This window comes from Bidens hawaiensis, unplaced genomic scaffold, assembly GCF_021521415.1.
Source record: "Bidens hawaiensis isolate Kalapana, Puna unplaced genomic scaffold, B.hawaiensis_p1.1 tig00004020_1, whole genome shotgun sequence".
In the NCBI taxonomy this organism is placed as follows: domain Eukaryota; kingdom Viridiplantae; phylum Streptophyta; class Magnoliopsida; order Asterales; family Asteraceae; genus Bidens; species Bidens hawaiensis.
In genome coordinates, this window is record NW_027491236.1 from 1875973 (window position 1) to 2014831 (window position 138859).

At 35.9% G+C, this 138859-nt stretch overlaps 19 protein-coding genes and 6 pseudogenes across 27 annotated transcripts; 13 read left to right on the forward strand and 12 right to left on the reverse strand.

The window, feature by feature from the left end:
* The first annotated feature begins 302 nt into the window (after positions 1-302).
* LOC143625190 (shaggy-related protein kinase eta) lies at positions 303-3838 on the forward strand. The gene is made up of 10 exons (XM_077095617.1): positions 303-358; positions 906-998; positions 1075-1134; positions 1218-1565; positions 1651-1707; positions 2257-2397; positions 2494-2640; positions 2733-2816; positions 2913-3014; positions 3514-3838. The coding sequence occupies exons 1-10, from the start codon at positions 344-346 to the stop codon at positions 3610-3612; spliced, it is 1146 nt and encodes a 381-aa protein (XP_076951732.1). The 5' UTR covers positions 303-343; the 3' UTR covers positions 3613-3838.
* A 1341-nt stretch (positions 3839-5179) lies between these two features.
* Positions 5180-7716, reverse strand: LOC143625138 (E3 ubiquitin-protein ligase DIS1-like). The gene is made up of 4 exons (XM_077095578.1): positions 7706-7716; positions 6901-7118; positions 6437-6823; positions 5180-5674 (listed from the first exon to the last, which is right to left on the reverse strand). Exons 2-4 carry the CDS (start codon positions 7111-7113, stop codon positions 5354-5356), a joined length of 921 nt encoding a protein of 306 aa, XP_076951693.1. The 5' UTR covers positions 7114-7118; positions 7706-7716; the 3' UTR covers positions 5180-5353.
* Positions 7717-11516: 3800 nt separating this feature from the next.
* On the forward strand, positions 11517-13693 carry LOC143625139 (F-box protein SKIP5). Its single transcript, XM_077095579.1, has 5 exons — positions 11517-11628; positions 12071-12215; positions 12295-12373; positions 12599-12657; positions 13298-13693. Exons 1-5 carry the CDS (start codon positions 11529-11531, stop codon positions 13650-13652), a joined length of 738 nt encoding a protein of 245 aa, XP_076951694.1. The 5' UTR covers positions 11517-11528; the 3' UTR covers positions 13653-13693.
* Positions 13694-15089: 1396 nt separating this feature from the next.
* On the reverse strand, positions 15090-16523 carry LOC143625046 (UDP-glucosyltransferase 29 pseudogene; annotated as a pseudogene).
* Positions 16524-19185: 2662 nt separating this feature from the next.
* On the forward strand, positions 19186-20107 carry LOC143625141 (uncharacterized protein At5g39865-like). Its single transcript, XM_077095580.1, has one exon. The coding sequence runs from the start codon at positions 19314-19316 to the stop codon at positions 20082-20084; it is 771 nt and encodes a 256-aa protein (XP_076951695.1). The 5' UTR covers positions 19186-19313; the 3' UTR covers positions 20085-20107.
* Positions 20108-39598: 19491 nt separating this feature from the next.
* LOC143625191 (F-box protein At3g54460-like) lies at positions 39599-44600 on the forward strand (annotated as a pseudogene). Its single transcript, XR_013152234.1, has 9 exons — positions 39599-40121; positions 40224-42683; positions 42766-42979; positions 43079-43333; positions 43412-43471; positions 43576-43715; positions 43792-43906; positions 43998-44136; positions 44343-44600. The product of XR_013152234.1 is annotated as an F-box protein At3g54460-like (transcript).
* A 2983-nt stretch (positions 44601-47583) lies between these two features.
* LOC143625193 (two-component response regulator ORR3-like) lies at positions 47584-49655 on the forward strand. Its single transcript, XM_077095622.1, has 5 exons — positions 47584-47824; positions 47893-47978; positions 48692-48769; positions 48982-49052; positions 49147-49655. Exons 1-5 carry the CDS (start codon positions 47716-47718, stop codon positions 49418-49420), a joined length of 618 nt encoding a protein of 205 aa, XP_076951737.1. The 5' UTR covers positions 47584-47715; the 3' UTR covers positions 49421-49655.
* A 3166-nt stretch (positions 49656-52821) lies between these two features.
* On the forward strand, positions 52822-57950 carry LOC143625192 (uncharacterized). Of its 4 annotated transcripts, none has more exons than XM_077095619.1 (5): positions 52822-52852; positions 53389-53749; positions 54437-55729; positions 56466-57110; positions 57703-57950. In XM_077095619.1, exons 2-5 carry the CDS (start codon positions 53391-53393, stop codon positions 57722-57724), a joined length of 2319 nt encoding a protein of 772 aa, XP_076951734.1. In that variant the 5' UTR covers positions 52822-52852; positions 53389-53390; the 3' UTR covers positions 57725-57950. The 4 variants fall into 4 exon arrangements, with proteins under 4 accessions (XP_076951734.1, XP_076951735.1, XP_076951733.1 ...); XM_077095620.1 differs by lacking the exon at positions 52822-52852 and adding an exon at positions 53084-53269; XM_077095618.1 differs by lacking the exon at positions 52822-52852 and having other exon boundaries at positions 53278-53749.
* A 340-nt stretch (positions 57951-58290) lies between these two features.
* On the forward strand, positions 58291-60266 carry LOC143625047 (peptidyl-prolyl cis-trans isomerase CYP22-like; annotated as a pseudogene). Its single transcript, XR_013152208.1, has 7 exons — positions 58291-58300; positions 59102-59306; positions 59527-59614; positions 59705-59797; positions 59865-59897; positions 59983-60039; positions 60123-60266. The product of XR_013152208.1 is annotated as a peptidyl-prolyl cis-trans isomerase CYP22-like (transcript).
* Positions 60267-62032: 1766 nt separating this feature from the next.
* Positions 62033-63938, forward strand: LOC143625195 (NADH dehydrogenase [ubiquinone] 1 alpha subcomplex subunit 6-like). The gene is made up of 2 exons (XM_077095624.1): positions 62033-62310; positions 63463-63938. Exons 1-2 carry the CDS (start codon positions 62092-62094, stop codon positions 63646-63648), a joined length of 405 nt encoding a protein of 134 aa, XP_076951739.1. The 5' UTR covers positions 62033-62091; the 3' UTR covers positions 63649-63938.
* A 309-nt stretch (positions 63939-64247) lies between these two features.
* Positions 64248-68451, reverse strand: LOC143625194 (CRM-domain containing factor CFM3A, chloroplastic/mitochondrial-like). Its single transcript, XM_077095623.1, has 9 exons — positions 67569-68451; positions 66743-67190; positions 65949-66079; positions 65500-65871; positions 65271-65427; positions 64892-65184; positions 64748-64807; positions 64598-64660; positions 64248-64516 (listed from the first exon to the last, which is right to left on the reverse strand). The coding sequence occupies exons 1-9, from the start codon at positions 68394-68396 to the stop codon at positions 64418-64420; spliced, it is 2451 nt and encodes an 816-aa protein (XP_076951738.1). The 5' UTR covers positions 68397-68451; the 3' UTR covers positions 64248-64417.
* A 2622-nt stretch (positions 68452-71073) lies between these two features.
* Positions 71074-75160, forward strand: LOC143625142 (phosphatidylinositol 4-phosphate 5-kinase 6-like; annotated as a pseudogene). Its single transcript, XR_013152224.1, has 8 exons — positions 71074-72180; positions 72452-72654; positions 73148-73313; positions 73385-73501; positions 73574-73767; positions 74196-74299; positions 74649-74724; positions 74800-75160. The product of XR_013152224.1 is annotated as a phosphatidylinositol 4-phosphate 5-kinase 6-like (transcript).
* A 527-nt stretch (positions 75161-75687) lies between these two features.
* LOC143625048 (DUF724 domain-containing protein 6-like) lies at positions 75688-77262 on the reverse strand. The gene is made up of 4 exons (XM_077095510.1): positions 76941-77262; positions 76801-76863; positions 76638-76709; positions 75688-76283 (listed from the first exon to the last, which is right to left on the reverse strand). The coding sequence occupies exons 1-4, from the start codon at positions 77260-77262 to the stop codon at positions 75688-75690; spliced, it is 1053 nt and encodes a 350-aa protein (XP_076951625.1).
* A 1482-nt stretch (positions 77263-78744) lies between these two features.
* Positions 78745-79621, reverse strand: LOC143625049 (DUF724 domain-containing protein 6-like; the record flags this gene model as incomplete). The annotated part of the gene is made up of 2 exons (XM_077095511.1): positions 78745-79463; positions 79555-79621. Coding segments are annotated over 2 exons (786 nt in total), but the record flags the coding sequence as incomplete, so codon positions are not given.
* On the reverse strand, positions 79613-84286 carry LOC143625051 (uncharacterized). The gene is made up of 7 exons (XM_077095512.1): positions 83722-84286; positions 83213-83371; positions 82969-83142; positions 80776-80850; positions 80654-80705; positions 80298-80392; positions 79613-79803 (listed from the first exon to the last, which is right to left on the reverse strand). Exons 1-7 carry the CDS (start codon positions 84271-84273, stop codon positions 79696-79698), a joined length of 1215 nt encoding a protein of 404 aa, XP_076951627.1. The 5' UTR covers positions 84274-84286; the 3' UTR covers positions 79613-79695.
* Positions 84287-85211: 925 nt separating this feature from the next.
* LOC143625143 (thioredoxin-like protein CITRX, chloroplastic) lies at positions 85212-87196 on the forward strand. Its single transcript, XM_077095581.1, has 4 exons — positions 85212-85412; positions 85798-85920; positions 86124-86204; positions 86877-87196. Exons 1-4 carry the CDS (start codon positions 85212-85214, stop codon positions 86991-86993), a joined length of 522 nt encoding a protein of 173 aa, XP_076951696.1. The 3' UTR covers positions 86994-87196.
* A 664-nt stretch (positions 87197-87860) lies between these two features.
* LOC143625144 (uncharacterized) lies at positions 87861-92230 on the reverse strand. The gene is made up of 4 exons (XM_077095582.1): positions 92134-92230; positions 90419-90966; positions 89584-89759; positions 87861-88689 (listed from the first exon to the last, which is right to left on the reverse strand). The coding sequence occupies exons 1-4, from the start codon at positions 92156-92158 to the stop codon at positions 88242-88244; spliced, it is 1197 nt and encodes a 398-aa protein (XP_076951697.1). The 5' UTR covers positions 92159-92230; the 3' UTR covers positions 87861-88241.
* Positions 92231-94045: 1815 nt separating this feature from the next.
* Positions 94046-97491, forward strand: LOC143625145 (uncharacterized). The gene is made up of 5 exons (XM_077095583.1): positions 94046-94098; positions 94185-94216; positions 96594-96835; positions 96994-97230; positions 97318-97491. The coding sequence occupies exons 1-5, from the start codon at positions 94046-94048 to the stop codon at positions 97324-97326; spliced, it is 573 nt and encodes a 190-aa protein (XP_076951698.1). The 3' UTR covers positions 97327-97491.
* Positions 97492-99603: 2112 nt separating this feature from the next.
* Positions 99604-101110, forward strand: LOC143625146 (protein LNK4-like). Its single transcript, XM_077095584.1, has 5 exons — positions 99604-99857; positions 100169-100253; positions 100357-100425; positions 100513-100601; positions 100746-101110. Exons 1-5 carry the CDS (start codon positions 99604-99606, stop codon positions 100897-100899), a joined length of 651 nt encoding a protein of 216 aa, XP_076951699.1. The 3' UTR covers positions 100900-101110.
* A 667-nt stretch (positions 101111-101777) lies between these two features.
* On the reverse strand, positions 101778-103000 carry LOC143625147 (nuclear transcription factor Y subunit A-4-like). 2 transcript variants are annotated; one of them, XM_077095586.1, is made up of 4 exons: positions 102678-103000; positions 102411-102515; positions 102165-102329; positions 101778-102100 (listed from the first exon to the last, which is right to left on the reverse strand). In XM_077095586.1, the coding sequence occupies exons 1-4, from the start codon at positions 102711-102713 to the stop codon at positions 101951-101953; spliced, it is 456 nt and encodes a 151-aa protein (XP_076951701.1). In that variant the 5' UTR covers positions 102714-103000; the 3' UTR covers positions 101778-101950. The 2 variants fall into 2 exon arrangements, with proteins under 2 accessions (XP_076951701.1, XP_076951700.1); XM_077095585.1 differs by having other exon boundaries at positions 101778-102103; positions 102678-102988.
* Positions 103001-107947: 4947 nt separating this feature from the next.
* On the reverse strand, positions 107948-109617 carry LOC143625196 (F-box/kelch-repeat protein At1g30090 pseudogene; annotated as a pseudogene).
* A 1473-nt stretch (positions 109618-111090) lies between these two features.
* LOC143625052 (putative ribose-5-phosphate isomerase 4, chloroplastic) lies at positions 111091-114251 on the reverse strand. Its single transcript, XM_077095513.1, has 10 exons — positions 114248-114251; positions 113153-113304; positions 112896-113023; positions 112752-112821; positions 112191-112295; positions 111994-112089; positions 111853-111909; positions 111647-111764; positions 111501-111567; positions 111091-111336 (listed from the first exon to the last, which is right to left on the reverse strand). The coding sequence occupies exons 1-10, from the start codon at positions 114249-114251 to the stop codon at positions 111267-111269; spliced, it is 867 nt and encodes a 288-aa protein (XP_076951628.1). The 3' UTR covers positions 111091-111266.
* A 283-nt stretch (positions 114252-114534) lies between these two features.
* On the reverse strand, positions 114535-116479 carry LOC143625148 (uncharacterized). The gene is made up of 6 exons (XM_077095587.1): positions 116418-116479; positions 115944-116016; positions 115729-115822; positions 115543-115656; positions 115396-115453; positions 114535-115162 (listed from the first exon to the last, which is right to left on the reverse strand). Exons 1-6 carry the CDS (start codon positions 116448-116450, stop codon positions 114698-114700), a joined length of 837 nt encoding a protein of 278 aa, XP_076951702.1. The 5' UTR covers positions 116451-116479; the 3' UTR covers positions 114535-114697.
* A 12489-nt stretch (positions 116480-128968) lies between these two features.
* Positions 128969-130779, reverse strand: LOC143625149 (protein MAINTENANCE OF PSII UNDER HIGH LIGHT 1-like; annotated as a pseudogene). Its single transcript, XR_013152225.1, has 3 exons — positions 130600-130779; positions 129682-129816; positions 128969-129606 (listed from the first exon to the last, which is right to left on the reverse strand). The product of XR_013152225.1 is annotated as a protein MAINTENANCE OF PSII UNDER HIGH LIGHT 1-like (transcript).
* Positions 130780-134290: 3511 nt separating this feature from the next.
* Positions 134291-137538, forward strand: LOC143625053 (coatomer subunit epsilon-1-like). Its single transcript, XM_077095514.1, has 7 exons — positions 134291-134362; positions 134439-134528; positions 135253-135404; positions 136492-136627; positions 136706-136861; positions 137024-137103; positions 137295-137538. Exons 1-7 carry the CDS (start codon positions 134291-134293, stop codon positions 137383-137385), a joined length of 777 nt encoding a protein of 258 aa, XP_076951629.1. The 3' UTR covers positions 137386-137538.
* The last annotated feature ends 1321 nt before the right edge of the window (positions 137539-138859 follow it).

Sequence of the window (138859 nt, forward strand, 5' to 3'; positions counted from 1 at the left end):
ATTATTATTAACGGTCAAATGATTACTTTAAATAATGACATTTTACTATTTTAGTAATAATAATAATAATAATAGTAATAATAAAGGCTAACCCTGTGGGACCCACTCAGCCATTGAATAGTAGGAAGGAGTATTGATCCTCACTAGTCTTTATTCATCTCAAGAAGCCAGACAGAGACACCAAATCAAATGAAAGCCGAGCTGTAATCAAATGGAGCTGTTTCTCTAATGGGTCCTCTTCCTCTTTCTCTCTCTTCCTTCATACCCATCATCATCACCTAATTTCCATTTTCCTTAAAAAAAATTCTATCTTTCTTTCTTGTACCACCAGATCGATCATCCAATGGCCGATGATAAGGTATATTCATCTTTCCCTACAATTCTTTCTTTTCCCCTCAAGTTATTCTATTCTTGCTTCGATCTGTTATCCAATTGCTCTTCCAATCTTGAAAAAAGCTTCGTGCTTTCTGCATAAAGATTGATCCACGTTACTGCTTTTGTGATTTTGGAGCTGATTTGTGTTAATTAGGTCAAGATTAAAGGTGATTTGGTTACTGTAGATGTATTACTAAGTGGGTTAGGGTTTCGTGGATCTGTGTTTGATTTAGGGATCTTGTTGAATTTTGTTGGATCAATGATGTACTATATGGGTTTGATTTTGTAATTATTGTTATTATTGTTATGATGCTTCTGTTGAAATCTGGTTACATTTGGTTTTGTTGAGCTGATTTGATGTTATTTAGTTTATTTTTTTCTGTATATTGTTAAAGATCATGAACAAAGTTTGGTTCTGTTTGAAGGGCAAATCGTTGATTTTTGGTTAATTTTGTCTGTTCTTTTGGTGTATAGTTTGCATAAATGTTGGTGGCAAGTTGTTGAACATATTTTCTTGATAAACGGTGTAGGAAATGTCGACGAAGGTTGTTGATGGAAACGGAGCTGAAACTGGTCACATCATATCTACCACAATTGGCGGTAACAATGGAGAACCAAAGCAGGTATGTCACGTATTGAAAAAAGCGTTGTTTTGGTGATGATTTATTAATTGCACGCGTAATATTATTACTTGTGCAGACGGTCAGTTACATGGCAGAGCGTGTGGTAGGAGCTGGATCCTTTGGAATAGTTTTCCAGGTAAACGTTAGCTTCAAGAGTTCAAGTTCATATAAAGTTTAAAAATTTACATCTTTAATTTATTCTGAATATTTTTATTTCAGGCGAAATGTTTAGAAACTGGAGAAACTGTGGCTATAAAAAAGGTTTTGCAAGATAAACGATACAAGAACCGTGAATTACAGTTAATGCGAACAATGGACCATCCGAACGTGGTGTCATTGAAGCATTGTTTTTATTCAACAACAAGCAAAGATGAGCTTTTTTTGAACCTGGTGATGGAATATGTTCCCGAGACGATTTTTAGAGTTTTAAAGCATCACAGTGATGCACGCCAGCGGATGCCTCTCATCTATGTCAAACTTTACACATATCAGATTTTTAGAGGGTTAGCATACATGCATATGGTTACTGGAGTATGCCACAGAGACCTGAAGCCTCAGAATGTCCTGGTAAGAACATATACTTTTTTATTCCTATCTCGTTCTTTTGTTTAATCATTAGTTCTCATTCATTTTATTGTCTTTTTTTGCATAGGTTGACCCTGTTACTCACCAAGTCAAGATTTGTGACTTCGGAAGTGCAAAAATGCTAGTATGTCTATCCTTTCTCACAGAGCTGAGATATTTCTGGATTTTCATTAATATTATAGTAGGGGTGTACAGGGTCGGTTTTGAGCTCAAACCAAACAAAAAACCAAAAATTCAGTTTTTGAGTTTTTGAAAACCATTTAGTTTCGGTTTTTGGTTTTTTTTATATTGGGTTCAGTTTTACCATTTGGGTTTAAATTTTTTTGTTAACTAATAATTAATCCATATTTTTCGTAAATTACTTAAATTTGGCTTTTTTTGTTACAGTTCTATTTAGTTTTTGGTTATAGCAAAACCAAACCGCCGGTTTTTTATTGGGTTTGGTTTATCAGTTATTCTGGTTACGATTCGGTTATTTCGGTTTTACGCACACCCCTATAATGTATGGTACATGATGGATTAGTAACAATCAAAACCATAAATTTTGTTAACTCAAGTCATGGCGATACTGATATTTTTGTGTGCTAATGTATACGTTTTTTTTGTCCTTTTCTATGTAGTTGAGATATACCTCCACATACATCTGACCATGTTTGTATTTTTGTCATGTCAGGTGAGGGGAGAAGCAAATATATCATATATTTGCTCTCGGTTTTATCGTGCACCAGAACTTATCTTTGGTGCGACAGAGTATACAACCTCTATTGATATATGGTCGGCTGGATGCATTCTTGCTGAACTTCTTTTGGGGCAGGTTGGCATTTTCTGTGACTGTTGTTAATATAAAGTCATCATATAAGACTTAAATAATAAATATATTGAAAATTTTGTGGTTATATTTATTTTTTAGCCCCTATTTCCTGGAGAGAATGCAGTCGATCAGCTTGTGGAGATTATTAAGGTTTTGGGCACTCCGACTCGTGAAGAACTTCGTTGTATGAATCCAAACTACACTGATTTTAGGTTTCCTCAAGTAAAGGCTCACCCTTGGCACAAGGTATGAGTTTATTTTATTTAGTACTATTTTAAAGTTACCAGAATGATATAATATAGTCATAACAATTAATTGGCCATTTTATCTTGTTATAGGTGTTTCATAAGCGGATGCCTCCTGAGGCAATTGATCTCGCTTCACGGCTCTTGCAGTACTCTCCAAGCCTTCGTTGCAATGCTGTGAGTTTTACTAATCAACTATTTGTTTATTTGTTTATTCATTCAGGGATTGCATGTTTCGGATATGGAACTAAAACTCTTTTTTTAACGATACAGCTTGAAGCCATAGCACATCCTTTCTTCGATGAGATTCGGCAACCTAATGCTCGTTTACCAAACGGTCGACCATTACCACCGCTATTCAACTTCAAACAAGAGGTAGGTATACCGTATATGTGTATACATAGTTAGTTACTCTTGAGACATGCCTTTTATCTTGCACCTTTAATTAGATATAATCAATATGCATAGTCGCATTCATGGAATTTGGTCTCTTTATATTAAAACACTAATGGTGCACCCTCTTGCTGTCCTAATTAATTGAAACCTTTTTCTCTTCAAAGGACACTTTTTGTGTCTGTTTTAATAAAGGTTTTGCTTTACTTCATTAAAGTCAATTTGATTAGCCACTTTTTTGGACCACAAATTTGGACAAATGTAATGATATACCAACTTTGGTCCAATTTGTCTAGAGGTTAATCATTAGTAAATTAACAAATCCAAAACTAGTTTAATTGTTTAAGGACGCATACAAATACAACCTCCTAATTTGCTTCATACAAAAAAATAGAAATTTTTAATCATATCTTGTGCACTAGTATTTATAAAAAGGATAATAAGTTTTGTTACCAATGGATTTACTGTGTTTATGGTGCAGTTGTCTGCAGCATCTCCAGATCTTGTGAACAGGCTAATTCCAGATCATGTGAAGAGACAAATTGGTCTGCAAATTGTGCCTCCTGCGGCTGTGACATAATAATATATATGTATAGAGCTCTGTTGTGGGATTCCAGTCGATGAAGCGGTGGGCATCGTATCTTCTTTCGTGACCACAAGTACAGACTTAAGGTTATCGTGTTCTCTCTCTCTAGACTGGCCAATAGGAGAGATGAAGTAAGGCCATTTTCTTTATAGTATGATGGGCCCAAGTGTAGTAGTAAAAAGTAGAAGAAGAACAAGGCAGGCAGAAGAACCAAAGACTAAAGTTTTGGCTGTCTGAAAACAAACAAATCATGGGAGGAGATGTTTTTTTTTTTACTTGTGTAATTTGTTATGTAGTTGTATTGTGTTTTAACTTCCTGTTTGTGTAAATGATAACACCTATTTGACTTGTTTTCAAAACATTTGCTTGTTTATGGTCTTGCATTGTCGCGCGGATGGTTCACTGGTTTTTTCATACCTTGAGCGTCATTATGATTTGAGGTTTACTGGTTTTGTCACATTTCGAACGTTTTCAGGTGGTGAAACAAAAATGAGTGTAATAAAAAGCTAAATATGTAACCGATAAAAGTTATTAATTATGCATAATACTTTAGTTTTTTAAAGATGGACATTATTTAAGAGTTTGAAGCAAATATTCCATGAATTATAATTTGAAGTATTAAATTTTAAATATTTTTCATATGTTAATAAACTTATAAGAAAATCTGTCCTCGCATTTTGGTACTCACTTAATAGTCATCAATGGCTTCATACGTGTTAATAGTTGAATAAAAACAAGCTACAATTGTCGTTGATTTAAAATCTACAATGTTCATATCATTACAGTAGAGAGCAAGTAGTTAAGACAATGATGGTTGGTTTGAACAAGACCTAACAAATATAATGAGCTGTTGTGAGTTGTCACTTTTGAACTGGATTGTTAAGTGTTCTATGAGGTACTTCGGACACATATGGAAGCATCATAATTCATAAGCTAAATCAGAATATAGAGGGTAGCCGAGCCAAACCCTAGCTCGGCTTGTGTTGCTTAACATAGCTCAAGCCTGCTTGTGGAAAAAATTCAAGCTTGAACTAGGCTCAGGCTTGCCTCATTTAAATCGACATTTAAATCTAATATACATCTCAATACAGATAAACTTTTTAGCAGATTCTCTATCCTCTTGTATTATACTCCATTTAATTGTATTATTTATACACGTGTATTATTATTTTTATATGAACTTATACATTTAATTATATTTTTACCATGACCATATGCATATTCTATATGATTACATAGTTTTTATATTAAATAAAAATAACAATAATATACTCATACTATTATGTTCGTTTTGACACACGAATCTAGCCAAGCTTATTTTTAACCAATATGAAATTCAGGCTTTGCTTATTTATTAAACTAGACTCTAACCCATTTAAGCTTGACTTGATTCACGACATATCAAAACGAACCAAACATTTACAGAACGTCTGATTTAGGATCTGTGAATATGTGGTATGTCAGCCCTCAACAGGTTTAACTGTTTTAAGTGTTACAAAGCGGGCCACCCCACCGACAGTGACCTCCTTTCTTGTTACCGCATACCCTAATACATATATTAGTGTCTAAAAGCATACAATAGCCAGTCATGCACTTGTTAATTCTAAATCCCATACACCAAAATTTCATTTCTACCCCAAACAAATATTCCAGCACACACAAGCAAAGAGAGTTTGCTCCTTACAACCCATAAAAACCACCTATCACACCACCACTAGCAAATTCACAAACAACTTTACTGTTCTTTCCAAATCTTACCAGTAACCCTCAGCTTCAGTTCCTTCCTATCACCTCCAGAAAAGAAAAGTGCCATATTCCTCTGGATAATCAGACCGTCAAAGCTATCTCGAACCTTCCTGTGACTGTCTCGTATGCTTCTCGGGACACCTTGCCACGTCATCTTCCTCCCGTTTCCTCCAACCTCCAAACTGTAGCTGTAGTTCTTCGCCTCGTCATCATCCCCCATAAATCTCAAGAAAGCGATATAAACAGGCGCCATTCCCAGCTGGAACGCCTCAAAATGGAGACAGAAGTATTGACCATAGCAACTAAATACCTGGAATGCCACAAAAATAAGATCTTCAATGATTCTTGCATTTAATAAATGCAATTTTGACTCAACAGTTAACTCATGTTTCATTAGGGCTGTAAAGTGTAAACGAACCGAACCGAGCCAGGTTGGGCTCAGTCTCGAAGCCAAACAGGCCGGCTTGGCTCGCATATCTTAACGAGCTGAAAAGTCGTGCTCAAGCCAGCCTCGGTAGTTTATTATTACTTTTTTACACTTATTAATATCAATGAAGACAAAAAATTAAATACACATAATGCAAAAATTATGCATTAGAGAATTTACAAAGTTATATGTATTATTTTTTTTTCTATATATTTATATTATGTTGTTATTATTATATATCTATATTATAGCAAGCCTAAAAGTCGAGCTCGGCCTCTGCTCGTAAATAGCTTGAGCCAACTTGTTACTTTTTTTTCACTCATTAATATATAAAAGACAAAAGGAATATATTTTTTTTTCACGCACACATGATGCAAAATTTATAAACTAAAGATTTTATAATATTTATCTGTATTATTTTCGTTTTCTTTTTACAACTTTTTTAAAGATCTTAAAGATTTGGGGTTTTAAGTTAAGCGAGCCAATCAAGTGACCCACAAAATGAACTCAGGCTCTGCTCGTTTACAAACGGGCTCTTTTATTAGCGAGCTTCCAAGGTTTTATTTGGGCAGCCCCATGCTTGATCATCAACCAAATGTCTAAAATACCCATAAAAATCGATATAAGAAAGATAAACAAACATACCGTAAGCATCCATGTTGCATTCTCAACCTCATGAGGGTTTGATTTGACATACCGGTGATTAAAAGTACTGCCATTATGCATGTCAACTTTATGCCCGTCTTTTAAATGGGCCACAAGATAAGGGATATCACCAATAACAGTGCATTCTGAACCCGCATAAGGACAGTTATAGGGTCGGAAAATACATTGAGATTCATGTTTTAACTTGCTGTAATACGGATAGATTCCAAAACACCCGTAGCTCTGATATTTACACGGAAGTTCAAGAGACGCAGCCACCTTTTCGAGTGCTAGACATCTAATGTTTCCTAGTTCGTGTCTGCATGTTGGACAGCGGTTGTGCACACGCGGCTTGCAACCAGAACATAATGTGTGACCATTTGAGCACTACAACAAATAGAAAAGTATCAGTTTACACATTTTTTAAAAAACCAATTAATAAAAATGTGAGCTTGATTATTGACCTGGTGGATAGGAGGGTACATGGCATTCAAGCAAACCGGACACTCCAATAGGTCGCGCACACTGCTAGTGGCGAGTTGATTAGATTTTAAAGCGTTTTGAACCGGGTCATGAGCGTGCACATGTTCAATTACATCCATTGCATCTTCAAGTTGAGGAGGATCAATAACCTCGGGATTATCTCGCAAGTCGTCATAATAAGATATTGATGACATGATTCCTCTTCTGTTCATATATGCCAGTAAAACAAACAATTTTAGATAACAAACATACTTATATCATCCAGCAAGTTTAGTAAGATCACATTAATCTAGTGAACATAGTAGCATGATAGGTCATCATGATGATCACACCAAGAATAATGAAAATCCTCATCAAACTTCAATGTCTACCTAACAGTTAAGCCTAAGTACATGACGAAAACATGAATATAAAACCGCCCATCAATCATTCAAGCATTTAGAATTCACTCATAGCAAAATTGCAAAACAATGACAGTCATACATATAAAGAAAGCCCCAATTGTCCAATTTCATAAGCAAGATTAAATACCCTTAACCAATAACATTTATCCGAAAGTTAAAGATTACAAAAAACACATAATTTAAGAAAACCCACAACCCCAAATTTGAAAATCGGAATAAAATCACAAACCCACAAAACCCCACAAACTATTTCGAATATCAAACACTTGGTGTGCAAGTTTCACCAAACACAAAAACCCACAATCAATCAGTCGAAAAATCGGAACTTTAGAGCGATTGAGGATAAACAGCCGACAGATTGAAAGATTAAATAAAGGGGTACCTGTAATCGAACCCTAATAAATGTCGGTGAAAATTGAATGCGATTGATGTGGATTGAATAATATAAGAATGGATTCAAATTAAAGAGGGTGAGAGGGTTGGATATTCGTGTTTAGTAAGGACAGAAGGATTGGTTCTCGAGAAAATACAAAGAAAGACGAGTATGCTTGACGAAGGTGGGACCGAACACCGATTCAAACTTCAAGCAAAACAAACAAACCTTGCTTGTCTTATTTTTGGTTTTTATATTCAACTTCTTCTTTTTTAATATTAATTTTAAATAATCTCAACTCGACAAATAATAGTTCTAACTTAATACTTGGCTGGTGTTAGTTTCAACTAAAGTTATGTTTGTTTCAACGGTTTGTGACCAATGAAGTTCCTAACATCGTTAATTGCAGGTCACTGGAAAAACGTTTTGGCCGGAAAACTCAGCCTTAACACCACCATCAACCAACCAGCCCCACTTGAGCACCACCAACCGATTCCGGCGGTGGTTTTAGGGTTCTAACGACCTCAACAACTAGGCTTTTACTAAAAAAAATTTCCTAAAGTTTTGATATAAGGTTACGAAGATGTTTGGGATGAAAATGTTGGGTTTAGGGGAAATATTATGAGTTTTCCCACCGAAAACGTATTTTCGGCGACCTGCAACTAATGGCGTTAAAACTCTGTTACTTGCAAACCACTGGAAACAGATACAGCTTTAATTGGGACCGCCACCAGCCCAAGTGTTAAGTTAATATTGTTATTTGATAATATGCATAGTTGAAATTATTTTTTTTAAAACGGCGACTTTCTTGTATTTAGGCTACCACATTCTCGAAATTTGGAGAGCCCCGATGACCCACTCTGGCCAGACTATGTTGTCTTAACCGGACTCACGCTATTTTCAAAGTTTGGCTTGGGTGTTCCCCCGGGAAACCATACTGCCGACTGCCACCTGACAGTCCTTGTGCCACCACAAGAGCAGAACTCTCTGACGTAACCTTTGCACAAGGCCTAACTCAAATCTTTCATTGTCAGTATCCACCCAAAAATGGCACAAGTGGGATTCGAACTTGGGTCTCTATTGGAGAATCAAGCCTCCTACCCACCCACTATGCCACAAATGGAGGATCATAGTTGAAATTATTTAAAACCCAAATTTTAATATGCAACGAATAAAGCCTGGCTATCTAGGATAACCCAATGATAAAAGGAGACTTTAAACATTCATGATTCTAGATAGCGTTTGGTAGCCCAAGCCCACCAACTATTGTTTCAAAAAAAAAAGTTACATCCCAAAAACCCACTATGATAAAACCCGAATAGGATTGAATTTAAACTTAAAACCTTACTGTGTTCAACCCAAATCATAACTTCCTTCGATTTTGTCGGTTGAGCTAAAGTTCAATGCTTGTTAGTTGTTATATATATTGTTGTTTTTTTTTTAAGTCTGGTCAAATAAATTGAGATAGATGTTCATTATTGTAATAAGTGAATGTGGAAAAAACAATTTTGTGGGGATAGAGTTAGTGTACCAACAACTAATAATTTATGTTAATCGATTACACCAACATCGGATATTAAATATGTAAAATAATAAGAAGAATATTGTTATTTTTCTAACACTGTATTCTCGGGTTTAAAATACAAGGAAAATAAATAGTAAGATTGGATAGGGGAATAAAGGAAAAAAAATTATATATTTAAAAGACATTCTCGAGTTAAAATAAAAGAATAAAAAAGAAAATGTTAATTATATTCTTGAGTTAGATATAAAGAAAAAGATAGGAAAAAAATTGTAACTTTACAATTATGTCCTTATTATTGAGTTAGATAGGATGGAAAATATGGGGTAAATTAGTAATATTATATATGACTATAAACTTTCCTTCTGAATCCGACTATATTTGGCTGGAAAGTTTTGGAGGAAAAAAACACTAACTTTTCTTTTCATTCTCTTTCTTTTCTTTTATTGAAAAAACTCAAGAATGAAAAAAGAAATTTTTTTTTATTTTTTCTTTTCCAAACCCTTAAATAAAAACTCAAGAATGATGATTACCCTCTTGCTTTTTGGTATTTTATATAAGAATTTTGAGATTATATGTATGTTCAAGTTAAGGTTTGGGATTTAATAATGTTATCCACAATTTAAAGTTGGGTTTAAAAGAGGGAGAGTATAGTTGAAGGGATTGGTGGTTTTCTTCAAACTTGTGATAGCTTAAATTTCTTATTATGAAACCGCAAGTAACAACGTTAAATTATAACTTGTGTTACGTTTCTTTTCATAGCGAGTAAATATTAAAGTGTGTGTTGAAATAAATGATGAAGATACGTAAGGCCATGAGAAGTAACTCAATTTGCCTTGAATTGAAGTATAAAATCAAACCTGGAGAAACAACTAATCACCATTGAGTGAATAAGAGCATCCTAAAACTTTTAACTTTTTGTGTTAAATACAGGTTCTTGCCTTCTTGTTAAATACGGTACTTAAAATATGTAAATATCATTGTTTATAAGAAAATTATGTATGCAAATCGGGGGTTTGAAGAAACTAGGTTGATTATTTTTGTTTGGAAGAAAAAACAATGAAAGAGTTAAAGTGATTGAACTTAAAATATAATTTTGGGTGTATCAATCACTATCAATGACGTAGGGTTGGTTAGACTTGTTTGGGTGTATCAATCACTATCAATGACGTAGGGTTGGTTAGACTTGTTCAAAGCATCAAATGTTAAGTTACGACTATGTGGGTTTTGGAAGAATTTGACATAATATAATCAAGTTTGAGTGTTTTTTAATCAAAGATATAAAAAAATTTGAAGAAGCTTTATATAAAACTACTTGAATCAAATTGTGGTGTTTAAAAATCCGGATTTGAGTTTTGTTGAAGATGACTTGAAAGTTGTACGACACGTATGCAAGATTTTTTCTACATATCTCAATTATGTGTATAACAAATCTCAACATTCTATAAAAAAAATAAATAAGTCAGCTAACCGCCCAAGAACCTAGAGGATTAGGTCGAGAAGTCAATCATATCATGAGAACTCATAGTGTGGCAGGCAGCCATATCGCAAGTAGAAACAAGTACACTCGAGATGCAGGAAGTTTGTTTAACATGTTTTCTAATTGTAAGATGTAGGAGATTAGGCCGAAATGCAAGGTATTAGGTTGAGATTCTTACGATATAAACAATGAACGTGGCGATAAGAATTTACATGTATCTCACCTTATAAGTGGTCCCAGTTTCATATTTCACCATTTTATTCTCTTCATCTATCGTAAAAAAAGAGTTTTTCAAGAAGATCATGAACTCGGGTCTCCTTTGAGAAACCCAAGCTCCAACTTATAAGAAGAAATACAATAATCTCGTCTCATAAGAATAAATGTTTCTGAAATGCGTCTCTCAGGATGAATAAGAAAACAGTCTTGGGAGACTGTATTTTGAGAATAAAACTTAAAAAATAATATGGCTTTCTCTCCTTATATTTTGAAAAATTTGGACTTTTCCAGCAACATTTTTTCATATTTGGTGTTCTCTATCATAATTTAAATCTTCTGCTAATGTATTTATCAAGTACAAACTTTTAAAAATAATCAACAAAAATAGGCTATTTTGCTCTATCGGGCTATTTTTAGAATTTTCCATAATAATAATAGTAATATAAGTGATGTTAAAGATGTCGTAAAGTGATCAGAAGATGACGTATGGTTTTGAGATGAAGCCCAACACACACATGTGAAAGAAACAAGAGAAAAGGCGGTGGTTGAATCTTCTTCTTCTTCTTCATCCCTCAAACCCCCAATTGCCGCCGTCGATTATCGCCGCCGGTTACATGGACGAAAACACTCGCAGGTCCCGGCGTTCTACTCATGTCAACACTCTTGACGACGGTTGCTTGATGCACATCTTCAGCTTCTTATCCCCAATTCCAGGTTCCATTTACACTTTCAAACCCTAATTTCCTTTCATCTCCCATCTTCACGCTTAAAGTTTTCATTTTTCATCTTCTAAATCCACCAATTGAATCTGCTGCTTCTTAATTTGCAATTTAGGATGCATTTTATTTCAATTACTTGTCTAAATTTGTTAGCAGAAGATTATGCCACTATTTATCACCTTTTAATTGCAATTTTGAGGCTTTGTTAGGTTTCAATGGCACTTAATGTTAAGGGTGTTCAGAGAAAAACTGAAATAAACCAATCCACATTCTTATTTGGATATTCGGATAGGATATTCATATTAAGTTAATATATGCACACATGTATTCAACAAGTCTTAATTAATTAACTCTCTTTTATCTTAGAAAACTACAGGGTAACCAAGTACAACTCTTTGTGTTTCATATGATGTCACAGATTATTGTTGAGTTTGCAGATCGCTATAACACAGCCCTCGTTTGCCACAGATGGCTGTTCTTGGCGTGTCACCCTCGCTTATGGTTGAGAGTCGACCGAGCTGTCAAAGGCGTACCAGAACCCGGGGTCTTTCCAAATATTGAAGAAGCTGTTTCTGCTGCAAGGTGTGTACTTTGCTTTGACGCGTGTTGATTATTATAACGGAGAGAAAATTATTAATTTGGAATTCACACGACCAATCAGACCAGGGGACACCATATTGATTGGAGCAGGGGGGTTCCATTTTGCTTCAAATATTCAAATCAACAAACCATTGTGCTTGGTATGTATGCTATTTATTTTCTTAAAATTTCATTTATCGATCGATAAATATCTACATCTTCCTGTATTTATATACAACTATACTTTTAGCAAACATGTTATATTGGTGGTAATATATGCATATAGACAATGCACATATGAATGTAATGGAAGAACTTTAGCTAGATTTCCCTTAAGTTGATTGTCACCAATGTGTATTACTACTTCCTATAATTCAATTGTTTAGATTGGAGGAGGTGATGTTCCTGATGATACAACACTTGTATGTTCCCGAGGCTCAGACAGGTTCGCATATTTCATATCTTTTTATTTTCCTAAGCCTAATTATAGTTTAGCAAGTCTTCTTGAATCCTAAAAAGATTAAATATAAAGGTTAGAAGGACAAAATCAGTCTTCGAGAGGTATACACCATAAAAAACCAATTTAATTTCTTATATTTCACTAAAAAGTCTCGCAACCTATTTTTGGTATATTTTAGTCCCTCAACTTGTAAAAAAACACATGAAAACGTCACTAAACTAATTTTTGTATGTTTAAGTCTCTAAACCTGTCTAAAGTGCACGTGCTTGTGAATTTTTAAGAAAGTAATAACTTGTTAACTCTTGAATCAGCCAAACCTGATGAAGTGACATCACCATTCTTGCAGAATACCGTCTTATCCAGTTGAAGAGATAACAAGTTCATATTGTTATTTTTGAAACTACATACAATTTAGACTAGTTTAGAAACTTTGATGTTCTAAAATTGGTTCTGCGACTTTTACAAGTTGAGAGATTTTACTATACCAAAACTAGGTTGACTTACTTTTTTGTGAAAAATCAGAAAGTATATTGTTTTTTCATGTTATTAAAGAAAGAGAGATAGGCAGGTATATGAGGACTATAATTTGCTAGAAAATGTAGTCATCATTTCTTGTAATTTACAGTGCATTGGAGTTTTTGTCGACCTGCAAATTGGCGAACTTAACAGTAAAGGCGGAATTGGGGTGCTGCTTACTTCATAGGAGTGGTCGGCTCATCATTGAGGATTGCAATCTGCAATGTGATCCCAACCCCTTGGACTATCTCTCCTATGCTATCATCACCACAGCTGGCGGCCCTGAGGCGACACTACCGTCGGCTGCCCAGAGGAATGGTGACTGTGTGTCGGTTTCTCAGACTCGGATCAAAGGAGGTGCAAAAGCAGTTTTGACAAGCGGGACACTTGCATTGCAACAAGTGCGTGTCATATATGCACCGAGTTCTATATTATTTTGGTTTGATGTTGTTCATCAGTTATAGTGGTTTACTTATTTTATCTCCTTTGTATCATATCTTTGATGTAGATCACCATTTTTATTTGTTATGATTATCTGTTTGCTAGCTTGTTTTGCGATGTGACTAAAGAAATCAGTGTACGTGTATGTAAACAAACAATTTATGTGCTTCTAGGCTAAAAAACTTTTAAATATGGGACCTTTTCTTTTAAGAAGAATGATAATATTACTTTTGTGTTTGCCAAAAAGCACTTGTAAGCATGCTTGTTTTTGGTGATCAAATTTTAATAATATTGTGCTTACCTGAAGTCCGAAACACCAGATGTGTTATTCAGTGTATGCAAATAAGACTCAATGATATGCCTTTTTCTCAGATGACAAGTCTTTCAATAAAAACCGGGTCATCAAAAAGAACTCTCAAGTGTATTTTACTATTTGCGATGACCGTATCATGAGTCCGAAATAGCAACCTTTATGTTAAATACAGTGTTCTCACGCACTGTTTTGAAGATTTATATTGAAGTTGAAACCCATTGCTAGGAGATTTTGAAAGACGATTTATAGATATTGGGTCTGGCACGTGACCTAAACAATGAGAGAGAATATGCAAAACTGACAAATTGTGAGGATAAGTATTTGTGCATGCGAATAGCCTCCGGCGTGATGATTAGTATTTAACTGTTTTTAAAGGAGGAAAAACTATAAAAACCTCTTGACGAGATAGATATTTTACTTTTCATTGGACATGACATGACATTCTCGATATTTATTGAGTTACAGTCAAGTCACATCATTAGCTATGAGTTTTTGGTCGGGATCATGCTCAATGTCATTTAAGTGATCATCATGGAGCATTTAAGTGAACATCACGGACAATACATGAATATTGTGGGTACACCGTTAATACCGGTCCACGTTCCATATAGCTCACATTTATGATGGAAAATTAAATCACCTCGCATATGTTTATTTAATTCATAAATAGCCTAAAGCCTATTCATTAAATGTGTGCTCAATGCTGTACCCATATTTGAAGCCCATAAACCCATTCTTTCCACTAGCCCACTTACTAACAAACCCAACGCACCATGTTCTTCGGCCAGACACATTTATTTGTTGGGTTTTGATCCAGTAAAATTTAGTTCAGAACCTTTTTAAACTTCTTGACATGATAAATAACTAAAAAGTACAAAAACTGCACTCAAAAGTTTCATAACAATTATATTTATTTAGGCTACACAAAAAAAGGATAGCCTTTACATTGCATACCTCCCTTCACTACCTTTTAACATAAACATAGAAATAAAAAACAAGAAATTAAGTTGTTTTTAGAAAATAATAATAAAAACATTTTAAAAAACAACTTAGCTAATAATACTCTGAAGCAGTCTTAAAACTAACTCTTCGGTATCATGCGTAGTTAAGTTTTGATGTTGATGCAAGGGAGATCAATGACTATGTCTTAAACTATGGTTCTCACCGCAGAATACCAGTCAGCAACAAATGTCTCGCTTTTAGTCTTCGGAAGTCCATTCGTACCACCGTCACCACGACGTTTACAACCGCTTTGACAAAGTTTCAACAGCGCCACCACCACCAAATCTATCTCCTCCTCCCCTTTCTCCCTCAAACAAACACTCATTTTCTTCGCCTTTTCTCTAACAACTTCCCCTAACTCACTAGACACCACGTGTTGCACAACCGAAGCCACCTTCTCCCGCCTGAGCCGCCCATTTCCGTCTCTAACAACCTCCATTGCTACCCCAACCTCAACCGCCAACCGAGCATTGACCGGCTGGTCAAGGTGCATTGGCATTGCAATTATTGGAACACCAAATTTCATTGATTCCATTACCGAACTCCAACCGCAATGACTCACAAATCCGCCTATGTTTTTGTGCTTCAATATTTGTGTTTGTGGGGCCCACCCTTCAACCAATAAACCCCTATCTTTAACCCTTTCGAGAAACCCGACTGGCAAACGTTGCGAAAGTTCAACCTTGGTTTCGCTTTTTGGAAACCTTAAAACCCAAATGAAGTTCACATTACTCATTTCCAAGCCATATGCTATCTCTTCCAAATCATCACTAGAAAGAAAATACTCGCTTCCAAAAGAAACAAAGACAGTGGATCCAGTATCTTTCGTGTCAAGCCACTTCATCACACTGTCTTGTTTCAAGTCATGACACGAGTCCGCAACAAGAGGACCCACCGGTACGACCTTTTTCCCCGTCAGCATAGAAAGATAATCAACATACTTACCTTCGGCTTCTTTAAAAGACTTAACAAGAACAATACTTGACGACTTCCCAACACAATCCATAACCCGATCCTTATCTTTCCTACCATTCGCCGAGTTCTCGAGAATCTCATGCACATGCTTGTATTCATACGTACGAAAGTAAATAGTACTAAACGGGAAAGCAATGCTTTTGGAGTAGTTCAAGTAAAGATGGAACATAGTGGCAGCCATGGTGGCGCTAGTGGTGACAAACACAACCGAAGGGATACCGAGGGCAGCAGCCGACACCGGGGCCCACGATTGAATCATGTCGTATATAAGCAAATCAGGTTTAAGGGTTTTCAAGATTCTTGTGAAGCAAGGACTCGACATGTCGAAAGCCTGCTTTAGAGTTGGCATAAAATGGAGTGGGAGGCCATTGGTGGAGTGAAGGTGTGGTGGGAGATCGGGTAGTGTCGGAAGGTGGAGTTCGATGAGACTAATCGAAGGCGTGTTTAAGGTTTTCTTGACAGAATCTAGGTTGGCAGGAGTGGAACATAAGTAGATGTTGAAGAGGTTTGTGTTGTCCAGTTTTTTGGCTAGTTCAAGAAAAGGTGAAATGTGACCATGGCCTAACCATGGGAACATCAAGACAGTTTGCTTGTTGATTGTCATAATTGAAGACTAGTTTGTGAATGTTTTTTTGTTGAGATGGTGATGAAGAAAATCAGTGTTGAAGGTGTTCTTATATGGGGATGTTGGTTAATTATTTGCAAGATTTCTAAGCTTTTAAAATATTAAAATAAACGTATCAAATTTTCTATTTAAGTTTATTTGCAATGGAGGATTTTAACCTTATTTTAAAACAAATCATATCAAATTTTCTATTTATGTTAATTTACGGTAAGGATTTTAACCTTTTAAAATAAATCGTATCAAATTTTCTATTATAAACACATATTCACAAGATTTGTTATTAAGGTTTTGGATTTGGTTCGTATTAAAACATATTAAAAAATCACAACACTTTTTGTTAAAAATATAAAACGTATTTAACAAATTCAATCTTTTTATAAAAAAAATAAAATGTTTTAGAAGCTGATTAATTTTTTGTTAATTTGTTGTTTTTGAGCGTCCTACAATTTGTGTAATAATTATAGGAACTAATGGAATGCTTTAGAAAGTTTAAATCGTAATTGAAATGACATCGGCTAATTGAAAATTAATTGTTTTAGAAACCTTACAATAAACGTTTTTGTTTAAATGATATAATGAAATGTATATAATGAATTGTATTTTAGAATCTGTTTGCTACTTTTGAGCATGCTACAATTTGGGTAATTTTTATAAAAACTAAGTAATTGTTTTAGAAAGTTTATATAGTGATTAAAATAACAACCTGTAATTTGGGTAACACATTGTTTTAGAAACCTAAAAATAAATGCTTCTTGTAAAGATATTGAATTGTATTTTAGGAACGTGGGTTTTATGAGTGACCGAACACATGAACATGGGCTGATCTTCCAACCGGGTTGAGATCCTTACCCCATTGGATGTCGTCAACCACTCTTTAACCCTCAACCCATTATTGCTCCTGACCCTGTTGTATGGTTATCACCTATGTCCCATGATGCAAACTTGTGACATCAAGTGTGCAAGTGCAACCATTCCATTTATGAATTCACTCGAAAGCTTTTTTATATAATCTCTATTAAGAATTAGAAACTCAAAGGGTTCCCGAGGACTATACATGAGGACGTGCATGTTATTTTGATGAACAATGCCTAAGTAAAATATTTATTCGGGGGTGTTGTCGTGGATGAACAACGATGCACGAGGACGTGCATGTTGTTTTGATGGTATGAGTATGTGACGTGTCAAAGGTGTGAAGATCGCGCCAAATCAATATTTTGTTTAGTTACCTTTAATGAGTGTCTCAACAAATAACTAAGGGTGTATCCTAGAAATAGTTGCATTTTTTGGATCTTGAGGGCGGCTCTTCTAATGAACCCATTGAAGACAGAAATTAGTAACTTTAAGGGGCTCTTTGATAGCCTCTTAACATTAAGAGGCGGTTCATAACCTCTTAATGGTTAAAAAGTGCTTAAGAGGTAACAATTAAGAGACAGTCTCTTAACCGTTAAGACTTAAGGTTACCTATTAACCATTATGATGTTATGAACCATTAAGAGGTAGCCTCTTAATGACCATTAAGAGGCTACCAAACAACCCCAAACTAGTGTTAAAATTACCCTTTAATTTCCAATTTAATCCGCCATCCTATATTTAGTGGGTGTTCGGGATTCCTTATTTTACCTTTTTATAACTTTTCATTAAGTTAATAAGTTACAAGAGTGTAACTTATTAACTTTTCCCTCTCACATCAAAAGCAATCACAAACACCTTATTCTTTTTCAACAAGTTAATAAGTTATAAGTTAGTGAAAATAAGCAATCCCAAACACCCCTTCATTTCTAATGTGTGTTTTGGTTTATTTTTTTATGTTTGGGTTGCTTGGATCTCCATGGGCTCTTGTTGATTACAAGATGGGCTCCTTTTGATTACATGTCATGACACGTTTGTCAGCAATAAAGTCTTGGCTCATACTTTGCCCTACAAATGGCGTCGCTTCATGCTCTAACCATCAACTAGCTAATTGGTTAGGCTATAAATCGAAACCTTCTCATGTTGTAGATATATACAAAAATAAATCATGTTAAGTTATTTAGGGTTCGTAACTCTTTGTTCTTTATTTTCCTTCTTTCTCTCTTTCTTGTAACTTTCAATTCAAGAACTATCCTTGTTTTTATAAAAAAAAAAAAAAAATCTTTGATTACATGTAATTTTATAAACTTGGAGAAAGTTAGGTAAGCATACAGGGTAATAACTTTTACCAGTCTAACCCATCATAATCATGTGGTGGGTAGAGTTATATCTTAATTAAATCAGAAAAAATGTGAAAATTGATAAAATCTTTTGATAAAACATGAGAAAATAGTCAACTCGCATAATAAAGCTTCTAAATTGAATAATTACATTTAACCTTATAATACGTTGTCAGTCTCATAAAAGAGCCATCCATGTTTGATCAGTACACATGACAAGTTGTGGTGGTGCCACATCAACATATTTTATTTTAAAATATCTTCTATATCTATTTGTATGATACGTTTTAAAATGCTAATCTATATAGTATTTTACCATTTTATGAATTTCAAAAACTAGTAAGAAAAAACATAAAAACACATATAGCAACTCAAATTGACTCCTAACCAAAACCCACATGTAACATAACCCCAAAATAGACACATACATTCATTCCAACTTTTCGAAAAGCAAGCTCCACACCATCTCTCTCTTTCTCTCTCTACACTACCTTCGAATACACGCCAACACCTTCAATCTCTGCCACAAAATTAAACCATCATCAATTAACCCAATTCAATTCAATCCAAAACCCTAAAAATGATCGGTTCCGATCGCCAGAAACCACAACCCTCAATCTACAACCGATCTTACACCATCAATTCAACCTCCACCCTCGATTACCCACTAAAACCCTCACCTAATTCCTCGCTAAACCGCTCCGAATCCGTCAAGAAACACTCCGATTCAATCAAAGGCAAAGTCAAGCATCTATGCAGCATATTCGAAGCTCGTAGAGGATCCAAACCAAACCCTAAACCAAAACCCCCATCAGACGAAACCCAATTGCAATCGAAACTCAAATCAGAGAAATTAGACAAATTTGAAAAAACCCTAATTCAATTACCCGGAACAGAGGACCGGGTCGTGATCTACTTCACCAGCTTACGTGGAATCCGAAGGACGTACGAAGATTGTTACTCCGTAAGAACGATTTTGAAATTTTTTCGGGTTTTTATCGACGAACGCGATATCTCGATGGACTCGGCGTATCGAAATGAGTTGGTGGCTGTATTGGGTCAGAAACATGTTAGTTTGCCTCAGGTTTTTATTAAAGGGAAGTATGTTGGTGGTGCTGATGTCATCAAGCAGCTTCATGAGACCGGCCAGCTGGCGAAGGCGCTGAAAGGGCTCCCGGTTCGGTTAAGTAACGCGTGGCAGGTGTGTGACACGTGTGGGGACGTTAGGTTCGTGCCTTGTGCGAATTGTAGCGGTAGCAAGAAGGTGTTTGATGAAGATGAGGATTTGTTAATACGATGCCCTGATTGCAACGAGAACGGTTTGGTTCGGTGCCCTAATTGTTCTTCTTGAATTAACTATGTTATGTTAATCGGTTAATCGTTTAATCTGCTTGTTATTGTTAAAGTTTGCGACTTGGAACTGGGGATTGGAGCTCTGTGTTCTTGGATAGAGTCTTGGTTTATTGTGTTCATTTTTCTTTATGAACAAGGTTGAAATAATGCCCTGCATGATGCGTATATAACCATATAGGTTCTTTTTATAATGTATAGTTGGATCGTGTTTGCTTGATAGCGCATGTTTGTAATACTCTTCACATAGGAGAGATGTATTGAGTTGGTCTTTGGATTAAGGCTAATTATTAATGAAATTTCGATCAAGTTAATGTTATTATTGTTAGTGTGTGTAATGTAGCTGTTAAAGTTTTAAAAAGTTAGTGTATTTGTTCGGTTGTTCTTTCGTTTGTTGAAGTTAGTGTAGGTAATAGTTTGTGTTTAAACAAGTTTATGAGGCTTTGTACACTTGAGATTTGTTTGATTACGATGTTCGAGTTTGATTTTCAGTCTTGATAACATGTACACTTTCGGATATAAAATATGCCTCCTGGTAGGAATGGTTGTCAAGCTTTCTATATTCTTTACCCAGGTCTTGTGTTTGCATCTCTGCTAAGAATTTTTAGTTATAAAGTAAACACACTCTTAGTTTTTGCATCTTTGATAGGCGGCAATGCAGCATTCCTTTGGCAGCATCGTCCATCGGCTGTTCACTGGTTTATTAAGCAACATTCAAGGGTTCGCATGTTGCTATTGATGCAATGTTAATACAATAACATACGTACTAAGTATAAGGGTTCGCATGAGGTTTTTAGGGAACGACTAGGAATTGTTAGTATATGTGAAAAAATAAAGGAGGGGAGATTGAGGTGGTATGGGCATGTGAAATGAGACAAGAAACAGCGCCAGTTAGAGCAGTGGAAACCCTCAATGTAGAAGGAAGGAGGAGTAGAAGCAGACCCAAATTGACTTGGGAGGAGGGGATTAGGCAGGATTTGCTAGAGTTACACCTCTCTGAGGACATGGTCCATGATAGGTGTTCATGGAGACGTAGAATTAAGGTTAAGGACTTTTAGAGAAGGTCATTTTGGTATCTTAGTTTTAGCGTATTGGCTTAGACTCTTCTAAATTTTAGGCAGATTTTGCTTATATTTATTCCTGTGTTGGTATGTCTATTTGGATTCTAGGATTTCATGTGTGTTGGTATTTGATTGTGCCACTTTATCACTATAAGTTTGTTATTGGTACTTGTGTGTTTATATGTTGCATGCTTTGGAGCCGAGGGTCTTTCTGGAAGCAGCATCTCTATCTTCATAAATAGAGGTAAGGTCTGCCTACATCACACCCTTCCCAGACCCTACAAATAGCTTTTGCTATTTGTGGGATTTACTGGGTACGCTTGTTGTTGTTGTAAGTATAATCTCACTCATAATCGTAGTTATTTGTAGGGTAATCAGAAGAGGTAACCATATAAGGTTACTTATAATAAAAGTTGTTAAAAAACTTAAGTAATCAGAAGAGGCAGCCATATATAAGATTACTTGTAATTGAAGTTGTAAGCTACGGCTAAGGTATAATGATAAATAAACAATAGTAGCAAAAGAGAAAAGACAGTAGCCTCTAGTCCTCTACTCGACTAGACGAGGCTACTCAAGCAAACGGCACACGGCTAAGGTGATGGCAAACAATAGTATAAGACTATAGGAACGTACTAAGGCCCCAGCAGATATTTAAGACAAATCTACAAGATCAGACAAATCTACAAGAGAACCCCTATAATTACATTTTCTCTCTCTACCCTATAATTACATTTCATAGGGTGAGCTTTTGAGTGGTTGTGAATATAATGCTATATATAGCGATTTTTTGTAAATTTAGGAAAAAGGTAATGATTTTTTGTAAATTATAGGGTGGAGAGAGAACTAATAGTACAAGTATTAAAAAATATTATTTAATTAAACAGAAGAAAAAAATGTAATGCTTTTTAGTGTAATTATAGATATGAAAATAAAGGATAGGTTGGGAATGCTCTAAACTCCTCAAATGGTTTATAACCCCGATATGACATCTTCAAAACTCTTAGATCAAGTTTATCAAGAACCTCATAGGAGGTTATTATACTGTTTAACAATTATAAAAATTAATTAAATCAATTTGATTTCACAACCCAGACGTGAGAACAACTAAGTCATGACCCAATCTTTCATTTAAATGTTCTTTTTTTTTCTTTTCCTTCACATAATTTCTTTTGTATATAATTTGATTTTTTTAATAATTTATATTATTTAACTTATTTTAAAATTTTAAAAACACAGTCTTGTTTAGTTTATTTTTATGAGCATTTCGATATAAATTTTATTAAACACGGATCATTTTTAAACACATGTATTTTTTAATATTATTATACGTAAAATTAGTTTTGTTAATATTTGTAAAAATTCAAGGTTTTTTTTTCTTTTTTACAGAATTATGATATTATCTGATTTGCCATTCGTCCACACTCTATTGGTTTTTTAGATTTTTTTGATAAAAATTGTCATCTAGAAATCTAACATTATCTACTTCTATATGTATTATATATATTGGGCATAACAAGAATGTGTTCACATCCACTCCTAGTTTTCTATCTCTATTCTCTTTTGATTTTTAATGGATCCCTCGTTTTCAAACTATCATATGAGTCTTGGAGATGGAGATTGCCCGAATAATCAATACTATGAAAACACTATTTATTATTAAAACCCGAGTCAAGTTCCTGTCACTGAAAATATTCAAACCTCACAAAATACTAAAGAAACTGCATGAGGTTTATGGGATGCTGCTGAAGATGTTGCTTTAATGTCATCATGGTGTATTGTTAGTGAAGATAAAATTTGTGACAAAAACCAGAAATCTACAATAATGTGGGCAAAGGTAAAGAAGTTGTATGACGAAACTCAGACAGAAAGACTAGAAAAGCTTGGTAAGAGGAATATTCAACAAATGAAAGGTCGTTATAAACGGCTTTGCCTAAGTGTTCAAAAGTGGGTTGGTGCATACGAGGAATCACGTCGTCGCGCAAAAAGCCGAATGAACCAGAAATATATTGAGAGTGAAGCTCATAAAATTTATGAGCAAGATGTTAAAAGTAAGTTTACTGATATCATTGTTTATAATGATGCTATGTGTAAAAACCAGAAGTGGGCACTACCAACACGTCGTGACACAACACGTTCTCGTCCTGAATGTGAAGTGGAGAATGACTTCATGGTCTTTTCAAAAGGTAAAGATAAGACTTATGATCCAATTGCTGAAGGACTTCATGCATTGAATCTTACTAAAGAATATGAGAATGAGCTTTTCAAAAGAAAAGGCGACATGGACCAAGAAAAGCTACGTCAAAAGGAAGAAAGTGACCTAAAGAAAATACAACTCCTACATCTTAACACACTGTTACGAGAGAAGCACTTGTCACCTATTGAAGAAGACATAAAAAACCAACTAGCTTTGAAGTATTATTGTCGATCATGGAGTTTTTTACTAAAATGTGGAAGGGAGAAAAAGTATTTATCAAAATAAATGATTTGAAAAGTATTTAATAAAATAAGGGTTTTTCATAAAATTATGTTTTTTCACTCCTAATTTTGTAGAACAAATTAAGTTATATTAGAAATTTCTATTTAAAAAACATGAACAAATGAATTAAAAATAATAAAACTTTTATTTTTCTTCATCTCGTTTATTAGTATTATTATTTACTCATTTATTTATTAAAAGTGAGATGAAATACTAGTCTTGTGCTTTTATTATTATTATTATTATTTTGAACTTATCTTTTTACTAGGGTACAACATGATTGATAATATTTTTTTTGATAGAAAAAGAGAAAAAAATTCTTCTAAGTTGTTTCACGATCAAAACAGATATGTTAATTTTTTTATATTATTTAATTTATTTTTAAAACATCACATCATTATGCTATAAATATTATACGTGAAAAAATAACTTACATTCGCTAGCTTAAAAAAAGACAGAATGCACGGTTGTGTTTAGCTTCTCTATTTTTCTTGACATTTTAGCATCGATATTAATTCCAACAAAAACACTTACATTCGCTAATTTAAAAAGAAAAAAAATGTTTCCGACTAAACAACATCGGTTCCAATATCAATATCAAGTCCAATTCAATTTTAAAACTCTTCTATATAAGAAAATAATTTTGAAGAAAACTGTAAAATAACAATAATAAAATAATTAAAAAATAAAGAAAATAAAAAGCAAAATTAGGAGTGAAATTTAATACAAATATAAAAGCAACACAATCTAAAAGTTAATACAAATATGAATACCAGCACAAATCTAAAAATTTAATCTCAAATCTGCAAATTAATTAAGAAAATCTGTAATTAAACCCAAAATCAGAATTCCATTAAATTACGATAGTTAAAAATAAAGATGGGTGATGATATCTTATCTTGTGACAAAGAGTGTTAAAGAGGTTCTTCTAGAGATGATCTTAGTTGGTGGCGAACCATTCTAAGAAGCCAAATAATTGTTTAAATTGTTTCATACATACATGCTTAATAACCCAACATTCCGTTTCCCTTCTATTAAACATCAAATCATCATCATCATCATCATCATCGTACTCAGTATATCCCACCAATAGCAAAGCTATGGTAGGGTCTGAGGAGGGTAAGATGTAGACAGCCTTACCTCTACCCCATAAGGATAGAGAGGCTGCTTCCGGTGAGACCCCCGGCTCGATAGTAGTTTTGCATCAAGCCTTGGACATAAGGCACATAGCACTCAATCATCGGGACACCGGCTGATCGGTGCATGTACCCTTGTCTTTCGGCTATCAACGCCACTACATGATGCCTGAAAAATATTTGTGAGTGGGGCACAAGATTAATAATCAATCAGGATAGTTTCAAAAACCAAGATTGTGTGAGGGTAGAGGATTTTTACATTACAAAGCTTTATGATTTGGAAAGGGTCTCGAAATCATACGGTGGGCTGGTGGTTGAGGAAAAAGGAAAGAAATCAAGAAGGAAATGGTTGAATTATTCATAACACGAAACCTAAAAAGGAATTCAAATTTCAAACCCTTTTTACTATACCATTACCCTTTTTAATTTCAAGTTTTCCCAACTTTGAAACAAAATTTTATAAAAATCAAACAACATATTAATCATCTCTATGTTATTACAATACTAGCATTTCTTGCAATTTTAGTGACACTTGTTATGCATACATATTTCCATGTATACATTTAATGTTAAGTGGATTCCATTGCAATGTGTGAAGTGACGTGTAGTTAAAGGCCTGTGTAATATTCATTAATAACAAAATACTGGACAAACCTATGCATTATTCATTAATAATAACAAATAATCGGGCAAGCCTATGTATTCTGTATTAATAATAAAGATAGAATCACAATTAATTCAAATATTTAATATTTTGAATTAATATTATGCTCAATTCAAGCAGGAGATCAAGATTCTAAAATAAACATTTGTTTATATTTATTATGTTATTTACTTTTACATATTCTTCTCCTTGATATTAGCTTGTAATTGTTATAAATCTGCATTCATTGTTATGAATAAACTAAGGGTATGTTTGGCGAGGAGCTTTTAAGAGTTTTTAGGGGCTTCAAACTTCAAGTTTTTAAGAAAAAACTCATACTTAATTAAAAGTCTTGTTTGGTTGGAAGGAGCTTGAAGCTTTTAGGTCATGAGACAAAGCTTAAAGCTTAAAGCTCCAACTAGTAGCGTTTAGAAAGAGCTATAAGCTTTTAGTATTTTAATTACTTAAATAACCTTCCAAAATAAGTATATTTAATATTATTGTTTTTCAATTATGCCCATTTTGGTCATTTTATACATTTATTAAAAGCTCCAGCTACTCTGCCAAACACCTAAATATATCTAAAAATTACAGCTTCCAACTACCAGCCACCAGTCACCAGCTTCCAGCTAGTTTTGCCAAACATACCCTAAGACTTTTGAATTCATTACTATCCAATTTCTAATATGGTATCACAAGCCACGATCTAAACTACCCTCCTTCCTCTCGCTGCATTACATACATATATTTTTTTTCTCCTCTGCTTCTTCACATTCAGAACATCACAATCCCACTGTCTCCGCTTTCATGACTCATGGTGAAAGTAATAACCGTTCATGGGTTGGACGAAACACCACAACCCCAATTCTCTCAACCTCACAAGTTACTAATCCATTTGCTAATGGTAATCGGCCTTTCCTCGGCAAATGCTAATGGTGTCATACTAAAGGTCACACCCTTACCATTTGTCCCGTTTTCAAGAAGTTAATGCCCCACATTACCGTCCCACCTTTTATTTATAATCCCACCACTAAAACTACACTACAAGCCAACATGATGACCATGCAAAATGATTCAACAACTAAATGGCTAATGGATAGTGGAGCGACTCATCATGTGACAAATGACTTAAACTCGTTGGTCAACCATGCACCATATGATGGAACCGAGGAGCTTATAATTGGTGATGATTCGTCTATTAAAAATTACTCATATTGGTTCGCTTCTTATACATACACAAACTACCACTCTCATACTAAAAAATGTTCTTTGTGTTCCTTCCATCTCTAGAAATATTTTCCATATCTCGATTATCTTATGATAATAATGTTCTAATTCAATTTTTTCATTCTACTTTCTTTATCAAGGATCCAAGTTCGAATTTCTTACTTATTGAAGGAAAAGCTAGCCACGGTATTTATGAACTTCGTTCTACTTCTTGTAATCCTCCATCTACCTTAACAATCCACAAAACTAATTCTAAGTTTTGTCATCATAGATTGGGACACCCAAATACTATGATTCTAAAATATTTATCTTCTTTTGTTGATGGCATTTCTCATTTGGAAAATAGTTGTACCTCTTGTCACATAAACAAGAGTCATAAACTACCCTTTCATAAATCTACTTTATCTTCAAATGCACCTTTACAATTAATTTTTTCGGATGTTTGGTCCTCCCCAATCACCTCAATTGATGGTTACAAATATTATATTATTTTTGTCGACCATTTCACAAAGTATACATGGCTATACCCAATTAAAAACAAATCTGATTCTTTATCCACCTTTATTCGTTTTCAAAAATTAGTTGAAAATTTTTTTCAAACTACTATCAAACAATTTTTCTCCAACAATGGCGGTGAATATATTAAACTCTCTTCTCATCTTCAACCTCATGGTATCTCTCATCTTACTTCACCACCGCACACTCCCGAACACAATGGATATGCCGAACGTCGACATCGTCACCTTGTTGAAACCGGCCTATGTTTACTTACCCATGCAAAAATGCCCACCACTTATTGCCTTTGCCTTAACCACAGCCGCTTACCTCATAAATCGCTTACCCACACCCACTGTACAAAACACTTTCCCATTCCATAAACTATTCAACAAACAACCAAACTATGAAAAATTGCGAAGCTTCGGTTGTCTTTGTTTTCCTTGGTTACGACCATACTTTCCCCATAAACTACATCCAAAATTTAAACCGTGTATTTTTGTAGGATATTCTCCTTCTCAAAGTGCTTACTATGTACTTGATCCTATTTCTAATAAAATTCATACTTCTAGAAATGTTCATTTTATTGAAAACCAATTTCCATATGAAAAACTTACCACCACTAAAGTCTCCCCAGCCAATGCTACGGAGTGGCTTCCAATTGCTATTCCCATTCTCACTTCTTCCACAGACTCAAATTCTTCATCTTCTATGGAACCATCTTCTAATTACATCACCCCTACCCCTAGTCTAATAAGCCTAGATACACAATCCATTCCCTCACCCGACCCCCACCAAAATTCCATCCAAAACCATTCCCAACCCATTACCCCTTCTGAACCAAACATTAATTCTCCATCTAGTCCAACTACTTCTTCACCACCCGACCAACATAACACCTCTAGCCAACCCACTGTTGTCCAAAATAATCAACACCAAAATCCCCTTATTCAACCTACTGTTGCAAATAATACCAACTCAAATGTAACACCCCGACCAAAGGCGGATTATACATCGGGGCGCCACATATTGTTTCATTACTCGTGACACTATTGGGTGTCAATATTTAATAAATACATTCATTCGCGCACGCGCAGGGTAAACACAAGATAACATAAATCAACATAAATCAATATATTATAAATCATAATATCCGAACAGCAATAACTTGTCTTGATACATTTTAATCTAGGTCAAAAATAAAGAAAACTTCCTACGTGTCCACAAGCTCCAAAACAGCTACTGCAAACCTGAACATGTGTTAAAATAAACGTCAAACACTTGCGTGTTGGTGAGAAATCAAGTTTAATACAATACATAGATAACAATAAATCTGCGCGCAACATGTGTATGCCTGGGTTTCAACAAGGGTGTAATCAGATCGGGACCAACTCTAAGAGACAAGACTGCCAGTGCTCACAATTGAGCTCACAAACAAGACTAACTGTGCAAGTGTAACAAAAGAGAAAATCATAAACGATAGTTCTCCCGTGTTCATCTAATGGTACCATGAAAACTGCGGAATAGACCGACAAGACGGTTAATGATCCACACATACAAATAAACAGCCAAGTCTACGTCCTCAACACATGGGATACTGCGCGACTAAAGTTCATAAACAGTTTAAGACTCTAAGTTTGTATGAACACATGAACATCCCAAAACATTAAAAGCAAAAAGGGATTAGGTACGAGATTACTCACTTGATAAACGATGCGGTGTAAGATAAAGCAAGAACCAACTTTAAACAAGCACAAGTTAACCTATAAGTAAAGATTATTGTTTTAACGATCGGTTTTAAGTCTTGATTATAAGTTAGCATAATTAATAAGTAAACTATTATATATAATATATATTACCGGAAAAGCAGGAAGAACAAGGAGGAAGACGGAGGCAGAGAGGGGGCGGCAGAGGAAAAACAACGGCAAGGAGCAAGAGAGAACAGGAGAGTTTAAGTGCTTTGTGTGTGCAGTGTTAGGAAATTAACATTATTATTTATAGGAAAACCCTAGGGAACACAATCCCTAGAAAAGAGGAAAAGATCTCAAAAAGTAAAAGATTTCAAAAGCAAAAGATATCAAAAGATATGGCAGCTGCAGGGGACAAAGGAAAAGCTGACAGGTAACAGAAAAAGGCATGGGAGAGGACAGATAAAGTTACTGGTTAAAGCATGGAAAAGCAGATCTCAAAAGATAATGTCAGTCACTTTTTCTACCAACCAATGGGGTGGGTACGCATGCTGCGCCGAAAGTAACTATTCAGACATCAGATAGGTTAGGTCAACAGCTCAGAAGAAAAGACATGACAAAAGCAAACGGCTAGAATAAACAGAAGATACAAGGGTTAAGCGCGGGAAGGCTGAGTGCGCGAGCGCGAAGGCTGGCACAACAATTCTTAGCGCACTGCGGGAAGAATCACAAATCCTTAGAGTGCTGTGAAGAACTAGAATTCTAAGCGCATCGCGGGAAGAACATACATTCTTAGCGCATGGCGGGAAGAACATTCATTCTTAGCGCGCTGCGAGAAGAGTTCTCTTCACGCATCGCAGGAACAAGATGTCTTCACGCAGGCTTCCATGTAAGGAGTCTGGCGCGTGGAGCTGCAGACATCCTTAGGCGGGAAGAACCAAAGGACAAGCAAAGAGTTAAGGAAAAGGGAAACAAGGCTTAAGGGCGGGACGGCGACAAAAGGGAAAAAAAGGCGGAAAGAGAGAAGGAAGAGGGACGGAACGGCGGAAAGAAAGAGAGAGAAAGAGGCGGGAAGGAAAATATATATATATTATTATTAAAAGTAAAATATAAGTATAGATAAATATTAAATCATAAAAGAAAGATCGGGTCAGAGAAACGGGTACCTGGGTCGGGTTGGATCGGGCAGATGTCACATCAAACACCACAAATAATCCATCAAACACCACAACTAATACTAGCACCACAACCACTGAACCTATACCTCAAACTCGAATACGTAAACCAAACCCGCGTTATTACAATCCTACTTTTCAACTATATACCGCCATCAACGGTCCAATTACCGAACCTTCAACCATTAACCAAGCCTTAAAGAACCCTCTTTGGAGAAATTCTATGAGTGAAGAATATGAGGCCCTAATAAAAAATAATACTTGGACTCTTGTACCTTCCAACCATACTTCAAATATTGTTGGCTCCAAATGGGTCTTTCGCACCAAGTATAAATCCGATGGTTCTGTTGATCGTCTCAAGGCTCGCCTTGTCGCCAAAGGCTTTCACCAACGTCCCGGAATCGACTATGCCGAGACGTTTAGCCCGGTCGTCAAACCCGCCACCCTTCGTCTCATTCTTTCCTTAGCCGTCTCACAAAATTGGAGCCTTCGTCAACTCGACATCAACAATGCCTTTCTACAAGGCACGTTGTCCGAGAATTTTTACATGGCTCAACCACCCGGCTTCATAAATCCATCATTTCTGTCTCATATATGCAAACTAAATAAAGCCATATATGGGGTTCGACAAGCATCTCGCGCTTGGTATGAAGAATTAAAATCTTATCTCCATCTCAAAGGCTTCCAATCCACCATCTCAGATCCTTCCTTCTTCATGCAAACTTCTAGTTCATCTCCCATATATATCTTGGTTTATGTTGATGCCATCATCATCACCGGACCAAATTCCCAACTCATTAACTCATTTATTTCTTCTCTTGCCACCAAATTCTCCCTCAAGGATCTTGGCACCCTATCCTACTTTCTTGGTGTCGAAGTTCTTCCTCATTCTCACGGAATGCTTCTCTCCCAAATTAAATACATCTATGACATCTTACAACGAGCCAATATGAGTGAATGTAAGCCGATGATGACACCAACTACTTGCTCTGAGCCCATCACCTTACATAGTGGCACACCTATTCCGTCACCCACAGAATATAGGGCCTTGGTCGGGGCTCTACAATACCTTTCCCTTACACGACCTGACGTGGCATTCACAGTTAATAAGTTATCATAATTTATGCATGCTCCCACCACTACTCATTGGAATGCCCTTAAACGTTTACTTCGTTATCTTCACGGGTCGATAAATAAAGGAATTTACTTCGCTATAAATCACCATTACAACTTCATGCCTTTACTGATTCAGATTGGGCTGGTGACAAAGACAACTACCGCAGCACCACAGGTTATATTGTTTACCTAGGCTCTAATCCAATTGCATGGAGCTCCAAAATACAACCCACCGTAGCTCGCTCTTCAACCGAAGCTGAATTCCAGGTTGTTGCGTCTACAACCACTGAGGTTCTATGGCTAAAATCTCTCTTACATGAACTCAGATTCAAGTCTACCATCACCCCAACCATTTTTTGTGATAACCTAAGTGCCACTCAATATTCCGCCAATCCTATGTTTCACTCCCGCATGAAGCATCTTGCACTTGATTTTAATTTTGTACGTGAAAAAGTAGCCGATCAATCCATTCATGTTACTCACATTGCCGGGGATGATCAACTAGCTGATGCTCTTACAAAGCCGACTCCTCGTTCAAGATTTGATCTCTTAATGACCAAGATTGGACTAACTTCTAGACCGCCCATCTTGCGGGGGCATATTAATAGTAAAGATTGAATCATAATTAATTCAAATATTTAATATTTTGAATTAATATTATGCTCAATTCATGCAGGAGATCAAGATTCTAAAATAAGCATTTGTTTATATTTATTATGTCATTTACTTTTACATATTCTTCTCCTTGATATTAGCTTATAAATGTTATAAATCTGCACTCATTGTTATGAATAAACTAAGACTTTTGAATTCATTACTATCCAATTTCTAATATTATGAATGTTCTTACTAGTCATATTTTTGACAACTTGTCATTGTAGCCATATAATTTTGTGGATCATATGCTGGGGATTGTTATCTTGTAATTCTTATTTAACAATTACATGAACGAGTAGTTGTTTGACTAGGAACCATTTGTACTCATCGTTGACCCTTAAAAGTATGTATTGGATTTGTTATTTGTTTATCGATTTATAAGTATCGTCGGGCCTAAAAAACGTTCAATAGACGATGGATACAATCAATGATACATACATCAATACATGTCTAATCTACGTGAGACAAGCAAGTAAAATACATTCCTTTTATTTTTATAGTGGTTATCAATCAAATGAATTTTATCCACTAGTCCCGCCATGCCACTAACCAAACAATTACATTGTGTTTGTTGTATGTAGTTTAGGCGTTAACATTTTTTTACTCGAAAAAACACGACACGTGTGAGCTATCTATATCTATAATATATATAAATGCAAAATCCTACGTGTCGTGATGTGTTCGCTTCCTCTCTTTATGGAAGTCACCAGAGGTGAGGTTTACACCAGTTGATGCTTTAATTTTCGCGGGTTATGCGGCTCCTTTCTCCTTTCCCCAAACACTATCAAGCTACTCAATCAACGATTCAAAACCTCACATCCGAATCGCCTCCTACATCTTCGACAGTTAGATTTCCAGTAGGTCACTACATATAATCACCACCGCCACCACGTCAATACGAGATCGATGGCGGATGAATTAAGGTTTCAAACCCAGACATCTGTTGTTAATCAGCCAATTAGAGATGTTCAAATTCGATTAATTTGGGAAGAAATTGAGCTTGCTGAAAGGTATATTATTATTATTATTATTATTATTATTATTATTATTCGATTACACTTTTGGGTTTCCCTTAACATCAAATTGTTGTCCTAAATACTATGTACTTTAGGTTAGATTACATGTTCTGATTAAAGGTAATACATTTGGATAGGGATGGCAATGGGTCGGGTTTGGGACGGGTTTAGGTATTCCCAAACCCATATCTGATTATTAAAGTCCATTCCAAACTCGTCGGGTATTTATCGGGTATTTACCCGTTGTGTTTCGGGGATACCCATCGGGTTTTCTATCGGGTTTAGACAAAATACCCGTCGGGTATCCCGGCTCAAACCCCGTCAGGTTTCTATCGTATTTACATATATGATTTATAACCACTTTCTTAATCAGTATGATACAACACATTCATGCAAGCTTAACTGTGTGGAACTGATACACATATTCATGTAATGAGTAACAATTTAAGATTCTTTTTATAAGTCAAGTCACCATATTTTCTTTTTGCTTTTGCTTATAAGTCAATAGCAGATGATCTGATCTTTACAGGAGAGGATTGATAACCGTCGTTTGAGTCATGCAAAAACTTAATTAACCTAAGTAGCTAGGGTAAGTCAGGTATCGTATCCACCAGGAGTATGTGGTCAGTGTGAAGTGAAACCAATTTCTAAACTTATGAAGTAATTCAATTAAAGTGCTGATCACACTAGCAAATGGTTTATATGTTGTAACAAGCAAGCAAGTAATCACGTGTTCAATCAATTAACAAAGACAAATCACACCCTGGAATCCAAGTAATTAACCTAACAGTAAACTCATGCAACTTTACAGATTAACAATCACTGATTAACACCGATTGACTAACTAGACAAACCTTAGGCATCAACGCTTACTAACACATGGCACTAGTTATCAAACAGTCCCTGCCAGTGTGACTCAACTAAGGGAAAGCGTATGCTTCATCACATTCAACTAGTCAAAACAATCCTATAAGCAATTATCATAGCAACTGGCATAATAATCGTTCTGATCGAAATAAACCTAAACCTATTGAGTGCACAATAATGCCAGACATCAATACTCATAGATTAATCAAAGATCATTACAATCAATTCGTTCTAAATACATGAGAAAACTGAAAGATACAATACTCTACATCCCGGGTATGACTCGAAGAAACTAGCCGCGCATCGGCATCTCTCGGGCCTCGGTTATGATCTGGTAGGCCATGTAGGACACTTAGAGATGATTGGGGATGATCGGGACTTGCTCTTCTGCTCTGGAAATCGCCTGGAAGGTGAAGAATGGCGTCTCGGGTCGTCAAAACGTAATATAAAACAAAACCCTAACTTTCACGATTCTTGGGACCATCGCGTAGCGCGATGGCCTCCTCTCCTGGTCTATCGCGCTACGCGATGGACCAAAAGTCAACGCAGACATTTACAGGGCATCGCGTAGCGTGATGCCCCACCTTCAACACCCATCGCGCTACGCGATGGGTCTCCTTTCTCAGCAACTTCACATGATTGCCTCGGTAAGTGTGTTGGACATCCCGGGTCTTCATTCCATGCTCGTACAGGTCCAAATTAAATGCGTTAAGTACCTGTGACCTGAAACACAACAAACACGTATGAAGTACCAAAGTTCCTAAACTAAACACGTAAAACAAGTACGTTAACACAATTAAATATGTACAAATAAACCGAACATCAAGGATCAAAAGTCTTAACAACTTGCATTGCATGTGGTAATCAAATAACGAGAACGTGTTTCATAAGTTTGCTCATTTATAGTTTTATGTTCGTTTATGTTTGTTCAATTATTTTCATTTATATCCGTTAACGTTCGCGAATTGTTTGTTTAGATTTTTAACGAAATAACATAAACAAACATGAAAATGTTCACTTTTTAAGGACAAACATGACCAAAAAATATTTGTTCAATTAACTGTCCGTGTTCGGTTACCGTTACAGTTAAATGAATGAAGACGGGCACACCCTTGGTTTTGGTTTTTTGGTGGGCATATTTGCTTACTGTATTGTAATTTGTAAAACATTTGGTTGATGGTATCAAAAAAAGATGAATGGAAAAGTTTGGCATGGCTCTTAAATCATGTGATCGGTTACTGTATTGTCAAACATTTGTGTTGGATTGTGATTTAAGAACTTGATGGCCTCTTATCAGTTGAGATAGGATTTGACGGCGGGCCATGTTGTTAAAGATATAGCCACCACCATAAATCATGGTCATTCATGATATAAGGATTCCGGTTATTTCATAACACTTACAGATTGTAAAAGTTGGATGCATATCTCGGGTAACACTTACTTTTAGGGGAGATTGCACGAGTTCATGGTTTTAGTTCTTTTTTAACTGTTTTCCCTTTTTCTAATCATCATGAGTGTTTGAAAAGAACTCCATGTTAGTATGTTACAACTTACTAAAATGCAGGTTAGATGCTACCCATTTGATTTTATTTCTTTTGGTTCAATTTCTATGCAGAAACAGTCACAGTGGACGGTTTTGGCATTGGCTTACCGAAGAGAGAGGACATGATACTTTCCCTGACCCGGTGCCGTTTCTTTTCCTTTTTAATTGTAACGCGGTAGCCTTTTTTACCCATAATGGATTATCGAAACCGACGAAACTCGATTACCAACTCTTAGCTTACCAGAACTTGATTATCGAACCCGACTTGAAGCAGCCTGAAATCCGAACAATCCGACCCACAGAATCAACGATAGCAATATATTGAAAGAGAAAACAATACCTTTTTTTCCTGGAAAGATAAAATTATAATAAAATGTATAAATAGAGTAGAATTATAAGTACAGTTTGCACGTTCTTTTAAATGTTTTTATACAACTGCTACATGTACAGAATTCAGTTTTGGGCTACTTAGGATCGGACTCGGTAGTTTTATATGTTTAATCAGGTTCGGGTAACTCGGGTGTTGTTTACTCAGGTTTAGGGCGGGTTCAAGTCGGGTGTGTATTCTAGAATTGTTTTCGTGTGTTGTAGTATGAATCATGAATCGGTCTTTATTGAGAAACCTGAAGAGCTTAAATCAACTATTGCGGAAGATCTTTTGTTACTTGCTCATGACTACAAGAGGTAAGAAAATATACAGTTAGATTGCTGTGTGTCGGACCCTATATTCTTTTGTTGATATCCTAATGTATGTAGATTGTAGTGGGTGCGAATTGTAGAAACCATGGATTTCAAAAAGAGCAAATTGACCAAGTGAGAATCTCTTTGACTTTTCAAACATTGTTATTGTTGTATCTTGACTCTCTTAATCATTTTCAAAGATATCATTTATGTCTGTGTTATTTGCATTCTACAAAGAGTATTTGGTGTTCATGTGCTTGGGCTGCATAGATTAATAAAGGTAAACTACTACACGACATTATTTGCATTTTGTCTAGCAGTAGTTGTCTAACATATAGGGGTGTTCACGGTTTGGTTTAAAACTGTGAAACAGCTCAAACGGTCATCGGTTCGGTTTCATGATTGGTTTTTTTCTTTTACATTCGATTGGTCGGTTTCAAAAAATTGAGACCGTAAAGAACAATTTGGTTTACGATTGATGTGTAAAACCGGTCGTATAAAACCGGATTGGGCCGCAAGAATATATATATATACTTTTATTTTTATATATATTTCATATTAGACATTATTAAATAAGCATTTAAGTGTAATTTTAGTGAAGCTGGTCAACTAATTGAATTGACAAGTTTTCCAAATCTGTTTTCTTTGGATTTGAGTAATCTCAGTAAAAACGCGATCCCATGGATACTAAATTAACAAACACTATCTTCATAATATAATGAATAAGACACTTTGCACAACTGGATTTAAAACCTCAAATAATCAACTGTAAATACTTAAATCATGAAGTATTTTGCTAGCATTATAAATATGACATTTTGTGGTTTTTGTGGTAAGTCTACTCCTCTTTACAATGCTTCATCATTGAATAATTTCATAAATTTTGCAGAGGCCAAGCCACTTAGCATCAGAATGTCTTATACATACAGAAGTATAAAGCAAATGATAGCTTCATTTTCCTTTTGTTTTACTAAACTATAAACAAGATATGGTGATTAATTATCTACTTACAATCTTGATCTTCATATGTAACATCACTACACAAAAATATGTTTTTTATATATATAAAATAATCGGAACATACATACATACATCCATTTCAGTATTAGGACGACAATGCATAGTTAAATATATATCAGTTCAAATCCAGAAAATAATTTCGGCATTTGAGCTGAAAATCAAAGACTAAGGGTCTTATATGCATTCATCAACATATTTATATCTACACAAGATAGGATGCTGTAGTAAAACGCCATTGAAGCTAGCTACAAATCCTTGTAAGGCGCAAATAAGAGGGATGAATTGTGTCCTCCATATCCAAAAGAGTTGGACATTGCCGCCATTATATTCAACCTTTCCTTCTTCGCACCCACCAGCACGTTTTTATCTTAATCAAACAACAGTTTTATTTCACTAATCCATGCAAATAAGCATTCAAAATACGTCATGAAATATATTTGTGCGATTTGCATACCACACCGACTTCTGGATTTTCAAGATTGATGTTTGGATGGAGCCATCCAGTTTCTATAGCTTGCATAACAGTGTATATCATTACTGAATCCTTAATGATATATAATGAATTAATGATATATTCAACTTATGCCGAGTTTCATTTACCTTAACAGTAGCTACTGCTTCAACAGCAGTACAGCACCAGCAGCCCCGAGCAAGTGACCAACCATGGATTTCGTGGATTTTATCTTCACCTACAGAAAGATTTAACGAAACAAGATAAGAACTCACAATTAAGCCATTGAAGTTTGGGGTAGCATATTAAAACTAAAATACATAGTTAGAATATATGTAAAATATTAAACATATATACGTTAATAATAATAATAATAAAAACATTTAAAAAGTTCTTTTTTACATATGAACATAACCGAACCGAAAACGCTAAATATACATTAATAACAATAATAAACAAAAAAAATATATTAATATATAACTCATTAATATAAATAAAAATAAATAAATTATACGTAACTCCAACCAATAAATAATAAGCCCATACAAAAATACTAAATCCCGCAAACTAAACTTATAGAAATAAAATTTTGAAGATTCTAGACAAAATGAAATGAAATCACGTACGACAACAAAACCCAACAAACAATAATTCTGTTAAAAGTATTACATGCTATATAATTATTAGATTATAACAACAATGCCCATACAAATATAGAAAACCAAAAGAAACTCAACTTCAAAATATAAACATAGCATATAATTTAAATGATTAATGTAACATTTTATTTTATTACCTAAACCCATTATACGAGAAAATTCTATATTCACAATAATATAAAAAAAATCGAAAAGTAACCCGCTGACACGCAGGCTAAAAGCTAGTATGACTATATATTAAGACGTATGTCTATTAGATATACAGCTAAACATTGTACCATTCAAGGCTTTTGCATTAAACAACTATAGTTTATCAAAGTGACACAATATCTAAATTAAACAAATAATAATATTTATGTATAGAAAAACTACATTAACCAAAGAGCTGTTGCGTTGCAGGTATCAAGGGGCAAGACAATATTTTGTCCTTTTGAGGGTGTGGGTTCAAGACCCATGATTATCATAAAAAGATGTAATTAAGAAATACGGTTAAAACGTGTGTGAGTTGTCGTTAAAAAAAATGCTTTTAGAACATTACGCAACAAAGCCAAATTATAAATAAAAAATCAACAAACGAATATCTTGCCAATGACAGATGTGTAATTTGTAAATTAATTAAATAATAGCAATTTGAGCCCGAATCAAACTCAATTTATAAAAAAATTCTCACAAGACAAGTTTTGCTCATGAACAATGTTTTAAAAACCGGTACGTACTGGCTGATTGAACCGGTTATATCAGATTTCGACAAGACAATCAGTATTTAGAGCCAGGTATTTTTAGAAGGTTTCCTAGAATATCGTACCAACGGTTTTTTAAACACACCGGTTTAAACTGGCAAACCGCTTTCAAAACGAACAGATTTTTTATATTTGTGTTGCGTCCTGAATTTTTTAAAAATGACTTTTAACCTAGCGAATAAAATTAAAACGAGTAACCATAATAAACAGCGATTCCTTAATAAACCAATTTTGTATCATGCAAATCCAATATTAGTTTCTTTACATCTTTTGTAATTGATTAATTTCATATAAAAAGGAAAAACTTAGTATTTGTCTCTATCATTGTTTATGTGTGATGTTTGGTTCATGTATGATATTATAATTGTTAATGTGTGACGTTTGGTTCATGTGTAATGCTTATTAATATACTTTAATGCTATTTTTGAGTTAGAGTTGTAATTTATATGGAATTATAATGTAAACTATCTAAGTACATCCTGATTCAACCGATTGTATATTTTCAAACCAAATCCGATACAAATATCGGTTTTCAAAACATTTATCATAAAAAAGTATAGTTTGAACTTAAAATGGCATATAGTAGATTAGTATTATAGTATGGTACTATTATGGCCGAAAAGAGAGAGAGAAAGAGAAAGAGTAGACGGACTACATTGATAACAAAATAAAAGTAGAAGGACGATTTATGTACATTTATTTACGGCAACAATCTTTTCAATAAATAAATCCTACGAATTGCCAAATTAAGCCCTTCCTTTCTTCCGATAACAATAACCCACGGAGCTTCATCCTTGGCGCCATGCTCCGATCATGATTTATTTAGCCTTCAATTTCAATTCCTTTAACCCTAACCCCCAATTCAATTCAATTATTAAATGGAAGAAGAAACAATTAACCATTACTCTATTCAAGATCACAAGCTATGCGGCTACTTATGCGTCGTCGTCCTCTCGATTTCCAATTCCAATCCCCCAAATCCAACCGTCGATACTGCAATTACCAAAACCCTAAATCTCAAAACCGGCCGTGGTGTTTCAATAGACGAACCGGATCTCGTTCTCTCGGTGATTAATTCGGGTTCGGTTAACCCTACCAATGGCGAAGGTACGAGTAAGCCGAGTGGATCGGTGTCGGAGTCGAAGAAGAAGTGGAGTAAGATAGGGTTAGTGCAGGGTAGTGCGAGTGTAGTGCATCAGCTACAAGCGTTGGTTAACCATAAGTGTTTGAAGATTGCTTCTCGAGTTGTTCGAATTGCTCGGCGAAGCGAAGAAGGTGAGGCTAGGGTTGTGGTGCTTGTTGATGTGTATTTGCCGGTTGCGGTGTGGTCCGGATGGCAGTTTCCGAAGTCGAAGTCAACGGCTGCAGCTCTTTTTCGCCATTTGAGGTCGAATTTGTTGCTTATTAGTTTATTTTGTTTTATCTTCATTGTATGATTGAACTAATGACTAATTGAATACTAACTCGGTGAGAGTGATTACTTTTGCAGTTGTGATTGGCAAGCCAGGGATGAGATGCTGAATGCTGGCAAATGTGATCTTGATGTTGATTGTATATGGAACATTTCGGATTGTCATGTTCTTGGATGCAACCAGCATTGTAACGCACCCGATGCGAGGCGAAGAAAGCTTTTTGAGCTCCATGAGATCTTTAGTAGTTTACCTAGCGTCTCAATGCAGGGCAGTTTCATCAGTTCCAGTGTAAATCCTGCAGATGACGGTTCCATGACTGGTTTTTGGCTGTTTCCAGATGATGTTTTGATCAACGTTTTAACGATACTTGATCCTCTTGAACTCCTTAGGGTTTCCTCAACTTGCAGGCATTTAAGATTATTGGCATCATCGATAATGCCATCTATGAAGCTTAAACTTTATCCCCATCAACAATCTGCAGTTGAGTGGATGTTAAAACGAGAGCGTGACCGGAAGTTTTCCAAAATCCAATGTACATGAAATTTGAAACCAAAGACGGACTTGCTTTTAATATAAACACCGTTTCAGGACAAGTGTTAACGGGTGCGGTTCCCATGATTCAAGACTTTCGTGGAGGTATGTTTTGTGATGAACCCGGGTTAGGCAAGACTATTACTGCCTTGTCCCTGATATTGAAAACCCTAGGAACTCTTGCAGACCCTCCACAGGAGGTGGAAATAATCTGGTGCAAACAAAAGGATGACCAGAAATGTGGATATTATGAGCTTGATGGTGATAGCATTACTTCTAATAGTGTGCTCACCACTAAAAAGACTTCCGGGAGTCGTTCTAGTCGAAGAGGGCTTGGATGTATGGAGGACTCAAAGGTCAATTCACCTGAAACTAGTACGGTTCAGTTCACACGAAGCTGGACCAAAGTTAAAAGAAATCTTCTGAATGAGTATGAAGAAAGGAGGGAGGATGATAGTGATGACGATGGTGATGTTGATTATGATGGTGATGATTCACCATATGTAGCACCAAGAAACACACGAAAGAGGCGTAAAAAGTCCACTGGAGGTTATGTTCAGCTTAATGAAATGTGGGTCCAGTGTGATGCGTGTCGAAAATGGCGGAAGCTTGTGGATTCACAATTTGCAGATTCTTCTGCTGCGTGGTTTTGTAGTATGAATAGTGACCCTTATCACCAAAGCTGTAAGGTACCTGAAGAGTCATTCGACACTCGTCACTCGGTAACATACTTACCTGGATTTTACACCAAAGGTACTCCACAAGAAAAGGAAGAAAATGTTTCCTTTTTTGCTAGTGTGCTTAAAGAGCACTATGCATTTGATTAATTCTGAAACTAAAAAGGCTTTACATTGGTTAGCTAATCTAACACAAGATAAATTTTTGAAAATGGAAACAACTGGATTAGTCCACCCGCTAAATGGAACCCGAGTGTTAGCCACAGGAGAAGTCCGTGGCTTTCACAAAATCTTTAAGGCTTTCGGTTTAGTCAAAAAGGTTGACCAAGGAACACTTAGGTGGCGCTACCCTAGAAATTTGGTCAACTTGGCTTTTGACTTACCTGCCCTCAAAACGGCTCTCTGTGAGCCGCTTGATTCAGTCAGATTTTATTTATCTCGGGCAACCCTAATTGTGGTTCCTGCAAATCTTGTTGATCATTGGAAGAATCAAATACAAAGGCACGTGAAACCTGGACAGTTGCGTGTGTATGTATGGGCCGATCATAAGAAGCCTTTGGTGCATAATATTGCATGGGATTATGATGTTGTCATCACGACTTTCAGTCGTTTGAGCGCTGAGTGGAGCCCGAAAAAGGGAAGTGTCTTGATGCAAGTTCACTGGCTTAGGGTTATGTTTGATGAAGGGCACACTCTCGGGTCGAGTTTGACTTTGACCAATAGATTACAGTTGTCAGTTTCTTTAACCGCTTCGAACCGTTGGTTGTTGACCGGGACACCTACTCCCAACACCCCAAACAGTCAACTGTCAAATCTTCAACCCATGCTTAAGTTTCTTCGCGAGGAAGCATACGGGCTGGATCAGAGTTCATGGGAATCGGGCATTTTAAGACCATTTGATGCGAAAATGGAAGAGGGTCGGGCTCGATTGTTACAGTTACTCAGTCGGTGCATGATAAGTGCTCGAAAAAAAGATTTGAAAATGATTCCTCCCTGCATTAAAAAGGTTACATTCATTGACTTTAACGAAGAGCATGCAAAGAGTTATAACGAGTTAGTGGTGACAGTGCGTAGGAATATTCTGATGGCTGACTGGAACGATCCGTCTCATGTTGAGAGTCTGTTGAATCCAAAACAATGGAAGTTTAGAAGCACAACAATCAGAAACGTGAGGTTATCATGTTGTGTTGCTGGACATATAAAAGTAACCGAAGCTGGACAAGATATTCAAGAAACAATGGATATCTTGGTGGAAAATGGTTTGGATCCCGCTTCCGAGGAATATTCTTTTATAAGATATAACATTCTGTTTGGTTTGAATTGTATGCGGTAAGACAATTTCATTTTATGTTTTGAATTTCGATCAAGTTTCAATCTGATTATATTTATTTTGATTGGTGGTTGTTTATAGATGTAACGAGTGGTGTCACCTACCTGTCATAACGCCATGTAGGCATCTACTGTGTCTGGATTGTGTGGCTTTAAACAGTGAAAAGTGTACATTCCCTGGTTGTGACTTTTTGTACGAGATGCAAAGTCCTGAAACGTTAGCCTGGCCCGAGAACCCTAACCCAAAGTGGCCCGTTCCAAAGGATCTGATTGAGTTACAGCCTTCATATAAACAGGCAAGCTTCCATTATTCACAAGTTCCATTATCATTATTGTTGTTATTGTCGTTGTTTATACTGTCTGTTCTGATCTATGTAAGTTAACTGTAAGTTTAGGACGATTGGAATCCTGATTGGCAGTCAACATCGAGCAGCAAAGTATCATATCTAGTGGAAAAGTTAAAAGACTTGCAGGAAGCTAATAAAGTAATTAAGAACCGCGTCAAAGAGGGTCATGATACAAGTGAGATCAGTGAACTTTATTCTCCCATTAAGACAAACAAGGCTTCTGCTAGATCTATCAACGAGTCTGTAGAGAAAGTTTTAATATTTTCTCAGTTTCTTGAGCATATACATGTCATTGAACAGCAGGTAATTCTTGACTCATTGGAGCACAGACTTTCTGATTCAAATTCTTGTAAACAATGTTATTTATATATCGTTCTCCAGTTGACGGTTGCTGGCATCAAGTTTGTGGAAATGTACAGTCCAATGCATTCTGCTAACAAGGTAATTATCTAGTTATATATTTGAGCTGTTTGTCAACACAACCATAAGTCCATAATTGATCCATCCATAAGTTAGTTATTTATTGAAGGCATTATTTAAGTGAGTTGTGTTTGGTGAAGTCACTGGCTACATTCCAGCACGACGAGGAGTGTTTGGCTCTTTTGATGGATGGAAGTGCAGCACTTGGTCTTGATCTGAGTTTTGTGACACATGTTTTTCTGATGGAGCCCATTTGGGATAAAAGGTAGTGTTTTTCTGAAGTTAACAAACCAGCAAATGGGTTGAAAGCCATCTAAAATGATTTTTTTGGAATTTGTCAGTATGGAGGAGCAGGTGATCAGTCAGGCCCACAGGATGGGTGCTACACGTCCTATTCATGTAGAAACCTTGGCTATGCATGGTACAATCGAAGAACAGATGCTGAAATTCTTGCAGGTATAGATGTTTAAAATTTAAGTATAGTTTTTGTTGCTTATGGTTTGCAGTGTGTGTTTCTTTATTTTAAGAAATGGTGTATTGGTTGCAGGACACTGCTGAATGTGGAGAGTTGTTGAAGGAAGAGTATGCACATGAGGGTGCTCGAGCTAGACGGACATTGCATGATTTTGCTGAAAGCAATTATTTAGCTCAACTTGGTTTTGTGCGAAAATGCAGTAAAAGTTAAGGTACTATTTGTTTATCTTATTTAACTTATATCCAAGGTAATAATAACACTAATGTTTTGAAATGAATTTTCTTTTATGATACACAAATTTTCATGAATTCAAGCAACTAGATTCTCATTTGACAAGATGTGTTTTGGATTTGAATTCGACCAAAATTATTTGTCCTGAAGAAGTTTCTTACTTGGCTTTAAAATTGTGTTTTGCAGGAGGTTGAATAACTGTAAATAACCCATGACTCAGTGGCTTAATTGTAGAAATACTCTTCATGGGGACACTATTGGCTAACCCTACTCTGGTTGATGATGATGTTGATATATTTTTGAAAGTACTTGCATGATGGATTTGCTGTTTTATATGATAATTATCATCTGTTTTTGTTGTCTCCAGCATTTTACTTTTATGTAGTTGTGAGGGCTCTTGCTCTATTAGTTGCTAGCTTTTACACTATTTGGATGGCATCTTTTGTTTTGTGACTAGTTAATTCTTGATATCAATTGATACCTGCAGCTTTGCTAAAACATGTAAGCATCCCTGAGTATTAACCAAATATCTTTTTATACCCAAACACCTTTAATATATTTATTTGGTTTTAAATGTCTAGTAAGAAATAAAAGCATGAATAGGGATGTAAACTATCCGAGTTGGTCTCGAGCTTGGCTCGCTTAGACTTACGGGAGCTTGAGCTTGATCTCAGGTTGTTTTGAGCTATTTTTCTACAGCTTGAGCCTGGCTGGTGACTCCTTTTTTTTCAATCCCGGACTTGGCTTGTTTATTAATTATTAGTTGATTTATATACGTATTTAATTATTTTAATATATTTGTAGAAAGGCCTTCATCAAGCATAAGTACGACTTGAGCTTGTGCAGTATCTTTATATGAGCCAAAGCTAAGTTGTGTAGTGTGAAATTAAACAAGCTTTGGCTCGACGAGTCTATACAAGCTTCACATACAAGACTCGAGCTCGATAACTAAACGGGCTTTATTTGAGACTCGGAGTCACGCGGGTTTGAAAAGGCTTAGTTCATTTTAAAGTTTTTATCGATCCGATCTCGAGCGGCCCGGTTTGTTTGCACTCTTAAACATAACCTAAAATGTGTTGTATATCATCATCATGAGTCATGACCATTCTTGATTTCTCCCCACTGTCCAATGGAGCCCCTGCAATAATAACAAAAAGACATTCTCATGTGAGAGGCTTTGGAAGTCAATAAAGAGACGTTTTAATCTATTTTCAGGGTGACAAATCTGGCAATGGACTCCTCATGTACCTTTCATGTCCTTATCTTGTTACCCAAACACCCCCTTCCTCCCACCCCACACATCCAATTATTGAATAAGAAACATTAAGTGAATCAATTAAGTTATAATGTACTTGGTCTTTTAGAACCTGTTCGAGCCGGGGGTCTCACCGGAAGCAGCCTCTCTATCCTTATGGGGTAGAGGTAAGGCTGTCTACATCTTACCCTCCTCAGACCCTACCATAGCTTTGCTATTGGTGGGATATACTGAGTACGATGATGATGATGATGATGTCTTTTAGAACCTGTTAATGTATTTAACCAACTAAATTTATTGGGATTAAGTTTACAGAATAACTTTATATTTTCATAAAGTTTTTCTTCACTTTTTTTGTCTTCTAATTTGTTGCCACTTTGTTTAACAGAAAACCGCACATGGGCCACATGTGTGTCACAGCATCAGTTGTGCAAGTCAAAAATCTCTTAAGATGACTAAACATTTTCTTAGTGTAACATGTAATTATCACATTCAACTCTTTATAATACTTGCAAATAAAAAGTTAAATAAAAACCAATATGCACATCACTCTTCTGATGCATGGTGGCCTATTTGAATATTATTGTCTTTTATATAGAAAATGATTATCACCAAAAGCACCAGATGATATTACCTTCAACATTAAATTATAGTATCAAATACTTGTGGAAGTATATTAACACTTTAAAACCTTAGTTAGTGGAAGTGTTAATTTTGATAGAGAATCAAGTTTCCCAACTTTGGGTCAAATACCCTTTTTTAGAAATTATATTCAAATTTTCAAATGCTTGGAAAGATCATGTCAACCACACTGCTTATATCCATCTAAATCATAGAACATTAAATTACAAGAATTATATTCAAATTTTTGCCTTAAATAAAAACAAGATTTGCATCCATGACTTTTTAGGCTGTTGTTTTACCAATTTAATTGGTGGTTGAATTACTATTGATTTTTTTCTTTTGGTACAAATCAATCTTTTGATGGTGTCTTTTAGTAATTATATATTTCTACTATTTTAGTGTATGAATTCTTCACTTTTTTTCTTGTACAATAACAAATCAATCTTGTGATGGTGCATTTATACTCTATTGTCACATGTCACCAATTATTATGTTTGCATATTCATCTTTCAAAACAACGTGACAAGAGACATGCTTTAGTTGGTTTGACATTTATTCATTAACAATAACTTTAGATTATCTGCAATAGGGGTCTGTTGACCCCCAAATACGTCAATGTAGAGAAGAGAGGCGGCCAATGCAGAAGAGAGAGAGACAGAAAGGAGTGAAGAACTATGAGATTTTTTTGTAATTTCTGAAGAGGTTTTTTTCTTTAATTATTATTAAGAAAAGAAGAGGTGACCAGTTGTAAATGCTCTCACCAATTTGAAGGTAATTTCAAAAACACAAATAATAAAACTCAATAACACACATTTAACAAACACACTAATACACAAGACAAAAGTAGGATAACTTAAGGTGAGTACATACTATATCCTTCCAAAACCATATAACAGAAAATAAAAAAGATATTTCACAAATCCTAAATGTATCTTTATTGATTGATCATGATATTTTATTCTTCTTTTAAGGATCAACTAGAAAAGGATCAAGATTTCCTCAAAATTCAGTTAAACCTCATCAAATCATTCAAACCAATATATACCTAGGCTAGTTCTCTCATCTTGAGATTTATACCCATTCGTGTTATAATTTACAACGTAAAAACTAGGTTTAATGATACGATTAAATATTTGTATCTCGAAATCAACTGTAAACCAAACCAACTGTTTAAATTTTATTATTTAAAAGTTAACATTACTATTTTTAGTCAAACGAAACCTTTGTCCGCCCGACCGTCTCAACACTCAACTGGGTGACTGACACACCATGTTTAGTAAGTTAGTTGACAAACGACGATTCAACCTAAAAAGACGAATCAGACCATAAACAACCATGATTTTCTTTTAATCCAGAAATATTTCATGTTTATAAACTTTTATGGTAAAAAGTTTTATAAAAAAAAAGGTTGATTTGAGGTGGATACATGAAATTTGACTAAAAACAGAAGGAAATAATACAATAATAAGATTTGAAAGTTGATAGCTTGTTCTCCATGCTGTAATAAAATAAAAATAAAAATAAAAATAAAAAAAGATCCTGAAGGATTCGGAATATCATATCCGGTCGGATCTTCTTTTCCAAACTGTCAAAATCTCCGAATCACACCTCCACGAAATCAAATGGGTCCTTTTTATATTCACCCAATTCTTCATCTTCACCCTCAATTTCAATTCAAAAATGGGTGTGATGGCAATCTCAGACACCCCTCTTCATGTTCTTGCTGTTGATGACAGCAATATTGACAGGAAGCTGATTGAGCGTCTGCTCAAAACCTTGTCTTACAATGGTAAGATCTTGTATTTATGAAGTGGGTATGGTTAAAGATTGTTCATTTTTGTGATTTTCTTGTTGCAGTTACTGCTGTGGATTCTGGGACTAAGGCTTTGGAGTTTTTGGGTCTGCAAGATTGTGAAAAGTTTCCATCTTTTTCCCCAAATCCGGTTTGAATGCTCTTTGATTTCTGTTTCTTGTTGATGTTTATGATTTTTTAAACTTTTTTCATGTTCTTGTGTATGAGTTGTTTGAATCTTTAGTTTTAATCTTGAATAAGTGAAGAAGTCAAGTCAACATGTGGCTTTAAATGTTTTAATTATTAAAGTTCATTGATCTTGAAAATCTGCAAGATTTAGTTTTTTGTGTTGGAAAAATTGATAGCCACTTAGGAATATGAAAATTTGTTAAAAAAAAACTAAAAGAATTTTGTATTATGTTTGAATTTGAAGCCTAGGGTTGACTCCCAAAAGTCAAAATGAATTATTTTTCTGATTTTTTGTTGATTTTGAATTTTCCTTTTCTCTGTTTTTGTTAAAGTTCATGATCTTAGTTTCATGTTCTTGTACATGAGCCGTATGAATCTTTACCTTAAATCTAGAATTAGTCAAGTTAATATGTGACTTTTAATGTTCAAATGATTATAGTTCATTGATCTGTAAAATCTTCAAGATTTAGTTTCTTGTGTTGGAAAAATTGTTAATCTCACTTCGAAATATGAAAATTTGGCAAAAAAAACATAAAAAAATCTGTATCATGTTTGAATTTTAAGTCTAGGGTTGACTTCAAAAGTAAAAATGAACTCTTTTTCTGATTTTTTACCAGTTTTGAATCTGTTACATAGGCCTTATATCATTTTTGTTATGATCTTGAATTAATCCAGGAAGTGGAGGTGAATTTGGTCATCACAGATTATTGTATGCCTGGGATGACTGGTTTTGAACTTTTAAGGAAGATCAAGGTGAGATTCGATCTTGTTTATTTACTGTTTGTGTAAAAAGTTTGTATAATTCAAAGATCTTTAGTAGATGATGTAGATCATGTTTCCATTTGAGTAAATCTTGTTGACTGATCTAAATGCACCAAGGCTCGGGTTTTGGGAGGGTTGACTTGACCCGGTTTTGGTCAACCTTTGAACATGAACTAACTGATAAATGTTTATGGTACTTGCAGGAATCAAAATCATTGAAAGACATACCAGTTGTGATCATGTCTTCTGATAATATCCCAGCAAGGATAAATAGGTGATTAAAGATTTGCATACAAACTATTTCCATATTGTTGTGATAGGGTATTTTAGTCATTTTGGCACTCATCACGAACTTGGTTTTTTGTCAGATGCTTAGAAGAAGGTGCTGAAGAGTTTTTCCTCAAACCGGTTCGATTGTCAGATGTTGACAAGCTGAAACCTTATTTGTCGAAGAACGAGAGGAAGACAGCTGATGAGGAACAGTGTGCTTCAAATGACAAATCCGACGCAGGGTCCAATGATATTGATACTAATAATGATTCTGGTAAGGATAATAATAATGATAATGCTAGTGATGATGTGGAAGCACGGTCCGTTGAAGATGAACAAGCGCAGAGGGTTACTAAGGATCAATCTTGCTAGCATTGTCATCATAAGATGCTCAAGTTAGAAGATACGGTTCCATGAAGTTGATGAATATGTTTTATATTTGAACAATCATGGTTGTACAACTTATCATAAAAGATATTGGTAAAACTCATCGTTTGAACTTCAAATCTTCTATTCGTTATTCGTTTGTTTTGTCATTTCTTTTGCTTTGCGCTCTTGTCGGGCTCTAGAAAAACATCATGACACTGTAAGATTTCTACGTGCTACTGCTGCTTTCAATCACATGGAAAACAAAATAATCTCATAATTGTGTTCATATTTAAAGCATTTATATGGTGCTTTATACTTGAAGTCTTATGATTCATGCAGATACATATTTTGTGTTATCAAGTCATTTAATTAAGTTAGATTCACTCAAGATAGGGTCGTGTAAATTTGGATGATCTGTGTGACTAGTAAAAATGAACCCTTATATATGTATAAATTTAATTATCACGACGATGATTGTTGTAACACTGGACGCAGTTACTTCAAAGATGAAAGTTTGAAATACCCATAAATTAGTCTTGAAAACTCTTGCAAACATGATAATAGATATAATGAAAATATAGATACCGAAATAGATAAACATGGGTACCGCTGTACCGATACCGAAATTATTCGGTATGGTACCGGCACCAAAGGCCAAAATTTCGGTAAAATACCGGTGCCGTACCAATACTGAAACCTACAAAAGTGGGTACCGAACTGGTGCTAAAAGTAATTGGTTCGGTACTGGTACTCGGTACCATTTGCCCATCCTAGCTTGATTTACATTCACAACCCAATTAACCCAACCTTTCAATAAAAAAAACACTTTCTCTCTCTTCTACATACACAACCTTACTTAATCTAAATGTTCACTTTCATTCACAACCCAACCTAAACTAACTGTTTTATTAAACAGATATGTTTGTGATCCTATAAAATATATAAATATTTTTAAATAGTAAGTTTATGAACCAATAAACGTTTTTTAAGCTGTATTTTTATAAAATTTATGTCGGAATGTCCTAAAAAAACATAAGTAAACAATATTGTGTTCTTATATATTTTTAAAAAATGTTAAATTTTATAAATCATTAAATAAAAATCAAATTATATGTTAAATAAATTGCTAGAAAAGAAAAAAAGAAGGTTGCAACCTAGGTTGTGGCACCAACCTACGTTGTGAAAGGTTGTTAAAATTAATTGATTTTACTTTTTCTTTTAAATCCACATGGCAACCTAAGCAACATTGGGTCAACAATAAAAGTGGTCTTATGAACTGTCAAATAGTACCGTTTATGTGTAAGAATTCGTTTCATTATATAGGAGATATAGATTTTATAAAAGAATAAGCTTTTTATTTAAAAATTGTTCCAAGTAACTTATTTATAACTCACAATATTTATATAAATGAATTCCATATTTGGGTTCAAGAATCGATTTTAAGTGTGTCTTAACAGCATTACCCACTTAAACTCAAGTATAACACTAAGTATCATGGATAATTAGAAGGAGAAGTCGATGATCAGTCCTAACCCTAAGAAATTGGGAATTAAACCTAAAATCAATTGCCTTTCATCAGTTCCGAAATTTAGCTTAAGTTTTCCACTTGAATGGATCCTAAGTCGACATACGCCTCATACACAACTCTTTGTTAAATGTGATTATGGCATGAAATAGAGTAAATAGAGTGACACGATTGGTTATATATAACTATAACCAATATTAAAGAAAGAAAAACGAACAATCACATGTCCCTCACCCGCTACTCATATTGTGTTTGAGCCCCGTGCATCATTTGACTTGTTGACTTTTTCAGTCACTTGTTAACATAAGAATTAAAAAAAAAATGCCCAACAAACAAAACTAAATAGGAATTTCATCCTTTATATTCATAATGACCATTTCAAATATAATATTACACCAAAAGTTAGGATGTTACTATTAAATATATTAGTTACAAGTTATATGTCCAATCTTGTTGCAGTTATAGTGCTCAAAACTCAAAAGTAGATGGCTCAAGTTGACTTAGATTTAAATCTTTATGCCCATCAGCCCATGGCTTTTGATATTTGGTTCTTTTGTTAAACATGCCCTTCTTTTTTAACAATATGAACTTTCTTACTAAAAGAGCACCAACTTAGCCATAGTCTCTAAATTATTCCTTTCTATAATTTCTTCATGTTGCTCATTTTATGTTGTTCTCATTAGTACTTATAGAACTGACTGAAGTTGTTTACTTTGATTTTTGATCTCTTGGTTGAAGCGAAGTTAGCCCACGAGTGCTGCCGTTAACTATGGCGTTCAATAAAATTGAACTTTAGAGGACGTAATGTATTTTATTGTCGTTTTTGTCTCTTGATAGGGACGAGCTAATCTTCCTTGAACATATCCATATATTCCTAAGTGAAATCAATGGAAGTCTCCTTTGCAAAACCATATAAAACAAAGGAGGATGAGTAACATGTGTCGTTTTAATATCAAAGTTAGCCTCGGTAAAGAAAGTAAGTTATAATAAAGTATTAAAATTTTGTAAATACTTTCTTCTTAGCAAAAGAGAAAAGACTTGCTATTTATAAGTACAGCTAATTGGACTTTAAAAGTTGTGACAATAACCTCTAATTTACCCTATTATCCTAACATAACAAGCATCTTAAGTGTTAAAATGTTCTACTTCAAGTCAAATTAGTCATATAAATATAACTTTTTCAGCTAAATTTTAATTCAAATATATAAAGGTAAATACAGATGAATCATGTGAAATTTTTCATCGATAAAATAAAAATACGTGATACTTCTATCTTTGTTTTCATTTAGCAATGTTATTAATTCATTTTTTTAAATAAAATAACCATAATACATATAAATAAAATAGTTATGTGATGCAACCACTCAACTAATATATGTCAAAAGAAACTATTAGCTGGTAGAAAACTTATACTCATCTTATGCACTCTAAATAATTCGCGTTCTAGAATGCGAATCTTCATTATTCCATTTCTAGCTAACTAAATTAAAAAAATCAAACCAAAACCATTTAAAATCAAATCGAAATCATTTAAAACCATATCTTACTAAGTGGCCATCTAATTCATTCAAATTACAATTTTGGCTTAATCTTAATTAGCCCCACAAAGTCGAATAAGCCGAACAGATAAACACTAGTCTTTGTTTAAAACCTTTTTAGAAAAAGAGAGAAAACAATATAAAAAAATAATAATAATAATATAAAAGTTATAAAAGAATGAGAGGAGATAAAATCAAAAGATGAATGAATGACCTAAATATTGTATTGCAGCAGCCCCTAAGCTTCAAGAGATGAGCCCATCTTCCTCCCTCTTTCTCTAACCCTTTTTCTGTCTCTCCCCCAATTCTTTATCGCTTCCTCTTCTCAACCCCTGCAATTTACTTTCCTATTTCTACCCTAATCTTTACCAGGTATGTCTCTTTACTTCCTCTTCTATCTTTTATCATCTTTAACCCCCAATCATCAAAGCCCTTAAACACCCAATTGCCTTGTTTCCATGACACCCTTAGAGCTCGATTTCACCTCGATCAATTTCCACGTTACCGATTTGGGTTTTTTCTGGGTTGTAGATTTCTAGGGTTTGACTTTTTTTTTTGGGTCGTGTAATTGATTATCTGTAAAAGGGTTTTCAGATTTGATTAGTTTCAATTGATTTTGAACAGTTTACTGATATGGTCAATGTTAATTTTGGTCAGATGGGCTGTTCAGCTTGAAATAGATAATAATAACAGCAGCTTTACATGTTGATTCTGACCAATTTTGTTTTTATTCATCAGTAACCTGTAACAGAAATTTAAGACTGAATATGAGTCACTTATTACAGATTTGTTGTAGGGTTATTTTTAATTTTTTGAGAAAAAGATTTGTGAAAGTTGAATTATACTTATGGAATTGGTTTATAAATCTTGTATTTTTCTATAAAGGTTTGATTTTTATGGTGTTACAGAGATGGCAATGGTTCCATCAAAGAAGATGATAGCGATTTGCCAATACGGTGGCGATTTTGAGACTCATGATGACGGGTCTTTGAACTATAGTGGCGGTGAAGCGTATGCTGTTGATCTCGATGAGAATATGCAGCTGAGTGGATTCAAACAAGAAATTGCTGAAACTATTGATTTGACTGTAGACGCGATGATTATCAAATACTTCTTGCCTGGGAACAAAAAGAATCTTATTACTGTGTCTAAAGATAAGGACTTTCAACGAATGGTGAATTATTATAAGGAAGCTGATCAGCTCGAGGTCTTTATTATGAAAGAAGCCCCTCCTGGTAAAAACACCAAGAAAAAGCAGCCTGCTCGTAGGTAAGTTTAGTCACGTGATTAGATTATTGCATTCTGAAGTTAATAATTGTGAAAGTAATTGCATGTTAACTGAAATGTGTGCAATTAGACTAGAGGGGAACCCTCAAGTAGGCCTGTAAACAAACTGAACGAACATGAAAAGAGCATGTTTGTGTTCATTCGTATAACTTTATTAAGCACAAACAATAAAACGATGTGGTTTTCTTGTTCGTGTTTGTTCGGTTAAGAAATTGAATGTGTCCGTGTTTCTTTATGTTCGTTCGTTAACAGTATAAACGAACAGTTCATGAACGTAAATGAACTAACATAATTGAGCTACAACAAATTAAAAGTAAATGTAAACAAGTCAACAATGTGTTGGGCCTAAAAATTTTTAAAACTAGACTAAATTGTAATGGGTCTAAAATTTTTAATGAATATATTAACAAACGATCCTAAAATGAGCACAATCGAACAGACGAGGCATGTGTTCATGTTTGTATATTGTTAAGTAAAAATAAGCGAACGGTTCACTGAACATTCTGTTCGTACAGGCCTACCCTCAATTGATGCAGGAAATAAACCAGAAACAAACTTTAAAGAAAACTAACTCAGACCCGCACGCTATAGACGAACTCTAATTATGCAATACTAGAAATATAATATCTATATTCAAAAATAATATCGAGATTGTTTGCTATTGCGCAGGCCACAAAAGACAACACCAACTGTGGAAACAACTGCGGTTGTACAAGCTGCGCCTACTCTAACTAATGCAGTGGCTCTAGCCGAACCGCATGTTGACATCGAGTCAACAAACGAGATCACTCCTGCTGCGGTTCCAATATCATCAAACCCGTTCCCGATGGTTGTAGCTGATAATGACGAACGCATAGCTGCAAAACAATGGGAGAATATTATAACCGGTGTGGGACAAAGATTCCATTCTTTAGCTGAATTTCGTGAGGCTTTAAGGAAGTACTCAATTGCACACGCGTTTAATTTCGTGTACAAGAAAAACGAGAATCAACGCGTCACCGTTAAATGCAAAGCCGAAAGGTGTCCGTGGCGTATTCATGCTTCAAAGCTTTCCACCACTCAATTAGTTTGTATTAAAACTATGAGGCCCCTTCACAACTGCCAAGAAGTTACGTCAAAAACCCCCTTTCGAGCTAAACGAAGTTGGGTCGGGAACTTAATTAAAGAAAAAGTTAAAGAATCTCCCAAGATTAAGCCTAAAGACATTGCTACCGAGCTTAAGCGCGATTATGGAATCGATTTGAATTATTCACAAGCGAGGCGGGCTAAAGAGTACGCAAGAGAGCAACTTTTGGGTTCGTATAAAGATGCATATAGCGAATTACCGTTCTTTTGTGAAAAAATAATGGAAACGAATCCCGGGAGTCTTGCTAGTTTTAATACTAAAGAGGATTCGAGCTTTCACCGTTTGTTTGTCTGTTTTCACGCTTCGGTATCTGGTTTTTTACAAGGGTGTCGACCGCTTCTGTTTCTCGATGGTACACCGTTAAACTCGCGGTACCAAGGCATGTTGTTGACTGCAACTGCGGCTGATGGTGATGATGGGGCGTTTCCAGTGGCTTTTGCGGTTGTTGATGAAGAGAATGATGATAACTGGCATTGGTTTCTGACCCAACTTAAACCAATGGTCTCGCCCCCAGGGTCCCCCGGTCAAATCACGTTTGTGGCGGATTTTCAAAAGGGTATACGGGAGTCGTTACGGGAAATATTTGGTGGGGATTGTTATCATGCGTATTGCCTCGGGTATTTAGCTGAAAAGCTTAATAAAGATTTGAAAGGTCAGTTTTCACACGATGCTAGACGCCTCATGGTTGAAGATCTTTATGCAGCTGCAAACGCGCCAAAACTAGAGGCATTCGAGAAGTGTACCGAAGACATTAAAGCCATCTCGCCTGAAGCTTACAATTGGGTTATAAGAAGTGAGCCCGAACACTGGGCTAATGCTTTCTTTGGCGGGTTGAGGTATGTTTATTATGATTAGTTACTGGTTAGTATTAGGGTTTAGTTCACGGGCCCAAGTTAGGTTTTTCTAGCTTAGTTGTTATTAGGGTTTAGCTGTGTTTACTATATGAGTATGGGTGTAAATGAGCCAAGCTCACTCATGAGCTACTCGTATCGGCCTGCTAGAAGCTTGAATCGAGCCAAGCTTAAAGGAACTCGGGCCTAAAATTAGCCACGAGCTTCACTTATCAAGCTTGAGCTGGCTCATGAGCCTACTAGTTGTGTAACTTTTTATGTTAATTATAGGTATAGTTATTATATATAAACTTATGATAAAAATAACTAAATAATATATGTTATGTTATATATAATAAAAATAGTTCTAAAGATGTATAAATTAAGTAATATATATTATATAATAATCGAGCTGAGCCTGAGAAAACTACTCTTATGAGCCGAGCTCAAGCTTTAGACATAGAGTTCGGGCGAGAAACTGAGCTTGAGCCTTGTGTAGCTCGTGTTTGGCTCAGCTCGTTTACACCCCTACCGACAAGCCCAAGTTAGGTTTATCTAGGCGCGTTTCTGCTTTTCTATATGTTGAGCGTCCCCAACCCGCCTATATAGTTTTAATTGGGGTTTAGTTGTGTTTTAATCAGGTTTATTTAGGGTTTCTAGTTTATGGTTTTCTATATGATGAGGGTTTCCTCTATTGTAACAACGTTCAGATATTAATTCCAGTTTCTTTTTCTTTTACAAGGTATAACCATATGACGTCTAATTTCGGTCAGCTTTTTTACTCATGGGTCTCGGAAGCAAACGAGTTGCCTATAACCCAGATGATTGATGAGTTGAGGGGAAAGATGATGCAATTGATATACACACGACGAGTTGAGTCGAGTCAGTGGATGACTCGGTTAACACCCTCTATGGAAGAAAAGCTAAAGAATGAAATAATAAAAGCCCGATCGGTTCAAATACTGAGGTCACACGGGAGCAAATTCGAGGTTAGATATGGTGAAATGATTGATATAGTTGATATTGAGAATTGGGATTGTAGTTGCAAAGGGTGGTTGCTTACGGGTCTGCCTTGTTGTCATGCTATTGCGGTTTTGGAATCATATGGGAGGAGCCCGTATGACCATTGTTCTAGGTACTTTCATGTTGAGATGTACCATTTGACCTATGCTGACTCGATTCACCCGATACCGAATGTTGAACGGTTAATGGATAGTGAACTGGAAGATGGTGCGGTTCTTGTGACCCCGCCACCCACTATGCGCACACCTGGTAGGACCAAGATTAGGAAGGTTTCAGCCGGTAGGATCGGACCGTCTGACTTTCTTAAAAGACAACTCCAATGTGGCAAGTGTAAAGGGCTTGGTCACAATAAAAGATCTTGCAAGTAGGTGTTTTCTGTAACTTTTGACTTAATTATTATTATTATTATGAAGATTTGTATATCAAGTATACAAAGAGTTGACTGCATAGTCACTTTGGTTTGGCAAAAGTTACACCTTTTGGTCTAGCTATAAAAATGTCGCATGTTTGACACTAACTTCTGTTAAAAAAAATTGATGAAAAATGACTATTTTACCTTTTAGCTTAAGCAACTATTATAAAACGCTTTAACTAAAAGGGTAAATCAGCCGTTTATATAAATTTAAAAAAACTATTTCTAACGGACGCTAGTGTTAGAACCGAAATCTATTACAAATTGAATACCACAAAAGCATGTAACCTTTTAAAGATAGGAGTCAAGGGTGTAACTTTTGAGCTTTGCCAGACCACATGGACTTTTGTGTAATTAACTCCTACAAATATGATTTAGTGAGTTTTATGCACACATTTTGGGTGATTTTAGAGTTTTAAGACCTGTTTTAAAGTTATATTGTTATTTTGCTTGTTTGACCCGCTTGAAATGATGCAGCATAACGTGAATCAACCCATTAATAACTAAACTTTCACCTCTTTTTCCTTTTTTTTTCCTATTTCAGGGAGTTCAATGAAGCAGCATAATGTGAATCGATCCATGAGTGCTGCATTTGTCAAAGATAATAAAAGGGGGGCATGCGTCAAATCGTGATTCAATTTAGGATTCTTGTTTTCTGTCAAATGTTAATGTCTGAATACTAGTTTCATTTGCAAGCAGGCTTTGTTTTTGGTATTGTTAGAGATCAGTTTAGTTTGGGATATGGATATGGATGTTGCTGCATAATTATTGACTCTGTTTGTAGGGAGGTTTTTAGCTTTCTGTTTTTGTATGCACAGTTCTAGTACTTGCCTTTTTTTATTGACATTATTTGTTTAGTATGCTTATGTTTGTTTTGGTATTATGATAATGTATGTTAAGCTGCAATATTTTGATTGTTTTTGCATCGACGTTGGTTCTTACTTTCGATTTAGTTTATGAAACCCGGGTCGGGTTTGTCTATGAAGATGGATTTGATGTCACTTTCCTCGTGCATTACTTGTTCTCGATCAATTTGTTGAACATGTTTTGAGTTTTTGTTTAATTTGTTGATTGATTATAGGTAAAAGATCGGATACAGTACTAAATAGGAATGATGTCAAAATAGAACAATATGGTATTGGGTATATGAATTTATGCATATTCAATATTGGTGCTAGGCGGTACGGTGCTATACCATCACTAGCCTCCATAGGAAGACCCTTATACAATGTCCTAGAGGGCTTAACCCTTAATGGACTTAACCATAATGTACACTCTAATGCATCCTTGCAGTTTGAAACAAGAGGAAGACGGAAATTCAAACTGGTGCGAAACTCTATAAATGTAGATGACGGCAACCCGTTGGTGAATAAGATAGCATATTGAGTAGTTGGTGGAACATGAAGAACGGAAAATTGACCCACCGTCACTTTTTCCCGAACAAAATTGTATGTCAATCTCAATGTATTTGGTGCATTAATGCTACATTGAGTTAGTGGACGTGTAGAGTGACAATGCTAACATTATCCCACTAAATAGTAGAGGCACCGGAACGACATATGGTTAGGCGCTTAAATGACCAAGATAATAGGCTATTAAGCTATCTCTCAAGAAAACACAATAACCGATGAGTCTTGATTTGATGATTTAATAACATGATTTAGGTGAAAAATTACCTAAGTTAAAACACTTTTGAAAATTGATTTTAAAAATTCATTAAACCCACTTTAAAGAAAACATATGATAATCTAGGGATGAGCCGGTACCGAAATGTTCAGTTTGGTACATTCGGTACCGCTACTGGCATTTAAGGTAAAATTCGGGAAATAGCGGTACCGTACCAGTGCCGAAAACTTTAAACCTTGGTATCGATTCGGTAGAGATGGATGTTCGGTAATAGTACCAATACAGAATTTGCTGTCTTTATTAATTAATAATCTCAGACCCACTCATCGAGAGGGTTTTGCACGAGGAACGAAGCAGAAGCAGAGATGGCGACTGGACTGGTAGAGTGGCACCAGAGAATCCTAAAAACCCTATCGTCTTCTTCGACGTTACCATCGGCACCATCCCGGCCGGCCGTTTTAAGATGGAGCTCTTCGCCGACATCGCTCCCAAAACCGCCGAGAACTTCCGCCAGTTCTGTAGGCAATTCCACTTTTAGCTTAGCCTTTCCATTTCTTAATTATTTACTTCTTTTGTGTTAGGGCTTAGATCTCACTCTTATTACTCTTTTATCACAATATGGCTTATATTATACAAAAAAGGGATAACTAAAAGCCAATTCATGTTATAGCATTTGTATTTACTGTATGTTCTCAACTGTTGTGCTGATTTGCTATTTCGTTATCTATCCGATGCTCTGCAGAAAAGCTGGACTCCCTGTTGGATACAAGGGATGCCAGTTCCATATGATCATCAAGGATTTCATGATACAAGCTGGTGATTTTCTCAAGGTTGAGTTCTTTTCATTCGATGACATGCTTTTCTGTGCATTTCATTTTGTTAAACAACTCTCACTATACGAGTCTCACTTTTCTTGGCAGGGAGATGGTAGTGGATGTGTATCCATATATGGAAGTAAGTTTGAGGATGAAAATTTCGTTGCCAAGCATACTGGACCCGGTCTTTTGTCTATGGTATGCGTCTTGTGCTTAAGTTATCCACATTGTATGTTTGAGGCTTACACGTTTTTAATCTTTGCAGGCCAACAGTGGACCAAATACCAACGGCTGTCAGGTACTTCAGTTTTTGTTACTCGTTACAAACAGAATATGCCATTTGCTTCTTATAACATAATAATATGTTTTGTTTTCCGTTTCAGTTTTTTATCACTTGTGCCAAGTGTGATTGGCTCGACAATAAGCACGTGGTGTTTGGGGTATGCTTATATCAAAAGTTAATTTCTTTTAAAGTTGAATATTCTGGATTTGTTATATTCTAATGTGACTGGTGATGATGCAGAGAGTTCTTGGTGATGGGCTTTTGGTGGTGAGGAAGATTTGAGAATGTGGCCACTGGACCGAACAACCGCCCTAAACTGCCCTGCATTATTGCTGAATGTGGTGAGATGTGATCATGAGCACGCTTGTGTTTGCATCTATCTGTTTGATATCATCATGATCCATGATTTGCAAAGCATAAAAAAAACATAAACATAGTCATGTAACATTGCTAACGAGCCTTATGGGTGTTGTATCCTCTTGGCTACTTTGTTTCTTGGTTTGAGATATTGACTTCGGTAATTGGTATTATCAAAGCATTGTCAGTTTGAACCTAGGGATCGGGATGGGATGCTAACTGCTAATATCCCTTTGATGTTTCTTTCAGTTTTTTACTTATGGTTGGTCATACATTGGTGTTATCAGCCTCTTTTACCATACAAAATTTACTTTGCCAATCATCCATAAGTAACGAAATTCATTTGATCAATCTAGGGTATGGCAAACTCATCATCTGATCAATCATCATGAATTACTCTGGATGTACTAACTACTAACCATGTCATCATAATGTGTGCATGCCATTTTACAGAATTAAAGATTGATAATACCATACCATAAATCATAGTGGTTATCGTGATCAAAATGTCGACAACAATTGTTAGGTGGTGTAGGTGATCATTTGATAAGTGGAGACAAACAAACCATTGTTAGGTGGTGTAGGTGACCATCTGATGAGTGGAGACAAACAATGGTTGTAGGTGTCACAATGTGGCTGGAGTTTATATCGTTCATAGTGAAAATGTTGATGATTAAGTGAAATGTTACCTTACGAAATTGAAAATCTTGAAAGTTATATATATGAGTGAGCATGCCAACAATTAAGGATCAAAACCTTCTCAACTATAAATATGTCCATTTGCCAAACGAGATCAAAACACCTTATTACTATCATGTTCAATACGATTATCATGATCACAAATGCATTACACATATGCATGTTATCCATGCATGAAGTGGTCACCAATCTTCAATAACCTACTTGAGGCACCACAACCTAAAACCAAAGGCGCCACTTTTTCTTAATCGTTCACCATGAACATGACAATAGCTTGTCAGACACATATGGTGACTATTTTTAAGGGTATAGTTGTTACTCAAGATGTGTAGTAAGTTGATTGTTGGAATTGGTTCTTCGAAGTACAATCGACATAAAACGAGATATTTAGCTATCCATCTCACCGATTAACAATGGCACAAAAATAAAAATCATAAATCAAAATCAACTTTACTGCACTAAAACACCATTAGTTAGGATATCGAGTTACAAATATTTTTTAAAACACATCTAAACAATGACTAATGCAGCAGCAACAACCATAGCTAGTAAAATCTCACACATAGCAAAACTATTAGTAGGATCCGAGAAGGATGAGATGTAAGCAGACCATACCTCTATCCGAGTGGATAGAGGTGCACAAAATAACCGGTTCTGGACCTGACCTGTTGTACCCAACCCGGAACCAGTTCCTACCCGTACCTAACCCGCGTGCACGACCTGGTATTGGATTCCTTCCATGTACCCGAAACCGAACCCGACGAAACCGGTTCCACCTTTACCTGGTCAAAACCCGATGCGACCCTACCCAAAAAACCCAGTCAAATACCCGACTACACCCGGCCCCGTTCCTACCCGACCCGATTTTGACTTTGTTAACCATACCTGTTTCCGGTTCATATAAAATACCCGGTTTATGCAGCTCTACTTGCGGATGAAGAAATTACTTGTAGAGAGCATCCTGATCCAAAGTCTAGCATAACTTGGCTAAACAATTGAGTAAGCAAAAATGCAAAACAATGAGTCGTATAGGTAAAATATATAAGGATCGATCGGAAGCAAATCAATCGGCCATATCACATAATAATCCTCCTTCCTGCGTATATTCTGTGGCCGGAGTGACGAATCGACGGTCAAAGAGACAGTCAACGAAATGGCGTTTGCAATGAGAGTGAAGGTGGCACCAAACTCAGCCAATTTGCAGGAAGCCAGACATCGAACCTTCGATTTCTTCCGTGCAGCTTGCAGATCCATTCCTTCAATCATGGATATATACAATCTCTACGATGTTGTTAGCCCATCGCAGCTTCGCTCCACCATCGCCGCTGAAATCCGTAAGAACGCCCATATCACTAACCCTAATTTCATTTCTGTTGTATATATATTTTTTTAATATTTCATATCGAGGATGTTAAATTTGGGGGTTTATTGATTTTATACACTGTTGTTGATTGAATTGTAGATTGGTGATCTTTGATTTTATATACTGTTGGAGATTCATTAAGCTTTATAAGCTGCACTGTGTTGTATGTTGAAAAAAAGTTATGTAACAATAGGCTTTAACTTTTTCTTAGAATCATTCATTTAGAAGTTTATGGGAGTAAAAATTAGTTAAATAATAATAAATTTGTGACGCCACGCGTCTCATTTTTCATTTTCGCGTATTGGTTAGGCTGCACTTTTAGGGGCAGATTCATTTATTGTTAAGCTGATTGTTCTTGATAGCTGCTATTTGCAATTAGGTTTATATGAACTTAATATAATGAATGATATGGGCATGTGTGTTTTGGGGTATGAATGTAGACAAGAAATTGATAATATGCTACCTGTCATTTATGTATGTTTTAGGGCTGCAGACTATGAAAACCATTTTGAGATTAATATTTGTTCTATCAATTTCTTTTTTGATATTCTTCAATGTCTCAAATACATCACAACCCACTTTGAGATATTAAGTCACCCGTCGAAATTCTTTTGCAATTATATGTATATCAACTGAGATTTGGAGTTGAGAAGTTAAATGATGAAAATTTGACAAAAACCATATCAGTAATTCCGTTCTTTTTCTTAGCAACTTAGGAGCGCTTATTGGGTTTTATTGCAACTAATCAACAAAAAAAATCAATGGGATAAAAAATAAGTGAGTTGTTGATTAGTGAGTATCAATTGATGACTTGAAAAAATAGTTAAATAATGAAAATTTGACAAAAACCATAATGTGTACACTTGAGTCATAAGGAAGTGGTTGTTGGGCATATTTACAGAGCCAGAACTCACGAGTTTAAGCTGTAAGATATGAATTTGATGAAAGCATTTGGAGGTTTCAGTCATTTGTTATTAATTAATTAAAAACTATAGCAAATAGGAGTTATGTCACCAGTTTGTATCCAGAAACCAGTAGTTTTGAAGCTTAGGCTTAAAGGCATTTTATTGTAAAGTTTAGGGGATGTTTTTCACTCCAAGAAGTCATAAGCTTCTTTTTAACTTGACCTCAAATAGTCTAATGTCTGAATTATCATTGCAGGTGATTGATATGCTGCTTTTCAAGGCAATAGAAGAGCTGAGCAACGTAACAGAGCATGCAAAGCAACGACACCATATAATTGGACAGTATGTGGTTGGTAATCAAGGTCTTGTTCAAGATGCTGCTAACAAGGATGAGAATGTCTCCAACTTTCTTAAAAATTTCTACAAAACCAACTACTTTTGAAATGTTTTTGGTTGGTCCCGCCTACTGTTTCGCCAATAAATATGTTATTGGACAGGGTTCTTGCTTTGCCTGTATGAATAACATCCTTCTCTGAATGTTGTTGGATATTAAAAACATGTTCTTTCTTGTTTGCTGTACCAAAAGTCTGGTAACTTGATGTTTGCAACGATTGTTCAATATTACTAGTAGTGATTCGTTGTTTGGTCTTATGTTCGAAAAGTGTGTTTTGGCTCAAGTAAGCCTGAGTTTTTCTAAGCCCGAGATTGGCTGATGTTTCTAAGATTTGGTTATTGCTAAATGTTAAAACTTAATTTTAGACTCACATGGATTGTCAAAAGCAAAAGCATGGTTATTAAGATCTCAATAATGATAACCATAAAAGACTTGTTTTGACACTTGTTTACTAGACACAAAACCTGTTTCAAGACCAATTTCAGAATTATTACTATACGCATATAACAAAAAGATTTATATTAATTATTATTTTATCATATTGACAAAATTCCAGGTCATCTACTTTAATTTAAACAAAACTCACATCCAGGCACGAAAATAGACTTAGATCAGGATTCAGGAATAATGATCTATTGCTCTTACAGAACTTAACTGTAGAAAATTTTTGTACATAAATTTCTTTATAATCAGACATACTTTATCCAATTTGAAGGTATTTATATATGAATAATACATTACAAAATTGGTCTTATTTCACCAACTAAAAAAATCCTCTAAAATGTGAAAAATAGATTGACAATCTCATGACTAACAATTAGAATCTTTCATCTTCATCTTCAAGATCCTCATCTTCATCTTCATCGTAGTCATCATCATCATCTTCAGAATTTGTCCATGAACTTTCATCTTCGCCCTACACATTGCATAAAAGACACGAATGTATTTGTTTATTCAAACATTCAGAACTGATGCATGCGTGGATAATTAAACAAACCTGACTAGATTCCACAACAAGATCACGCAGCTCCATTTCATCTGAGCTATCATCAAAACCATCCTACACGCATCAAGGAGTTGTGTTTTAACTATTAATCTAGAAATTTTAAAAGAATATAAAAAATCTGAAGATAGAATGAAAACTTGCATTTTGTGCTTTCATTTGATTTATGGTCTTTTCCAATTCAGTCACATGTTCTGTTAGAGCCTGCATAGTTTACAATAAAATCCAATATAAGTCACAATTTACAACTACTTACATATCATATAGTAATTATAAAGGTAAACAAACCTCGTATCTCTGTAAGGCCTTCCAACGTTTCAAAGCCCGAGCTTTCGAAGGAAGGCTTCTAGGCCTAATACTAATAGGCCTCTGATAATTCTTCCCACGATAATAAATAATTGCATAACCTTTTGGCACTCTTACAATATCTATTAATATCCCACCACTTTCATACTCCAAAAACCTTGCTGTTTCTTCAACAAACTCAACGTCTTTTTGCTTCGATATAAGTTTTACAAGTTCTCTATGTTTCCAGTGCAAATGCATGTTCTCGATAACACCATCAAAAACACCACGAACACCTGTAAATCAAACATAAACATTAAACTTTCAGAAAAATAATGTTTCCATCCCAAAAAGAAAAGAAAAAATAGTGACAGAGATTTACCAAGTGGTAAGTAAGGTTTCATTCTTAATCCAACTCTTCTAAACATAACACGTTCCTCATCCGTTATTGTTTCTTGGTCTTCTGGAGGGCCTGCTGGCAGCCATGTTTCCCGTATCTTAGCTAATTCTTTATCGGCTTTACTCCTTTTGGATTGGGCCTTTACAAAAATAAACAAAGTTTAATAATAAGTTCCAATTAACATGAAAATATTTTAAAAAATAACACTTACAATAAACAATTTATGCTCGAGTTTCTTAACAACTCTAGTGATCTTTGTTTTGGAAGCTTCTTGTAACATGTTCTCGTGTTCTTCGGCTGTTTTTTCTCGTCCCCATTGTGCTTGAGCTTCATAAAACTCGGCTAGACTTCCTGCAAGCGCCACCTGTCCATTTTCACCAGTTGTGGGTCCAGGTGTGGGTACAGGCACGGGCACGAGTTCTACTGCTCCACCTCTCACCTTCTCTTCTGCATCTTGTATCTCTTTTGTAAGTTCTTGTCTTTCTGCTAAAGCGGTAGCCACACTTGCAGGAACAAAATCTTTCCCACGATAAATTACAATATAATATTTATTTCGAAGTAGTAGAATGCCTCCTGTTAGTTTCTGAAATAAAATAACGACCTTAAATACAAAGTTTTAAGATAATATATCACTAATGTTCGTAGCTATATTCAATGTACCTTTAACTCCTCAGCCATTAGTAAATTATTGGTATTTTGAATACCGCGTTTAATAGCGATTTTAGCAACCAAACTTTTCTCCCAAAGTTTGATTATAGCAGCTGCCAATCCTTGATGATTCCTGTTTCTTCCTATTTTACCAATTTAAAAATAAACAAGTCAGTTTAAGCATATGCTTGTTGAAATTAATCCAAACTGAAGCACACCTATTATCATTTTATTCAAATAACTAGATTATTATTTAGATTATATACTCTTGTCAGGAGGGTTCCAGGCAGAACACAGTTTTTTGCGAGAACAAAATAAATCATTCGTATTTCGATCTTGAAAAGGTTTGAGTATCAAAAAATGGTTGAAATGCAGTGTTTATTATCTATGCTAATAATCTAAAAAAAGTATAAACAAAATTTTTTATATACAGAACTTACAAATGCGTAGGTAAATGTTTAAAAATTAAAAAACTATATATATATATATATATATTAACAAATTGATTTAATAGTTTTTTTATATACATAACGTAGACATTTGCATGTAATACGTAAAAGTTTTGAAATATGAACCATTGATGAAAACAATTAAACAATATATAGGTTTGTTATGTTCTCGCAATAATTTACTAATTTAGTTTTCTGTAATTATCTTGTTATTATAACAACACACCAATATGCATTTAAGAAAACGATTTACAATATGGAGAAGAAAGTGTCGAGTCATTTTAAGCAAACGGTACCAAAAAAGGATCCATTTAGCCACCTCTAAGGAAAGAAATAACTGATTTGATGAAGTAGTACCGAGAGCAAAATGACAAGGTAGTGATTTGGCAAGTTTCCTCAAATTAGTCATCTCTGCATTCGTGAGGTGTCCCCTCATTCCGGTAGGTAGAAGTCTAAAAGGGGTTTTGAACCCCGGAACCGTTTGAGGAAGTAAATCCGCATCGACTGGAAGTATCCCGGTGCCCCACCATTCTTGAAATCGTGGACCTAACCCGTCTAACACACTATCAAATTCAATTTCCTCTTCGGTCATGTTTTTGATAACATGTGGTGTTCTTGCATCGCCGGTTCTAGTTATTGGTTTATCATTACTATTATTATTAATATTGTTGGTAGACGAAACATCTGGAACGAAAAGAGTGTCACTAGTGGACTGAGGTCTCGAAGACGGGCCTGCATAATTAGCTCCCCTATAAAGCATCATCACACTTCCAGATTGCCATATCACTAATCCACCTGTTCGACGCTGGTTTAGGAAGATACATAATCAATTTCTTTGAATTCATAGCTACAACAAAAACTATTCAACTTTTAACCTAATTTGTGACATTTACTCCTAATTCATAAAAAAAGCTTCAATTTTTTTTAACCTAATATGAGACTTTTACTCCAAATTCGTATAAAGCTTCAATTTTTTTAACCTAATTTGAGATTTTTTCTCCCAGTTCATATAAAGCTTCAATTTTTTAAACTAAGCTGAGACTCTTACTCCAATTCATGAAAGCCTCAATCTTTTTAACCTAATTTAAGACTTTTACTACCAATTCATATAAAGCTTCAATTTTTTCTCACAAAAATGAATTTTTTAACTAATTTAATTTATCAAAAGACCAGAATTTCCAACCTGGACAATTTCATGAGCAGTTTTCATATCTCTAGCCAACACCTCATGAAACTTAAGCCGAACGAGCTCCGACTTCCGCCACTGATCATGAATCTTTTCGAGAACGGATGCAGTAATCCCAGCTTTCGGGATACTAATCCTTTCTCTTATAGTATTACCCAGAGTCCTCAACCTCCTCAACTCCGAATCCTCAAGTGTCAATTCAGCCAATGTTGGAGCTTTAGTCCTCTTCTTCACCCCTTCTGACTCCCTATTATCATCAGCATTACCTTCCTGATACCTCTCCCAAGGCAGAACAGTATCTTCATCCTCATCATCAATCAACAGTTTATCAGGACGGACCCAGTCTCTTTTCAACAAATCCCCCAATTTCTCATCCTCAATTTGGAAACTAGGGTTTTGAATTTCAATTCCGATTTCGTCGTCTTGTTCTTCGTCGTCGGAGCCCAGGCCTAAATTACGCAGCCGGAGGACGATTCGGTCGATGGCGGTGGTCCGGGTCGGGCCGGGGGGGTCGGAAGAGTGGGAAAGTTTGGACCTTTTTGTGGGTTCGGGTTTGAAATTAGGGTTTGATGGTGGTGGTGGTGGGGATGACCAATTGTTGAGCCACGGGGAAGATGAAGACGGTTTGGTAGTGGTAGTTGCGGTGGTGGTGGTTGAATTGTTATTATTATTGTTGTTAGTGGGTGTGGAGTGTATTGAAGATAAGGGTTTGATGAATGAGGGTTTAAGAAGAGAAGATGATGGGAATGGGAAGATGAATCGTGTGTTGCGGAATGGGAGTTCAGTTAGTTTCATGGTGGGTAACTGGTGGTGGTTAGTAATCATTCCACCATTATCGGAGGTGGCGGAGGACGGTGGTGTTACTGCAACTCAAAGTCCGGCAGGGGTGAGTGAGAACGGAGAAGATATCCGAGACGAAGATAAGATGTCATTGCAGTATGATATTTTTTGAGTTTTTAAAACATAAAATATAATTTTCTTTACTTACTCTAAAGCAGGAACTCGGCGGATGGTATTGGTTTGATTGGTTATACTAAAAGTTTTGTGAGAGTTTAAAAGTTTTATTGTAAAAGTGTATATTTATGTGGGCATGGATACAAGGCTAAAAGTATAATGTTGAGAGATTAACGTATGAATATTTGAAACATAGACGGCAAAGGATAAGTTTGTGGCTAGGAAAAGAAAATGTTTATGAGAGGAAGAGAGATATAATTCTAAAGAATATAAAATGCTCTACAAGTTGATTGGTTTGATAAAAATATGATAAGTTAATACAAGACATTCCAAGATTAAAAAAAAAATCTACTTGAGTAATAAAAAATCTATTGAACAATATTTAAAAGATAGTTTCCGTCAACCATAACGAATTCACAATTTAAAGTACGCAATACTTGTATATGTTGACTGTTAGAATATATTTGACATATTCAGGCGGTTCGGAATTTCTGTTAAGAAATATGCACCTGTGAATTCACTGACTGATCCGTCTGAGGGAAGATCATCTTTTCCACTGGCTGACATTTTGGTGTTTGGATGGATATGAGGAAAACATGCGTGCGTGGATTTAACAGGGGTTTCCTCTCTGATGGGTTTAGGGAGTAGTGATTTCACATCGATAAAGCTGCTTTAAAAGCTACTTTAGGCAACGTGACTAAATATGAGAAAACGTGTCTTGATAACCAACATTTATTTATTTCTTTTGCTTTTGACACTTTTGGTTTCCTTACGCCTGAAGCTGTGGAGTTACTTACTCGAGTTCAACGGGTCATGCATGGTAATGTTATGACTCCAAGATCAGTGAATGTGGTTTTTAAAAGATTGGATTTTGCAATTCAAAAAGGGGTAGCGATGCAGCTTGTTGTCCGCTTGCCTTCTGTTTCGATGTAATCACTACCTTGTTGATTTTAATTAATTTTAATATATGCTTATATCATTTTATATGAAAAAATATATTAACTGGCCAGTCATATGGTTGGTCTATAATTTCCATATTTATATGTTTTGTTTATGTATCACTAACGCATTGGTGTGTTTTTTTCCTAATTAAACTTACATTCATTATGATGCATCATTCTCTTTTAACTTTAAAGTGATTTGTAGCTTGTGTTTCAAAATGAGGCATTTGATTGGCTTTATAGGTTACCAAAACATTTAAAAACAAGTTTTAGGCTTTGCAAAGCACATTTCAGTTTTAACCATGGAAAAGTAATGACAAACTATGAATAAAGTGAAGAAAAAAAGTACATGGTTGAGAAACACAATGCAAATATAGTTGTGGGTCCGTGGTGTTTCTCCATAAAAGGAGGTACCAAGGGCTTTACACATAGTTTGTACTACAAAGCCAGTATATTCTACCAAAGTTTTTCACCCATCACCTCGAAGAATGACAATAGTAATATTGTCTACAAGATTTTCTCAAAGTGATAATGTGCCAAATTTATTAACCAAATCACTTCATACCTCAACATCTAACAATGTTAACATTAGATTAGCCGACCCAAGACCTCAATAATATGTTTGTGAGCAGTGGTAAATACGTGCAACAATCTGTCATGGTTTTTCCACTTTGTTTCTCTAACAATGTTAACATTTGCAAGCGTATTGAAATAAAAAAAAAATAAAACACTTTACCTTTACTAGGTTGTTCTTTTGTTGAACGGACTATTACTTAATAACATTTTAGCGTAACATAATTCTTCAAACATGGGTGCCGCTATAGACACACCACTCCACTTGTTATATGGATTTTATAGCTTCTGACACAACACACAACTATCACATCAATCAGTTTTAACAAAGTCATACATGCTGTATAACATTTACGGGCCATCATAAACGATTCATATCATCCAGTATTAACTTTTTTTCCATATAGCCTCACATAAACTATAACATTTCCCGCATATCAGACGCGCCAAATAACCTTACCTGACCTATGTGCTACGTCAAAAGCTTTACATGGCCCGTATAACGACGTGTGGGCACGCGTGTAGCTTAGTCCTTGAACAATTAACTTACTAACATTGATATGTAACACGTATTCCTCAAATTAAGCATACAAAACCAAAACATATTATGTCAAAAGTCATTTTCACTTATGACTTGCATTGCAGTGAGGGTGTGAATAATAATAATAATAATATTATTGGGCAGCAAGTGTAAGTTTGAATGCCCGTTAATGCAGGTAACCTTAGACTTCTCATCCTCCAAACAACTGTTCGATTTCATAGTCATTTAAGGAACTAATTCCGGAAACCAACAAACATTGTCTTGTCCGATCTATCAACCAATCTAACACCTTCTGTTTGTTTTTTCCTTCAAGGGTTTTGATTATTTGGTTATCTTCAATATCAATTTGTTTCCGATTGATTGTTACAGGATTTTGGATCAGGGTTTGCAGGTTGCACACCACATGTTTGTTGAATTGCCTCTGAGAGTAACATTGATGATACAGGGCGATCTTGATCTGGGTTAATAATAGCATTTGTGTGTGTGTGTGTGTTTTAGATTAGACTGTGAGATAATGAGCAAAGCGTTGGTGGGAATTTTGAAGGCAGCTGAAGCTAATATTAGGAAATCTCCAAGCTTTGCAAAGAAGAGGGCAGTCAGCATTTTCCGGACAATGTCTGTCGCCCATGTGGATGACGACAATGGAGACGGTAGCCACACCGAGAAGGTGTTCTCCAACGGTGACATATATATCGGTCAGTGGGCCACCGACAACCCTCATGGAAATGGAAAGTATTTATGGTCAGATGGATGTATGTATTTTGGTGAATGGAATGATGGAAAGATTGATGGGAAGGGTAAATTCAGCTGGACGTCGGGTGTGAGTTATGAGGGCCAGTTCAAGAACGGGTATATGAACGGTGAGGGCACGTATATGTGTCCTTTAACGGATACGTATCGTGGATCTTGGGTTATGAACCGGAAGCAAGGAAAGGGGTCCATGAGTTATGCGAACGGGGATAAGTATGAAGGGGATTGGAAGAGGGGGTTTCATGAGGGGCAAGGGAAGTACCATTGGAATAGCGGGCATCAATATATCGGAGAATGGAAGAATGGAAAGATGAATGGGAATGGAACCATGATTTGGGCTAATGGGAATCGGTTTGACGGGTGTTGGGAAGATGGGTTACGGAAAGGGAATGGTACGTTTCATTGGCAAGACGGGAGTTTCTACGCAGGTGTATGGAGTCGTGATCAAAAGGAGCAAAGTGGGAAGTTTTATCCTGCAAATTCAATCAATCCGCATGATGACTGGGACCCAAGTCAGTTGTTTACGGTTGACATGGGAGAGTGTGTGGTTTTTGAGGGTGAGAGTATTGCAACGTTCCCTTTGGATAAGGTGCTTTTATGGGGTAATAGTGAAGAAAAAGCGCCACCTAGGAAGAGTACGAGTACTAGAGTGTCGGTTGATGGAAGAATAAGTTACAGTGATGCTCTTAAGGATGTGAATACTAGGAATGTGTTGTTTGGTAGGTCACTTAAGACCCCGTTGCAGCCTGCAAAACGACATGGTGTGACGATATGCAAAGGGCATAAGAATTATGAACTTATGCTTAACCTACAACTTGGTATAAGGTAATGTTTTCATAACCTTGTTTTTGTTTTACATCTTAGGTTAAGTTCTTGTTTATGCATGATGGTTAGTTATATCATGCCAATGTGAGCAAGTATGCTCTGTGTAAAAGTAATGAACTACATTTAACTGAGTCTTTTAATTAGACTGGAAAGAAACCGAAACAAACCTTAAATAAACCTAACTCAGGCCTGTGGGCTAAAGTGCGAAACACAATTAAACCGTAATACTGATAATCTAATATGCACCCTGCAACATGTACATAGGGTGCTTCTATATGTGTGTGTGTGTGTGCAAGTGTGAGTTTGTTATTAACTATTGGTGCAAATCCAGACATGCAGTAGGACGGCCTGCTCCAACTAAATCTCTTAGACTGAAGCCGACGGCTTTTGATACGCGACAAAAGTTATGGACAAAGTTTCCTCCCGAAGGATCGAAGAATACTCCACCTCACCAATCGTGTGAATTTAAATGGAAAGATTACTGCCCACTGGTTTTCAGGTAAGCATGTTGTTGTATGAAATCTAAAGAACAGAGCATGTTCGTGTTCTTTCGTCTAACGTAACTTTAACTGAGCAAACGATCGAGCGCGAGCAGTTAAACGAGCTGTGTTTTCTTGTTCGTGTTCGCTATGTTCGTTCATTAACAGTATAAACAAACAGTTCATGAGCGAATATAGCTAAGCTAAATCCTGATGAAGGTAATGTGAAGAACACTGTATTGGGCATAAAAAGTTACTAAAACTAGACTAAAAAGTTTTGAATGAATATATTAACCAACTCACAAATGAACTTAGACAAGCGTCACTAACGAACATAAATGAACGAACAAGACATGTGTTCATGTTCGTTCATTTAACTAAATGAACAAAGTTTTTTTTGTCCATCTTCATTTATTTATTAAATAAACAAACTTCCCTTCGAACGGTTCATGAAATAATGTTTGGTTCATTTATAGCCTAGAAATCCTTACGTCATATTTCTAATGATTTCAGGACTCTTAGGAAACTATTTAATGTGGATCCTGCTGATTACATGATATCTATATGTGGAAACGATGCTCTTCGGGAGCTCTCTTCACCTGGGAAAAGTGGTAGTTTCTTTTATTTGACCCATGACGATAAGTACATGATTAAAACAATGAAGAAATCAGAAGTCAAAGTGAGTCAACTTCAATCCAAAGTTCTTGATTTCAGTTTCGTTATGTTTATGAATAATGAATACTACTTCAGGTTCTAAAAAGAATGCTTCCAGCGTATTATGACCATATTTAATCCTTTGAAAACACACTCGTTACGAAATTTTTTGGTCTTCATTGCGTGAAGTTGAGTGGACCTATACAAAAGAAGGTAAGCATTTACAGATTTTGCTTCAACGGGTCAATGGTCAATTCAGTTATATTTTTTTGACTTATGTGGCAGGTTCGGTTTGTTATCATGGGAAATTTATTGTGTACCGAGGTACCTATTCACAAACGGTATGATTTGAAAGGGTCTTCACACGGGCGAATAACAGATAAACCAGAATCGGAAATTGATGCAAACACTACACTCAAGGACCTTGATCTAAAATTTATCTTCCGGTTGCGAAAAGATTGGTTCGATGAATTCTGCAGGTAAATTTTGTGTTTTCTTATAGGGTTATCCCGAAATAATAACCAGGTTTCAATATCGTTCTATAAATTCGCTCGTACTTTTTTTCTAACTATAAAAAAACTTTCATTATTCTTATGCTGCTGTGTAATTTTTTCATAATTGATTAAATGAACTTAAATAGAACAGGTATGAAACTTGGTTATTGTATAGTGATCTTTTATTCTTCACCATCAAACTTTAAAAAAATAAATAAATACTGCATAGTAACCAAGTTTCATAAAGCAATAGAACAATATTAAAACTTGAGTGGTTTTTGTTGTTAGAAAAGCGTGTGCGCGACTTTAGTAGAGCACTGAAAAATCTTGGTTACTATTAGGTGAAAATTCCATTTATTTCTTATAATATCACTTAATTTCAACAAACTTATATACTCACATTGTTTCCTCAGTCAAGTAAACAAGGATTGTGACTTTCTTGAGCAAGAGAGAATCATGGATTACAGCCTCTTGGTTGGTATTAGCTTTCAAGATAGCAATAAGGAAACGGGTGTGGGTAAAAACATCTCTCTATATATATAGTGTTAGAAACTTAGAATCAAATACAAAACGTGTGAAGTGTAAGAAGCATTAGAGTAATTATGCTAACACTGGAATAAGAGGTAAGGTTTGGTTTGCCTACATCCCATCCTCCCCAGACCATACTGATAGCTTTTGCTATTTGTGGTATTTACTAGGTATGGTTGTAGAATAATTATTATTACTCTAGTTCAACTTTAATGCTTCTGACACTTATCATGTTAAAAGCTATTTGTATCAGCCCCCCCCCCCCCCCTCTTTCTCCACACATGCACGCACACACGTATTAAATGGATAGTACAGTTATTCTAGGTTTCTCTTTTCAGGGGGAGCTGAACTTGATAGCCCAGGAACAGCTACTAGAATTTCAACTGACACGGATGCTGTTCTTAATCCCGCACGGTAAGTTTATGCATATAACCTCTTCAATCATTTCATTCAGAAATAAGAATTTTATTGATATAATATGCTTTGCAGCTGGGCATCCGTACGGCTAGGTATTAACATGCCAGCTCGGGTTGAATTGACGGTCAGAAGTCATGAAACTCAGTTAGTTGGAGAACCAACCCAAGAATTTAGTGATGTCATCCTCTTCTTTGGTATAATAGATATATTGCAAGATTATGATATAAGTAAGAAGCTTGAACATGCATATAAATCATTCCAATATGACGCTACTTCCATCTCGGCTGTTGACCCTAGACTGTATTCTAAACGGTTTAGAGATTTTATGTTTAAAGTTTTTGCTGATGACAGCTAAAAATTGCATGATTTGACTCGTGTTTTTGAGCTTAAGAGCTTTATGTATAGCGGATCAAGAATGATATCGCGATTGTAACTTGAGTTGTAGACTAGGTAGTTGTTAGAGGTTACTAAAGATATTAGTTGTTTTATATGAAATCATGTTGTAGTTTCAGTGTAGCAGTTTATGTTGGTTTGACAAATCTTGTGTTGTATACTTATAGTAGTGAAACACTTTTCGCCACAAGATACTCATTCTTGTAATACAAATGGATCGCATTACACTTTGTGACTCGTGAATCACATTACCCTTCGTGCTTCGTTGATCATGTCTTCCAGATTTTGACTCTCAAACTCTTTAAAACTTTGTCAACTACCAGTATCAGTCTTTAACCCAAATAACATTCCATTCATAACCTTAAAAGTTTTATTATTGTCACTTTTAACTTGATAACTTCAAATACTATGAATCTTTCACTAACCACCTTAAACTTGTATAACATGTTTTATGTTACCCCAATGTTACTACTGATCAGCAGACATAAAACTTCATATGAGTTAAAGCTTAACTCCTAATCACGAAGCAGTTTTCCACGTGCGGATAATGTTATAAGGTTCAAGATCCTACGAGGGGGTGGCTGCAAGTTCATTAAAAGCAAGCTCACAATCAGCAATTTGTTCAGAAACAAGTTTCATGTTCGATTGCAACGCCATCATCTCCTCATCTCTCACCTTCTTCATTGCCACCTTCTGCACCATCCTCTCACGCAACTCCTTAATCTTCATTTCAAGTTCGATAATCTCCTTCTCCTCTACACACTTCTCCGCATTGCACTTTTCAAGCTCTTCTTCAACCTTCTTCAGCTTAATCGTCTGCTGACTAGCTTTCGGTTTTAAAGACAGAATCTTGTTGAAATGACCTCGAATCACATCCACATCAAACCCATGAGTCTCCAAGTCGGTTAAGATTTCCAAACTGTTGTTGATCGGGTCAACAGGGTCGGTCAACTGTAAGTTTGAAAGCATCTTAACCATATTCACAAATGTCACCATGTGGGCAATGGCTAAACCCTCACGACGATCCGCTTTGACTTTCTTCAACGGTGAAAAGTGTGGTCTTTGTGGTGATGTCTGGTATATTTCTAGTGATTCAATGGTGGCCCAAATAGGCGACCGCTTGATAAAAGGCCAATCTTGTTGGTAGTCGGTCGTGGTTCCAACTTGTTCATCATGATCGTCGGGAGCGGGACCGGGACCAGTGACAGTGGGTTGGCTCGTTGGTTCATCATGGTGGTCAGGACCAGGGGCGGGACTAGGACCAGTGGCAGTGGGTTGACTCGGTAGTTCATCATGGTTGTCGAGACCAGGATTAGTGACAGCGGGCTCACTCCGTTGCTCATCAAGTTGGTTGGGAGTGGGACCAGGACCAGTGACAGTGGGTTGACTCAGTGGTTCAACATGGTGATTAGGACCAGGACCAGTGACAGTGAGTTGACTCGGTGATTCATCATGGTGGTCAAGACCAGGACCAGTGACAGTGGATTGAGTCGGTGGTTCATCATGGTGGTCAGGACTGAGACCAACATCAGTGACAGCAGGTTGACTTAGTGGTTCATCATGGTGGTCGGGACGAGAAGAGACACTTCCTAAGTACAATCATTAATAAGTAGAATTAACCGAAAACAATATGAAATCAAAAAACAGGTGATAATACTGAGACAAATTAGAACAACTTACTCTTTAAACCTGTCAGTTGAGATAGAGGTTGGTCATCAGAGTCAACAATGATTTCAGGTTCACCTAAAAAAACATATAAACCTAATATCATCTATACTTAAATCTCAATGAAGACAATTTTAATCATGTTTCAGAACTACCTTCTTGTGAAGGGATCGGTTCTTCAGCTGGTAATTTTGGTGGTCTTCCTCTCTTCTTTTTCTGAGGGAGTTCTTTTGGTCGAACGGGCCCATCAAGATCAAAACACCTATGGATATGTCGTATCATGTTAGACGTTCCCCATCTTGAACGAGTCTTAAACTTTCGTGGACACGCATTACAGCTTACTATCTTAGCCCCGTCGGGTCCAACCGAAAAGGGTCCAAAGTAGTCCCAAACACGAGAACGTAGTTTACTCGAACTAACTCCATCCTCGTGTTCCTCACCTATACTATGTTGTTCAGAACCAGTGCTGTTTGACATATTTACCTTGAGCCTTAGACCAACTACCAAAAGGCATGTAAAATATACTAAGCAAATAAATAAGTTAAAAGCATATACTGACCATATAATCATAATTCCAAATTCAAATCCATGTTCAAGACATAGGTGCTAATCCATAATGTACAAGTAAACGAATCGAACATTTGGCGGAAAGTTCGATTCAGTCTGTTCGTTTGTTTAATAAATGAACGAAAATGAATAGAGGCTATGCTGGTACAATGGTGTTCGTTAATGTTTGTTTTTTAATTACTTCTCTAATCTTATTATATGTTTGTGTTCGTGAACCGTTTACGTTCATTTCCTTAACGAACGAGCACGAACAATAAATTCCGCTATTTGTGAACCGTCCGCTTGCCCGATAAAAACTTGACAGACGAACATGAACAAATTCCAATGAATATATCAGTAGCAAGTTAAAAATTATTATGCAGCATAGTAATGTATGAAATGGGTTACAAGTTTTAGTGCAGAATATGTGAATATTTGGTTATGTTAAGGCAAAGGTAGGGTTTGATTGGGAGTGTGAGAGTTATGACGTCAAACCTGGATTCCAAGGAACAGTTACGACGGCTGATCGGACCAAGCAATGCGCCTCATCCACGACGACGATGATGAATGAGTTTCAGTAACCCTACAACCCGTTTTTTAATATTGTCGACCCGGTTTAAAATCAAAAACCGGTTTAGTCAACCAAAGTCAAAACCGGTTTATGATCGGTTTCGGAGGAGAAAATTACAAACCGGTTCCGAACCTACGGTTTCAATCGGTTCCAAACCAGTTTCTACATAACTAGTTTCAATCCAATTCGATTTTCAGGTCGGTTCGGTTAACCGGGTTTTTTTTGCCCATCTCTGTTTACACTATATTTTATTCATATCTTAAAAAACATTCACATCATATTTCCTTAATTGTATCTCTATTTACTAAGTAATACACTTTTAACAAATAGAGTTGGTAGATATATATGAAGTGAGTTTTTTCAGTTCCATGTTTTTCGTATGTTTTAAAGATATGAAATTTTAGAAAGATTGGCGTGTGATCACTTCAAACATTGGATAAAGATTAGTTTTATTTTGCTAGTTTGTCAAACATCATTTTAGTGTTTTTATGCAAACAAGCCATTGTTCTTGCATCTGTACAAGTAAAGGATTTTGAAGATCTAGGGAAAATAGAAATGCAAACAAAGAAACAAGCCATCTTATTTGTCAAAATAAACTCCCATCTTATAGCCTATCTAATTGCCAATATCCTTGTTTAACCCAAAATTTATTTCATCCATTGCCTTAAAAGGTTTAACTAATTTCACTTCAACTTCAAACATGATAATAATTCATCCATTTCCTTAAAAGGTTTATAACATGTTCTATTCAACCCCTATTACTAGTGATAAACATATACAATACTTCAGACCTAAGACTGTTTATGGCGGCGGTTACATTATAGCTAGGCCCAAAAATAAGTTTACAAAGGGGTGGATGCAAGTTTCCTAAAAGCAATTTCACAATCAGAGATTTGTTTGTTAGCAAATTTCATGTTTGATTGCAATCCCATCCTTTCCTCATCTCTCACCTTCTTCATCCTCATCTTCTGCGCCAACTTCTCCTGCAGCTCCTTAATCTTCATTTCCAGTTCACTAATCTCCTTCTCCTCAACACACTTCTCACCAATGCACTTTTCAAACTCTTCTTCAACCTTTTTCAGCTTAATCATGTGCTGACTCGCTTTAGATTTCAAAGAAAGCAACTTGTTTAAACGACCTCGGATCGCACCCACATTAAACCCATGAGTTTCCAAGTCGGTTAAAATTTCCAAACTGTTGTTGATTACATCAACAGGGTCAGTCATCTGTAAGGTTGAAAGCGTCTCAACCAGGTTTCCAAATGTCACCACGTGAGCAATGGCTAAACCCTCTCGATGATCCGCTTTGATTTTCTTCAACGGTGCAAAATGTGGTCTTTGTTGAGGTGTTCGGTAAAATTCTAGAGCTGAAATGGCGGCCCACATAGGAGACATTTTAGTAAATGGCCAATTTTGTTGATAGTCGTCGGGATCGGGACCAGGATTTGTGACAGTGGGTTGACTCAGTGGTTCATCTTGGTGGTCGGGCTTGGGACCAGGATTGGTGAGAGTGGGTTGACTCGGTTGTTTATCATTGTGGTTGGGACGAGAAGAAAAACTTCCTGAGTAGACAACAATTAAGAAACAAAATTAAGTGAAAAAAGATAATGAAATCAGAAATCATGTGATTTTTGTGAAAAAATTTGAACTTACTCTTTAAACCTGCCAATTGGGATAAAGGTGGGTCATCATGGTCAACAGTAATTTCAGGTTCACCTATAAAGACATGCCCACTTATTTAAATATATAAGCATAACACTATCTGAATTCAAAATTCAATAAAAACATTTTTAATTATGTTTCAGTACCTTGTGAACTAATTGGTTCTTTAGCAAGTAACTTTGGTGGATTTACTTTACTTTTTTTCTGAGGGCTCTGGCTAGCCTCTGCTTCACAGGTTTCCTGTTGTGAAAAAAGTATAATGAGAACTCAAACATTAAGCTGCTTTTGCTGGAAAACTTTTAAAATTAAACACTATACTAGATTCCACCTTCCTCCAAAAATTGGATAAATAATTGCTTTGTTATACAGTATGGCATTATCTACGCACGAGCGGGACAAAATGGTTCAAAAAGTTAAGCTGGTTCGTTTTGATGTCACACTTTCTTTACTAGTTTGTCCCAGAATGTCAAACAAGCATCATTCTCATTCTTAAACCATTCCAGTTGGTTTTTTGATGCAAGCAAACCATTGCTCTTGCATAAATATAAAAACTAAGAAGTAACAGTTTGTAGAAATAAACAAAACAATCTTACTTGCCCCTATTTTTCAAAATAGTTCAATAGTAAGGATCAAATCTTTGCAAGAATAATGGTTTGTTAGTAACAAAAAACTGATCATGTTTCATTATATTCCGTGGATCATGAGTAACTTTTTCGAGAGCTAAAACAGCTTACTGTGGCGGTCTGATTCGCTTCATGTTCCATGAGAGGTGAATCTTGACAAACGGCATCAGATTTGCTTTCCTTGGCTTTTGTACTTCCCTTGCTACCTGTACCACAAACCACATGGCATTATCAGATTTTGTTTCTTCAATTTCATACCTAAAATGGTGTTCAAGCAATTAGAATTATGTGATCATGAAGTAGTAAACTATAACAGTTTACTTAAGGGTTAAGTTTTCATCTAACGAGTCAAGCATGTAAATCAAATATATTAGCTTAAACAAAAATGAGACAACTGGATCCATAGAAAATTAGCCCAAAGCAAAAGTTTAAAACTTAAAACCTCAAAAATGATTTTAATTCCACACCTGGTGAGGGGTCTAAAGCTTTCACAACACCAACCGCCTCAGAACTCCTTTCCTGCATGTGTTAGGGTTAAATTAGAAATTCTCAAATTACTAAAAAGCACTCACAAACTAAAGCAACTCACACTAATTTTCATTGAGCGACTCTTAATTACAGAAGACGGTTGAGGAGCAACAGTTGGGATGTCTACATCAGGTGTCTGCATTACATGAAGGATCAAATAATGTTACACATAGAATTAGAGCTGTATTGACTTTTACAGTCAAACAGCCCATAACCATATAACTTTACTTCAACACAAACACATTTTTCCAAGTAGTTAAACAAATTCAGTTAGGATCTAAAGGCAAGAATGAGGCGCCATCTAAGAGTAGATGCTTATATAATGGGAAATCAAGAATTAAGCTAACTTCTGTTGGAAAATATCTAAGTTATTTATTTTTGTCCAAAAGAATTATATTTCAAAACTGAGCATAATAGTATATTTTACCCTTTTCTAAAGAATGGATAAATAATTGCTTTTGTTATCCGATATGACATTATGTAATCATGGGCGGGGCAAAATGGTGCAAAGAATTTTCAAGATTTAGAAATGGGCTCCTTTAAGGGTCCCACTTTCTTTACTAGTTTGTCCCAGAATGACAAACAAGCATCATTTTTCTTTTTTCAATCATTCAAGTTGGTTTTTGATGCTAACAAACCATTGTTCTTGCATAAAAAAAAATTAACACTTTGTAGAAATAAGTGAGTTCGAAGAATTATAGAAATATAAATGCAATTAAGCAAGCCATCTTACTTCACACCATTAGCCAAAATAGCTCATTCTTACCAGATGTAATTTTTACGAGAATAATGGTTTGTTAGTCACATTTTCAAGTGTTGAAATTGCTTACTGTGGTGATCTTATTTGTTTCAGGTTCCGTGAGAGGTGGATCTTGATTAACAGCATCAGATTTGCTGTTTTCCATCACAGACGCCTTATCTTTTTTGTTTCCCTTGTTACCTATAACACAATCCACATGATATAAGATTTTGTTCCTTCAGTTCATACCAACATCCGTGTAGAACAAACAATTGCAATTATGTGATTGTAAGGTGGTAATTTCTAACCGTTTACTTATGACTTGAGTTTTTATCCAACAGGTCAAACATGTAATTATGTTAAATCATATATATTGGCTTAAACGGAAAAGAGATTCTGGTAAAAATAGGCAAAAGCAAAACTTTTAACCATAAAACCTCATAAATGATTTTAATTTCACACCTGCTGGGGGATCTGAAACTTTCACAACACCAGCCACCTCAGTACTCTTTTCCTGCATATGTTAGGCGTAAATTAGGAAATATCAAATCACTGAATACCCATGGACTAAAGCAACTCACACTATTTTTCTTTGCACGACTCTTTTTTATAGAAGACGGTTGAGGGGCAACAGTTGGGTTGTCTGCATCGGGTGTCTGCATTAAGTTAAGGAACAAATAATGTTCAAATACAGAAATAGAGAATCATGTTGACTTTTATAGTCAAGCAAACCATTATCATATAACTTCACTTCAACACAAACATCCTAGTAGTTAAATACATTCAGGTAGGATCTAAAGGCAAGAATGAGGTTCCATCTACGAGTAGGTTCTTTTATAATGAGAAATCAAGCATTAAGCTAACTTTTGTTTGAAAAATATCAAAGTTATTTATTAAGGGACACTCATGGGTATTACCCATGCACCGGTCAATCCCGTACTACCATATCATTTCTACCCTCATGTACCCACAAACCACAAATTCACCGGCGACATCTACCCACAAGTACCCTAGAACTTTTTTGTGTTTTTGTTTTTTATAATAATAATTAATTACTCATTTATTTTTCCAATTGTTATATATTCTTCATGGCAAAGGTTTGCCATGAATTGCAATTTGGCAAACTACCCACATAGTTAGGGGTGGGTTTGCCATGTGGTAAACTACCCACATAGTTAGGGGTGGGTTTGCCATGTGGTAAACTACCCATGAGCCTTACCCACACTAGTGCGCCTTCCCCTCTTATGTCTAAAAGAATTATGTTTCAAAATTGAACATAGTAGTTTTACCTTCCTCCAAAGTTAGATAAAAAAATTGTTTGTTATTCAATAAGATGTTATCTAATCATTAGTGGAGCAAAATGGTCCAAAAATTTTTCAAGATTGGAGGTGGGCTCTGTTTAGGGTCCCACTTTCTTTACTAGATTATCCCAGAATGACAAACAAACATAAGCTTTCTTTCTTAAAAAGAGTTGTAAATTCATTAGTCACATTTTCAAGTGCTAAATCTGCTTACTGTGGTGATCTTATTCATTTCTGGTTCCGTGACAGGTGAATCTTCATGAACATCATTAGATCCACGTTTTTCCACCACAGACGCCTTTTCTTTTGTGGTTCCCTTGCTACCCCTGTTCCTTCTAGAAGAATCTGGCTCTTTCCCAGCACCAACCGCCATCTCAGAACTCTTCTCCTGCACATGTCAAGGGTAAATCAGGAAATCTACAATCATTCAGAAGTAAACATGTACTGAAGCAACTCACAGTAGTTTTCCTTGAACGAGTCTTCGGTACAGAAGACGGTTGCGGGCTCGCATTTGCACTATCTCCATCCGTTGTTCGGGTACCTTTAGATGTCGGAGTTAAACCTGCATGAGCATCATTGTCGGGCTCTGATGCACGTTTTCTTTCATCCTCCGGTACCTACAAATAATGTTCAAACTTCAAATATATAATTACAGTATGGTGTTGACTTTTATAGTCAAACAATATCACACAGGAAAGTACATACATATAAACCCTAATTTGCAGAAACAATACATAAACCCTAATTTGCAAAAACACATTAAAATCCTAATCAATTTCTCACTTCCACAATTGAAATCAATCGCACACCTTCTTCAGCGGGAACTTCCCCTAAATCAACTAGTCAACTTATCTCAAAAACACATATAAACCCTAATTTGCAGAAACAATACATAAACCCTAATTTGCAAAAAACACATCAAAACCCTAATCAATTACTCATATCATCAATCGAAATCAGCACGCACCTTCTTCGGTGGGAACTGCCAGCGGCCGTCAACCCAATCAACATGTAGCCGAAGATGAGACCTTCCAAACTCAGCTTCCTCCGGCGGATTCTCAAACAATACAACATACTTTCTGTTTCCAGCAACATTAACCACCTTATTCACCACACCAATCCACCACCCCTCCCTATGGTACGCATCCACAACATCATACACCTCAAAATCATCACCACCACCGCCGCCACTACCCTCGCCCATCGCGTAATTAACATTGTTCCGGCGAAGATTACGAGGAGGCAGAGGTCGTACACACGTAGGGTTTACGATCTCCGTTAACGGCTCGTCTAACGAGTCCTCTTTGAGGAGTGTGTCGTACTTGACTAAGTAACCGATTTCTTTGTGTTTGGTGGTGGTGTGTTTTTTACTGGAGGATGATTTGGTTTTGCTGGAAGGTGTGGGTGAGTATTTGAGTTGGTCGTCGAGTAGTGTGGCCACGTACCATGCGCCGTGGAAGCCGGGCTCCTCGCTGCTTACTTCTACGGTGGAGCCTTTGGCAACTCCGGCATTAGCCATTGTTGAGTCTGTGTGTTAGGGTTTGAGAATAACGGAAATTGGTACTTTATGCTACCAGCTGGAAGTGGCCAAATAAACAGACCCGAAAATCCAACCAGGGGAGGGGGTGTTAGGAATTTCTTCTTATTTTACGTCCTTATCGTTTTTTATTTTATTAAGTTAATAAGTTACAAAAGTATAGCTTATCAAACTTTTTCTTTTATAATATAAGCAATTTTAAAATGTTAATAAGTTATAAGTTGGTAAACCAAACACCCCCTAAAACTGATTATGTAAAAATTGATTTGGAACTTCTTAAACATGTAGATCCGGAACCTGTTTGTAGTTTTCTCTTGTCTCCATCAAAATTGGTTAACTGAATTGAAACCGGGCAAAAACCGATAAAAACCCAAACCCAAACCAATCGTAACTTGATAAAAAAACAGGTTTCAATCTGAAGCAAAACCAATCATAAACTGGTTTTGACTTTTGTTGATCAAACTGTACCGGTTTCAACCCAAAACGGTTTTGAGGTTTAAACCGGTTTGGGCACCTCTACTGTCATAGTGTAATTTCACACAAAAGTATTATTGGGCCTAAAAGATTCAAACGCTTGTAAACTGTTCGTGAATATTTCGACGGGAAGTTTGTTTATGTTCGTTTATTTAATAAACAAACTAACATGAACAAAATATTTGTGTTCGTTTAATTAAACGGGCAAACATAAATACATGTGTCGTTCGTTTATTTATGTTCATGAACATTCGTTCATGTTTGTTTATTTATGTTCATTTACGTATTAATAAAAAGTAATTAAACATTATCTTGAAAAGTCATCTGGCGAACGGTTTATATTTGTTCATTTGTGTTTTATTTTAATTTGTTTGTTTAGAAGTTAAAACCCAAAACCTTTCCTCCTCATTATCTTCTTCTTCTTGGAGGTTAACAGCAGCATCAACATGTTACTCGCATCCACACCTTTTTCCTTCTGTGCTCCACCAAAGCAGCAGCTTCTTTCACCTGCAAATCCCTTCAAACGAACAGATGTTGCTACCATATTCTCCACCACCAAATCCCCAATTACTCCGCTTCAATCGCCACCAAGAAGGTTGCTCGCTACACCGCCTCCCGGCAAATTTCTCAGAGAAGATTATCTTGTTGTATGTTTTGTTTTATCCTATACCCACTTCACAAATCACTTCTTACTGCAATTTTGCTCCTTCATTTTGCATAAAGTTGCTATCTTTTTTATGGGTTTGATTTTAAATTTGAGATATGATAATTGATAAACAACAGGGCAAAAACCCATCTCTAATTACTCTAAATTCATATGGATATTATGGCAATTTGACTTTTGAAGTCAAATTTTCTATCTTTCTTTAGAAATTTTGATAATTGATGCATTTCAATTTCTGGGTGTTCTTTTGTTTCTTTAAAATCCATTTTCTTGGCACACAAAGGAGAAAATAATTCGTAAGTTTATCTTGATTTATTGAGGTTATGCTGTTAGTTTGATGGTTGTGATGTTTTGATTTTGTGTTGCAGAAAAAGTATTCTGCTAAAGAGATTCAAGATCTGATAAAAGGTGAAAGAAATGTGCCATTGATAATAGATTTCTATGCAACATGGTGTGGCCCTTGTATATTGATGGCTCAAGAGCTTGAAATGGTATGCTTATGAGTAGCTTAAAACTACATCAATATAATGTTCGGTTTCGTATAGGTTGCAATGACATAAATGTTTTATAATGGCATCATATCATATATATTTTTTATTTTGTAACACATTGTTTAAAGAACTATACAATGAGGTTTGTATAGTTATATTAAACTACACTAATAGTTTCCATGATCTCGTTTTTTTTCCCATAGCTTGCTGTCGAGTATGAAAGTAATGCCATGATAGTGAAGGTGGACACGGATGATGAGTATGAATTTGCACGTAACATGCAGGCAACTTCTTCATCTTTACTTAGTTATCTACATTATCTTTCAATTGCCTTTTGCTTATTATAAGTTAATTTAATTTTCATTACAAATTAAGGCCCGTGAAGGTAGGCTTGTAAACGAATCGAACAAACACGAACACGTAATCGGACAAAAATTTATGTTCTTGTTTGTTCGTTTAAAAAATGAACATGCTCGTGTTCGTTTATGTTCGTTCATTTAAAATCTAAACGAACAATTCACGAACATAAACTATGATAACTGAACTAAGATAAACAAACATAGGTGAACATATATGAACTGTAAACGAACAAATATAAAACATATTAGGTTACAAAGTTCATGTTCGTTCATTAATTAAATGAACACAAAATTTTTGTTCATGTTCATTCGCTTATTTAATAAACGAATATTAACGAACTTCCCGTCGAAATGGTCCACTAACAGTTCACCGAACGTTTGGTTCATTTACATGCCTACGTGAAGGAGAAATCAATAACAATAAACAATAGAATGAAAAGGCCCTTATTATTTGTTTTAAATAACAGGCTGTTTCAGTTTGTGATTATTTAAGACTAATATAATTACTTTTAGAGTGCGCTCCTCTGTTTAAGAACAGAACTATGTATTTCTATTTTTGTAGTATGATTACGAATATGGTTGTTACATGATTGACAGGTAAGGGGTCTACCGACATTGTATTTTATTAGTCCTGATCCAACCAAAGACGCAATCAGGACCGAAGGACTCATCCCACTTCAAATGATGCGGGATATTATTGACAACTCCTTGTGAAAGAAAGAAAATGAAGTTGACTGATTATTGTTTTTATGTGTGGGAAAGTAGAGTAGAATATGCCAGGTTCTGTTTTTATTGGTGTTGATTTTAGCATATTAAAGTTGTATTAAGTGTATTGATAAGGCTAATAGCACTTTTTGTTAGATTGAATTGGGAATCAAGAGGCCCAGTGGTTTTGCGATAAGTTTGGTTTCATCTAGTGGGAGCTATTTTATTTGACTGGTTCGTGTTGAAGCTGATTGTTAAGAAACATTATGTGGCAGTGTTAAAGTATTAACGAACAGACATTACAAGTGTTAAAACTTGGTTACCATATTAAAGAGTATTTGTAGGGTTGTTGGTGTAACTCAATGAAAGTTGTCATATTAAAAAGTTATGGGGTTGATTGTGTAACTAAATGAAAGTTGAGCTTTGCCGTATGAAAAAGTGATGAGGGTTGATTTTGTAACTTGATGAAAGTTGAGGGTTGCATGCTAAAAAAGGTAGCGGAGATTAATTATGTAACTTGATCAAAGTTAATGGATAGCAAATGAAAAAAAAAGGTGGTAATGGGTCACCTCCACCGACATTCATCTTTAATACGTGTGGTATAATGTCCAAATATATCTTGAAAATTAATCATTAATAATGATCAATGTATAAGTATTCTCTTCATGACTATAAAATCCATTTATATTTTCTCTTACACAGAGATAGAAAGAGAAATAACAAAAATTGTACGTGCAGTGTTTTGATGGTATTTAGCAGCATAATATTAATCGATGACGGATCCAGTTTCTCTCTATTTTAATTTATGTGGGAACAACCTTTGTGACAAGACTAACAATGTTCTTTGTTCCCAAACGCTCTTAGAACAGCCTGTATCATTAAACTAAACTAGCATAAAGGAAGGAAACAATAGCATAGTTTAGGCACAGCAATTGGCTTCATTAAAAACATAACCAAGCACATGGATTATTTTAGATAACCAGTCATGCTGCATAAGCAAGCATGAATTAACACCAACAAATCCTCACATCTTCACTCACTCCACTTGATAACTCCTTCGGCACCCTACTTACCGCAACCATAACCATAGAATATTTACTTTTTTCAAACAACCAGAAACCTTCCATACGACACCACCCGACCCCATCACGGTTCTTGTTCCGCTTTTCTCCTTTTCTTTTTACCAAAAAACCACACATAGCTTAAACCGAGACCATGAAACATGGGTACAAAAGTCATTTAACTTATTCAACCTTTTCAAGCCCATTCAAAATACTGGCAACGGGCACCTCTAGCATACGTCCAATTCCCGCACCCAAAGAAGCAGCTGCCTTGTTTGGGCCCCGGTTTCTGGACCATCCCTTTACTGCTTTTCACCCCACAGAAACAGCAAGGATGAAATATTGGAATAAAATGCAGGTCCTTCGGTTTGTGAGGCGGCAGGTGGTGGTATGGCAGAAAAGGGATGTGTACAAGTGGTGGTTTCCAAGTGAAAGCATGGTGGTCAGTTATCAAGGAATTGGTGATTGAGAACTTGGAGCCCTTGTGCATCATCAAAGCAAGTAGGCGAGCGGTGTTCTTGGCATCATCTAAACCGCAGTGAGGTCGACCCTGCCATGACAGCCCCGCCATCTGGACTGCTTCCTTTAGATTGCATTTTGCACCACCATAAACCTCACAGAATGGAACTTTTAAGTTGATCCATCTGTATAAAGGCCACAAATCAAATAAGTTTGTGCCAAACGTAAGCATAAAAACAATTGGTTCAAGTTGAAACAGGTTGCTTTTTAGTATGGGCCGAGTCAGATTGAGTTGATCCGTCAACACTTATTTGTCTGTTTTTTACCACATAACTGATGCACTAATTATCTAGATCTTTGATTGCAATCATATGCCTTCAAATATTCACCCTTTTAACCCGTTACACACTTTTAGTAAATTTCTTTTGATTTGACCCATTTGAGATGGACACAGCCCATTCATAAGTAAATGGGCTAAAATTGCCACATACACATTTTGTAAGCAAAGCAAAGCTAAGCTCTTAGTAGTGGTGTAAACGAGCCAAGTCGTTCACGAGCTACTCAAGATCGGCTGGCTAAAATCTCGAATCAAGCCGAGCTTAAACGAGCTTGAGCCTAAAAATAAGTGAGCCCAACATTTATATAACTTTTATTTATGTTTTAAATATACATTTATATAGTAATAACTATTATATATAAAATTATAATAAAAACAACTAAAGAATATATATTATGTTATATGAAAAAATTATAGTTTTAAATAATATATAAAAAATCGTTTATATAAAATTATTAAAAATAATAAACGAGCCGAGCTTGAACTTGAAAAACCACTCACCAGCCAAGCTCAAGCATTAGAAATAAAGCTCGAAATGAGCCGAGCTTGAGCGTAAATAAAATTTGGGCTTGGCTGATTTACACCTATAGCGTTAAAGTGTATCATCTCTATGTTAAAAGAAAATTTCATTTCCATACGGAAACTACTACTTTGATAACTTTCCAAATGGTTAGTTACAAAAGACAAGCTCTTATGTGCAGGCTTTTTTTTTAAAATAAATGATGGCAAGCGCAAAACTTACCGGTTAAAATAAGGAGGCTTACGGATTTTCTTGAATCTGCACTCGGATTCCAACATGACTCTACAGTCCCAGTTTGACCAAGTCACCACAGCAAAGTTAGCATTCTTTATTCCCTTCCTTTCCAGCCATTTGTCATGTCTTAGAAGAGCTTCACTAAGAGTAACTCCTTCATCCACCTCAAATTAACAACATCCACAATTTTAACCTTCCATCCTGCTTTCTATGTAATAATTAATAAATGCATGACATACAAAGCAACCAACAGAATCCATCACAATTCTTATTATTAAATAATTTTTGAACATTCCTTTCTGCAATCGTTTGAGTAAAAAACACATGCTTAAATATCCATATTTGAGGCTTCAATTTCTCACTTGCTACTTAAAAAGCAATCTTTAAAACACTAAATCACAATTTTCTGGTGTAGATCTTTATGAACTCATTCCCTACATTAATGGTTAAAATTAGAGATGTCCCATCTGGTTATAAACTGGTTGATTTGGGTTATGATTTATCTCTAATGAGTAGTTAATTGAAAAAAGCTTGAAAAAATGACCCGTTTAAATCCATACAACTGATTTTGATCCAATACCCAACACACCCATTTTGTCCAAATAATTTTGTTCACATGCCGAAATTGATTATTTCTATAAAAGTTACTTTTTTTGGAGCAAAAGTAATTTGGGTCCACTCAACCCCTACCAAACAACTGCCCATTTTGCCACCTCTAGAACAAAACACCAGGGTCAATTGTCTTCAAATATTGACTAGATATAGCATGTATGATAACAATTCATGAAATGAACAAAGTTAGTGTAGGAAACCCTGTGCATACCTGAATTTGCTGAATACCAGTTAAATCCTTACAAAAATCACTTAAAAGCTGATTGCACGTTGGACGAACATATGTTTGGAAACAAGCTTCCAGTTGACCAGTCAAACTACTCACTATAACCGAAGGGAATTCAATGATCTCCTGTGGATGAGGATTCCGTTCCTTATCGCATGTAGCCTCAAAATCAATGACCACAAAATAATGGAACTCTTGATGCTGATAACCATAGGGGTAACATTGAGGGAACATGGGAAATGGAGCATATTGAACCCTACTATTCACCAAGAAAGGGTAAAAGTGGCCTTCAATGTTATTCAACTGGCAAAGTTGCGCCTTTTTAATGTCAGGATGCAAAGACCATGAACCCAGGTAAGCTGGTTTTTTGTTGGGTACGATTGAAGATTCGAGAAATTCAGTCTGGTCTAGTTCTAAAAAGTTTGTATCATTTTTGTGTTCTATAAACCCTTCCATAGGACTCTCATTATACTGTGGGTGTCCATTGCTCAGCAGGCTTGATGTCGGGGCCTCACAGTTCGTTTGCATAGTTTCTGCAATTATAGAAATCTATATCAGATAATCAGAAACTAAAATGAAAAAAAAAAAAAGAAATGCGATCATCAATAGCCATGTCAACATGCAACAGCAACACTTAAGTCACTCAAACTCCAAAAGTATACGAATTACGAAATTCACATCATTCTTGTAGTTTAACTATGTGATTCATAAAAAAACTCCTACCATTTGTTTCATTCTGCTTACTTTGTTATAATTAGCATTAGCAATGATTGATAGATTCATATTAGCCAAATGAGAAAGAGTGAATTGGTGTATTTCGAAATGTTATACAGAAAAAAAAAACAAATCAGATAACATGTTGACTCTTTAATGAAATCAATTAGATTAAACCGACTTGACATCCAAATCCACTTAGAAAGTTCAAAGCAATGTGACTCAATTTCTTCATTGCCCTTTCTTTTCTTCAATGTGTACATCAGATCCTCTAACTTTTTTGTTTCTTCCTTCATATTTTTACCAGATACGTCTTTTTCAAAACTAGAATTACATAAGTCAAAATGGCATAGAGTATTTTACGTAAGATGCGCAACCCATAAATGAAACGCTGCTCTAAAGAATAAAACTTTAACCCTAAACCTATTGTGAAAATCAATTCTAGATTCTAGGAAGGAAAGCGCATAGATGTTTTCTGCATTGTGAGTTCTTGTTATACATGCTATTTCAAAATTCAAGTACTATTGTGTTCTAGCGTGTCGAACCTGGGACATATTATAGTTAGTTTAGATTAAGTGAATGCCAGTATATTTACATAATTTTACACATGCGTAGCATATAGCGGACACCTTGTACACAATATTAATTAATTAATAATTCTTAGTTATCTTTACATTTTGTTTCGAGCCTCCAACGTCTAACCCTAATTCAGTCTGTTAATGAATGGTGCAGTGTGGTACATCTTTAATATCTACTCCAAAGTAGCTACAAATTAAACTTATTCATCTAAAGTGAAACAAGCATTGTGAATCCATCTCCAGAAAAGCCCTAATTATTACTACCTGTGTCTGTGTCAGTGTATGTATAATCAATGGAAGCAGCAGATACAGTACAGATTCTGGATCTTTCAATTACAATATCAATAATGCACTTAGAATGAATCAATCAATAAAAAGAAAACCCTAGGTGACGAAGAATAATGAAACCTTGATTGTTTTGGATCGAATTCATGATCGATGGAATAGTTGAGATCGACGAGAAAGTACATCAGATCAGATCTCCTTATCAATCGTAAACCACCTCTTGTAATTGTAACAAATCAATTCATGCAATGCAATGCAATGCAATTAGTAGTGATGATGGCTTCCATCTATCAAACTCCATTCCATGAATTACAGATTCAGTCCATTTATTTTTTACAAATTTACAAATTAAGTTAATTTTGTTCATTCTTTAGGTCAAACATGATAATACAATCTTTTAACAACCCAAACAATAATTACATTTAGTTAGTTAACAACAGTAATTTTTTTTGACAAGTTAATCAATTAGAAGAGTATCTAGAATTATGAAATTTCATAAAACTAATTAATAGTAGCGTTGTGGTGACATTGCAACTAGGGTGCAATCATGTTGGGTAGATGAATTGAGCTGATTCTGTGATGACTGGTGCTGATAACATTACATCCTTCGTGTTGAATGTTGATGCAATCAACTCGAGACGTCTCAAATTTTACTATGTGCTTAAAAGGCACTAGGCTATTATTAATGGAGCACAACATCGATCCTTCACATGATATTATTGTTATTGCTAGGTAGTTGAGTGTGCTATGTTTATATGATTTGTTAATGTTTGTAAAATTCTATGATATCTAATACAAACGTATAAAAATATATGACATTTATATCATTGCTTTAAAGCTTTGAGATATAATCTAATCTAACTAATATATTAAACCAAAACCATTTTGTCCACATGTCACCATTCTAAGGTATCCACATAGGATGCCACCTAGATGTCACATAGGTTATTGCTTAAAATACCAACCTATCCATTTAAGCTTCTCATGGGTTTTGGACACCCATTTAACCTGCTTATATTATGATCCATGACCCGTTTTTCTATTATAGTCTATGACCCTTAAAACTTTATAAAATTTTGAAAAATAAATTATTGTGTAATACAGGCGTTGAACCTAAGACCTTAGGTTTCAAACCAAATGTGCTTACCAACTCCACTGAAGTGGTAATTGTGTTTGATTTATTGACTAAACATATATAGATGTGATTACAAAATTAAATTATTTATTTAAATACCATTTTGGTCAAACTTAACATTTAAAGTTTTGAATTCATAACTTAATATTTAATTTGACTTTATTATAAGAAGGCATATGTTAAATCTGATAACAACTAATGATAATTAACAAAATGATCACAAAAGTTTTTTTTTTTAAATGTTACTAAAGTATCGGTTTGACAATGCATTTTTATTTAAATTAGTAGTTCTTTATGTTTTGAGTTTTTACTTTTTAGTATCTCATGTTTAGATATCATAATTACGATACATGCATTTTAATTGAATATGATTTTACATATATATTACGTTTTATATGTGTTCTATCCGTGTGTAACACAGGTACTATCCTAGTTATCTAATGAAACATAAACGGTTTTTGCCTGTAAACCATATAAACGCAAACAATTAATTTCTCAAACGAGAAGTGTAAATAGTTTTCGCCTGTAAAACAAATGATGTAATCCACAATTTACTAGTTTTTTTTTTTGAACAACGAATTTTATTAAAAACCAACTAGCAAGAATTAAAAAATATATATGTAAGTTTATATTATTTTACAGTATGTATATAAATAAATAAAGGGGTTTATCCTGTGACGATTCTTTTTGTTTTGAGTTGTTCTCCGACTATCGCTTTTCGGCTTACGACTTCCGACGAATTTTGTACCACTAGATCTCTCTCAGACTCCGTTGCCGGTACCTTTATTTATTTGCATTTTTTTTAAAAATTATTCATTATTCCCCAATTTTGATGTTTTATTTATTTTTTTAACCCTATCTTGTTCTAAATCTGAACAAATTGAATTGATGCAGTGCATTATGTTCAAGAACACGTTCCAATCTGGTTTCTTGTCCATCTTATACAGCCTAGGGTATGTATGGTTTGTTCTTCAGTTCATTTGTAAATTGAAGCTTCTGATTTGTTTATGTATGTATGTATATATGTATGTAATTGTAGGAGCAAACCTTTGCAGATATGGGACAAAGAAAGTGAGTCTTTATCATTTTGCATTTTGCTTATTTTTTATGCTTAAGTGTTTGAATCACTTTTGCCCAATTACTTGTTGTTCACCCTAGGTAGAGGTTATTCAGAACCCTATTAAGCTTAATATGTTTTTATGTCGAATTATTCTGTTGATTGGAACTACAACTTCATACTTCGTAGCAAAAGTTGCTAACACACGCGACCTAATGGAACCGTTAAAATAGGTAAACATATCAAAGACTTTGAGTGGGAATCATAGTTGTCAATAACGGTGATAGTGGGCGCTATAGCGCGCTACGTAGCGATGTGGCTATAGGCCGCTATATACTAAATATTGGTCATTTAGCGTGATTATTGCGGTTTTTTTATTGTTTTTATGTTATTTTTTAATATAAAAATCGTAGAAACCTATTTTTTAGGCTTGTTTATCAACCAAACAGCTGCACCTTCCACAAGTTCCACCGTAAAAGCTTATTTTGGGAATATAAACCCTAATTATTTAGCTTAAAATTTTTCTACTCCTTTATCACTAAATATGAAGCGGTCGCTACTTACCGCTATTCGCTACCTAAGATACAGGTGACCCGTCACTATTTACCACTATTCGCTATTGACAACTATGGTGGGAATGTTTTTTATATGTGAGTGAAAAGGATTGGTGGCTTAATGGACAAGGCTAACAAGTTCTTGTAGTTACTTAGAGATATTGCAGCTAATATATATGGTATATATGATTGATATAGTTGTTGGCATGCAAGTAAGTTGGCTACAACCTACAGACGATAAGGATTGGATCCATATTCCATAATTCACATTTTGAACTCGTAAGATAGAGAGATGCATTATGAATTTCAAAAGCTGATTTTTTAACTAGTAAGATCTGAAAATGGCACTAAGTTTACTCGACTTCATCAAACAATATATTTACTCCCTCGTAGCATTATCACATTTCATTGGAGGGCATTCACAAAAAAGAAGAAAATGGAAAGTCTTAAAAATGTCTCCTGCAGCTAGCTGCTTTACATACAGGACATGCTCTTTGTAAGTTGTTAAGTAAACAAAGGAAAGTTTCTCATCTTTATGGGTATACTTGGATGTGAAATGGGCATTATTTATTAATTTTTAGTACAAACATCTACTCAAAAGTGAATGATTTTCAGATGCTGCAAGTTAATAGGCTTGCACAAGTGCTTTTACACTCTGCAAGACCATGGTTATATCTGCTTAGTCAAATAAGCCATTGTTTTTGAATTTTAAAATTTCAAATCGGTCAATCTGAATGTGTATTTGGGATTAGGTGTTGTTAAAATGAAGAGAAAAAAGAAATTAAAAAAAGATAGGAGAAAGAGAGAAATGGTTTGAATGTGTTAAGTAGATGATATGAAAAGATTGAGTAAAAGAGTAAAAGTAATTGTAGATTATAACTTTCCGCAAGCTTAAAAAGCTAACAAATATATGGAAGTTAAACAAGTTATATTAAGATAAGCTTGTTTGGTTATGCATACATGCTTTCTTATATTACTTAATTGTGTTAGTTCTTTTATTACTGTTTCTTGATTTACTCTTCTGATTTCTTTCTTTCTGGTTTTAAAATTTTTTTTTTTTAGTTTCTTTAGTTTTTAGCCTCTTTAGGTTGTACATATTGTTTCTTAGGTTCTACATAAAGCTTTTTCTATTGTACACTTGTTTTCTTGAGCTAATTTAGTTGGACATAGGGCTTGCTTGATTGTACATAGAGGCTCTTAATATAATAAATTGTATGTGTTTGCAATCACTAAATTCAATGTTCAAAGATAAACAATGTAGTATATACCATGATTACCATCTAGAATGAAGTTGAAAATTTTGTATGAATCGGCTTTCATGACCTAAGCGCCTCGGATTGCCTTACACATTTAAACCAAGCCTTGATGGTGTCTTTACCATTGGGCATGTGTACACTTGTACACAAGTTTGCTAACAAATAGCCAAATAGGTATCCCCAAGATTTAAGATCTTTGTAATAGGAATAATTTTAACCACAAAAATGTTACATTACGTCTTGTAACCAAATTGATGGGGTTATTGATCTTGTACTTTTTAAGCACTTTAGCAGTTAAGCTAGTTAATGCCTGGTTTCTTGGTTTGGCTCTTGTTTATGTATAGCCTGTTTGTGGTTTTCATTGCATAAAGTGCTAGAAACTTTGAACATGTTGACTTTTTGATGTGGTGCTGACAAACTGGTTACTTGCTGTCAAGGCCAAAGATTACCTTGAATTGAATTTTTTTAAAGGTTGAGGGGCTGAAGCTAGTTACCCAAATTTGAGATTGGACTACAGTTGGTTACTTATCACCACCCTTATATCCAAAAGTTTATTAATTTTTATTGTTTGCTTCTTTTAGCTGTTAATGGCCAGGTCAAGCGCATACACGATGAAGACATACAGTCAAACATTCTTGAAATTGTTGGAACAAATGTTCCCTCAACCTACATCACATGTCCAGCTGATCCTGCTGCAACACTCGGTATAAAGCTGCCATTTTTGGTAATGATTGTGAAAAACGTGAACAAATATTTCACGTTCGAGATTCAGATTCTGGATGACAAAAACGTCAGACGTCGTTTCCGCGCTTCTAATTATCAAGTGTGTAAGTCTTCCCTACATAAAAGAGTTGTACCATGTGCATGTATATCTATACGTTGTACAGTTTGTGCAATCTGGTTGTTTACTGGAGTTGGCTAACTTTTAATTGTTAGAAGTTTGAACATTGAAGTAACTTTTTTGTTACTAATATTTGAAAGGCTATGACTCGAGTTAAACCGTTCATATGCACGATGCCTCTGCGGTTGGATGAAGGGTGGAATCAAATCCAACTAAATTTAAGTGATCTCACTAGACGTGCGTATGGAACAAATTATGCTGAGACACTCCGTGTTCAAGTTCATGCTAATTGTCGCCTCAGAAGGATTTACTTTTCAGACCGCCTTTATTCAGAAGAGGAACTGCCACCAGAATTCAAACTTTACCTTCCCATGCAGGTTACTTTCACATGACCAGCTTTATTTCTTGATAGTAAATATTTTTTTGATCATTTTTTCACATAAGTTTTTTATGTTTCATTGCAGAAACAATGAGAAGAAAATGAAGTGTTGGAACTTGCAATGCAGAGTGGCATGGTGATCTGTGATATTCTAATGCAGTCTGATTCTATAAAAGTTGGCATGTTTTATGCACATTTATTGTACAAGGATTAGAATTTTGTTGTGTGGTGTTGATCTGTCCTATCTTATGGTTTTATATCCATTTATTATTTTTAGCTTTCCTACCAAAAACGGTGAAGTTTGGAAACAAAAAAGAATCCAAACTTCACTCACAGATGAGTCGCATTCGAGTTGACCCGTCTATCGAGTCCTCTTTTGGTTGTATAATCCATAGATGGGTTGATTTGACATTGAAGATTTAATCTTGATTTGTTAAGTGATTAAAATTTGGGGTTTGTTTTGTAAGTTTATTTTAGTATGGAATATTCTAAAATAAGTTTGCTTTGTTTCCCAAGTTAGGTTTGACTTGTAGAGCAAGTTTAATAGGTCTATAAATAGAGTCTAGATTATTATTTGAGAGAGTTAAGAGAATTAAGTCTCTTCTCCTTGTATGTTCGTGAAGTTCGTTTGATTATATGAAAAGAGTCGAGGGTTGTCACCTCAAATAACTTGTGTTCGTTTGTTCGTTTGTTTGATCCGTCTGGGCCAACAGACATCTTCTAATTTGAGATTTTAAAAACATCGTGTGAAAATGACTAGTTTTCAGGTTAGTAACCCATTTAATAAGTGAGTTGCTTTAATTCGAGCAAGCTAATGAGCTAACTTCCAGTTGTATATAGTAAACGGGTTGGACCGTCAACCTCTTTAAATATGAGATTTTTGTAGTTTGGATTACGCATGTTTTTATTCCATTTCATCTCATGTTTATTTTGATCATTTCATCACATTTTCACCATAATATAGAAACATGTGATTCATAATTGCAACCACATACTCATAATCGAGTTTAGAAACATGTGTGTTTAGTCACAACCACTCTTTGTAACTATATAGACATGCTTATAAATCAACTTTCTAACTAACCAGTATATAGTTGCCCCAAATTTTGTATTTACACTCACAACCCTAAAGTTAAGTTTCATACTATATTTTGGTCCATCTTTGTTATTGATTAATACCAACGCATAAAAGATGAATACTTATCCTTATAAAACAATACTTAAAATGTTACACTGTTATTATTATTATTAATAATAAATAGCACATAAAGAGCACCAAGTAGCGTGTCATGCTTTCATACAAAATGACATATTCAAATGATACACGACGTTACTTAAATATGACATATCAAGTAACGTGTCACGTTCATATAGCATGCATTAAGAAAAATAAATAAGATTTGTGTCATCTTAAGTAAAAGTAAAATTATTCTCTAAGAATATATAACATTCATCAAAGTATAGTTTATTATTCTTTGAAGAAAGAAAGAAAGCATCCGGACTGGAATAAATGTTGTAGTGTTGTGAGAGGTACAAAATAGAAACCATTTGATAGATACTAGAAAAAAATAAGATTCATAGGACGTGGGTCCCAGCAAAGCCAACGTGGGTTACAGAGAAGACATATTTAGATGTTAGCCACGAATTCACTTCCATCATTTCCATCCACAAATTATTACTTTTATTATTATACCCCCACCTCTCTGTCTCTTGATCTTGATATTGACCCCTGCCTGCACAACCACAATCCTTCATTTCAATTCACACACACAAATCCTTTTATTTATTTCTCAATTGATTTGAAAATCATCTCCAGATCAGTTCTTACTGTAAGTTTAGTAGTGATTCTGTTCCCTTTTCATTTTCCAGCTTTAATTACTCTCTATATTTTATCATTCATTTATTTGTGCATGGAAACTAAATCAAATAAATGGGTTTCAAGATAAGTATATCCTTTTCATATTAATGTTTTCAAATTCTGAAATTTTACATCTTTGTTTTGTCACAAGCGATTATGTTTAATATATGCCCCCTTTATTTGTAAAATTTGAAATTTCTATATAAATAATACATACATATTTAACTTCTTTTTATAAAATATAATAAATAAATAGTTAGGTTCAACGGATCAACTCGTGAACCTGTCAGATCACAACCCGTTTAGCTAAACGTGTAACTTACCTGAACCCGTTAAACAAACCCAAACCCGTGTGTCGTGTCAGATTTTCACAACTTAGACTCACTTTTACCTAATGCGAATCAATATTATTTAGAAAATATAATTCTTACAATAATTACAAAAATATTAATTGTATCTGACTGATCTTTGACCTTCATGTGTTGTTACTATCCGTAGTGATTAATGAATACCATGGAGTGGTATTTCGGTAACGAAGTAGAAGATCTTGTTGTTCCAAAGGGGTATGAACAAGCATCATCACCTGAAAATTGGTTACAATGGGGATGTTCTTATCCGAAAAAGATTTTTGATTCGAGCATGAACATGATGACACAAGAACTATGCAACAATGGTGGGTCCCTTTTGTGGAACGATGAAGCAGATTTTCAACAGTTTGCAGTGGAAGAAGCCAGAATCAATCGCATGGATGATGATGACATATTCTTGTACATGCTCAACTTTTGGGAATTAAGATTCTTCATTTAATGTCGTATTACATGTCTTCGAATTCGATTACTACTAATAAAAACGGGTCAACTGCTCCATTTTGTCCTCAAGATTCACTCTTTTGGATGGTAAGAAGCGGGTCGGATCCGGTCAGGTCTTGTTTTGACTCTTTCCTGATCCATTTTCACTAATATATTTAGTTTCGAGTGTTGACTCTTTTTCGGTCAAAGAAATTAACCTGATTGTTTTCAGTCAAACAAATATGCATTTTGTCTGCCTAGTTTGCATTTTCATGATGTATCTTTTGCAGCAATTCGTTACTTGAAGAAGATCCAACTAACGCTGACATCACCGGGGGCAAAACGGTAAATTCAACAACTTATCAAACGCCAGAGGTGAGATGAACATTTCGAGTTGACCTGCGCAGTCAAAGGTTGTTAATTGTTATGTTTGTGTAATAATTAATGTTTTTATAATTTATTTGCTAATTTTCATTAGCAGTATACTGGCAATGAGAACTTAGTGGAGGAACCTGTGTTGAATGATCTTGAAAGGGTGACTGCACAGGTGAGACTTAATAGGGGTATTATTGGAATTTCATAATTTGCGTGAACTTATGAACACACTTCATATATATTTGTATGTTCGTTTCAGTTAACGGATAAAACTCGCATTTGCTTACGTGATGCTTTCTACCAACTTGCAGAAAGCTCAAAACAATATTCTAACCATGATACATTGAGGTATGTATGTATATATGCATGTATGTATAAATAACATTGTGTTCTTCACTCATAGTAAATGTATGTATCTATAATCCAAGCTTTATGTATTATTAAATATACACCGATTAAAACATAACGTGAATCAACTATCTTGAATGACAGGGCGGGAGAAACAGAAGATTCAGAATATAAAACAAATGTTATTGATAGAGCGGTAGCCAGCCTCGTATTCCATAAGTCTGATTTTGATGACACACATAGCCAGCATCAAACCAACTACAACAATGATGCAGAGTTTCGTGATTTGGAGTTTTAAGTTATGAAAAAATTTGCTTTTTGCAGATAGCGCGTGTATGTAGGCTTCGTGTCAAGCCCGATTTTTTTGATCTCATGTGTATATGGTGCTGTTGGCCAGCTAAGTACATATCCAATACTGAGTGGTGTTTTCCGGATCAATTTTGTGGCATGAACACGTTTTTATTATGTAATATTCCTCGTTAACGAGTTGATTTATTGATCATGACAACAAATAAGATGATAATGTAATGTTGTTTAGCATGAATTGCAATTTGCATGTATTGTAATTGAAAACCGGGTCACCCGAATATGCTTCCGGGTTATAGTTTATTTGGACAACTGAACCTGATCATGCATATAGGTGTCCGGTTAGAGTTTGTTTCGACAATCAAATGCATCAATCTAAACCGGTTTAGCTGTTCATATTGGGTATTGCAAATTGGAATGGGTAATTTGATATTTGAAGGGGAAATATGTTATTAAGTTTTAGACATTGGGATATATGTAATTTCAAGGCTTTTTAAAGAAAAAAATATGTAAAAATCCCTAAAAAATAATTTCAGTTTCCACAAAGTTATTACTATTCCTAGTTTGGTTGTCTTGCTAAGATGCATGCATCCTAAGGTGTTTCTAATTCTAGCTAGTTTTCTCATTGACCATAAGAACCCATTATTGGAAAAACACACGATACTTGCCAGTACCCTGCTAGCCAAGGGGATCTGAAACTTTTGTAAAACCACACAATTGTTTCAATTGATTTTCGACCAGGGAATGCCAAACTCTGTTTTTAGCCAGAAAAGACCACTTAACACATTGATAGTTGCACAAATATACAACTTATTCAACATATCAGCCATAACATCAACATGTACCTAACCACAAAACAAAGGGAAAAAAAACCTCACTACTCCCGAATACAACTTGAATTCATGTTCAACAAAACAGCAAAAAACAGATCCAGGGTATAAAAGATAACCAAAAACAGACAACACGAAAGCTAAAAAGCACGGACCTTAACTTGACTATACACTCGAAACCGCAGTAAAGCTTGATGATTTTTAACTAACTTTCTAGGGCTTATCAGAGTTGAGATTGATATCTTTCACCTGAGAATTATCATCAGACCCCTCCTTTTGTTGCTTATCTTTTTTCTCAAACCGACCACCACACCCCCTGCTTCTTCTCAGTGCATGCAAATGCCTCGATTCATGCAAGTACGGCTGCTAAATTTTCACAGACATTAGCTCACAGAATTTATACAGATTAATAACAATTTTAATTTACCTTTCTAGACTTGTGAGCTTTATTTTCAGATTCAGCTTTTGCACGACACTGTCTGCGCCTCAAGATTCCATGATATTGTTTAGCATTCACGAAAACCGGCTCCTCGACTGTATCTAACGGGAGCGGAACACCACCTTGATGAATTCCCATTAACTGAAGATGCACCTGAAGTAGATGCTAATGGGTCAAACGGATAAAATAACTAAAATGTGTCAAACGGGCCAAAATAAGGACGAGGAAGTGTACCATAGGTTGCACCGGATACGGGTGAGTTGGATACGGTTGTGTTTCATAGGGAGTGGATAAGGATAAGCCGTAATAAGGACCTGGATAAGGATAAGCTGCTTGACCCTGTGATTATATATGCATTAACTTCAACAGAAACAAGCAGTAACAAAACTATTAGACACCCTGATAGGCTTAAATAACGGGCCTAACGCCTAATGACGGCCAACCCTAATAGATATTCTAACATTAACATATCCAATACTATTTTTTGAAAGAGAGAGATACCAATGTTGGGTATTGGATGTTTGAAGGAGGAGGCATGCCGTTTGCAATTGCAGAAGGCGAGGACTGAACTTGGCCATCCTTTTGGGTTTGACCAATCTCACTTTTGTTATGATCTGATTTTCGAAAACATCATTAATTTATGTCAAACTATATATACAAGTGATATACACATCATGAAGGCAATGCATACTGAAAGGCGGCATTTTCCACTCGTTACTTATGAAACAGTTTATTTACGTTATGTTTAATCCCAAACGGGTCAAATTAGATAACTTAGCTAATTATAGAACATTTTAAATGAGTTGGGTCTGGTTAAACGGGTTGAAAGATACTTGAATTGTATTTAAAACATTCAGATTATTATTGTAATAAGAAATTTCTTATGATCGTATGAAAAGCATTAACTGTAATAAAGATTAAAAAAGTGGACACAAAAAAGTGTTGTATCAACAACTCAACCCGCACTAAATAATTACTAGTTAAAACTCGCACCCGGTTTGACCCGCTACCCAAAACCCGCGGACGTTAAAGCCAGTTGCAACAACGAGGAAAAACCTTACCCAATTAGCAGGATAAAAGAAACAAGACAGTTGTATAAGATGCATATATAGATCATAATAAATATTAAATACAAAAAAACATGACAAATACCAGGATTCTCAGGAGCAGCAGAGGACATGATGCTGTCAACCACAGATTTTGATGAAGTTGGATCTAGTAAGCATCATAAAAGAAGTTATTATAATGGCATAATACACTACTAATACTACATAATATTCAATAAACTCTTTGACTTGGCAAATTTCTTAACAAAATACTGCATTAATCTTTCTTTTTCACTTGTAAAATTCTCTCTGGTTTCCATCTAATTTTCTTTTGGCCATCATTGGAACCACATCAGAAAGTTATAAAACTTTATTGCTAAAGACACAACTGATGAAGCCATTAAACTAATAAAAACAAAATCTTGAAACTGAGATTAGTACCCGACCATAGACTTTTAATTTTTTTTCCAGTCATTAATAACAAATCTATTAAAATCAAAAGGATCCAATTACAATAGAGAAGTGGGTAAACGGGCAACAAACTGCGCCACCACCCCCTTTTGAATAGCAAACCCGATCCTACCGAAAACAATGTTAGGTAGCGTTTGGTATACAGGAATGACAGAGAGAATGGAATGATTTATTATTTGGGAATGAAAAAATTAGTGTTTGGTTGCTAAATGGAATGGAATCATCAATTACACATGGAATCCCATTCCATCATAACAATTCCTTCCCACCCCCCCTTCTTTTTTTTCATTCTATTCCTCATTCACCTTACTTTCTCAATAACACCACCACCTAACAACCACCACCACAACTACCATCGGAACCACCACCATTTCCATCACCGCCGCCGCCGCCACCACCACCAGCGTTACCACCGCCGCCGCCGCTGCCACAACGTCGCCGTAACCACCGTAACCGTTGTCACCGCCGTTTCCTGACCATCACTGCCACCCCACCGTACGATTGCCATCACTACCAATGCTACCACCGCTTGACCACCGCCACCACCATTTTCATCGCCGGAACTACCACCGTCGCCATTGTAGTTTTTTTTTTTTTTTTGTAAAAAGTATTTTGAGATAGGAGTGTTAATATTATTTATATTTCATCTATAATTTTTTTATACCAAACAACATAAAGTAATAATTCATTTTATTCCCATAGGTTAACCAAACAAGACAAAGGAATGTAATGATCCATTTCATTCCTTCTCCCATTCCATTCCCCCCTTCATTCCATTACCTCCAACCAAACGTACCGTTTCCGTTTCAGAAACGTAATTTAAGAAATGTTTGTTTTATAATGTTTAATTCACATAAGCAGGTTAATAAAAAAACCTAACATCAACTATCACCGGACCCCAAATCTTTGTGCTATCGAATGAATAAATTGCTCAAATTAAACCTATGATTAACCAAAGAAAATTGGTTTTGATTGAAAAACAGAAACCCATAATTCTTCTTCGAATTCAATCAGTTGAGACTACATGCAGGAGTATGTATGTATGTATGTATATATATGGAATTGAGAAAGAAAGTTGAAATGAAGAACTAGGGTTTAAATTAGAATCAGTGATTTTACCAAATTGAAGCTTCCGGTTGAATTCTCTGCGGCTAGCTAATGAGAAAGTTGTCGCCTTGGACAATTCGTGGTTCAGATTCACCCGGACACAAAACCAGGTTGGAAGGTTTGTCCGTACAATATTATTATTATTATTATTATTATTATATGTGAACTCAAAATATGAAAGAAAAGAAAAGAAAAGTATATATTATTTTAAAAGTCGTTATAATAGTATGAGGAGGCACTAAAAAGTCTTTATTCACTAATCGGGTGAGGACTAGCGACTAATCGGATCGGACGTTAATATATATTTTTTAGTTTTATATATATACACACATTCTTATATGTAATTTGCAGTTTTATACGTACAAAAACATATTTTGGCCGGAAATTGGTTGGATTTTTGCTAGAAACCAATGGTTTTTGCTGTAATCTTGCCGGAAACCGTTGATTTTTGTTGAAATCTTGCCGAAAAGTGCTTATTTTGGTCAGAAACTCGCTGGAATCCGATGATTTTGGCCATATTTGACTGTTGACCGATTAATTGGCCGACTAGCCCAAAATAAATCAATGAAGTGGGGACTAGCGATTAATCGGGGATTAATCGATGCCTAGCCGGGATTTTTGCAACACTGATCTTAGGTGGTTTTACAATATCAACTCGCTTAGTCTAGGGGGTGTTGTTCGGGTTTTTTGTTATATGAATTCTATATGTTTACCGACCCAAATAAGATTCGAGTTAATCAATTTCGAGTTTATTTGGGTCAGGTTAATTGATATATGGGTTTTTAAGTACAAGCTACAATGCAAACTTTACAATATGATCTTTCAAACATATTAACCAAACCAAACCTTTTAGTAACTCAAACAACCAACGTCACTTTTTAACACAATAACTAATTATTTAAGTGATAACTATATTGATATACAAAAAAAAAAAAAAAAAAAAAAAAAAAAAAAAAAAAAAACATATGAGGGAAACCTAAACTTTCTGGTTCATCATGTGTGTATATGTATAGCTGACAATATTTTAAGTAAATTCAGGTTGCCTGATTAAGCTTTTTTGACCCGATTAGCGAACCGAGTACTACCTTTGGGTTTCGGGTTCCATCTTAATGGGGTTCAGGTTGTTTGTTTTCGGGTTTATTCATGTTTAGGTTACATGTTATTCGGTTTAAAAATTGCACCCTGGTTGATTTGAATGATTTAGCTTAATGTTTTTAAGTGGACTTGTTAAATGTTACTTTCAACTCGATTCAACTTATAAAGGGTACATGTAGCAAGTTAACATCAATATTAAATTATACATATAGAAGATAATATCAAATTATCAATACACAAGGAAATTAAATAATTGCAAGTGACAAATCTTTATAAGGCTATGCGTTGTGGGGCCTTTGCCCATCCAAAAAGCTCCCATAGCATCAGAAACACCACCCCTTAATCGCTATGGGTTGTTTTGAGGTGGGGGTGTTACCCATAAAGCGCCGGATGAAGAGATTGTTTTGGTGCCAGATGATGAAGGGGGTGGGGCGCTTCCCACTACACCCTTTTTTTTTGGTAGAAGTCCTTATCTCTATGGTGACGTGGCACCACAAGGCGTAAAATGCCCCTATAAAGATTCCATCCACTACTTACGGTCTAAGAGTAAAACTAACGTTGGCTCAAACTCAACTATAAATAGTTGTTGACAAACCGGTCAAATGCCAAAGCATCTATAAAACAATCTGAACTAAGACTCGAATCCGTTTAAACTCAACCCAAAACCTGATAATATCATATCTGCAATTGCCTTAAATCTTTTGACTTTTTACATTAGTTCCAGTGGTGGACCTAGCTAATGAGGAGGGGTAGCCTTCGCTACCCCTCAACGATTCGCTGGTAGTGTAAAAAAAATTTTTTTTGTCGATTTTCGTGTTTCGTTACCCCTGAAAAAAAGATAACATTACTCCTAGTATCTTAAGCCCAACCAATTTAATACTTAAACCCAACAAAAGCCCACTTAAATTATAAAACCCAAACCAAAAAACCCAATAACGCAAATAATCCTTTTAAGTTTAACAATAAAAAAAGACCAATATTGTGAACACAGGCACACAGCCGACAACACTCTGTCTCTCTAGACTCTGTTCACCACACACCACCAGTTTACCACGGCTGCCGCCGCCTGCCGCCACCTCCACCTCCATCCGCCACCAGCCACCTCCTGACCTCACTCAACCACTCCATCTCCGACCTCTCCTTTCCAGTAAGATTTCTTGTATTTAGGGATTTAGGGTTTATGTTTAAATTGGAATTGATTAGGTATTTAGGGTTATTTTTAAATTGGAATTAATTAGGGATTTAGCATCTAGTTTTATGTGTAAATTGGAATTGATATTAGGTTTTTGGTTCAAATTTTGTTTAGAGAACTTTGAAGATGAGTAAGCAACCTCTTATTAGCAATTTTTTTAAATGTCAAAGAAAAGAAAACGATGACATCGATTTATCACCAAGTTTAAATATTCCAACTTTAAGTTCAAACATGCTCGACTCTTTTATTTTCTTATTTAATTAAATATTGTGTTTATCAATATTTTTGTTGAGTAAACTTTAAAACTACTCATTAACAATGTGTTTGATATGGTCGAAAGATATCAATAAAATTATTGTATTAGTAAGTTAATAAGTTAGAGTAATTTTCAATATCATTAAGTAAACAAGTTTAGGTTATTTTGATGCGCCCATTATAAACGAACTTGTTTTGATTTGTCATTGCAAATGAGTTAACCGGGCGCCGATACGCTTGTAACACGAAGACGAGCCCGGGGCACGCCAAACACGTAACCAAACACCTGCACGAGCAAAACGCGTTAATGAACTCCGCTACGCGCGAAAGGTAGTCAGACCCCGTAAACGCGAAACCGGTAAAAAAAAATATCTTAATATACATTTAAAAAAAATTACGCTATCCCTGAAATTAGTTTCTAGATCCGCCACTGATTAGTTCTATATATTAAAATTACAAGCAATGCAACATTCAACCTTAATTACTTCTGTTTGGGCTAACTCTTTTATTGTATTCAAAATTAACTTAATACAAGCATCATTAGCATACAATATCATTCCACAAACATCATACAGCATCATATAAACAGCATACACACAACATACACACCAACCAAAACATACAAAACCAAAAAAAAACACACCATCATGCGAAGAGAACCTGCGTACTCGAAGCCGTCAGATCACAAAGCGCCTCAGGTGCTTCAACCACTTCCCATTGAACCGAAAAGCTCGGGCTTTTCTCACTATTCAACCTCAAAATATACCCAACAGCAACATGAAGGTTTCTTCCCACAACATAAATCTTATTATTATTACAATTAACCGAAAAAGGTTTGCATATCTGCTCCGGTAATGGAGGTCCGTCAACAATTTTCCACGAGTCATTATTCATGTCATACACCTTAACTTTAGTCCTCTCGTGCTCGGTTACAATAAACAAGTAACCATAAATCACCACACTCGTACCCGTCCACCCTTCTCTAAGCCCATCCGCCATGTTTTCCCAATGATCGGTTTTCGGGTCATAAACTTGACCCCTCGGGACCACATAAAAGGGCCAAAACCACCCCTCGGTCACAAGAAGCTTCCCATCAAGAACCGCTGCATCATAAGATGCCATATGTGTCCCCATACTTGCAACCGAATGCCAAATCCCCTTATTCGGGTCCATAACCTCAGCAGAATTAAGCTCAAAATAATCCGCACTGTTACCACCCGCCACATAAATCTTTCCATTTATAACCCCACTTGCGAAAAACGACCTAGCCGTTATCATTTTCTTCATCACGGTCCAACAATTCTTTTGAACATTAAATTTCAACACTATATTCAAAGGGCAATCGCCGTCAAATACCACACCTCCACACACGAAAAGCGACCCCTCAAATGGGAATGAAACGCACCTAAGCCCGTGTGGACACACCTTATCGATACAGGGCATTTGTGGAATCGTGTGCCATGCGAAATTAACTAGATCAAGAACATGCCATTGAATCTTTCTTGTACATTTATGAAAGGAGAGTATAAATAACCACGGATCTTGAAACCCCATTTCTTTTCGTCGTGTAAAGAACCGTTCTTTGTTACCAAATAGCTGATACCAACGTTTGCAAACGGTTTTTGAAGCCGTGTGACTTGAAACCGGCAGCCTTAGAAGACAATTTAAAGCAATATCATCAGGAAGACCGGGAATAAGTGGATCACCTCTCAGACTCGACTCGGTTTCAACAAACGGATCCAGTAAGCGCGATTGGACTGCAGCTAACTTGAATTTTGGAGATAATGTCATCTGTGAATCCCCTAACTTTTGTACTGCTACTTGCTGTGATGAAACCCTAACTCTTTGCATTCCTTTTCACAAATTCAACAACCCAAAACAAAATCTTGAAAACCCCAATTCAAATCCAAGATTTTGAGAGCATCAAACCGCAATTCGAATCGACTGATTTACCAATTGCAAGAACACCTTTTGAAATATGCAAAACCAGTTCAGCGTTGCTAACATCAAATATGATCATACAAGCAAAACCCCATCTACAAAACTAACATCAAATTCAACTTCTGCTGCATGAAAGGCACAAAGCTTCAATTTTTCCCCCAAAAAGATAACACCCCTTTCAAGTTTCAACCTTTTTCACAAGATTTGAATCAATAAACACACCCAGTTGAAGAACCAATCAAAAATCATCCTTTTATGATCTGGGTAGAGTTCGAATTCAAACAAAACCCATCAAGAAATAAAGATCAAGACTTACAGATAAGGGGAATTGATTAAAGATGCATAAAGATTGAAACTTGAGGTTGAAGGTTGATGTTGTTTGATGATGATTGTGGCTTGGGGGGTCGAATGAATTCTTGTGGCAAAGATGGGGTTTGATAATTATAACAATATCTTGATGATAATAATAATAATAATAATAATAATAATAATAATAATAATAATAATAAGTCCCACGCGCAACAAAAGAACGTGGACAGAAAGGAGGGTTCATGGTATCGGACCCAACCGTACACGTCAATGTCGAGTCAACCTCATTTCCTAAATTAATCACATAATAATAATTGTTTGATAAAACTACATAAAAAAAGTAGTGTAAAACGCTTTAATGATAGTTGAGAAGGAGCTGTTTTTACAACATAAGATAGCATTATATTAATGGTGTGAATGTATTTGTTTAATGCGTCACGTAAAGGTGAATTGAATTTTAACATTTTCGAACTTATTGTCTTGTGATAATTTACATTGACACGTTGAATTATGATAATTTTAAAAATTGGGTAACTAACAGCTTCTCTTCTTAACTTTCATTTATTTTGTCTTCGATAATTACAGCATTCTTATAGTTCATTGATGTAGAAGAATATACTTTTCTTTATTGAGTGTGATTGTCTTTGATAAGATAATAAGTCAGGAATAATATTGGTCATAATTTACATTATGACCGGTCTAGGTTATATAATTCAAATGTTAAAATACAATTTGACTGTAATTTGGAGGACTTTAGATATTGAAATTGCTATTTGACTCAAGAAATGTTTGATGTAGATTTGAAAGCAACCGTGTAATAATTTCGTAGTGATGAAGATATTTTGAAATTGAAATAATTATTACTTCAAATGATTTGAAAATTGATATCATTTGATGATAAGTTTTAGTTGTACCAAAATCAGCCCCAAAAATCATATATCTTTTATCACCAATCAAACAAAATTAGTGAAGCTATTAGCAACTAGTGTATATTGCAAGTGAATCTTCAACCAAGAACACACAACAACAACAAAAAAAATAATACGATAAAGGGAACCCTTCAATGAGTTGTTTGTAGAATGGATATAATGTGTGTACAATACGCACTTCTCTTCTCTTGATTTTCATACATAATTATGTGGTTGATATTTTTTTATAGAAATAATTTCATATATACCCTTACAAACATTAAAAATATCAATTTCCTTTTAGATTAATAAGTTTTATGTTTGAACCATGAAGAGTAACCAAGATGCCTTATGTTATTGTAAAATTAACCCTAAGTCTGTGCACTAATCCTACCAGATCCCTAAATTTGCATGCCTGTATTTAACTATGTATCACTTATATTGAAGGTTTAAGGGGATAATTATATATTGTACATGGACTAATGCAGTCACCAAAGTGATTACTGAGGTATCATAAGAAGTTATGTACTGAAAGGAGTTATCGAATTAACTCGTCTAATGTTGTAAAGCTAGCTAAGGGTGTACACTCACCAAAATGAAATTAACAACTTTGCTACTTCCTTATGTCAATGATGATAGGATAATGTAAATGCCACCATAAGTTATAAACCAAGAATCTATAGCTCATTACTACTGATATGTAGGTATGTTTGTTCTCTAACGAATGTATCATAAGATATAGAAGGTGAAAGTGTACGTGTCGGTTTTAAACGCTTCTCGCGATGCTATTTTCAATTACACGAAGCCCAGATTCTGCAGCAATCACTGCTATACAACTGCAACCCACAAGGAAAAAGAAAAGGATAATCTCAGTGACCCGTTGTAACAGAAGTCTTGTTATGATACATCAAGTGATGGGTGGCCCGTTCCGTTCAGCTATGAACAGGTCAATTCAGGTAATATTATATCAAAATCACAAAGAAAGGAGAGAGAAACTAACGGTGTTTTAGTTATGATGCCATGACACGCAACACCGTCAATGCTGTTGAGAAGATTTGCTACTTCAGCTGCATGAAAAATGAAACATCCTTTATATTATTTTCTGAAGCACATTAACTGACATCACAGAGAATTAAGTGGTGCTACCAAGGTTTGGTATAGGAGATGTAAATATAACATCAAGAATATTATGTCCTTCTTTTGTCACTAGTGGAAAGTTGCCTCCCGTAGGATCTGCGTGCCCTATAGACGGTCTTCTCCATACCTTCATATACAAAACTATGTATGAGTTATATACATATATAAATGCATGCATGCATACATATATGTTTGTGCCTGTGTGCGAACAGTACCTCTGCATCACCTACAAAGAGATCATCGATCTCTTCTGCAGTGTCCATCCAGCTGACCTGGAATTTGAGTTTTAAGCATAAGCATTATACTACAGATTTAAACAAATTGATTTTCCATCATTATTAGTGACTAAAACTTACAGATTTAACTAAAACAGGAATTGAACCCCCTACAGCCGTTATGTACTGTTTCTCTTTGACCATTATAACAAGATTCTCTGTCACATCTAATATTTTCTGTACAATAATAAACCAAGAACAAAATAAATATATGGAAGAGTAGAAGGTTATTCTTTTTATAAAAGGAAAAAGTAAGACAAAAATAAAAAGAAACTGACCTTCTCTTCGATGATAGACTCATCTCCCTGAAGCCTCTTACGGCCAATGACTATATTTAGGCTTCCTTCTTCCATTATGTCAGCATCATTGAATGCAAAATCAATCTAGAAACAAGTCAACAGATTATACTTATGACTCATCATTGAGAAAGCTATATTATTCACTGTAGCATCTAAGGAAAGCTGATTACTAATAAGCAAAGATCTTCCATCATGTATTGTGCTGCATATTTTGACTCAAAATCTCCATAAAAGAAAGATCTTATCAAGGCTTAGAGCTCTAAAAAGAATGAAACTTTATAATCAGTTACGGTTTATCTAGTTACAAACACTTATGTAACATCATTCTTTTGGCTCAATGATTAAATATATTCTTCTTTTAATCTTCTGAATCATGTTCACTTTCTTACTCACTATCTTATGATGTATAACTAAAATGCAATGGAGTATGCAGAACTATATCAATACAGGAATGTTAATTTTGTTCCATATGGCTTTAGATATGAAACCTAGTTAAAAAGCAATCAGCAGCAACAGAGTAAATGGATACTCGGATCACACTTGCGTACTATCTTGGTACTGTTGCAGAGGTACTCCTGCCTTCTCTGCTTCACTTGCAATCCGGTCCGAACTGCATCAATAATCACAACATAAACACAAATATGCTAACATTGTAGCGCCCCATAATTCAAATGATGCACTCACGTGGGAATTCCAACTATGTCGTTGAGTAGGCCGACACGAAGCTTGTGACCCAAATACTCGATTGCGAAAGATGAGGCGACACCTGACCCTAGTCCAACCACCATGCCACTTTGCAGATATGTATCCACCTAATAGAAATAGTTACAAACTTAATAAACTACTATCAAAAACACTAGGAAGAAAATCTGGTTAAATTATAAATTCCTAAGGTTTGAAATCAGTAACTACGGAAAACATCTTTGAAATGAAGGAGTTACCGTGTGTTTAGCAGCATCAAAGAGCACAACATTGGTGGTGTAATTAAAGCAGGAGCGAGTGGTTAGAGGTCTGTAATTGAGGTTGCTTCTACTTAGGGTTTTCAGGTTTTGAAATTGGAAATTGAGATAGGAGGAACAACCGCCATGCTTATCTCCATACAGCCAACACCAGACATATATAACCCCCCCATTATTTTTATTTATTATTTATCAACTTAAAAATCATTTTTATTTCATTTCACAAACTCAAATATAAGTCAACTTTGTAGTGTTTTTACAAGTTAATAAGTTTTGGGTTCTCAAATACAAGGTTGAATGTGATTTGTAACAAGCTTCAACTTTTTACGTGTGTTGTTTTTTATCTATATCGTTTTTTTGGTTAATTTTGATCGTATTGAATTGGAGCATCAATATATAGGAAATGTGTAGCAGAAAGACGGATCCAAATTTGAAAACCTATGAGTATATATATGTAGATGCATAAGGAAGGGGAACATTAAACGTGATACATCAACAATGTTTTATCATATTGAGGTGGCTGAAGAGGAGTCTACCTTATTTTATAAGTTGGCGGTTATTTTTTATCATCATTAATTGACCAATCATATATGGCATACTTTATGTAGAATTCTGAAAAACTCGTCAAAGTAAAAGTTGGTATGAGAATGGAAACAATGGAATATATAGTCAAGTAAAAACAATTTCTATCTCATGTCCTATTCTATACATATCGTAGGATATTTATAGTAGGAAAAGGAACCTTCACACCCCCCCCCCCCCACCCGCACACGCACAAAAAAAAAGGTCTTTATAGCGGCTTCCTTTCTTCTCTATTGGTGGCAATTATATACATTCCTTTTGCCTGTTTACCACGTGTTTTCACTAGTCCCCTTCTTTATAACAATTTTATTCCATCTAGAGTATAAACCATCTACCCTCTAATACATTGTAAGGTATCATGCGTCTTCACTCTTTATCCTCCATAATCATATTATGCAGTATAATACATGCATATAGGAGGTCGTTTATAACTTTGTAGCTCCAGGCCCTTACAAGAACTCATATGATCAGCGTTTTCCTAACATTTTGAGAAACCCATGTTTGGTTGAATTTGCTTCTATAACCATTGGATGTCACTAGGTTTTGGCCTTATCAAATATTGTTATGAAATAACTTCAATAACAGATCTACATAGGCCTCCAGTCGTCAAGAATGAGGCGTCCACGGATGCCACTAGGGCGACACTCTCCCAACGCTCACAGACGAGTATGATTCAATAAATTAAAAATCTGAGTGCAAACCGAAATAAAAGTTGAGACCATTTTCATTCTATGATGACATGTTTCAGCATAGAAGTATAGCTATTCAATACTTAACTCACAACAGACTTATGATGGCATCACTATTACAACAAAGAAATACAAAATACATATCACAAGGAAAACTAAATAACTGTAGAAAGTTAGAAACAATAAGCAAACTACCATATATCTGCCTTGGTAAATTATCACCTAACTAGAAGCCACTTTTGGTGATTTAAAATCATTATTCTTCATCATAGTCTTCATCATCCTCATCCAACCTCGAGTTGACTCGTGCAAGAAGTGGGTCAACAGCCATCCTGTCGATTTCTGAAACCGACCACCCAGGATACTCACTGTTAGCAACCTCGCTAGCTTCTGCAGCTGGCGGCGGCGGCAGTGGTGGTTGTGATGGCAGTGCTGCACGGCCATCTGCAGTATCATGCCCTTTATCTATATTCCCATCAAAACTGCCATTTAGATCAATGTTGACTGCAGTTTTGCTTTTGATGAACTCTGATTGGTTGTCCAGCGACTCCTGTGGGCGCAGGATTTCCTTGCTGATATTATGAACAGATAATGTTGAAGATTCTGATTCTGGTTCAATCACGGGAAAATCTCGATCTACAGATATTCTGCCTCTGCCCCGACCTCTTCCCCTACCTCGACCTCGACCTCTGCCTCTGCTGCTTGTGGGTCCCGCTTCACTCTGTGTCAAACACTATGGAATTTATTATGTCAATTTACGTTTTTCATTTTTTATATAGTAACGTCATTTTAGTCATTGTAGAAAAAGAGATATTTTTACGTCTGTTAGCGTCAAGGACCAAACCTGTTACGTCTGAGTGAACAGTGAGAACTAAAGGCATAATTTCCAAAAAGTTTGTACCAAAAACTGTAAAAGAAAGACCACATCAGATAAAAAAATAAAAAAATCATTACCACTCGGATTCTCTTTGATTCTTCGTCATTTCCATTCAATTCATCAGCAGCAACTTTCCTAGAACAAAAAGATTATATTTTTTTGCATTTCTTAATAAAGGAAATTCCACATAATAACAAGAATCAAACTCAATTCATGAATCTTACTTTCTTTTTAACATGGTATGATCATCAGCAGCTTCCGAGTGGCCATAATCAGGGACCTTGCTGACAACTTCTTTCAGAAAATCAAACATATTATAGCTTTGAACACAGTGCTTCCTAAAAAGAGATATAAATCCATTAATGTATTTAACTAAGACTTTTCACACCAAGTCAAAGATTATGACTTACAAATGCAGTGAGTTAACCTTCTTTGCTCCTCTATGAGCAGTGATACTATATGTACGGTCACAAAGATCTTGCAAGAACAGTTCCAATGCTTTTGCTGCATAAATAATTAATGCATTAATAATTATTATACGTACAAATACAGTATATTATTACAATAGCAATTTATACGTAAACGTGTCGAAATTGCACATCTACCTAAAAGGTTAAAAACTCACAAACTAAAACCGGCACGGCCATGGCAATCTTCCCGACATCCTCATCAGCTTGCATTATCTTTTTTATCCGAACCTGCAAAGACATATATAAATTATAAATGTCACTTTAAGTGATTCAGATCTTATATATTTTTAATGCATTAAACATATAAAATTTATAATCTTAACTAATACCAAAAACCCTAAAATGTCAAAATCTGAAGTTGAAAACACCAGATTCAAATGAAATCTGACGAATTTTACTCCAAGAATATTCGATCTGAAACATGTATTATAGGATCATAACAGACCAGAACTCAATTACTGATTTGAATTTAAAAAAAAAAAGTTTGAAGTAAAAAGTCAAAATCATGGTTAGGGTACACAATGAAGCTGCCTGATAACATTAGAATAATTACGACAACAATTTCGCGACAGAATATACGAACTAGAGGAAGCTGATCATGTAAAGTTGGATCAAAATTGGAAGCTTACAGCAGGGAAACGGGTATCGAGCTTTTTCTTCATGGCTTCAGAAAACCAGTGAGTTGACTCGGCTTATTCAGTTATAATCTTAGGTGGCTGCATTCTTGAGTGTTTTTATGTAAGAATTTGGAAAAGAAAATAAGAAAGTTTTTTTTTTTTATTTTTGAGTTTTTTCATTAAAAGAAAAAAAAGATAATGGAAAGAAAAGTTATGTATTTTTTTCTCTAAAACTTTCCAGCCAAGTATGGTCTGATTCTGAAGATTAGTTTATAGTAATGTACAAAATTACTAATTTACCCTATCTTTTCCTTCCTATCTAACTTAATAATAAGGACATGATTGTAAAGTTACAATTTTTTCCCTATCTTTTCCTTCCTATCTAACTCAATAATGTAATTAACAATTGTTTTTCTATTCTTTTATTTTAACTCGAGAATGTTTTTTAAATATATAATTTCTTTTCCTTTCTTCCCCTATCCAATATTATTATTTCTTTTCCTTGTATTTTAAACCCAAAAATGCAATGTAAAAGAAGGGAGAAAAAAATAAGAAGAGTGAGAGGGATTTGTGGACACATGAAAAACCCTCTTAAAAAATTCTAAAAAATTAATAAAAAAATCATAACTCAAAATATAAATAAAAAATTAAAAAAACAAAAATGTTTCCCTCATCATCCTCGTTCCAAAAAAAACCACCCCGAAAAGACACAATGTAGAGACAAAATATACAATGACGAAAATGAACAAAGACACAATAAATCGCAAAACATAACACAATGCCGAACAAAATATAACACAATGTTGACTAATATAACACAATATCAAGGAAAAAAAGACATAATGTCAAGAAAAAAAGACACAATCAATGAGGAAAATAAACACAAAGCACAATGGTCTTTTTCACTCAACATTGTATCTTTTTCGTGTGTTTTTTTTTAGAACGAGGAAGACGGTGGAAACATTTTTGTGTTTTTATTTTTTTTGTTTTTTTATATTTTGGGTTATGAATTTTTATTTATTTATTTTTAATTTTTAAGGATTTTTTTGTGTGACACAAAAAAACCCTTATTACTTATTAATTTATTAAAAAGTTATAAGGAGTTAAAATAAAGAATCCTAAACACCCAAAGTTGTACAAATGTCACTAAACAAATCACATAAAATAATTATATTTTTAAAAAATCTATTGATTTTTACCTTTTTGACAAAAGTTACACCATGACATTAAAAAACAACCAATAAAATAGGACATCTGGGCCCAAATTTTAAAAGCACTTTTTGGTGTTATATTACTTTAGGTTAATCTTTTTAGGCATATTATTATTTGGTAGTCCGTCGTGTTGTGATCTTGAAAACATGATTTTCACGAAAATAGGCTAAAAGGTATTATTTGTGTTATATTACCATTTTTTTATTGATCGTTTTACAGATTTTGATGTAAAATATGCTTTTAGCACGCTAAACCTCAAAGTTTACTTTACAACAAATTTGATTTCGCTATAGGAAATGTATAATTATTGATTGGTGGAAAGCTAGCTAGGGAGACATATGTCCGGACCCAAACGAATCCGAGTCATCTCCCACAACTTGGGTTGCAAACCATCCATGGCCACGGGCCACTTGCACAAATGGCATACCCGAGGACCGCCATTGACAGATAAATCGTACTTGGGGACTACATAATCAAATAGGAATGTTGTGCATGGTAGGCGCTCCCAGAACTAGGGGCCCATAAGTCTGACCGACTATCACCACCACTAACGGTTTTCACGTGGTTGTCAAAGGAAATATCCTACATGGCGATTTCCGACCAATGACTTCCATCACCCCGACTATAAATAGGAGGAGCATCCTCTTCAGGTATCATCTTCTTCCATACGCTCACTCTCGTCTCTCATTACTCGCACATAGCACATATTGATTCTCATGTTGGAGGGTAATTACAGCACATGATACCACTATGTAAAACCAAACACATAGTCATAGGGGCATATTTAGGTAGGATATAAGGGTAAGCCAGGCTACCCCTCAACTTCATTGAAGAAGTGCATATATTTAAGGTTTTTAGCGTTCTTAGGAAACCATTAGGTATCAACAATTTAATAACATCAAACAAACAATGAGGGACTAATAATCCCAAGAGTCCATGATAGCCCTGCTCAGCGAAAACAAAAGACCCCCCGAGTCGTTCCTAGCACCGTTCAGTGAAAACAAAAGCCCACGAGTCGCTGCTAGCCTCGTTCTGTGAAAACAGAAGTGACCCTTTTCAAACGAACAAATGAAGACCGATATGAGTAAAAGAAGACTAGAACGAGGGACTCACCTCCTTAATCATCCACGACTCAATGATAGCCCCGTTCAATGAAAACAAAAGCCCATGAGTTGCTGCTAGCCTCGTTCAATGAAAACAAAAGCGATACTTTTCAAATGAACAAATGAAAGCCCAAACGAACAAATGAATGCTACATCGAGTAAAGTAATACTAGAATGAGAGACTCGTCTCCTGTAAGACCCCGAACCCGGTAGCCCTACTTTAGCGTCGGATTTACTCATAAACACAGTTCTTCAAATCAGAGTTTATTAAAACTTTTCGCGGAATATAAAACATCAATCATTTGTTACAAAACATTAAATCTTTTCTTTGATACCATAACACAAAACTTTATATTTAAAACATCTTTACTTCTTTCTTCAGATGCCAGCCGTTCAATCCATGCCGTGTGTCATCCTCATGCTAGCTCTGTAATCAGCTCACCTGCGTGCATACTAAAAGTCAGCTACGCTGAGTGAGTTCTAGTTAATCGAATCGCCATACAATACATACACATACATACATATCCGTAGATACATATTCATACTTCACTAGTTACCCTTCTGTTCTACATACATACTTGCTACCATACATACATACATATCTACAATCACTAACCTCAGTCTACCGAGAGTACGTTCATAGTTCACCGTCTATACCTGTACTCAAGGTCGTGAACACGTACAAGGTTCGCAGTCCTTACCTATGTTCACCATTTATGGTACGTACAAGGTTCGCAGTCCTTCCCTATACCATAATACATCCACAACACGTACAAGGTTCGCAGTCCTTCCCTATGTTGCAACCTAACTCATAGCACGTACGAGGTTCGCAGTCCTCCCCTATGCTACAAATACAGCACGTATAAGGTTCACAGCCCTTTCCTATGCTGACATACATTCACAACACGTACAAGGTTCGCAGTCCTTCCCTATGTTGCAACCTAACTCATAGCACGTACGAGGTTCGCAGTCCTCCCCTATACTACAAATACAGCACGTATAAGGTTCACAGCCCTTTCCTATGCTGACATACATCCACAACACGTACAAGGTTCGCAGTCGTTCCCTATGTTGCAACCTAACTCATAGCACGTACGAGATTCGCAGTCCTCCCCTATGCTACAAATACAGCACGTATAAGGTTCACAGCCCTTTCCTATGCTGACATACATTCACAACACGTACAAGGTTCGCAGTCCTTCCCTATGTTGCAACCTAACTCATAGCACGTACGAGGTTCGCAGTCCTCCCTTATGCTACAAATACAGCACGTATAAGGTTCACAGCCCTTTCCTATGCTGACATACATCCACAACACGTACAAGGTTCGCAGTCCTTCCCTATGTTGCAACCTAACTCATAGCACGTACGAGGTTCGCAGTCCTCCCCTATGCTACAAATACAGCACGTATAAGGTTCACAGCCCTTTCCTATGCTGACATACATCCACAACACGTACAAGGTTCGCAGTCCTTCCCTATGTTGCAACCTAACTCATAGCACGTACGAGGTTCGCAGTCCTCCCCTATGCTACAAAACCAGCACGTATAAGGTTCACAGCCCTTTCCTATGCTGACACCTATCTACATTTACATCTATCATCTACATCACGTATAAGGCTCGCAGTCCTTAACTACGCCATCACCTGCCGAGTCTAAGTCCGACAGAAGCTAGAGGGATTTGCCATCCTAACTTACCAGGTCGAATATAGAACTCACATGCCATTCGTGTACCTATACACACATACTTACATTATAACATAAGAACACTCTAGGCATTCTTTACCTCATTCATTTTACAACCATACCCCTTGTCGACACGTGCAATATCCGAAGATCGTTCACTCCCCGACAAGTATTCATTTGAAACATTCGTACATCTTCCATATATAATGTTCGTACCTTCATTTATAACCTGACAGTACGCGCAATATCCGAAGATCGTTCGCGTACCGACAAGCAATCATTCCTACCTATCACATATATCACATATGACATACACTTATCACTTAGGATAAATGTATTAACAACACATCGAGTATGCACACAGCCCCGAAAACATAACAAGGAATGGGGCTAGAAACTCACCTGAACTCTGCTTCTTTCTTCTGATAGCTGTAAATCCTTTCTTTAACTGAGCTCGGCTAACTGTACAAGTTACACGTATCAATACTCGTCTGACCTAATCTGGTGGCCTAGTATTAGCTTACTTTAACTTATCGCTTTATAATTTATTTTCTAATCAAACTTGGCTTTAGGCGAAGTTAACTCTTAGGCGAACTTGGCTTCAGGCGAAGTTAAACCTTAGGCGAACTTGGCTTCAGGCGAAGTTAAACCTTAGGCGAACTTGGCTTCAGGCGAAGTTAAACCTTAGGCGAACTTGGCTTCAGGCGAAGTTAAACCTTAGGCGAACTTGGCCGTAGGCGAAGTTATCCTTAGGCGAAGTTACGCTTGAAGGCGAAGTTACGCTTGAAGGCGAAGTTACGCTTGAAGGCGAAGTTCATCAGGCGAACTTAATCTTGCAGGCGAAGTTATCGCGCTGCAGATCTGTTTGCCCATAACTCTTTCGTTTCTTAGCCAAATAACTCGATTTTGGTACCCACGGAATCGTATGATCGGCGCCTACAAATCCCAACCATCAAATCGGCCTAAAATCGACGTTTTAGGGGTCCGATTTGGGCAGTTTGGGTTTCGGGTCCGGTTAACCCATCCAATCCTAACCATTTTCAGTAATATTAGCTTTGCTGGATTTGTTCTTACCTTACCAACTCAGATCTATCAACAAAATCTCGGGTCTCGGCTTCGAATCTTGATCGGTTAGAATGTGTGTGTATGTGTGTGTTAGGAGTTTTAGGGTGTAGGGTGAGAATGAAGATATTTTGGGTTTAGGGGATATTTATATCCCTTAAATCCCATTCTCATTTAACCCATCTCAAATAATCCAAGTCCATAACCAACGTCCATTACCCGACACTAGCCCGACCCATACCAACTCCTATTCCTTTATTTATTTCCTAATAACCCGGGTAAACTTTCTCTCTAATATTAAGTAATATAATTAATATTATCTTGAAATTTCGGGATGTTACAAGTCTTCCCTCCTTAAAGAGGTTTCGTCCCCGAAACCTAACCTATTCCCTATAAAAGGAAAACTTCTTATATTTACACACTTTATTGAATCGCCTTCGCTTTCTGAGTTATCCTTCTTACTCCTGACTTTACAGTCATCGAATGGTGGTCATGTGTTTTAGCTATTTAAGGTAGCTTGTCCATGAGACCCTCGATGTACCAAGACTCGTCTCATCCTTCTAAGGGTTTCGATTAGTACTTTTAACACTATTGTCTAAAACAACATTTCATCATAACATAATAATCATTCATAACCAAACTCAATATATAACACGTCACTGATAAACATAAGTTTTAAACCTTAACACAAAACAAGTTCTTAAGCAATTGTAATTTAATAAAACCATTGCATGAGCAATTATTCCTTCATCAGGTGTTCCTCTCCGCAGTTTTCCCAAGTCTTTAACCTTTCGCACCTCCCGCCCCTGATTCCTTGCAATCCCTAGCCATGTGGTCAGTTTTTCCGCATTTGAAGCACCTTGGACGATCAGGGCAGTCTCGAGAGTAATGCCCACCCTTTCCGCACCGATAGCACCTGTCTGTCCCAATCCTGCATTCCCCTGGGTGTACTCGCCCACACTTCTTACACGCATCCTTGTTCCCAACCTTGGCCTTCCTCTCATCAGTTGTTGTCACCATCTCGCCAGACCGCTTAGCAGAGGTAGCCCATTTCTTCTCCTTCTTTTCCCCCACCACCACATCGTCCTCAGCCAGGTCAGCATAAACCACCTCTGCAAGTTCAACAGCAGAGTCAAAAGTAGCAGGTTTATTTGCCCTGACCAACATGCGGACTTTTTGTGGCAATCCCCTCACATAACATTTGATTCTTTTGACCTCAGTGTCAACCATATCAGGCACCAACCTAGATAGTCGATTGAATTCAGTAGTATACTCACGATGCGTCATCATACCGGCCTTTAAATTCAGGAACTTCATCTCCGTCCTTTCAACCTCGGCATCTGCGCAGAACTTTCTCATCACCAACTCCTTCAGATCGTCCCATCTCAACGCCTTGATCTCATCCCTAGTCTTTCTCTGCTCCACACCTTCCCACCAATACATAGCTTCTTCCTCAAACGACTGAGTAGCATAACCCACAGCTTGGTCGGGACGGCATTCGCTAATGCGGATAACCTTGTCCATAGTGGCTATCCATTGGAGAGTAGCGATTGCGTCTCCCAACCCAGTCAGCTTTGGCGGGTCGCATCCTTTGAAGGACTTATAGCTGCACCCACCTTGTCCTCCTCTCTTATCATCGACTTTCACAGACTTATCCCCACTCGAGGCCCCTCTTTCACCTTCCCCATCCTTCCTACCATCACCACCCGCCCCTTCAGCAGTTCGTTCACGGCTTCCAGCAGATCCTTCGGGATTCAGGTTCTTCACAGCAGCAACTACAGCTTGAACAATGGCTGCTTGAACTGCAGGGCTAAGTTGAACTTCTTCGTTGTTGTTCTGGTCTCCTCCAGCGGCGCTTCCTTCATCTTCGGTGTGGGAAGCTTCTTCTACCGAGGGTTGCCGGACAAGACGAGGCCTGCCACGACGTCCAGTGCGACCCCCGGTTCCCACAAATTCTCCAGCTCCAGCCATCAGTATTCTAACAGGGACAACACAAACATCCTCACTCAAGGAACTATCTAGTACCAGGATAGTAAGGCTAACAGGTAATAACAGTGGCCAGTTGTGATTAGCTGATCACGTTACTTTCCGTGTCCTATACACTTCCCTTTATGAGTCTATTTGTGCTGGTTCTACTTAAGCAGTTTGTCAAATTAAACAATCAATTATTCTTATCCTTATCGTTCACATATCTTTTCTTTCTCATTCACATATATCATTTAATCATACACCTTACCTTTACTGATTTTTGCTTGAGCGACACATGGCATTCTTGAACTGGCATCTTCTTTCTTTTCTTACTTAAATCCCATTCTCTGTTCGAGTCTAAGCATGTAGGATGCTTAAATCTCTCGAACTTATGCTCTGATACCAACTTGTAAGGCCCCGAACCCGGTAGCCCTACTTTAGCGTCGGATTTACTCATAAACACAGTTCTTCAAATCAGAGTTTATTAAAACTTTTCGCGGAATATAAAACATCAATCATTTGTTACAAAACATTAAATCTTTTCTTTGATACCATAACACAAAACTTTATATTTAAAACATCTTTACTTCTTTCTTCAGATGCCAGCCGTTCAATCCATGCCGTGTGTCATCCTCATGCTAGCTCTGTAATCAGCTCACCTGCGTGCATACTAAAAGTCAGCTACGCTGAGTGAGTTCTAGTTAATCGAATCGCCATACAATACATACACATACATACATATCCGTAGATACATATCCATACTTCACTAGTTACCCTTCTGTTCTACATACATACTTGCTACCATACATACATACATATCTACAATCACTAACCTCAGTCTACCGAGAGTACGTTCATAGTTCACCGTCTATACCTGTACTCAAGGTCGTGAACACGTACAAGGTTCGCAGTCCTTACCTATGTTCACCATTTATGGTACGTACAAGGTTCGCAGTCCTTCCCTATACCATAATACATCCACAACACGTACAAGGTTCGCAGTCCTTCCCTATGTTGCAACCTAACTCATAGCACGTACGAGGTTCGCAGTCCTCCCCTATGCTACAAATACAGCACGTATAAGGTTCACAGCCCTTTCCTATGCTGACATACATTCACAACACGTACAAGGTTCGCAGTCCTTCCCTATGTTGCAACCTAACTCATAGCACGTACGAGGTTCGCAGTCCTCCCCTATACTACAAATACAGCACGTATAAGGTTCACAGCCCTTTCCTATGCTGACATACATCCACAACACGTACAAGGTTCGCAGTCCTTCCCTATGTTGCAACCTAACTCATAGCACGTACGAGATTCGCAGTCCTCCCCTATGCTACAAATACAGCACGTATAAGGTTCACAGCCCTTTCCTATGCTGACATACATTCACAACACGTACAAGGTTCGCAGTCCTTCCCTATGTTGCAACCTAACTCATAGCACGTACGAGGTTCGCAGTCCTCCCCTATGCTACAAATACAGCACGTATAAGGTTCACAGCCCTTTCCTATGCTGACATACATCCACAACACGTACAAGGTTCGCAGTCCTTCCCTATGTTGCAACCTAACTCATAGCACGTACGAGGTTCGCAGTCCTCCCCTATGCTACAAATACAGCACGTATAAGGTTCACAGCCCTTTCCTATGCTGACATACATCCACAACACGTACAAGGTTCGCAGTCCTTCCCTATGTTGCAACCTAACTCATAGCACGTACGAGGTTCGCAGTCCTCCCCTATGCTACAAAACCAGCACGTATAAGGTTCACAGCCCTTTCCTATGCTGACACCTATCTACATTTACATCTATCATCTACATCACGTATAAGGCTCGCAGTCCTTAACTACGCCATCACCTGCCGAGTCTAAGTCCGACAGAAGCTAGAGGGATTTGCCATCCTAACTTACCAGGTCGAATATAGAACTCACATGCCATTCGTGTACCTATACACACATACTTACATTATAACATAAGAACACTCTAGGCATTCTTTACCTCATTCATTTTACAACCATACCCCTTGTCGACACGTGCAATATCCGAAGATCGTTCACGCCCCGACAAGTATTCATTTGAAACATTCGTACATCTTCCATATATAATGTTCGTACCTTCATTTATAACCTGACAGTACGCGCAATATCCGAAGATCGTTCGCGTACCGACAAGCAATCATTCCTACCTATCACATATATCACATATGACATACACTTATCACTTAGGATAAATGTATTAACAACACATCGAGTATGCACACAGCCCCGAAAACATAACAAGGAATGGGGCTAGAAACTCACCTGAACTCTGCTTCTTTCTTCTGATAGCTGTAAATCCTTTCTTTAACTGAGCTCGGCTAACTGTACAAGTTACACGTATCAATACTCGCCTGACCTAATCTGGTGGCCTAGTATTAGCTTACTTTAACTTATCGCTTTATAATTTATTTTCTAATCAAACTTGGCTTTAGGCGAAGTTAACCCTTAGGCGAACTTGGCTTCAGGCGAAGTTAAACCTTAGGCGAACTTGGCTTCAGGCGAAGTTAAACCTTAGGCGAACTTGGCTTCAGGCGAAGTTAAACCTTAGGCGAACTTGGCTTCAGGCGAAGTTAAACCTTAGGCGAACTTGGCTTCAGGCGAAGTTAAACCTTAGGCGAACTTGGCCGTAGGCGAAGTTATCCTTAGGCGAAGTTACGCTTGAAGGCGAAGTTACGCTTGAAGGCGAAGTTACGCTTGAAGGCGAAGTTCATCAGGCGAACTTAATCTTGCAGGCGAAGTTATCGCGCTGCAGATCTGTTTGCCCATAACTCCTTCGTTTCTTAGCCAAATAACTCGATTTTGGTACCCACGGAATCGTATGATCGGCGCCTACAAATCCCAACCATCAAATCGGCCTAAAATCGACGTTTTAGGGGTCCGATTTGGGCAGTTTGGGTTTCGGGTCCGGTTAACCCATCCAATCCTAACCATTTTCAGTAATATTAGCTTTGCTGGATTTGTTCTTACCTTACCAACTCAGATCTATCAACAAAATCTCGGGTCTCGGCTTCGAATCTTGATCGGTTAGAATGTGTGTGTATGTGTGTGTTAGGAGTTTTAGGGTGTAGGGTGAGAATGAAGATATTTTGGGTTTAGGGGATATTTATATCCCTTAAATCCCATTCTCATTTAACCCATCTCAAATAATCCAAGTCCATAACCAACGTCCATTACCCGACACTAGCCCGATCCATACCAACTCCTATTCCTTTATTTATTTCCTAATAACTCGGGTAAACTTTCTCTCTAATATTAAGTAATATAATTAATATTATCTTGAAATTTCGGGATGTTACATCTCCTTAATTATCCCACGAGTAAATGACAGCACCATTCAGCGGAAGCAAAAGTCCCTAGAGCCGTTGCTAGCCCCGTTAAGTGAAAATAGAAGTGGCACTTTTCAAACGAACAAATGAAGACTACAACAAGTAAAAGAAGTCTCGAGCGAAGAACTCACCATCTTAATCATTCCATGAGTCCATGATAAACCCGTTAAGTGAAAACAAAAGCCACGAGTCGCTGCTAGCCCCGTTCACTGAAAATAAAAGTGCCACTTTTCAAACGAACAAATGAAAGCCCAAATGAACAAATGAAGACGACATCGAGTAAAGAAGACTAGAATGAGAGACTCATCTTCTTAATCGTTCCACAAGTCCATGATAGGTTCGTTAAGTAAAAACAAAATCCTACGAGTCGCTACTAGCCACGCTCAGTGAAAACATGAGTGACACTTTTCAAACGAACAAATAGAAGCTCAAGCAAACAAATGAAGACCACTACAAGTAAAAGAAGAATAAAATGAGGGACTCGCCCCTTTAATCATCCCATGACTCCATGATAGCCCCGTTCAGTGAAAAGAAAAGCCCAGGAGTCGCTACCAGCCTCGTTCAGTGAAAATAATGGTGACACTTTACAAACGAACAAACAAAGACTACATCGAGTAAAAGAATAACATAATGAGGTACTCAGCTCCTTAACCATCCCATGAGTCCATGATAGCCCCGTTAAGTGAAAATAAAAGCACACGAGTCGTTGTTATCCCCATTCACTGAAAACAAAAGCTACACTTTTCAAACGAACAAATGAAAGCCCAAATGAACAAATGAATACTGCATCGAGTAAAATAATACTAGAATGAGAGACTCGTCTCCTTAATCATCCCACGAGTCAATGATAGCCTCGTTCAGCGGAAGCAGAAGCCCCCCGAGTTGTTGCTATCCACGTTCAGTGAAAACAAAGACGACACATTTCAAAACGAACAAATGAAAGCCAAAACGAACAAATGAAGACTGCATCAAGTAAAAGATGACTCGAGCTAGGAACTCACATCCTTAATCATCCCAGGAGTCCATGACAGCCCCTTTAAGTGAAAACAAAATCCCATGAGTTGCTGCTAGCCTCGTTCACTGAAACACAGAAGCGATACTTTTCAAACGAACAAATGAAGACCACAACAAGTAAAAGAAGACTAGAATGAGGGACTCTTTAATCATCCTACGAGTCCATGATAGCCACGTTCAGTGAAAACAATAGCCTGCAAGTCGCTGCTAGCCTCATTCAGTGAAAAGAGAAACGACATTTTTTAAATGAACAAATGGAAGCCAAATGAGTGAATGAGGATTAGAGGAGGGAGTCATCTCCTTAATCATCCCACGAGTATGTGATAGCCAGTTAAGTGAAAAGAGAGACTAATCAGTTGCTGATTGCCTCGTTCAATGAAAACGAAAGAGACACTTTTCAAACAAAAAAATGGAATCCTAGATGAACAACTTTCAAAATGATACGTTAACTATTAACTGCATGCAAAATTAGTCCTCAATTATCATTTGCACCCATTTCCAACATTTAAAAACCAAATTGATCAATTAATTATAATTTCTTTGCAAAATTAGATTATTAGTAATTCAAAAAAAATTAGGATGCTCCTAAACTTTTCTTTTAGATCCAACACTACATAGGCATATGATTCCCCGTAAAAGGAAAAAAAAGAACAGAAAAAACTTTCATGTTTCTCGCTGTTAATATTTGAAAACATTATTAGATAGTCGGACAGGAGTATATGGTTTACCAGACGTAGTTGTGCTACCCAATATTTACTTAAAAAGTAATAGTCAATGTCGATTGTGATAAAATTTCTCTTTTCAACCAATAAATCCACTTCAATAAATACTATAATTTGACTATATCAATTGTTTGCTCTACAACCATTTGGAAACCTTCCAAAACACTAGTTAGCAGTTTGACCAACAACTCGCAAGGTCAGCCATGAGGCAGGGCTGGGTGGTCGACCGACCGGCCCGACACCTCGATAGGTCTTAATTTGTATTTATTTGGAAAAAAAAATTATGTATTTTTAATGTTTAAACCCAATTCTCCACTAGTTTAAGGCCTATATTTTGTCGCCTTCGGCCCAAATTCTTTTCACGATTCTCAGAAACGCCCTGACAACTCGTGGTTCAACTTATTAGAAATCAGACAAAATCACCAAGTTGATTCGACTTGATCAAGGGTTCAAATCCATTGTTGGAAGATTGATTATTCCAACAATCAATCGATCAATAATTTTACAATGGTATAACGAATTAGCGTGTATCACAAAGTATACAACTCAATGAAAACCATACATACAACACTTTACCATTACATAAAAACTAACCACATTTATAACTTACCCAGATTCAACCACCACTTCTTCCAACACCTGTTGTGCACCGTTCTCTGTCGATCCAACTGAAGTTGATGCCTCGGTTGCTGGAGCTCCTGAATTCACAGGTGTGGTAGAGCTCTCTGGCTCGGGTTCAGTCAGCAGTGACTCTACTTCAGTTGCTGGAGCCACTGAATCCACTTGTAGCGTTGAGCTCTCTGGCTCAGGTGCGGGTTCAGCTGGCACTGAAATTTGAACAGCTTTTGAGGGCTTGAATTTGGTTATGTAGTAACTAAGCGATGGACCTGTGCAATCTAATGCTTGTATTTGAGGTGAGTTCTTCCCTAATTGCAGAAGAATCGCAGCTGCAGCAGCAACAGCAATAAGAGCTACAAAACCAACTGCTCCTACTGTGTTTCTGATCCATCAGAAGATGCAGCTTGTGTTCCAGAGCTTATTGCACTTTCTGCCACGTAAATTGCAGGCTGCGCGAGTGTATTGACATCTAATTGTTATTTTCTTGATTAAGTTCAAGAGAAAATAATATTGGAAGTACTAACCTCAACTGAATATATATTTGTCTGTCCAGCAGTGTCCTTCTCCACGTAACCACTCCATTCACGCCTACGGGGCGGGAACGTTCCAGTCACTTTGGTTTTCTCTCCAGCCAACCATTCCACGCTCACTTTCCCTACCTGTTTTTATATCACAATAAATATTCATCATTTTCAGATTTCAACATCAAGGGTAGCATATTGACATGTACATCCCACTCTGTGACCACATTGTATCAACTTAACCTTTATACTTCCATAAAAGTATATATTATTGCTGTAATCTAAATCCCTAGCAGTTGCTAACATGAATTTAGTTTTCAAACACTGTTTTATTAGATTTGGCTAACCAATGATGGTCCGTGTCATCGGTTCGGTCCGGCTACCAAGTTTGTGTTTGTGTTGGTTTAACATTCATATTCATATGTTAATTTACATATAAATTAATCACATAATACACGTGTGTGTGTGTACATATATATTTTTTTATAGTTAATAATTTTGCTTAAATCTATTCTATATGATAAGATTAAAAAATATTAAAACCTTTAACGAGCAAGCATTAAGGAACGTTCACGAACACAATTGAGCGAACATGGCCTCTGTTCGTGTTCGTGTTCATCCATTTAGTTAATCGAATGAAATTCCTTGTTCATGTTGGTTCTTTAATTAAACGAACAAACATAAACGAACTTCCCGGGTTCATTATCAATAAATTCAGTTGCCATGAAATACGCAATTTCCAGTTACAAGTATAACCTAAAAGAAAGCTCAGAGTAGTTCACTTAATCGCTAATTCCTCATCCAAGCAAACATGTTCTGTCTATAATAATATTAAAAAATATTCAATAAAATCTGACAAATTCGCCCAAATTGGAATCTATTAATCAGTTTGCATTAATCAGAAAACTTAAATTGGGTTACCTCTTTGTCAGGGGCGCACTCTTCGACATTGCAGTCTTCTTGTTCATCAGATGAAGCCCTAATTTTGAAGAAACTGAGGTTTTGTTTGTGGTGATGCTTATAGCGGTTGTTGTTGAAGAACTGTACTCTCATGTGAGTGCTGCAGCTGTTTGCTGATAATGCGGCGGCAGATGAAGCCATTTGATTTGTGATTCAGCTTCGTATTTGTTGTTCGGAATCGAAGATTTGTGAATTGAGATGGTGCGTGACTGTGAGGATGATTTGGGATTTGTTTTGTGGGGTTTTTGTGGCTGAATTTGAGTGGCGTTGGCTTCATTTCCTGCGTTGATTGCTTTTATTCCTGTTTGCATGGCCTTCACCTGACCCGACCTAGTAATCTGATCCGGTAATAAAATTGCTAGTAATCTGATCCGGTAATAAAATTGCATATTTAACGGTTCGGTTTACGATTTGTAACTTGAAATGACAGCGCGGGAAATTTTCTCACAATATCAGAGGGAGTCATTGCAAAATTCCATAGGATTGCTCGGGACCACTACATCATAACTATTTCACATGCTACCGTTGAGCGCTACATTATAAGTGTAGATCCGTCCCTCACAGTGTAAGTTGAATTGGTTATTATTATTATTATTATTTCATGATATGCATTATTCACATGTATGATATTCATGAATGATGGTTAAATCAAAATGAGCCCTTTTGATCGGTATGGCCAACTAGAAGTTTATCAACATTAGCTTAACCAGATTGTAAATACCTCTAATTATTTAGTGAGCATTTTTATATATTTCATCATTTCATGTTTACTGGCTATATTAAAACATTAAGGGGGTGTTTCGGATTGCTTATATAGCTTTTTAAAAAGTAACAAGGTGTTTAGAATTGCTTATATTGTGAGATAAAAAGTTTCATAAGTTACACTTTTGTAACTTATTAACTTAATGGAAAAGTTATAAGGATGTAAAATAAGGAATCCCAAACGCCCCCTAAACTTCTTGTGGGCTACCCAATCTTATTTGCCAAAGGCATTTGGCATATTCGTATATGGATATACGTGTCAAATGTGTTCATACATAAGTGATGAAGGTTCAAATCTCATAATACATAAAAATGTATGGATTTAGAAGTGTAATTGTAGGATGTGTGGGTTGTCGCTCTAAAAAACAATTATTTAATCGTGAAAACAAACATAGTGGTCCCAACTAATTTTTACTATGTCCCTCTTGAAGCTTATTTATACAACTGTAAATGTTTTTATCTCTACCAATTTTTAGAGAAGTCGATGGTGTGTAAAATTGTTGTTTCATGGATGGTGTTGTGAAATTGTCTTTTGATATCTCAACAAAATCTACATAACAGCACACGTCATAGCCAATAAAGATACATATCAAAAGAAATATGAATACGTAACAAACAAAATATATTTTATAATTCTAGCACACATCATTATATAATACTAGTTGGCAGCTATACAATTTTTTAAACTCAAGTAACATTTGTATATACTTTATTGTTTTCAATTTATTCTCTTAACTACTAGGGTAATACTGATTATGATTTTTTTTCAATAAATGTGTAAAATAGTACAACTATATGTAAAACACCATAATTACAACTCGTTACAAAAGCATATGTATTTAGTGTGCATAAACGAACAAAATTACACCTCGTCCATAGAACAATCAACGACAACGTGACGAATTGTCATTGTTTTGTTAGGCAAAATTCATTAGAACTTAAAAACGGTTTGTTCATGTATATATATATATATATATATATATATATATATATATATATATAACTCGTCATCAAATGACATGGTGTGATGGTAAGATGACCCTATTTATTCTAGAGGTCGAGGGTTCGCTCAAATCCCGCAAAAGACATGCGCATACGATTTACAAAAGTATTAGGAGTATGTTAATTTGTCGATAAAAATGGTGTGTATAATTCAAATTAAAAATGAAAATTGGATTATAATAATCCAAACTATTGATCATTGGTCAATAATAATCCCAGCTAACAATGTAACCGGTGATAATCCTAACTTTTAGTTTTGTTACCCACAGCAGTCCCAGTCTAACAAATAGTTAACCTCGTTAAGTTTTGTTGATTTGGCGTATGACGATTATGTGGCAATGGTTTTTTTAGTATGCGTCATTGAAATAATTATATCTAAAGAAATATTAAAACAAAGTGGGACCCACCTACCACTAACTTCCATCCATCTACCATCATCTTCAACCTCCTCCACTCTCCATCACCACCACCACCACCACCGATCATCTTTCCGGTAAAAATCGGGGCCGCTCATACTTTGTAGAACAAAACCCTTCTTCTCCGTTAAACCGATGGTGTTCTCCGAAAAACTCACCGAAAATCGGATATGCCGTCTCCACTCCGGCCAACCTCGAACTTGCCGGAAAATCTGAAAAATGAGATGACCGGAGATGTTCAGATCTGAAAATTGAATCAACGATGAAGACGGGTTGGAGGTGGCTGGAGATGTCTAGATCTGAAAAACGAACCAACGATGAAGAGGTTTCAGATTTCCGGCGAGTTCGAGGTTGGCTGAAGTGGTGTAGTGGTGGTGAAGACATATCCGATTTCCGACGATTTAATCGGAGAATACCATCGGTTTAGCGTAGAAGAAGATTTTTCTTCAACAAAGTATGAGCGGCCACGAGTTTTACTGCAAAGGATAATCGGTGGCGGTGATGATGGTTGATAGAGAGTAGAGGAGGTTGAAGGTGTTGGTTGATGGATGGAGGTTGAAGATGAAGTTAGTGGTAGGTGGGTCCTATTTTATTTTAATATTTCTTTAGATATAATCTAACTATATATTAAAGCAACATGATTTTTCCATATGACATCATTTTAGGGCTTCCACATAGGATGCCACATAGATGTCATGTGAGCAGTTTTCTATTTTATCATCTCTTATTCCAAACACAATACGTAGCATGAAGTCATGAACCCGCTTAGTGGTGTTATGACCCATGACCCGGTTTTTCTTCAAATACAACCATCTTCATATAAGGATAATATTTTATAAAATTTTGAAAAATAAATTATTGTGTTGAATTTCTTGACTTCTTAATGATGCTTACCAACTTTGCTTAAGTAGTTATTGTGTTGAATTTCTTGACTTCTTAATGATATATTGTTATTTCACTTATAATTTATGTATTACATATAATAATTTTGTATTTTTTTATGTTTTTCACCCGTGTGGAACACGGGCTCTAATCTAGTTATTTTAGTAAAACAATATGTATTTCAATGACACATACTAAAAAAACCATTGCCACGTAATTACCACGTCATACGTCAAATCAACAAAACTTAACGAGGTTAACTATTTGTTAGACTGAGACGTGGGTAACAAAATCATAGTTTACATTGTTAGTTGGAATTATGGTCAATAGTTTAGTTTGGATGATTAGAATCCAAAATTTTCAATTAAAAAAAGAAATAAATAATTTATTAACTAATAATCGTGTCATTGATAAAGAAGTGCTGCCCCTGTAAAAACCCAGCCAACTCCTTTAACCGGTGCATCGTCTTCTCTCTGGATCTGTTGAAACCGCCACCGACGTAGATCTAATGGCAGGCTTACCCGATTTGCTATTCGCTCTGAGAAACAACTTCTACATCGGAGCATATCAAGCGGCCATTAACAGCGCCGATGTCCGAAGAGGACGCTATCGAACGAGACTGCCTCATTTACAGATCCTACATTGCTCTCGGAAGCTACCAGGCAATTTATACTCTTCTCTCTTATTATCACTTGTAGTAATATTTTGTTTGATCTGATCTCGAATTTTGTTCAACAGCTTGTGATTCACGAGATCGATTCGTCCGCCGCAACGCCTCTGCAGGCCGTGAAGTTGCTTGCCTTGTATTTATTGAGCGCCGATAATAAGGTGAGATGTTCACTCGATCTAGTTATGTTTTCGTTTAGATAATTAGATCTATGAATATGTTAGTAATATGAACCCTAGCTAAATATGCCACAACAGGAATATCTGTTATTTGCTTCAGTGTGTTTATCAGTTTGTTCATAATTCAGATTGATTATGTGATTGAACTCCTTGTAATTGTGAGGATGTTTTGGTACTAGAAGTTGAATTCACGCAGCATGCTTTGCTTTGCACTTATCTTGAATCATCAACTGTTTGCTTTTAAAGTTCAGGAGTCAGATTCCTTATTTAGAGTCTGCAATGAGGAAAACAAATAGAATTATTCAAACTAAAATATTAAATTATTGTTTACTTGATGAAGAACCGAGTTAATTGAAGTGAATGACATCGTGTGTAAAGTTATTATGTGCATTTTTTTTCTTGTGATGGTGAGGCTAATTTTTGTACTAGAAGTTGTATTCATGCAGCAATGCAGCATGCTTTGCTGTTCTATTGAATCATGAACATTTACGATTTAAGTTCAGGAATTAGATTCCTTAGCTAGTGCCTGCAACGAGGAAAAAAAATAGAATCATTGGAAGTAGAATATTAGTTGATGAAGAATCAAGTTAGTTAAAAGTGAATGGCATCTTGTGTAAAGTTAATATGTGCCTTTTTTGCTGTTTTGATATTACTATGGTCAATTTTTGTAATTGTTTTTTTTTCCACATGGATTTGGATGTGATAGGAAACAGTAATTTCAAGCATACGAGAGTGGTTGAGTGATGCAGCCATTGGGAACAACCTGATACTCAGGCTTATTGCTGGGATCATATTCATGCATGAGCAAGACTATAATGAGGTTCTGAAGTACACAAATGCCGGGGGAACTATGGAATTGTTAGTCTTACTCTGCCTCTCTTGCATCTTTTTATACAGTTTTGCTATTTTTTTACATGAGGTTCCTAAACTGTCTACTTTCGGGTTTCATTTTACCTCTTCGTCATCCTCCAATATCATTTATTGTTATCGCATGCCCATATTTCACCTATTTGATTTTTTCCAATTTGTTGGCGCTTTCTTTGATAGTCTATGTTTACTGTTTTTGATTTTTATTCATTATTTTATTTTAAACGACGAGCCTTTCTCTATAATCATTCACCTATCTAGTATCAATTGAGAAACGGACCAAGAGGTAATATATAAGTTTGATCAACTTGCCATTAACTTGGTGGCATTTGCCCATCTAAGGTGTCAAGTTTATCTGTAGTAGTGGGTTCAAGTCTCAACAGGGACAAGGGTGACGGATGTGTGAGTTTTTTTTGTTAAAAATGAGAAGAATCTAAGTTTGGTTAACATTTATGAAAAAACAAAAGAATCAAAAGTATCCAAAAAAATCTCACTCATAGCAAGTTATAAGTGGGGCAAACCTTTTCATTCCACTTTAAAAATAACTGTTCTTGACATGTAAAGTATAGCATATAGATAAGTAGATAACATAAAGTGTGGCACAAACAAAAAATGTACTAAAATAGTAGCTGTAAACTAATGATAACACAAAATAGTGAAAAAAACTGTAGTAGTAACAGATAAAAAAGGACGTGAATGAGTTCTTTCCTCAAGCTAATTTCTGAGCAAGGTAAAGAATAAACTTCCCACTGTGTGATAGGTGGACTACATGCGAGGTTTTTAACTTTTGTATTGGTAGTATAAAAGACTTGGTGGAGACACTTGATTTCTGGGGCATGACAGGCTGTTTATATGTTTGTTACTTGTTTAAGTTATTTTTTTTCTTTTCTTAATAGCCCATGTTTTTGGATGTGTTGTGGTTGTGTGTCCAATGAATTATTGTGTTTGTGTCTGCACCAACTTTTGTTGTGACTGTATTAAATATTATCAATACGTTTTACTTGTAGAATTTTAATTGATGATCATATATAGGCAAGAATTCTCATCTTGTATTGGACCCGGCAATTTTCACTTTCAGGAACGCCTTGAATGTCCAAGTTTTCCTGAAGATGCACAGATCTGATTATGCTGAGAAGCAATTGAGAGTTATGCAACAGATTGATGAGGATCACACACTAACTCAACTTGCTACTGCATGGCTAAATTTAGCTGTGGTTTGTAATCTATTATTCTTTTCATCTTATTAAACAATAAATCACACTATTTTTAATGTTACATTTTCTTTGAAACAGGGTGGTTCAAAGATACAAGAAGCATATCTCATCTTCCAGGACTTCTCAGAGAAGTATCAGATGACTAGTTTGATTCTTAATGGGAAAGCTGTGTGTTGCATGCACATGGGTAACTTTGATGAAGCTGAATCATTTCTATTAGAAGCACTTAACAAGGTAACATTTTGAAATGTTTAAACATACTTCTTTTTCTTGAAAATACTGCTTGGTTATTTACTTTCTGTAATTAGTAAGAAAAAAATATTGTTGCTTCTGTTCTTTAGTTTTGATAATATAGCATTTAAGTTAAGTATAACCTTCAATGTATTGTTGATGTAGGATGCAAAGGATCCGGAAACACTAGCAAATCTGGTTGTATGCTGTCTTCATCTTGGGAAACCTTCTTCGCGATTCTTAAGGTACGAATAATATAAACTTGTTTTCAACTTCTTTTTTAGTTGTGCATACAGCCTGTTTTTTTATACATAGATCTTGTTTGATTGTACACAAATATTAAAAAAAGAAATCCAGGATTAGTTATAAGTATTTTGTTGTCTTATACTTGGATGTTTAAGGATTAATAGTGATTTTATTTGTTTACTTTTTGCAGTCAGCTGAAATTGTCTCATCCAGAACACATGCTGGTCAAACGAGTATCAGCCGCAGAAGAAAGTTTTGACAGAGCAGTTCAAACGGTTTGAGACGCAACCAACCCATTGTTTTTATAAGTTTTGAATTTAAATTTGCGGTTTAATTGTCAAAATGGATTTGTAGCAGACTCGGTATAATGCTGGATTTGCTGATAGTTATTTTCTGGATTATTTTGTTTAACGATCATGGTGATTCTAGGAAGTCAGGTTCGAAAGAAGTGTGCTGTAAAGATATATGCTTGTTATAAGTAAAAATATTTTAAAAATCGTTTGAGCTGAATAAAGCCATTTTGTTAGATAAATTGTTGGGCTGAAAGAGATAGACTTGCAGAAAGAAACCAGGTTGGGAAGTTGGGAACCAAACCCGGTTTGAACCCAACTGAAGGGTTAAAATTGGTTTGTAACCATATACTTTGAAACTAGCCAAAGCCCATCAATATCTACACCTTGATAGCTACATACTATACTTGTTAGTTGTTACTAGCTGAATAACCACATACACCTTGATAGCCACATACTATGTAGTCAAAAGTGTGTGATGTGAGCTCTAGGCGCCTCAAAGAAACAAGCGAGTTTCTTTATCAAGCAGGCAAGACGAAGGCAAATTAGCACTTGGTCTGGCTAAGTGTTGAAACCTGCCAAAATCGTCATTGAATAAACACCAAATCAAACTATCTACAGAGATGTGCGATGAGTTACGAACCAGTAAAACTACGAATTAGGCAAAGCTTATGGTTCCTTCTTTTACCTCATCTCCCTTTTGTCACCTAAAAAAGCCAGACCTTGTCTTGAAATGAAATGATACTAGTTTTTATTGACGAGGTAGAATAGCATTAGTCATTCATCTTTAATGTTAACCAGACTTGACCAACACGTTACCGTAAAAGCCCCTAAAACCCCTTTCGACTTAATGAAGATACTTAGGCCCGTGCCATATTGTCCTACTCGTTAACTAGCCAACGTTATCAAGCTTGGTTCTTGTACTCAAGCCTGATCACAACTCTAATTTATGTTACTGTGCCACACAAACCGGTTGCTTTTATCTAAAGTGATTGATATTTCTACTTATGCTTCTAGAGAAACCAATTGTTACACAACTGTTGTTTGCTTTATTTAACAGTTGACACAAACATATCAACAACTCTCTTTGCTTAAGCGTTAAACAAAAGCAAACCTCACCATGCCTAACTAACAAACTTTAGTCACACCAGCTCAATAAAGTTAATCATGCAGCAGTGACAAAGCTTGGACGAGTTGGGGGGGGGGGACTCAAAATGTATTAAAAAATTCATAAATGCAGGGGCTGGGCTCAAATTTTTAGTTGAAAATGGGTAAATTTACACTACGTAAAAAACTTTTCAGGAGAAAACAGGTAAATTTACACCTCTTCGCAAAAAAAGGGGGGGGGGGGACCTGGGCCACCCCCGGCCCTCACTACCCTTCGCCCATGATCATGCTGCCATGCATATAAAAATCACACTTCTAAGTAAAACCATCTCCTACTATTTTCTAAAGCATCCACAGT

Coding starts and splice junctions, on each gene's coding strand:
- LOC143625145 (XM_077095583.1), top strand. CDS start 94,046: ATGTTCAAGAACACGTTCCAATCTGGTTTCTTGTCCATCTTATACAGC. Junction 94,099..94,184: donor TCCATCTTATACAGCCTAGG/GTATGTATGGTT, acceptor ATGTAATTGTAG/GAGCAAACCTTTGCAGATAT. Junction 94,217..96,593: donor GCAGATATGGGACAAAGAAA/GTGAGTCTTTAT, acceptor TGCTTCTTTTAG/CTGTTAATGGCCAGGTCAAG.
- LOC143625194 (XM_077095623.1), bottom strand. CDS start 68,396: ATGATTACTAACCACCACCAGTTACCCACCATGAAACTAACTGAACTC. Junction 66,080..66,742: donor ACCTTGTCATTTTGCTCTCG/GTACTACTTCAT, acceptor TTGGTAAAATAG/GAAGAAACAGGAATCATCAA. Junction 65,872..65,948: donor TAATGGCTGAGGAGTTAAAG/GTACATTGAATA, acceptor ATTTTATTTCAG/AAACTAACAGGAGGCATTCT.
- LOC143625141 (XM_077095580.1), top strand. CDS start 19,314: ATGATCGGTTCCGATCGCCAGAAACCACAACCCTCAATCTACAACCGA.
- LOC143625148 (XM_077095587.1), bottom strand. CDS start 116,450: ATGAAGAAAAAGCTCGATACCCGTTTCCCTGCT. Junction 116,017..116,417: donor TCGATACCCGTTTCCCTGCT/GTAAGCTTCCAA, acceptor ATGTCTTTGCAG/GTTCGGATAAAAAAGATAAT. Junction 115,823..115,943: donor GGCCGTGCCGGTTTTAGTTT/GTGAGTTTTTAA, acceptor TTATTTATGCAG/CAAAAGCATTGGAACTGTTC.
- LOC143625144 (XM_077095582.1), bottom strand. CDS start 92,158: ATGAATTCGATCCAAAACAATCAAG. Junction 90,967..92,133: donor TTCGATCCAAAACAATCAAG/GTTTCATTATTC, acceptor CTATAATTGCAG/AAACTATGCAAACGAACTGT. Junction 89,760..90,418: donor CTGGTATTCAGCAAATTCAG/GTATGCACAGGG, acceptor TGTTAATTTGAG/GTGGATGAAGGAGTTACTCT.
- LOC143625143 (XM_077095581.1), top strand. CDS start 85,212: ATGTTACTCGCATCCACACCTTTTTCCTTCTGTGCTCCACCAAAGCAG. Junction 85,921..86,123: donor TGGCTCAAGAGCTTGAAATG/GTATGCTTATGA, acceptor TTTTTCCCATAG/CTTGCTGTCGAGTATGAAAG. Junction 86,205..86,876: donor AATTTGCACGTAACATGCAG/GCAACTTCTTCA, acceptor CATGATTGACAG/GTAAGGGGTCTACCGACATT.
- LOC143625193 (XM_077095622.1), top strand. CDS start 47,716: ATGGGTGTGATGGCAATCTCAGACACCCCTCTTCATGTTCTTGCTGTT. Junction 47,825..47,892: donor CAAAACCTTGTCTTACAATG/GTAAGATCTTGT, acceptor TTCTTGTTGCAG/TTACTGCTGTGGATTCTGGG. Junction 47,979..48,691: donor CATCTTTTTCCCCAAATCCG/GTTTGAATGCTC, acceptor GAATTAATCCAG/GAAGTGGAGGTGAATTTGGT.
- LOC143625146 (XM_077095584.1), top strand. CDS start 99,604: ATGGAGTGGTATTTCGGTAACGAAGTAGAAGATCTTGTTGTTCCAAAG. Junction 99,858..100,168: donor GATGATGATGACATATTCTT/GTACATGCTCAA, acceptor TATCTTTTGCAG/CAATTCGTTACTTGAAGAAG. Junction 100,602..100,745: donor TCTAACCATGATACATTGAG/GTATGTATGTAT, acceptor CTTGAATGACAG/GGCGGGAGAAACAGAAGATT.
- LOC143625190 (XM_077095617.1), top strand. Junction 999..1,074: donor ACAATGGAGAACCAAAGCAG/GTATGTCACGTA, acceptor TTACTTGTGCAG/ACGGTCAGTTACATGGCAGA. Junction 1,135..1,217: donor CCTTTGGAATAGTTTTCCAG/GTAAACGTTAGC, acceptor TTTTTATTTCAG/GCGAAATGTTTAGAAACTGG.
- LOC143625053 (XM_077095514.1), top strand. CDS start 134,291: ATGTCCGAAGAGGACGCTATCGAACGAGACTGCCTCATTTACAGATCC. Junction 136,862..137,023: donor TATTAGAAGCACTTAACAAG/GTAACATTTTGA, acceptor TTGTTGATGTAG/GATGCAAAGGATCCGGAAAC. Junction 137,104..137,294: donor CCTTCTTCGCGATTCTTAAG/GTACGAATAATA, acceptor TACTTTTTGCAG/TCAGCTGAAATTGTCTCATC.
- LOC143625192 (XM_077095619.1), top strand. CDS start 53,391: ATGGCAATGGTTCCATCAAAGAAGATGATAGCGATTTGCCAATACGGT. Junction 53,750..54,436: donor AAAAAGCAGCCTGCTCGTAG/GTAAGTTTAGTC, acceptor GCTATTGCGCAG/GCCACAAAAGACAACACCAA. Junction 55,730..56,465: donor GCTTTCTTTGGCGGGTTGAG/GTATGTTTATTA, acceptor TTCTTTTACAAG/GTATAACCATATGACGTCTA.
- LOC143625195 (XM_077095624.1), top strand. CDS start 62,092: ATGGCGTTTGCAATGAGAGTGAAGGTGGCACCAAACTCAGCCAATTTG. Junction 62,311..63,462: donor CTAACCCTAATTTCATTTCT/GTTGTATATATA, acceptor TTATCATTGCAG/GTGATTGATATGCTGCTTTT.
- LOC143625052 (XM_077095513.1), bottom strand. Junction 111,765..111,852: donor TCTTTGTAGGTGATGCAGAG/GTACTGTTCGCA, acceptor TTGTATATGAAG/GTATGGAGAAGACCGTCTAT. Junction 111,337..111,500: donor GGCATCATAACTAAAACACC/GTTAGTTTCTCT, acceptor TGTGGGTTGCAG/TTGTATAGCAGTGATTGCTG.
- LOC143625138 (XM_077095578.1), bottom strand. CDS start 7,113: ATGTCATCAATATCTTATTATGACGACTTGCGAGATAATCCCGAGGTT. Junction 6,824..6,900: donor TGTACCCTCCTATCCACCAG/GTCAATAATCAA, acceptor TATTTGTTGTAG/TGCTCAAATGGTCACACATT. Junction 5,675..6,436: donor ATGCAACATGGATGCTTACG/GTATGTTTGTTT, acceptor GTGGCATTCCAG/GTATTTAGTTGCTATGGTCA.
- LOC143625048 (XM_077095510.1), bottom strand. CDS start 77,262: ATGTCAAACAGCACTGGTTCTGAACAACATAGTATAGGTGAGGAACAC. Junction 76,864..76,940: donor ACCGATCCCTTCACAAGAAG/GTAGTTCTGAAA, acceptor ATGTTTTTTTAG/GTGAACCTGAAATCATTGTT. Junction 76,710..76,800: donor TCAACTGACAGGTTTAAAGA/GTAAGTTGTTCT, acceptor GATTGTACTTAG/GAAGTGTCTCTTCTCGTCCC.
- LOC143625051 (XM_077095512.1), bottom strand. CDS start 84,273: ATGGCTAATGCCGGAGTTGCCAAAGGCTCCACCGTAGAAGTAAGCAGC. Junction 80,851..82,968: donor AAATGAATAAGATCACCACA/GTAAGCAGATTT, acceptor CATGTAATGCAG/ACACCTGATGTAGACATCCC. Junction 80,393..80,653: donor AGCTTTAGACCCCTCACCAG/GTGTGGAATTAA, acceptor TTTGTGGTACAG/GTAGCAAGGGAAGTACAAAA.
- LOC143625139 (XM_077095579.1), top strand. CDS start 11,529: ATGGACGAAAACACTCGCAGGTCCCGGCGTTCTACTCATGTCAACACT. Junction 12,374..12,598: donor TCAACAAACCATTGTGCTTG/GTATGTATGCTA, acceptor TCAATTGTTTAG/ATTGGAGGAGGTGATGTTCC. Junction 12,658..13,297: donor TGTTCCCGAGGCTCAGACAG/GTTCGCATATTT, acceptor TGTAATTTACAG/TGCATTGGAGTTTTTGTCGA.
- LOC143625147 (XM_077095585.1), bottom strand. CDS start 102,713: ATGCCTCCTCCTTCAAACATCCAATACCCAACATTG. Junction 102,516..102,677: donor ACATCCAATACCCAACATTG/GTATCTCTCTCT, acceptor ATATAATCACAG/GGTCAAGCAGCTTATCCTTA. Junction 102,104..102,164: donor AAGCTCACAAGTCTAGAAAG/GTAAATTAAAAT, acceptor GTGAAAATTTAG/CAGCCGTACTTGCATGAATC.